At 58.0% G+C, this 142,187-nt stretch overlaps 1 long non-coding RNA gene across 1 annotated transcript; it reads left to right on the top strand.

Moving 5' to 3' along the window:
• The first annotated feature begins 37,361 nt into the window (after positions 1-37,361).
• LOC149119122 (uncharacterized) lies at positions 37,362-40,774 on the top strand. The gene is made up of 3 exons (XR_016228677.1): positions 37,362-38,678; positions 39,327-39,826; positions 40,466-40,774. It is a non-coding gene; the product is annotated as an uncharacterized LOC149119122 (long non-coding RNA).
• The last annotated feature ends 101,413 nt before the right edge of the window (positions 40,775-142,187 follow it).

The raw sequence follows: 142,187 nt of genomic DNA, 5'->3' as shown, positions 1-142,187 counted from the left end.
CCCGCCAGCCCACCGCCTTGGCGCTCCTTCTGCCCCTGACTGGACGGGGAACCTGTCAGTCTCCCGCCTAAACCCCACCCCCTTGGCGGTGCTGCCTGCCCCTGACTGGACCGGGATCCTGTCAGTCTCCCGCCAGCACCCCACCCCCTTGGCGCCCCTTCTGCCCCTGACTGGACGGGGAACCTGTCAGTCTCCCACCTAAACCCCACACTCTTGGCGCTATTTCTGCCCCTGACTGGACGGGGAACCTGTCAGTCTCCCGCCTAAACCCCACCCCCTTGGCGGTGCTGCCTGCCCCTGACTGGACCGGGATCCTGTCAGTCTCCCGCCAGCACCCTACCCCCTTGGCGCTCCTTCTGCCCCTGACTGGACGGGGAACCTGTCAGTCTCCCGCCTAAACCCCACCCCCTTGGCGGTGCTGCCTGCCCCTGACTGGACCGGGATCCTGTCAGTCTCCCGCCAGCACCCCACCCCCTTGGCGCTCCTTCTGCCCCTGACTGGACCGGGAATCTGTCAGTCTCCCGCCAGCACCCCACCCCCTTAGCGCTCCTGCTGCCCCTAATGCGACCCGGAAGCTGCCAGAGGGCGCCTCCTCCCGCCCTCTGCACTGCCGCTAATGACTTTTTCCAGTGCGCGCTCAGAACGCCACCTCCTTCCTCGCCGGTGGCTGCCTGGCCTCCCTGGACGAGTGAGGCGCAGGTCTAGGTTCAGATCCTCGCCCTCTGCCCGGCCCTGAGTGGCTCTGCTGGATGAGGAGGAACAGTCCGGCCTGTCCCGCCCGTGCTGGGCGCGGGCAGGCAGCGTGGCAGAAGACAGGTTCTGGGCTCCTACTGCGCGTTCCTCCTCCCAGACAAGGGCAGGCAGGGCCAAGCTACAGGGCGAGGTTCTGGCGGACGGACAGGCGGGTACGCGCCCGCTCAGGGGCTGCCAGGGACGTGCGGGACCCAGACCCGAAGCTGCCCCGTCCGGTCCGAGCTGGACATGGGCGGGACGACTGCCGCGTGGTGCGCGCAGACGTCACTTCCCGCGTCCAGTCAGGAGCCGCGAGGGGCGTGGCTCGAGGCGGTTCCTTTCCACACCATTTCCCCCCCGAGCCACAGAAACAGGGCGACACAACCACTCAGCATCTGATTGGCAACGGAGTCTGAGACCGCGTGAAGCCAATGGCTGCCCGACCTGTCACTCAGACGAGCCCAGCCGCAGAGCGCCCTGCCGCTGAGGCTTTGGGGAGTTGTAGTCTCCCCGGTCCACCCTGTCCAAGCAGAGGGTGGCTGGGCAATGTGAAACCAGGAAATATGGCCCACAGATGATAAAAGGAAAATGATAGCTCAGGTCAGGAAAATTAGGCCTCACAGCTTTTTTTTTTTTTTTTTTTGAAAGAAAAGAAAGCTTTCTCAGCTCTTACATATAGAATTTCCGCCCCGAGCAGACGCCTCCGAAACAGGAAGCACACACCCACCCCGCGTCTGAGCGGTTCGGAGTCTGAGACCGGGGAAGCCATTGGGTCGGCTACCTGTCACTCAGGCCAGTACAGCCCACACGTAGAGCGTCGCCGCCGCCGCTGAGGCTTCTGGGAGTTGTAGTCTCCCCGCCCCGCTCTGTGCAAGCCGAGCGTGGCTGGACAATGTGAAACCAGGGAATATGGCCCACAGATGATAAAAGAAAAATGATAACTTAGGTCAGGAAAATTAGATCATAGAGCTTTTATTTTCAAGAAAAGAGAGTAAACCCCACCCCCTCGGCGCTCCTTCTGCCCCTGACTGGACGGGGACCCTGTCAGTCTCCCACCAGCACCCCACCCCCTTGGCGGTGCTGCCTGCCCCTGACTGGACCGGGATCCTGTCAGTCTCCCGCCTAAACCTCACCACCTTGGCGCTCCTTCTGCCCCTGACTGGACGGGGAACCTGTCAGTCTCCCGCCAGCACCACACCCCTTTAGCGTTCCACTGCCTGCCCCAGACTGGACGGGGAACCTGTCAGTCTCCCGCCTAAACCCCACCCCCTTGGCGGTGCTGCCTGCCCCTGACTGGACCGGGATCCTGTCAGTCTCCCGCCAGCACCCTACCCCCTTGGCGCTCCTTCTGCCCCTGACTGGACGAGGAACCTGTCAGTCTCCCGCCTAAACCCCACCCCCTTGGCGGTGCTGCCTGCCCCTGACTGGACCGGGATCCTGTCAGTCTCCCGCCAGCACCCTACCCCCTTGGCGCTCCTTCTGCCCCTGACTGGACGGGGAACCTGTCAGTCTCCCGCCAGAACCCCTCCCCCTTAGCGTTCCCCTGCCTGCCCCTGACTGGACGGGGAACCTGTCAGTCTCCCGCCTAAACCCCACACTCTTGGCGCTATTTCTGCCCCTGACTGGACGGGGAACCTGTCAGTCTCCCGCCTAACCCCACCCCCTTGGGGGTGCTGCCTGCCCCTGACTGGACCGGGATCCTGTCAGTCTCCCGCCTAAACCTCACCCCCTTGGCGCTCCTTCTACCCCTGACTGGACCGGGATCCTGTCAGTCTCCCACCTAAACCCCACCCCCTTGGCGGTGCTGCCTGCCCCTGACTGGACCGGGATCCTGTCAGTCTCCCGCCAGCACCCCACCCCCTTAGCGCTCCTGCTGCCCCTAATGCGACCCGGAAGCTGCCAGAGGGCGCCTCCTCCCGCCCTCTGCACTGCCGCTAATGACTTTTTCCAGTGCGCGCTCAGAACGCCACCTCCTTCCTCGCCGGTGGCTGCCTGGCCTCCCTGGACGAGTGAGGCGCAGGTCTAGGTTCAGATCCTCGCCCTCTGCCTGGCCCTGAGTGGCTCTGCTGGATGAGGAGGAACAGTCCGGCCTGTCCCGCCCGTGCTGGGCGCGGGCAGGCAGCGTGGCAGAAGACAGGTTCTGGGCTCCTACTGCGCGTTCCTCCTCCCAGACAAGGGCAGGCAGGGCCAAGCTACAGGGCGAGGTTCTGGCGGACGGACAGGCGGGTACGCGCCCGCTCAGGGGCTGCCAGGGACGTGCGGGACCCAGACCCGAAGCTGCCCCGTCCGGTCCGAGCTGGACATGGGCGGGACGACTGCCGCGTGGTGCGCGCAGACGTCACTTCCCGCGTCCAGTCAGGAGCCGCGAGGGGCGTGGCTCGAGGCGGTTCCTTTCCACACCATTTCCCCCCCGAGCCACAGAAACAGGGCGACACAACCACTCAGCATCTGATTGGCAACGGAGTCTGAGACCGCGTGAAGCCAATGGCTGCCCGACCTGTCACTCAGACGAGCCCAGCCGCAGAGCGCCCTGCCGCTGAGGCTTTGGGGAGTTGTAGTCTCCCCGGTCCACCCTGTCCAAGCAGAGGGTGGCTGGGCAATGTGAAACCAGGAAATATGGCCCACAGATGATAAAAGGAAAATGATAGCTCAGGTCAGGAAAATTAGGCCTCACAGCTTTTTTTTTTTTTGAAAGAAAAGAAAGCTTTCTCAGCTCTTACATATAGAATTTCCGCCCCGAGCAGACGCCTCCGAAACAGGAAGCACACACCCACCCCGCGTCTGAGCGGTTCGGAGTCTGAGACCGGGGAAGCCATTGGGTCGGCTACCTGTCACTCAGGCCAGTACAGCCCACACGTAGAGCGTCGCCGCCGCCGCTGAGGCTTCGGGGAGTTGTAGTCTCCCCGCCCCGCTCTGTGCAAGCCGAGCGTGGCTGGACAATGTGAAACCAGGGAATATGGCCCACAGATGATAAAAGAAAAATGATAACTTAGGTCAGGAAAATTAGATCATAGAGCTTTTATTTTCAAGAAAAGAGAGTAAACCCCACCCCCTCGGCGCTCCTTCTGCCCCTGACTGGACGGGGACCCTGTCAGTCTCCCACCAGCACCCCACCCCCTGGCGCTCCTTCTGCCCCAGACTGGACGGGGAACCTGTCAGTCTCCCGCCTAAACCCCACCCCCTTGGCGGTGCTGCCTGCCCCTGACTGGACCGGGATCCTGTCAGTCTCCCGCCTAAACCTCACCACCTTGGCGCTCCTTCTGCCCCTGACTGGACGGGGAACCTGTCAGTCTCCCGCCAGCACCACACCCCTTTAGCGTTCCACTGCCTGCCCCAGACTGGACGGGGAACCTGTCAGTCTCCCGCCTAAACCCCACCCCCTTGGCGGTGCTGCCTGCCCCTGACTGGACCGGGATCCTGTCAGTCTCCCGCCAGCACCCTACCCCCTTGGCGCTCCTTCTGCCCCTGACTGGACGAGGAACCTGTCAGTCTCCCGCCTAAACCCCACCCCCTTGGCGGTGCTGCCTGCCCCTGACTGGACCGGGATCCTGTCAGTCCCTTGCCAGCACCCCACCCCCTTGGCGCTCCTTCTGCCCCTGACTGGACCGGGAATCTGTCAGTCTCCCGCCAGCACCCCACCCCCTTAGCGCTCCTGCTGCCCCTAATGCGACCCGGAAGCTGCCGGAGGGCGCCTCCTCCCGCCCTCTGCACTGCCGCTAATGACTTTTTCCAGTGCGCGCTCAGAACGCCACCTCCTTCCTCGCCGGTGGCTGCCTGGCCTCCCTGGACGAGTGAGGCGCAGGTCTAGGTTCAGATCCTCGCCCTCTGCCCGGCCCTGAGTGGCTCTGATGGATGAGGAGGAACAGTGCGGCCTGTCCCGCCCGTGCTGGGCGCGGGCAGGCAGCGTCGCAGAAGACAGGTTCTGGGCTCCTACTGCGCGTTCCTCCTCCCAGACAAGGGCAGGCAGGGCCAAGCTACAGGGCGAGGTTCTGGCGGACGGACAGGCGGGTACGCGCCCGCTCAGGGGCTGCCAGGGACGTGCGGGACCCAGACCCGAAGCTGCCCCGTCCGGTCCGAGCTGGACATGGGCGGGACGACTGCCGCGTGGTGCGCGCAGACGTCACTTCACGCGTCCAGTCAGGAGCCGCGAGGGGCGTGGCTCGAGGCGGTTCCTTTCCACACCATTTCCGCCCTGAGCCGCAGAAACTGGGCGACATAACCACTCAGCATCTGATTGGCAACGGAGTCTGAGACCGCGTGAAGCCAATGGCTGCCCGACCTGTCACTCAGACGAGCCCAGCCGCAGAGCGCCCTGCCGCTGAGGCTTTGGGGAGTTGTAGTCTCCCCGGTCCACCCTGTCCAAGCAGAGGGTGGCTGGGCAATGTGAAACCAGGAAATATGGCCCACAGATGATAAAAGGAAAATGATAGCTCAGGTCAGGAAAATTAGGCCTCACAGCTTTTTTTTTTTTTTTTGAAAGAAAAGAAAGCTTTCTCAGCTCTTACATATAGAATTTCCGCCCCGAGCAGACGCCTCCGAAACAGGAAGCACACACCCACCCCGCGTCTGAGCGGTTCGGAGTCTGAGACCGGGGAAGCCATTGGGTCGGCTACCTATCACTCAGGCCAGTACAGCCCACATGTAGAGTGTCGCCGCCGCCGCTGAGGCTTCTGGGAGTTGTAGTCTCCCCGCCCCGCTCTGTGCAAGCCGAGCGTGGCTGGACAATGTGAAACCAGGGAATATGGCCCACAGATGATAAAAGAAAAATGATAACTTAGGACAGGAAAATTAGATCATAGAGCTTTTATTTTCAAGAAAAGAGAGTAAACCCCACCGCCTCGGCGCTCCTTCTGCCCCTGACTGGACGGGGAACCTGTCAGTCTCCCGCTAGAACCCCACACTCTTGGCGCTATTTCTGCCCCTGACTGGACGGGGAACCTGTCAGTCTCCCGCCTAAACCCCACCCCCTTGGCGGTGCTGCCTGCCCCTGACTGGACCGGGATGCTGTCACTCTCCCGCCAGCAACCCACCGCCTTGGCGCTCCTTCTGCCCCTGACTGGACCGGGATCCTGTCAGTCTCCCGCCAGCATCCCACCCCCTTGGCGCCCCTTCTGCCCCTGACTGGACGGGGAACCTGCAGTCTCCCGCCTAAACCCCACCCCCTTGGCGGTGCTGCCTGCCCCTGACTGGACCGGGATCCTGTCAGTCTCCCGCCAGCACCCCACCCCCTTAGCGCTCCTGCTGCCTCTAACGCGACCCGGAAGCTGCCGGAGGGCGCCTCCTCCCGCCCTCTGCACTACTGCTAATGACTTTTTCCAGTGCGCGCTCAGAACGCCACCTCCTTCCTCGCCGGTGGCTGCCTGGCCTCCCTGGACGAGTGAGGCACAGGTCTAGGTTCAGAACCTCGCCCTCTGCCCGGCCCTGACTGGCTCTGCTGGATGAGGAGGAACAGTGCGGCCTGTCCCGCCCGTGCTGGGCGCGGGCAGGCAGCGTGGCAGAAGACAGGTTCTGGGCTCCTACTGCGCGTTCCTCCTCCCAGACAAGGGCAGGCAGGGCCAAGCTACAGGGCGAGGTTCTGGCGGACGGACAGGCGGGTACGCGCCCGCTCAGGGGCTGCCAGGGACGTGCGGGACCCAGACCCGAAGCTGCCCGGTCCGGTCCGAGCTGGACATGGGCGGGACGACTGCCGCGTGGTGCGCGCAGACGTCACTTCCCGCGTCCAGTCAGGAGCCGCGAGGGGCGTGGCTCGAGGCGGTTCCTTTCCACACCATTTCCGCCCCGAGCCGCAGAAACAGGGCGACATAACCACTCAGCATCTGATTGGCAACGGAGTCTGAGACCGCGTGAAGCCAATGGCTGCCCGACCTGTCACTCAGACGAGCCCAGCCGCAGAGCGCCCTGCCGCTGAGGCTTTGGGGAGTTGTAGTCTCCCCGGTCCACCCTGTCCAAGCAGAGGGTGGCTGGGCAATGTGAAACCAGGAAATATGGCCCACAGATGATAAAAGGAAAATGATAGCTCAGGTCAGGAAAATTAGGCCTCACAGCTTTTTTTTTTTTTTTTTGAAAGAAAAGAAAGCTTTCTCAGCTCTTACATATAGAATTTCCGCCCCGAGCAGACGCCTCCGAAACAGGAAGCACACACCCACCCCGCGTCTGAGCGGTTCGGAGTCTGAGACCGGGGAAGCCATTGGGTCGGCTACCTATCACTCAGGCCAGTACAGCCCACATGTAGAGTGTCGCCGCCGCCGCTGAGGCTTCTGGGAGTTGTAGTCTCCCCGCCCCGCTCTGTGCAAGCCGAGCGTGGCTGGACAATGTGAAACCAGGGAATATGGCCCACAGATGATAAAAGAAAAATGATAACTTAGGACAGGAAAATTAGATCATAGAGCTTTTATTTTCAAGAAAAGAGAGTAAACCCCACCGCCTCGGCGCTCCTTCTGCCCCTGACTGGACGGGGAACCTGTCAGTCTCCCGCTAGAACCCCACACTCTTGGCGCTATTTCTGCCCCTGACTGGACGGGGAACCTGTCAGTCTCCCGCCTAAACCCCACCCCCTTGGCGGTGCTGCCTGCCCCTGACTGGACCGGGATGCTGTCACTCTCCCGCCAGCAACCCACCGCCTTGGCGCTCCTTCTGCCCCTGACTGGACCGGGATCCTGTCAGTCTCCCGCCAGCATCCCACCCCCTTGGCGCCCCTTCTGCCCCTGACTGGACGGGGAACCTGCAGTCTCCCGCCTAAACCCCACCCCCTTGGCGGTGCTGCCTGCCCCTGACTGGACCGGGATCCTGTCAGTCTCCCGCCAGCACCCCACCCCCTTAGCGCTCCTGCTGCCTCTAACGCGACCCGGAAGCTGCCGGAGGGCGCCTCCTCCCGCCCTCTGCACTGCCGCTAATGACTTTTTCCAGTGCGCGCTCAGAACGCCACCTCCTTCCTCGCCGGTGGCTGCCTGGCCTCCCTGGACGAGTGAGGCGCAGGTCTAGGTTCAGAACCTCGCCCTCTGCCCGGCCCTGACTGGCTCTGCTGGATGAGGAGGAACAGTCCGGCCTGTCCCGCCCGTGCTGGGCGCGGGCAGGCAGCGTGGCAGAAGACAGGTTCTGGGCTCCTACTGCGCGTTCCTCCTCCCAGACAAGGGCAGGCAGGGCCAAGCTACAGGGCGAGGTTCTGGCGGACGGACAGGCGGGTACGCGCCCGCTCAGGGGCTGCCAGGGACGTGCGCGGGACACAGACCCGAAGCTGCCCCGTCCGGTCCGAGCTGGACATGGGCGGGACGACTGCCGCGTGGTGCGCGCAGACGTCACTTCCCGCGTCCAGTCAGGAGCCGCGAGGGGCGTGGCTCGAGGCGGTTCCTTTCCACACCATTTCCGCCCCGAGCCGCAGAAACAGGGCGACATAACCACTCAGCATCTGATTGGCAACGGAGTCTGAGACCGCGTGAAGCCAATGGCTGCCCGACCTGTCACTCAGACGAGCCCAGCCGCAGAGCGCCCTGCCGCTGAGGCTTTGGGGAGTTGTAGTCTCCCCGGTCCACCCTGTCCAAGCAGAGGGTGGCTGGGCAATGTGAAACCAGGAAATATGGCCCACAGATGATAAAAGGAAAATGATAGCTCAGGTCAGGAAAATTAGGCCTCACAGCTTTTTTTTTTTTTTTTTGAAAGAAAAGAAAGCTTTCTCAGCTCTTACATATAGAATTTCCGCCCCGAGCAGACGCCTCCGAAACAGGAAGCACACACCCACCCCGCGTCTGAGCGGTTCGGAGTCTGAGACCGGGGAAGCCATTGGGTCGGCTACCTATCACTCAGGCCAGTACAGCCCACATGTAGAGTGTCGCCGCCGCCGCTGAGGCTTCTGGGAGTTGTAGTCTCCCCGCCCCGCTCTGTGCAAGCCGAGCGTGGCTGGACAATGTGAAACCAGGGAATATGGCCCACAGATGATAAAAGAAAAATGATAACTTAGGACAGGAAAATTAGATCATAGAGCTTTTATTTTCAAGAAAAGAGAGTAAACCCCACCGCCTCGGCGCTCCTTCTGCCCCTGACTGGACGGGGAACCTGTCAGTCTCCCGCTAGAACCCCACACTCTTGGCGCTATTTCTGCCCCTGACTGGACGGGGAACCTGTCAGTCTCCCGCCTAAACCCCACCCCCTTGGCGGTGCTGCCTGCCCCTGACTGGACCGGGATGCTGTCACTCTCCCGCCAGCAACCCACCGCCTTGGCGCTCCTTCTGCCCCTGACTGGACCGGGATCCTGTCAGTCTCCCGCCAGCATCCCACCCCCTTGGCGCCCCTTCTGCCCCTGACTGGACGGGGAACCTGCAGTCTCCCGCCTAAACCCCACCCCCTTGGCGGTGCTGCCTGCCCCTGACTGGACCGGGATCCTGTCAGTCTCCCGCCAGCACCCCACCCCCTTAGCGCTCCTGCTGCCTCTAACGCGACCCGGAAGCTGCCGGAGGGCGCCTCCTCCCGCCCTCTGCACTGCCGCTAATGACTTTTTCCAGTGCGCGCTCAGAACGCCACCTCCTTCCTCGCCGGTGGCTGCCTGGCCTCCCTGGACGAGTGAGGCGCAGGTCTAGGTTCAGAACCTCGCCCTCTGCCCGGCCCTGACTGGCTCTGCTGGATGAGGAGGAACAGTCCGGCCTGTCCCGCCCGTGCTGGGCGCGGGCAGGCAGCGTGGCAGAAGACAGGTTCTGGGCTCCTACTGCGCGTTCCTCCTCCCAGACAAGGGCAGGCAGGGCCAAGCTACAGGGCGAGGTTCTGGCGGACGGACAGGCGGGTACGCGCCCGCTCAGGGGCTGCCAGGGACGTGCGGGACCCAGACCCGAAGCTGCCCGGTCCGGTCCGAGCTGGACATGGGCGGGACGACTGCCGCGTGGTGCGCGCAGACGTCACTTCCCGCGTCCAGTCAGGAGCCGCGAGGGGCGTGGCTCGAGGCGGTTCCTTTCCACACCATTTCCGCCCCGAGCCGCAGAAACAGGGCGACATAACCACTCAGCATCTGATTGGCAACGGAGTCTGAGACCGCGTGAAGCCAATGGCTGCCCGACCTGTCACTCAGACGAGCCCAGCCGCAGAGCGCCCTGCCGCTGAGGCTTTGGGGAGTTGTAGTCTCCCCGGTCCACCCTGTCCAAGCAGAGGGTGGCTGGGCAATGTGAAACCAGGAAATATGGCCCACAGATGATAAAAGGAAAATGATAGCTCAGGTCAGGAAAATTAGGCCTCACAGCTTTTTTTTTTTTTTTTTGAAAGAAAAGAAAGCTTTCTCAGCTCTTACATATAGAATTTCCGCCCCGAGCAGACGCCTCCGAAACAGGAAGCACACACCCACCCCGCGTCTGAGCGGTTCGGAGTCTGAGACCGGGGAAGCCATTGGGTCGGCTACCTATCACTCAGGCCAGTACAGCCCACATGTAGAGTGTCGCCGCCGCCGCTGAGGCTTCTGGGAGTTGTAGTCTCCCCGCCCCGCTCTGTGCAAGCCGAGCGTGGCTGGACAATGTGAAACCAGGGAATATGGCCCACAGATGATAAAAGAAAAATGATAACTTAGGACAGGAAAATTAGATCATAGAGCTTTTATTTTCAAGAAAAGAGAGTAAACCCCACCGCCTCGGCGCTCCTTCTGCCCCTGACTGGACGGGGAACCTGTCAGTCTCCCGCTAGAACCCCACACTCTTGGCGCTATTTCTGCCCCTGACTGGACGGGGAACCTGTCAGTCTCCCGCCTAAACCCCACCCCCTTGGCGGTGCTGCCTGCCCCTGACTGGACCGGGATGCTGTCACTCTCCCGCCAGCAACCCACCGCCTTGGCGCTCCTTCTGCCCCTGACTGGACCGGGATCCTGTCAGTCTCCCGCCAGCATCCCACCCCCTTGGCGCCCCTTCTGCCCCTGACTGGACGGGGAACCTGCAGTCTCCCGCCTAAACCCCACCCCCTTGGCGGTGCTGCCTGCCCCTGACTGGACCGGGATCCTGTCAGTCTCCCGCCAGCACCCCACCCCCTTAGCGCTCCTGCTGCCTCTAACGCGACCCGGAAGCTGCCGGAGGGCGCCTCCTCCCGCCCTCTGCACTGCCGCTAATGACTTTTTCCAGTGCGCGCTCAGAACGCCACCTCCTTCCTCGCCGGTGGCTGCCTGGCCTCCCTGGACGAGTGAGGCGCAGGTCTAGGTTCAGAACCTCGCCCTCTGCCCGGCCCTGACTGGCTCTGCTGGATGAGGAGGAACAGTCCGGCCTGTCCCGCCCGTGCTGGGCGCGGGCAGGCAGCGTGGCAGAAGACAGGTTCTGGGCTCCTACTGCGCGTTCCTCCTCCCAGACAAGGGCAGGCAGGGCCAAGCTACAGGGCGAGGTTCTGGCGGACGGACAGGCGGGTACGCGCCCGCTCAGGGGCTGCCAGGGACGTGCGCGGGACACAGACCCGAAGCTGCCCCGTCCGGTCCGAGCTGGACATGGGCGGGACGACTGCCGCGTGGTGCGCGCAGACGTCACTTCCCGCGTCCAGTCAGGAGCCGCGAGGGGCGTGGCTCGAGGCGGTTCCTTTCCACACCATTTCCGCCCCGAGCCGCAGAAACAGGGCGACATAACCACTCAGCATCTGATTGGCAACGGAGTCTGAGACCGCGTGAAGCCAATGGCTGCCCGACCTGTCACTCAGACGAGCCCAGCCGCAGAGCGCCCTGCCGCTGAGGCTTTGGGGAGTTGTAGTCTCCCCGGTCCACCCTGTCCAAGCAGAGGGTGGCTGGGCAATGTGAAACCAGGAAATATGGCCCACAGATGATAAAAGGAAAATGATAGCTCAGGTCAGGAAAATTAGGCCTCACAGCTTTTTTTTTTTTTTTTTGAAAGAAAAGAAAGCTTTCTCAGCTCTTACATATAGAATTTCCGCCCCGAGCAGACGCCTCCGAAACAGGAAGCACACACCCACCCCGCGTCTGAGCGGTTCGGAGTCTGAGACCGGGGAAGCCATTGGGTCGGCTACCTATCACTCAGGCCAGTACAGCCCACATGTAGAGTGTCGCCGCCGCCGCTGAGGCTTCTGGGAGTTGTAGTCTCCCCGCCCCGCTCTGTGCAAGCCGAGCGTGGCTGGACAATGTGAAACCAGGGAATATGGCCCACAGATGATAAAAGAAAAATGATAACTTAGGACAGGAAAATTAGATCATAGAGCTTTTATTTTCAAGAAAAGAGAGTAAACCCCACCGCCTCGGCGCTCCTTCTGCCCCTGACTGGACGGGGAACCTGTCAGTCTCCCGCTAGAACCCCACACTCTTGGCGCTATTTCTGCCCCTGACTGGACGGGGAACCTGTCAGTCTCCCGCCTAAACCCCACCCCCTTGGCGGTGCTGCCTGCCCCTGACTGGACCGGGATGCTGTCACTCTCCCGCCAGCAACCCACCGCCTTGGCGCTCCTTCTGCCCCTGACTGGACCGGGATCCTGTCAGTCTCCCGCCAGCATCCCACCCCCTTGGCGCCCCTTCTGCCCCTGACTGGACGGGGAACCTGCAGTCTCCCGCCTAAACCCCACCCCCTTGGCGGTGCTGCCTGCCCCTGACTGGACCGGGATCCTGTCAGTCTCCCGCCAGCACCCCACCCCCTTAGCGCTCCTGCTGCCTCTAACGCGACCCGGAAGCTGCCGGAGGGCGCCTCCTCCCGCCCTCTGCACTGCCGCTAATGACTTTTTCCAGTGCGCGCTCAGAACGCCACCTCCTTCCTCGCCGGTGGCTGCCTGGCCTCCCTGGACGAGTGAGGCGCAGGTCTAGGTTCAGAACCTCGCCCTCTGCCCGGCCCTGACTGGCTCTGCTGGATGAGGAGGAACAGTCCGGCCTGTCCCGCCCGTGCTGGGCGCGGGCAGGCAGCGTGGCAGAAGACAGGTTCTGGGCTCCTACTGCGCGTTCCTCCTCCCAGACAAGGGCAGGCAGGGCCAAGCTACAGGGCGAGGTTCTGGCGGACGGACAGGCGGGTACGCGCCCGCTCAGGGGCTGCCAGGGACGTGCGCGGGACACAGACCCGAAGCTGCCCCGTCCGGTCCGAGCTGGACATGGGCGGGACGACTGCCGCGTGGTGCGCGCAGACGTCACTTCCCGCGTCCAGTCAGGAGCCGCGAGGGGCGTGGCTCGAGGCGGTTCCTTTCCACACCATTTCCGCCCCGAGCCGCAGAAACAGGGCGACATAACCACTCAGCATCTGATTGGCAACGGAGTCTGAGACCGCGTGAAGCCAATGGCTGCCCGACCTGTCACTCAGACGAGCCCAGCCGCAGAGCGCCCTGCCGCTGAGGCTTTGGGGAGTTGTAGTCTCCCCGGTCCACCCTGTCCAAGCAGAGGGTGGCTGGGCAATGTGAAACCAGGAAATATGGCCCACAGATGATAAAAGGAAAATGATAGCTCAGGTCAGGAAAATTAGGCCTCACAGCTTTTTTTTTTTTTTTTTGAAAGAAAAGAAAGCTTTCTCAGCTCTTACATATAGAATTTCCGCCCCGAGCAGACGCCTCCGAAACAGGAAGCACACACCCACCCCGCGTCTGAGCGGTTCGGAGTCTGAGACCGGGGAAGCCATTGGGTCGGCTACCTATCACTCAGGCCAGTACAGCCCACATGTAGAGTGTCGCCGCCGCCGCTGAGGCTTCTGGGAGTTGTAGTCTCCCCGCCCCGCTCTGTGCAAGCCGAGCGTGGCTGGACAATGTGAAACCAGGGAATATGGCCCACAGATGATAAAAGAAAAATGATAACTTAGGACAGGAAAATTAGATCATAGAGCTTTTATTTTCAAGAAAAGAGAGTAAACCCCACCGCCTCGGCGCTCCTTCTGCCCCTGACTGGACGGGGAACCTGTCAGTCTCCCGCTAGAACCCCACACTCTTGGCGCTATTTCTGCCCCTGACTGGACGGGGAACCTGTCAGTCTCCCGCCTAAACCCCACCCCCTTGGCGGTGCTGCCTGCCCCTGACTGGACCGGGATGCTGTCACTCTCCCGCCAGCAACCCACCGCCTTGGCGCTCCTTCTGCCCCTGACTGGACCGGGATCCTGTCAGTCTCCCGCCAGCATCCCACCCCCTTGGCGCCCCTTCTGCCCCTGACTGGACGGGGAACCTGCAGTCTCCCGCCTAAACCCCACCCCCTTGGCGGTGCTGCCTGCCCCTGACTGGACCGGGATCCTGTCAGTCTCCCGCCAGCACCCCACCCCCTTAGCGCTCCTGCTGCCTCTAACGCGACCCGGAAGCTGCCGGAGGGCGCCTCCTCCCGCCCTCTGCACTGCCGCTAATGACTTTTTCCAGTGCGCGCTCAGAACGCCACCTCCTTCCTCGCCGGTGGCTGCCTGGCCTCCCTGGACGAGTGAGGCGCAGGTCTAGGTTCAGAACCTCGCCCTCTGCCCGGCCCTGACTGGCTCTGCTGGATGAGGAGGAACAGTGCGGCCTGTCCCGCCCGTGCTGGGCGCGGGCAGGCAGCGTGGCAGAAGACAGGTTCTGGGCTCCTACTGCGCGTTCCTCCTCCCAGACAAGGGCAGGCAGGGCCAAGCTACAGGGCGAGGTTCTGGCGGACGGACAGGCGGGTACGCGCCCGCTCAGGGGCTGCCAGGGACGTGCGCGGGACACAGACCCGAAGCTGCCCCGTCCGGTCCGAGCTGGACATGGGCGGGACGACTGCCGCGTGGTGCGCGCAGACGTCACTTCCCGCGTCCAGTCAGGAGCCGCGAGGGGCGTGGCTCGAGGCGGTTCCTTTCCACACCATTTCCGCCCCGAGCCGCAGAAACAGGGCGACACAACCACTCAGCATCTGATTGGCAACGGAGTCTGAGACCGCGTGAAGCCAATGGCTGCCCGACCTGTCACTCAGACGAGCCCAGCCGCAGAGCGCCCTGCCGCTGAGGCTTTGGGGAGTTGTAGTCTCCCCGGTCCACCCTGTCCAAGCAGAGGGTGGCTGGGCAATGTGAAACCAGGAAATATGGCCCACAGATGATAAAAGGAAAATGATAGCTCAGGTCAGGAAAATTAGGCCTCACAGCTTTTTTTTTTTTTTTTTGAAAGAAAAGAAAGCTTTCTCAGCTCTTACATATAGAATTTCCGCCCCGAGCAGACGCCTCCGAAACAGGAAGCACACACCCACCCCGCGTCTGAGCGGTTCGGAGTCTGAGACCGGGGAAGCCATTGGGTCGGCTACCTGTCACTCAGGCCAGTACAGCCCACACGTAGAGCGTCGCCGCCGCCGCTGAGGCTTCTGGGAGTTGTAGTCTCCCCGCCCCGCTCTGTGCAAGCCGAGCGTGGCTAGACAATGTGAAACCAGGGAATATGGCCCACAGATGATAAAAGAAAAATGATAACTTAGGTCAGGAAAATTAGATCATAGAGCTTTTATTTTCAAGAAAAGAGAGTAAACCCCACCCCTCGGCGCTCCTTCTGCCCCTGACTGGAAGGGGAACCTGTCAGTCTCCCACCAGCACCCCACCCCCTGGCGCTCCTTCTGCCCCAGACTGGACGGGGAACCTGTCAGTCTCCCGCCTAAACCCCACCCCCTTGGCGGTGCTGCCTGCCCCTGACTGGACCGGGATCCTGTCAGTCTCCCGCCTAAACCCCACCCCCTTGGCGCTCCTTCTGCCCCTGACTGGACGGGGAACCTGTCAGTCTCCCGCCAGCACCACACCCCTTTAGCGTTCCACTGCCTGCCCCAGACTGGACGGGGAACCTGTCAGTCTCCCGCCTAAACCCCACCCCCTTGGCGGTGCTGCCTGCCCCTGACTGGACCGGGATCCTGTCAGTCTCCCGCCAGCACCCTACCCCCTTGGCGCTCCTTCTGCCCCTGACTGGACGAGGAACCTGTCAGTCTCCCGCCTAAACCCCACCCCCTTGGCGGTGCTGCCTGCCCCTGACTGGACCGGGATCCTGTCAGTCCCTCGCCAGCACCCCACCCCCTTGGCGCTCCTTCTGCCCCTGACTGGACCGGGAATCTGTCAGTCTCCCGCCAGCACCCCACCCCCTTAGCGCTCCTGCTGCCCCTAACGCGACCCGGAAGCTGCCGGAGGGCGCCTCCTCCCGCCCTCTGCACTGCCGCTAATGACTTTTTCCAGTGCGCGCTCAGAACGCCACCTCCTTCCTCGCCGGTGGCTGCCTGGCCTCCCTGGACGAGTGAGGCGCAGGTCTAGGTTCAGATCCTCGCCCTCTGCCCGGCCCTGAGTGGCTCTGATGGATGAGGAGGAACAGTGCGGCCTGTCCCGCCCGTGCTGGGCGCGGGCAGGCAGCGTGGCAGAAGACAGGTTCTGGGCTCCTACTGCGCGTTCCTCCTCCCAGACAAGGGCAGGCAGGGCCAAGCTACAGGGCGAGGTTCTGGCGGACGGACAGGCGGGTACGCGCCCGCTCAGGGGCTGCCAGGGACGTGCGGGACCCAGACCCGAAGCTGCCCGGTCCGGTCCGAGCTGGACATGGGCGGGACGACTGCCGCGTGGTGCGCGCAGACGTCACTTCCCGCGTCCAGTCAGGAGCCGCGAGGGGCGTGGCTCGAGGCGGTTCCTTTCCACACCATTTCCGCCCCGAGCCGCAGAAACAGGGCGACATAACCACTCAGCATCTGATTGGCAACGGAGTCTGAGACCGCGTGAAGCCAATGGCTGCCCGACCTGTCACTCAGACGAGCCCAGCCGCAGAGCGCCCTGCCGCTGAGGCTTTGGGGAGTTGTAGTCTCCCCGGTCCACCCTGTCCAAGCAGAGGGTGGCTGGGCAATGTGAAACCAGGAAATATGGCCCACAGATGATAAAAGGAAAATGATAGCTCAGGTCAGGAAAATTAGGCCTCACAGCTTTTTTTTTTTTTTTTTTGAAAGAAAAGAAAGCTTTCTCAGCTCTTACATATAGAATTTCCGCCCCGAGCAGACGCCTCCGAAACAGGAAGCACACACCCACCCCGCGTCTGAGCGGTTCGGAGTCTGAGACCGGGGAAGCCATTGGGTCGGCTACCTATCACTCAGGCCAGTACAGCCCACATGTAGAGTGTCGCCGCCGCCGCTGAGGCTTCTGGGAGTTGTAGTCTCCCCGCCCCGCTCTGTGCAAGCCGAGCGTGGCTGGACAATGTGAAACCAGGGAATATGGCCCACAGATGATAAAAGAAAAATGATAACTTAGGACAGGAAAATTAGATCATAGAGCTTTTATTTTCAAGAAAAGAGAGTAAACCCCACCGCCTCGGCGCTCCTTCTGCCCCTGACTGGACGGGGAACCTGTCAGTCTCCCGCTAGAACCCCACACTCTTGGCGCTATTTCTGCCCCTGACTGGACGGGGAACCTGTCAGTCTCCCGCCTAAACCCCACCCCCTTGGCGGTGCTGCCTGCCCCTGACTGGACCGGGATGCTGTCACTCTCCCGCCAGCAACCCACCGCCTTGGCGCTCCTTCTGCCCCTGACTGGACCGGGATCCTGTCAGTCTCCCGCCAGCATCCCACCCCCTTGGCGCCCCTTCTGCCCCTGACTGGACGGGGAACCTGCAGTCTCCCGCCTAAACCCCACCCCCTTGGCGGTGCTGCCTGCCCCTGACTGGACCGGGATCCTGTCAGTCTCCCGCCAGCACCCCACCCCCTTAGCGCTCCTGCTGCCTCTAACGCGACCCGGAAGCTGCCGGAGGGCGCCTCCTCCCGCCCTCTGCACTGCCGCTAATGACTTTTTCCAGTGCGCGCTCAGAACGCCACCTCCTTCCTCGCCGGTGGCTGCCTGGCCTCCCTGGACGAGTGAGGCGCAGGTCTAGGTTCAGAACCTCGCCCTCTGGCGGCCCTGACTGGCTCTGCTGGATGAGGAGGAACAGTGCGGCCTGTCCCGCCCGTGCTGGGCGCGGGCAGGCAGCGTGGCAGAAGACAGGTTCTGGGCTCCTACTGCGCGTTCCTCCTCCCAGACAAGGGCAGGCAGGGCCAAGCTACAGGGCGAGGTTCTGGCGGACGGACAGGCGGGTACGCGCCCGCTCAGGGGCTGCCAGGGACGTGCGGGACCCAGACCCGAAGCTGCCCCGTCCGGTCCGAGCTGGACATGGGCGGGACGACTGCCGCGTGGTGCGCGCAGACGTCACTTCCCGCGTCCAGTCAGGAGCCGCGAGGGGCGTGGCTCGAGGCGGTTCCTTTCCACACCATTTCCGCCCCGAGCCACAGAAACAGGGCGACATAACCACTCAGCATCTGATTGGCAACGGAGTCTGAGACCGCGTGAAGCCAATGGCTGCCCGACCTGTCACTCAGACGAGCCCAGCCGCAGAGCGCCCTGCCGCTGAGGCTTTGGGGAGTTGTAGTCTCCCCGGTCCACCCTGTCCAAGCAGAGGGTGGCTGGGCAATGTGAAACCAGGAAATATGGCCCACAGATGATAAAAGGAAAATGATAGCTCAGGTCAGGAAAATTAGGCCTCACAGCTTTTTTTTTTTTTTTGAAAGAAAAGAAAGCTTTCTCAGCTCTTACATATAGAATTTCCGCCCCGAGCAGACGCCTCCGAAACAGGAAGCACACACCCACCCCGCGTCTGAGCGGTTCGGAGTCTGAGACCGGGGAAGCCATTGGGTCGGCTACCTGTCACTCAGGCCAGTACAGCCCACACGTAGAGCGTCGCCGCCACCGCTGAGGCTTCTGGGAGTTGTAGTCTCCCCGCCCCGCTCTGTGCAAGCCGAGCGTGGCTGGACAATGTGAAACCAGGGAATATGGCCCACAGATGATAAAAGAAAAATGATAACTTAGGACAGGAAAATTAGATCATAGAGCTTTTATTTTCAAGAAAAGAGAGTAAACCCCACCGCCTCGGCGCTCCTTCTGCCCCTGACTGGACGGGGAACCTGTCAGTCTCCCGCTAGAACCCCACACTCTTGGCGCTATTTCTGCCCCTGACTGGACGGGGAACCTGTCAGTCTCCCGCCTAAACCCCACCCCCTTGGCGGTGCTGCCTGCGCCTGACTGGACCGGGATCCTGTCACTCTCCCGCCAGCACCCCACCCCCTTGGCGCTCCTTCTGCCCCTGACTGGACCGGGATCCTGTCAGTCTCCCGCCTAAACCCCACCCCCTTGGCGGTGCTGCCTGCCCCTGACTGGACCGGGAATCTGTCAGTCTCCCGCCAGCACCCCACCCCCTTAGCGCTCCTGCTGCCCCTAACGCGACCCGGAAGCTGCCGGAGGGCGCCTCCTCCGGCCCTCTGCACTGCCGCTAATGACTTTTTCCAGTGCGCGCTCAGAACGCCACCTCCTTCCTCGCCGGTGGCTGCCTGGCCTCCCTGGACGAGTGAGGCGCAGGTCTAGGTTCAGAACCTCGCCCTCTGCCCGGCCCTGACTGGCTCTGCTGGATGAGGAGGAACAGTCCGGCCTGTCCCGCCCGTGCTGGGCGCGGGCAGGCAGCGTCGCAGAAGACAGGTTCTGGGCTCCTACTGCGCGTTCCTCCTCCCAGACAAGGGCAGGCAGGGCCAAGCTACAGGGCGAGGTTCTGGCGGACGGACAGGCGGGTACGCGCCCGCTCAGGGGCTGCCAGGGACGTGCGGGACCCAACCCGAAGCTGCCCCGTCCGGTCCGAGCTGGACATGGGCGGGACGACTGCCGCGTGGTGCGCGCAGACGTCACTTCCCGTGTCCAGTCAGGAGCCGCGAGGGGCGTGGCTCGAGGCGGTTCCTTTCCACACCATTTCCGCCCCGAGCCACAGAAACAGGGCGACACAACCACTCAGCATCTGATTGGCAACGGAGTCTGAGACCGCGTGAAGCCAATGGCTGCCCGACCTGTCACTCAGACGAGCCCAGCCGCAGAGCGCCCTGCTGCTGAGGCTTTGGGGAGTTGTAGTCTCCCCGGTCCACCCTGTCCAAGCAGAGGGTGGCTGGGCAATGTGAAACCAGGAAATATGGCCCACAGATGATAAAAGGAAAATGATAGCTCAGGTCAGGAAAATTAGGCCTCACAGCTTTTTTTTTTTTTTTGAAAGAAAAGAAAGCTTTCTCAGCTCTTACATATAGAATTTCCGCCCCGAGCAGACGCCTCCGAAACAGGAAGCACACACCCACCCCAGGTCTGAGCGGTCCGGAGTCTGAGACCGGGGAAGCCATTGGGTCGGCTACCTGTCACTCAGGCCAGTACAGCCCACACGTAGAGCGTCGCCGCCGCCGCTGAGGCTTCGGGGAGTTGTAGTCTCCCCGCCCCGCTCTGTGCAAGCCGAGCGTGGCTGGACAATGTGAAACCAGGGAATATGGCCCACAGATGATAAAAGAAAAATGATAACTTAGGTCAGGAAAATTAGATCATAGAGCTTTTATTTTCAAGAAAAGAGAGTAAACCCCACCCCCTCGGCGGTGCTGCCTGCCCCTGACTGGACCGGGATCCTGTCAGTCTCCCGCCTAAACCCCACCCCCTTGGCGCTACTTCTGCCCCTGACTGGACGGGGAACCTTTCAGTCTCCCGCCTAAACCCCACCCCCTTGGCGGTGCTGCCTGCCCCTGACTGGACCGGGATCCTGTCACTCTCCCGCCAGCACCCCACCCCCTTGGCGCTCCTTCTGCCCCTGACTGGACCGGGAATCTGTCAGACTCCCGCCAGCACCGCACCCCCTTAGCGCTCCTGCTGCCCCTAACGCGACCCGGAAGCTGCCCGAGTGCGCCTCCTCCCGCCCTCTGCACTGCCGCTAATGACTTTTTCCAGTGCGCGCTCAGAACGCCACCTCCTTCCTCGCCGGTGGCTGCCTGGCCTCCCTGGACGAGTGAGGCGCATGTCTACGTTCATAACCTCGCCCTCTGCCCGGCCCTGAGTGGCTCTGATGGATGAGGAGGAACAGTGCGGCCTGTCCCGCCCGTGCTGGGCGCGGGCAGGCAGCGTCGCAGAAGACAGGTTCTGGGCTCCTACTGCGCGTTTCTCCTCCCAGACAAGGGCAGGCAGGGCCAAGCTACAGGGCGAGGTTCTGGCGGACGGACAGGCGGGTACGCGCCCGCTCAGGGGCTGCCAGGGACGTGCGGGACCCAGACCCGAAGCTGCCCGGTCCGGTCGAGCTGGACATGGGCGGGACGACTGCCACGTGGTGCGCGCAGACGTCACTTCCCGTGTCCAATCAGGAGCCGCGAGGGGCGTGGCTCGAGGCGGTTCCTTTCCACACCATTTCCGCCCCGAGCCGCAGAAACAGGGCGACACAACCACTCAGCATCTGATTGGCAACGGAGTCTGAGACCGCGTGAAGCCAATGGCTACCCGACCTGTCACTCAGACGAGCCCAGCCGCTGAGCGCCCTGCCGCTGAGGCTTTGGGAAGTTGTAGTCTCCCCGGTCCACCCTGTCCAAGCATAGGGTGGCTGGACAATGTGAAATCAGGAAATATGGCCCACAGGTGACAGACGAAAAATGATCATTTAGGTCAGGAAAATTAGGCCTCAGAGCTTTTTTTCAAAGAAGAGAAAGAAGACAGCTGGGTTGAAACACGGTTCCTTTCCACACCATTTCCGCCCCGAGCAGACGCCTCCGAAACAGGAAGCACACACCCACCCCGCGTCTGAGCGGTTCGGAGTCTGAGACCGGGGAAGCCATTGGGTCGGCTACCTGTCACTCAGGCCAGTACAGCCCACACGTAGAGCGTCGCCGCCGCCGCTGAGGCTTCTGGGAGGTGTAGTCTCCCCGCCCGGCTCTGTGTAAGCCGGAGGGAATCCATAGACTCGGATGGAGCCTTAGGAACCCAGATAGAGCCTTAGGAACTAGGATGGAGTCTTAGGGACCCGGATGGAGTTCAGAGACTCGGATGGAGCCAATGACCCCGATGTGGCCCAGAGACCCGGATGGAGCCCAGTGACCCGGATGGAGCTCAGAGAGCCTGATGTGTCCCAGAGACCCGGATAGAGCCCAGAGACTCGGATGGGGCCCAGAGACCTGGATGGAGCCCAGAGACTCTAATGGAGCCCAGAGACCCAGATGGAGCGCAGTGACCGGGATGTGGCCCTGGAGACCCAGGTGGAGCACAGAGACCGGAATGGATCCTTAGCGACCCGGATTGAGTCCAGAGACCCGGATGGAGCCTTAGGGACGCGTATGGAGCCTTAGGGACCTGGATGGAGCCTTAGGGACCTGGATGGAGCCCAGAAACCCGGATGGAGTCTTAGGGTCCCGGATGGATCCCACAGACCCTAATGGAGCCCAGAGACTCGGATGGAGCTTTAGGGACCCGAATGGAACCTTAGGGACCCGGATGGAGCCTTAGGAACCCGGATGGATCCTAGGGACCTTGCTGGTGCCCAGAGACTCGGTTGGAGCCCAGACTCGGATGGAGCCTTATGGACACGGATGTAGCTCAGAGACCTGGAGAGAGCCCAGAGACTCAGAGAGAGCCCAGACACCCAGATGTTGCCCAGAGACCCGGATGGAGCCCAGTGACCCGGATGGAGCCCAGAGAACCCGATGTAGCCCGGAGACCTGTTGGTGGCCCTGGGGACCCAGATGTGGCCCTTGGGACCCGGGTGGAGCCCTGGGACCCAGATGTAGCCTTGGAGGGAGCCCTGGAGACCCGGATGTGGCCCTGGAGACCTGGATGTGGCCCTGGACCCGGATGGAGCCCTGGAGACCCCAATGTGGGCCTGGAGACCCAGATGTGACCCTAGAGATCCTGATGTAGCCCTAGAGACCTGAATGTAGCCCTGGACACCTGAATGTGGCCCTGAGGATCCGGATGTGGTGTGGAGACACGAATGTTGCCCTGGAGACAGGGGTGGAGCCCTAGAGACCCGGATAGAGCCCTTGAAACCCGAATGTGGCCCTGGAGGGAGCCCTGGAGACCCGGATGTGGCCCTGGAGACCCCTATGTGGCCCTGAGGAACCGAATGTGGCCCTGGAGACCCGGGTGGAGCCCTGGAACCCAGATGTGGCCCTGGAGGGAGCCCTGGAGATAATGGATGTGGCCCTGGAGACTCGGATATGGCCCTAGAGACCCGGATGTAGCCTTAGGGACCCGGATGGAGCCCAGAGACTCGGATGGAGCATCAGGAACCCAGATGGAGCCCAGAGACCCGGGTGGAACCTTAGGGACCCAGATGGAACCTTAGGGACCCGGATGGAACCCAGAGACTCGAATGGAGCCCAGAGACACAGATAGAGTCCAGTGACCCGGATGGAGCCCAGAGACCCGGATGGAGCCCAGAGACCCAAATGGAGCCTTAGGGACCCTGATGGAGCCCAGAGACCCGGATGGAGCCCAGAGACCTGGATGGAGACCAGAGATTTGGATGGAGCCCTGGGACCCAGTTTTAGCGCTGGAGGGAGCCCTGGAGACCTGGATGTGGCTGTGGAGAGCCGGGTGGAGCCCTGGGGAGCCAGATGTGGCCCTGGAGACTCGGATGTGGCCCTGGGAAACCCAGATGCGGTCCTGGAGACCCAAATGTGGCCCTGGAGACCCAGGTGTAGCCCTGGGATTCAGATGTGGCCCTGGAGACCCGGATTTTTACATGGGGACCAGGATGTGGCCCTGGAAACCTGGATGGAGCCCTGGGGACCTGATATGACCGTGGAGACCCGGATGTGGCCCTGGAGATCCGGATGTGGCCCTGGAGACCCTGATGTAGCCCTAGAGGCCTGGGCTTGCCCCTGAGACCCCTATGTGGCCCTAGAGACCTGGGTGTGCCCCTGAGACCCCTATGTGGCCCTGGTAACCCGGATGAAGCCCTAGAGACCCGGATGTGTCCCTGGAGACCTGGATGGAGCCCTAGAGACCCGGATGTGGCCCTGAGACCCGGATGTGGCCCTGGAGACTTGGATGTGGCCCTGGAGATCCAGGTGTGGCCCTGGAGACCCCGATGTGGCCCTGGAGACACGGGTGGGGCCCTGGAGGGAGCCCTGGAGACCCAGTTGTGGCCCTAGAGACCCGGATGTGGCACTGGAGACCCGGATGTGGTCCTGGAGATCCGGATGGTGCCCTAGGGACATGGATGTGACTCTGGGGACCGAATGTGGCCCTTGGAGACCTGGATGTGGCCCTGGAGACCCGGATGTGCCCCTGGAGATCTGGATGTGGCCCAGAGACCCGGGTTGAGCCCAGAGACCCGGATGTGGCCCAGAGACCTGGATGGAGCCCAGAGACCTAAATGGAGCCCAGACCCGGATGGAGCCCAAAGACCCGGATGGAGCCCAGAGACTCAGATGGAGCCCAGAAACCCGGATGGAGCCCAGAGACCCAGATGTGGCCCTGAGGAACCCGATATGGCCCTAAGACCCCGATGTGTCCCTGGAGACTCAGATCTGGCCATGGAGACCTGGATGTGGCCCTGGACACCCAGATGGAGCCCTGGGGACTCGGATGCTGCCCTGGGGACCCGGATGTGGCCCTAGAGATACGGATGTAGCCCTGGGGGACCCGGATGTGGCCCTGGGGGACCCGGATGTGGCCCTGGAGACACGGATGTGGCCCTAGAGATGGGGATGTGGCCCTGGAGACCCAGAAGGAGCCCTGGGTACCCGGATGTGTCCCTAGAGACCCGGGTGGAGCCCTGGGGACTCGGGTGTGGCCAGGGGACCGGATGTGGCCCTGGGAACCCGGTTGGAGCCCTGGGACACAGAAGTGGCCCTGGATGGCGCCCTGAAGACCTAGATGTGGCCCTAGAGACCCAGAAGTGGCCCTGGAGACCCGGAATTGGCCCTGGGGACCCGGAATTGGCCTTGTGGACCTGGATGTGGCCCTGGAGACTTGGATGTGGCCCTGGGCACACGGATGTGGCCCTGGGCACACGGATGTGGTCCTGCGGACCCGCATGTGGCCCTGAAGACCTGCGTGTGGCCCTTGAAATCCGGTTGTGGCCCTGGAGACCTGGATGTGGCCCTGGGATACCACAATGTGGCCCTGGAGACCCCAATGTGGCCCTGGAGACCGGGGTGGGGCCCTGCATGGAGCTCTGGAGACCCAGATGTGTCCCTAGAAACCCGGATGTGGACCTAGAGACCCAGAATTGGCCCTGGAGACCCGGAAGTGGCTCTGCAGACCCGGATGTGGCCCATGAGACCCAGATGTCGCCCTGGAGACCTGGATGTGGCCCTGGAGATCCGGATGTGGCCCTGGAGACCTGGATGTGCCCCTTGGAGACCTGGATGTGGCCCTGGAGACCTGGATGTGTCCCTGGAGACCTGGATGTGTCCCTGGGGACCCGGATGTGGCCCTGGAGACCCGAATGTGGCCCTGGAGACCCAGGTGGAGCCCTGAGAAACAGATGTGGCCCTGGAGGGAGCCTTGGAGACCTGGATGTGGCCCTGGGGACCTGGATGTGTCCCTGGGAGACCCAGATGTGGCCCTGGGGACCTGGATGTGGCTCTGGAGTCCTGGATGTGGCCCTGGGGGACCTGGATGTGTCCCTGGGAGACCCAGATGTGGCCCTGGGGACCTGGATGTGGCCCTGGAGTCCTGGATGTGGCCCTAGACACCTGGATATGAACCTGGGAGACCTGCATGTCGCCCTGGATACCCGGATGTGGCCCTGGGGATACGGATGTGGCCTTGGGGATCTAGGTATGGCCCTGGAGACCCGGGTGTGGCCCTGGAGGCAAGGTTGGGGCCCTGGAAGGAGTCCTGGAGACCCGGAGGTGGACCTAGAGACCCGTATGTGGCCCTGGAGACCCTGACGGAGCCCTGGGTCCCAGATGTGGTCTTGGAAACCCGGATGTGGTCCAGGGGAAACAGATGTGGCCCTGGGGACCCGGATGTGGCCCTGTAGACCCGAATGTGGCCCTGGAGACCCAGGTGGAGCCCTGAGAAACAGATGTGGCCCTGGAGGGAGCCTTGGAGACCTGGATGTGCCTGGAAACTGGATGTGGCCCTAGAGACCCGGATGTGCCCTGAAGACCCGAATGGAGCCCTGGAGACACAGATGTGGCCCTAGAGACCCGGATGTGGCCCTGGAGACTCGGGTGGAGCCCTGGGACACAGATGTGGCCCTGGAGGGAGCCCTGGAGGCTCAGATGAGGCCTGGAGACCAGGATGTAGCCCTAAAGAATCGGATTTGGCCCTAAAGACCCAGATGTGGCCCTAGAGACCCAGAAGTGGCCCTGGAGACCCGGAATTGGCCCTGGGGACCCGGAATTGGCCTTGTGGACCTGGATGTGGCCCTGGAGACTTGGATGTGGCCCTGGGCACACGGATGTGGCCCTGGGCACACGGATGTGGTCCTGCGGACCCGCATGTGGCCCTGAAGACCTGCGTGTGGCCCTTGAAATCCGGTTGTGGCCCTGGAGACCTGGATGTGGCCCTGGGATACCACAATGTGGCCCTGGAGACCCCAATGTGGCCCTGGAGACCGGGGTGGGGCCCTGCATGGAGCTCTGGAGACCCAGATGTGTCCCTAGAAACCCGGATGTGGACCTAGAGACCCAGAATTGGCCCTGGAGACCCGGAAGTGGCTCTGCAGACCCGGATGTGGCCCATGAGACCCAGATGTCGCCCTGGAGACCTGGATGTGGCCCTGGAGACCTGGATGTGCCCCTTGGAGACCTGGATGTGGCCCTGGAGACCTGGATGTGTCCCTGGAGACCTGGATGTGTCCCTGGGGACCCGGATGTGGCCCTGTAGACCCGAATGTGGCCCTGGAGACCCAGGTGGAGCCCTGAGAAACAGATGTGGCCCTGGAGGGAGCCTTGGAGACCTGGATGTGGCCCTGGGGACCTGGATGTGTCCCTGGGAGACCCAGATGTGGCCCTGGGGACCTGGATGTGGCTCTGGAGTCCTGGATGTGGCCCTGGGGGACCTGGATGTGTCCCTGGGAGACCCAGATGTGGCCCTGGGGACCTGGATGTGGCCCTGGAGTCCTGGATGTGGCCCTAGACACCTGGATATGAACCTGGGAGACCTGCATGTCGCCCTGGATACCCGGATGTGGCCCTGGGGATACGGATGTGGCCTTGGGGATCTAGGTATGGCCCTGGAGACCCGGGTGTGGCCCTGGAGGCAAGGTTGGGGCCCTGGAAGGAGTCCTGGAGACCCGGAGGTGGACCTAGAGACCCGTATGTGGCCCTGGAGACCCTGACGGAGCCCTGGGTCCCAGATGTGGTCTTGGAAACCCGGATGTGGTCCAGGGGAAACAGATGTGGCCCTGGGGACCTGGATGTGGCCCTGTAGACCCGAATGTGGCCCTGGAGACCCAGGTGGAGCCCTGAGAAACAGATGTGGCCCTGGAGGGAGCCTTGGAGACCTGGATGTGCCTGGAAACTGGATGTGGCCCTAGAGACCCGGATGTGCCCTGAAGACCCGAATGGAGCCCTGGAGACACAGATGTGGCCCTAGAGACCCGGATGTGGCCCTGGAGACTCGGGTGGAGCCCTGGGACACAGATGTGGCCCTGGAGGGAGCCCTGGAGGCTCAGATGAGGCCTGGAGACCAGGATGTAGCCCTAAAGAATCGGATTTGGCCCTAAAGACCCAGATGTGGCCCTAGAGACCCAGAAGTGGCCCTGGAGACCCGGAATTGGCCCTGGGGACCCGGAATTGGCCTTGTGGACCTGGATGTGGCCCTGGAGACTTGGATGTGGCCCTGGGCACACGGATGTGGCCCTGGGCACACGGATGTGGTCCTGCGGACCCGCATGTGGCCCTGAAGACCTGCGTGTGGCCCTTGAAATCCGGTTGTGGCCCTGGAGACCTGGATGTGGCCCTGGGATACCACAATGTGGCCCTGGAGACCCCAATGTGGCCCTGGAGACCGGGGTGGGGCCCTGCATGGAGCTCTGGAGACCCAGATGTGTCCCTAGAAACCCGGATGTGGACCTAGAGACCCAGAATTGGCCCTGGAGACCCGGAAGTGGCTCTGCAGACCCGGATGTGGCCCATGAGACCCAGATGTCGCCCTGGAGACCTGGATGTGGCCCTGGAGATCCGGATGTGGCCCTGGAGACCTGGATGTGCCCCTTGGAGACCTGGATGTGGCCCTGGAGACCTGGATGTGTCCCTGGAGACCTGGATGTGTCCCTGGGGACCCGGATGTGGCCCTGGAGACCCGAATGTGGCCCTGGAGACCCAGGTGGAGCCCTGAGAAACAGATGTGGCCCTGGAGGGAGCCTTGGAGACCTGGATGTGGCCCTGGGGACCTGGATGTGTCCCTGGGAGACCCAGATGTGGCCCTGGGGACCTGGATGTGGCTCTGGAGTCCTGGATGTGGCCCTGGGGGACCTGGATGTGTCCCTGGGAGACCCAGATGTGGCCCTGGGGACCTGGATGTGGCCCTGGAGTCCTGGATGTGGCCCTAGACACCTGGATATGAACCTGGGAGACCTGCATGTCGCCCTGGATACCCGGATGTGGCCCTGGGGATACGGATGTGGCCTTGGGGATCTAGGTATGGCCCTGGAGACCCGGGTGTGGCCCTGGAGGCAAGGTTGGGGCCCTGGAAGGAGTCCTGGAGACCCGGAGGTGGACCTAGAGACCCGTATGTGGCCCTGGAGACCCTGACGGAGCCCTGGGTCCCAGATGTGGTCTTGGAAACCCGGATGTGGTCCAGGGGAAACAGATGTGGCCCTGGGGACCCGGATGTGGCCCTGTAGACCCGAATGTGGCCCTGGAGACCCAGGTGGAGCCCTGAGAAACAGATGTGGCCCTGGAGGGAGCCTTGGAGACCTGGATGTGCCTGGAAACTGGATGTGGCCCTAGAGACCCGGATGTGCCCTGAAGACCCGAATGGAGCCCTGGAGACACAGATGTGGCCCTAGAGACCCGGATGTGGCCCTGGAGACTCGGGTGGAGCCCTGGGACACAGATGTGGCCCTGGAGGGAGCCCTGGAGGCTCAGATGAGGCCTGGAGACCAGGATGTAGCCCTAAAGAATCGGATTTGGCCCTAAAGACCCAGATGTGGCCCTAGAGACCCAGAAGTGGCCCTGGAGACCCGGAATTGGCCCTGGGGACCCGGAATTGGCCTTGTGGACCTGGATGTGGCCCTGGAGACTTGGATGTGGCCCTGGGCACACGGATGTGGCCCTGGGCACACGGATGTGGTCCTGCGGACCTGCATGTGGCCCTGAAGACCTGCGTGTGGCCCTTGAAATCCGGTTGTGGCCCTGGAGACCTGGATGTGGCCCTGGGATACCACAATGTGGCCCTGGAGACCCCAATGTGGCCCTGGAGACCGGGGTGGGGCCCTGCATGGAGCTCTGGAGACCCAGATGTGTCCCTAGAAACCCGGATGTGGACCTAGAGACCCAGAATTGGCCCTGGAGACCCGGAAGTGGCTCTGCAGACCCGGATGTGGCCCATGAGACCCAGATGTCGCCCTGGAGACCTGGATGTGGCCCTGGAGATCCGGATGTGGCCCTGGAGACCTGGATGTGCCCCTTGGAGACCTGGATGTGGCCCTGGAGACCTGGATGTGTCCCTGGAGACCTGGATGTGTCCCTGGGGACCCGGATGTGGCCCTGGAGACCCGAATGTGGCCCTGGAGACCCAGGTGGAGCCCTGAGAAACAGATGTGGCCCTGGAGGGAGCCTTGGAGACCTGGATGTGGCCCTGGGGACCTGGATGTGTCCCTGGGAGACCCAGATGTGGCCCTGGGGACCTGGATGTGGCTCTGGAGTCCTGGATGTGGCCCTGGGGGACCTGGATGTGTCCCTGGGAGACCCAGATGTGGCCCTGGGGACCTGGATGTGGCCCTGGAGTCCTGGATGTGGCCCTAGACACCTGGATATGAACCTGGGAGACCTGCATGTCGCCCTGGATACCCGGATGTGGCCCTGGGGATACGGATGTGGCCTTGGGGATCTAGGTATGGCCCTGGAGACCCGGGTGTGGCCCTGGAGGCAAGGTTGGGGCCCTGGAAGGAGTCCTGGAGACCCGGAGGTGGACCTAGAGACCCGTATGTGGCCCTGGAGACCCTGACGGAGCCCTGGGTCCCAGATGTGGTCTTGGAAACCCGGATGTGGTCCAGGGGAAACAGATGTGGCCCTGGGGACCTGGATGTGGCCCTGTAGACCCGAATGTGGCCCTGGAGACCCAGGTGGAGCCCTGAGAAACAGATGTGGCCCTGGAGGGAGCCTTGGAGACCTGGATGTGCCTGGAAACTGGATGTGGCCCTAGAGACCCGGATGTGCCCTGAAGACCCGAATGGAGCCCTGGAGACACAGATGTGGCCCTAGAGACCCGGATGTGGCCCTGGAGACTCGGGTGGAGCCCTGGGACACAGATGTGGCCCTGGAGGGAGCCCTGGAGGCTCAGATGAGGCCTGGAGACCAGGATGTAGCCCTAAAGAATCGGATTTGGCCCTAAAGACCCAGATGTGGCCCTAGAGACCCAGAAGTGGCCCTGGAGACCCGGAATTGGCCCTGGGGACCCGGAATTGGCCTTGTGGACCTGGATGTGGCCCTGGAGACTTGGATGTGGCCCTGGGCACACGGATGTGGCCCTGGGCACACGGATGTGGTCCTGTGGACCCGCATGTGGCCCTGAAGACCTGCGTGTGGCCCTTGAAATCCGGTTGTGGCCCTGGAGACCTGGATGTGGCCCTGGGATACCACAATGTGGCCCTGGAGACCCCAATGTGGCCCTGGAGACCGGGGTGGGGCCCTGCATGGAGCTCTGGAGACCCAGATGTGTCCCTAGAAACCCGGATGTGGACCTAGAGACCCAGAATTGGCCCTGGAGACGCGGAAGTGGCTCTGCAGACCCGGATGTGGCCCATGAGACCCAGATGTCGCCCTGGAGACCTGGATGTGGCCCTGGAGATCCGGATGTGGCCCTGGAGACCTGGATGTAGCCCTGGAGATCCGGATGTGGCGCTAGACACCCTGATGTGACCCTGGGAGACCTGGATGTGGCTCTGGACACTGGGATGTGGCCCTGGGTACCCAGATATGGCCCTAGGGACCCGGATGTGGCCCTGGAGACCTGGATGTGACCCTGAGGACCCAATGGGGCACTGGAGACCAGGGTGTGGACCTGGAGACCTGGGTGTGGCCCTGGAAACCTGGGTGGGGCCCTGGGTACGCGGATGTGGCCCTGGGGACCCAGGTGGAGTCCTGGGAGACCTGGATGTGTCCCTGGGAGACCCAGGTGGAGCCCTGGGAGACCCAGATGTGGCCCTGGGGACCCGGATGTGTCCCTGGAGACCCGGATGTGGCCCTGGGGACCCGGATGTGTCCCTGGAGACCCGGATGTGGCCCTGGGGACCCGGATGTGGCCCTGGAGACCCGGATGTGGCCCCGGAGACCTGGATGTGGCCCTGAAGACCCAATGGGGCACTGGAGACTCAGGTGTGGACCTGGGGAACCGAGTGGAGCCCTGGGAGACCTGGATGTGGCCCTGGGGACCCGGATGTGCCCCTGGAGAACCGGGTGGAGCCTTGGGACACAGAAGTGGCCCTGGAGGGAGCCCCGAAGACCTGGATGTGGCCCTGGAGACCCGGATGTGGCCCTGGAGACCCCGATGTAGCCCTTGAGATCCGGATGTGGCCCAGGAGACCCGGATGTGGCCCTGGAGACACTAAAGGAGCCCTGGGGACCCCGATGTAGCCCTGGGGACCCAGATGTGACCTGGGGACCCGGTGAAGCCCTGGGAGACCCGGATGTGGTCCTGGAGACCCGGATGTGGCCGTGGAGTCCCGGATGTGGCCCTGGAGACCTGGGTGGAGCCCTGGGACCAAGATGTGGCCCTTGAGTGAGCCCTGGAGACCTGGATGTGGCCCTGGGGGATCGAGATGTGTCCCTGGAGAGCCGGTTGCGGTCCTGAAGACCCGGATGTGGCCCTAGGGACCTGGATGTGGCCCTGGGACCCGGGTGTCGACCTGGGAACCCGGATGTGGCCCTGGGAGAACCAGATGTGGCCTTGGAGACCTTATGTGGACCTGGATGGAGCCCTGGGAGACCAGGATGTGGACTTGGGATGTGGACCTGGGGGACCCGGATGGAGCCCTGCGAGACCCGGATGTAGCAATGGAGACCCGGATGTGGCTCTGGAGACCCGGATGTGGACCTGGAGGCACGGAAGTGGCCCTAGGGACCCAGATGTGGCCCTAGAGACCCGGGTGTGGCCCTAGAGAGCCCCATGTGACTCTGGGGACCCGGATGTGGCCCTGGGATCCCGTATTTGGCCCTGGAGACCCAGAGTGACCCTGGAGACCCGGATGGTGCCCTGGAGACCCAGATGTGGCCATGGAGAGAACCCTAGAGACCTGGATGTGGCCCTGAGCATCCGGATGTGGCCCTGGAGACCCGGATGTGGCCCTGGAACCTGGGTGAAGCCCAGAGATCCGGATGGTGCCTAGAGACATGGATGGAGCCCAGAGAGTGAGATAGAGCCTTAGGGGCTCGGATGGAGCCCAGAGACCCGGATGGAGCCCAGAGATATGGATGGAGCCCAGAGACTCGAATGGTGTCCAGAGAGTGAGATAGAGCCTTATGGCTCGGATGGAGCCCAGAGACCCGGATGGAGCCCAGAAACCCGGATGGAGGCTTAGGGACTGGATGGAGCCTTAGGGACCCGGATGGAATCTTAGGGACTCGGATGGAACCCAGAGACTCGGATGGAGCCTTAGGGACCCCGATGGAGCATTAGGGACTCAGAAGGAGCCCAGAGACCAGGATGGAGCCCAGAGACCCGGATGGAGCCTTAGGGACCCTGATGGAGCCCAGAGACCTGGATGGAGCCCAGAGACCCGGATGGAGCCCAGAGACCCGGATGGAGCCCAGAGACCCGGATGGAGCCTTAGGGACCCCGATGGAGTCTTAGGGATCCGGATGGAGCCCAGAGACTCGGATGGAGCCCAGAGACCTGGATGGAGCCTTAGGAACCTGGATGGAGCCCAGAGATCCAGATGGAGCCCATAGACTTGGATGGAGCCTTAGGAACCTGGATGGAGCCCAGAGACCTGGATGGAGCCCAGAGACCCGGATGGAGCCCAGAGACCTGGATGGAGCCCAGAGACCCGGATGGAGCCCAGAGACCTGGATGGAGCCTTAGGAACCTGGATGGAGCCCAGAGATCCAGATGGAGCCCAGAGATATGGATGGAGCCCAGAGACTCGAATGGTGTCCAGAGAGTGAGATAGAGCCTTATGGCTCGGATGGAGCCCAGAGACCCAGATGGAGCCCAGAGACCCGGATGGAGGCTTAGGGACTGGATGGAGCCTTAGGGACCCGGATGGAATCTTAGGGACTCGGATGGAACCTAGAGACTCGGATGGAGCCTTAGGGACCCCGATGGAGCATTAGGGACCCAGAAGGAGCCCAGAGACCAGGATGGAGCCCAGAGACCCGGATGGAGCCTTAGGGACCCTGATGGAGCCCAGAGACCTGGATGGAGCCCAGAGACCCGGATGGAGCCCAGAGACCCGGATGGAGCCTTAGGGACCCCGATGGAGCCTTAGGGACCCCGATGGAGTCTTAGGGTTCCGGATGGAGCCCAGAGACTCGGATGGAACCCAGAGACCTGGATGGAGCCTTAGGAACCTGGATGGAGCCCAGAGATCCAGATGGAGCCGAGAGACCTGGATGGAGCCCAGAGACCCGGATGGAGCTCAGAGACCTGGATGGAGCCTTAGGAACCTGGATGGAGCCCAGAGATCCAGATGGAGCCCAGAGACTTGGATGGAGCCCAGAGACCCGGATGGAGCCGAGATATCTATGGAGTCCAGAGACTCGGATGGTGTCCAGAGAGTGAGATAGAGCCTTATGGCTCAGATGGAGCCCAGAGACTTGGAGGGAGCCCAGAGACCCGGATGGAGCCCAGAGACCCGGATGGAGGCTTAGGGACTGGATGGAGCCTTAGGGACCCGGATGGAATCTTAGGGACTCGGATGGAACCCAGAGACCCGGATGGAGCCTTAGGGACCCCGATGGAGCATTAGGGACCCGGATGGAGCACGGAGACCCGGATGGAGCCCAGAGACCCGGATGGAGCCTTAGGGACCTTGATGGAGTCTTAGGGACCTGGATGGAGCCCAGAGACTTGGATGGAGCCTTAGGAACCTGGATGGAGCCCAGAGACCTGATAGAGCCCAGATATCTGGATGGAGCCTTAGGGACCCAGATGGAGCTGAGAGACCTGATGGAGCCTTAGGAATCCGGATGGAGCCCAGAGACTTGGATGGAGCCCAGAGATTGAGATAGAGCATTAGGGGCTCGGATGGAGCCCAGAGACCCGGATGGAGTCTTAGGAACCTGGATGGAGCTCAGAGATACGGATGGAGCCCAGAGACTCTGATGGAACCCAGAGACTTGGATAAAGCCTTAGAGACCTGGATGGAGCCCTGGAGACCCGGATATGGCCCTAGGGACCTGGATGTGGCCCTGGGACCCGGGTGTGGACGTGGGGACCCGAATGTGGCCCTGGGAGAACTGGATGTGGCCCTGGGGACCTGATGTGGACCTGGATGGAGCCCTGGGAGACCCCGATGTGGCCTTGGCAACCCGGATGTGGACCTGGGGGACCCGGATGGAGCCCTGGGAGACCCAGATGTGGCCCTAGAGACCCGGGTGTGGCCCTGGAGACCCCCATGTGACTCTAAGGACCCGGATGTGGCCCTGGGAGCCCGTATGTGGCCCTGGAGATCCGGATGTGACCCCGGAGACCTGGATGGCGCCATAGAGAGCCGGATGTAGTGATGGAGACCTGGATGTGGCCCTGGAGAGAGCCCTAGAGACCCGGATGTGGCCCTGATCATGCTGATGTGGCCCTGGAGACCCAGATGTTCCTGGAGACCTGGATGGAGCCCTGGAGACCTGGATGTGGCCCTAGACCCGGATGTGGCCCTGGAGAACCGGTAATGGCCCGAGACACCTGGATGTGGCCCTGGGGACCCCGATATGTCCCTTGGGGAACCGGATGTGGCCCTGGGTCCCGTATGTGGAGCCCTGGGAGACCCGATGTGGCCCTGGAGACCCGGATGGAGCTCAGAGACCCGGATGGAGCCCAGAGACTCGGATTGAGCCAAGAGACCGGATAGAGCCTTAAGGACTCGGATGGAGCCCAGAGACCCGGATGGAGCCTTAGGGACCCCGATGGAGTCTTAGGGACCTGGATGGAGCCCAGAGACCCAGGTGGAGCCCAGAGTCCCAGATGGAGCCCAGAGATCCGGATGGAGCCTTAGGGACCCGGATGGAGCCCAGAGACCCGGATGGAGCCCAGAGACCAGGATGGAGCCCTAGGGACCCAGATGGAGCTCAGAGATATGGATGGAGCCCAGAGACCCGGATGGACCCCACAGACTCACATTGAGCCCAAAGACCCGGATGGAGCCTTATGGACCTGGATGGAGCCTTATGGACCCAGATGGAGCCCAGAGTCTCGGAAGAGCCTTAGGGAACTGGATGGAGCCTTAGGGACCCGGATGGAGCCTTAGGAACCCGGATGGAGCCCAGAGACTTGGATGGAGCCCAGAGACCTGGATGGAGCCCAGAGACCCGGATGGATCCTTAGGGACTTGGATGGAGTCTTAGGGAATTGGATGGAGCCCAGAGACTCGGATGGAGCCAGGAGTCCCGGATGGATCCTTAGGGACCCAGATGGAGCCCAGAGATATGGATGGAGCCCAGAGACCTGGATGGAGCCCAGAGACCTGTATGGAGCCCAGAGACTCGGATGGAGCCAGGAGTCCCGGATCGATCCTTAGGGACCTGGATGGAGCCCAAAGACCCGGATGGAGCCCAGAGACTCTAATGGAGCCCAGAGACTCAGATGGAGCCTTAAGGACCTGGATGGAGCCCAGAGACCCGCATGGAGCCTTAGGGATGCGGATGGAGCCTTAGGGACGCAGATGGAGCCCAGAGACTCGGGCAGAGCCCCGAGACCAGGATGGAGCCCAGAGACCCGTATGGAGCCCAGAGACTCAGATGGAGCCAGGAGTCCCGGTTGGATCCTTAGGGACCTGGATGGAGCCCAAAGACCCGCATGGAGCCTTAGGGATGCGGATGGAGCCTTAGGGACCCGAATGGAGCCCAGAGACTCGGGCAGAGCCCCGAGACCAGGATGGAGCCCAGAGACCAGGATGGAGCCTTAGGGACCCGGATGTAGCTCAGAGACCTGGAGAGAGCCCAGAGACCCTGGGTGGAGCCCTGGGACCCAGATATGGCCCTGGAGGGAGCCCTGGAGATCCGGATGTGGCCCTGGAGACCCTGGTGTGGCCCTGGAGACCCTGGTGTGGCCCTGGAGACCCGGATGGAGCCCTGGGGAACCGGATGTGGCCCTGGAGACCCGGATGTGGCCCTGGGGACCTGGATGTGGCCCTGGAGATCGGGGTGGAGCCCAGAGACTCGGATGGAGCCCAGAGACTGGATGCAGCCTTAGGGACACTGTTGGAGCCCCGAAACCCGGATGGAGCCCAGAGACCCGGATGTGGTCCAGAGACCTGGATGGAGCCCAGAGACCTGGATGGAGCCTTAAGGACTCGGAAGAAACCTTAAGGACCCGGATGTAGCCTTAGTGACCCTGAAGGAGCACAGAGACCCGGATGGAGCCTTAGGGACCAGGATGTTTCCTTAGGGACCCAGATGGAGCCCAGAGATACAGATGGAGACCAGAGACCCCGATGGAGCCCAGAATCCTGTATGGAGCCCAGAGACTCGGATGGAGCCAGGAGTCCCGGATGGAGCCCAGAGACCCGGATGGAGCCCTTAGGGACCCAGATGGAGCCCAGAGACCTGGATGGAGCACTTAGACCTGGATGTGGCCCTGGGGACCAGGATGTGCCCCTGGGGACCTGGATGTGTCACTGCGGACATGAGTGGAGCCCTGGGGAGCCGGATATTGCCCTGGAGACCCGGATGTGGCCATGGGGACCCGGATGTGGCCCTGGGATCCTGGTGGAGTGTGACTGGCTGCCAGTGGAGTCGGGGAGAAACCCCCCCAGTGTCACTCAGGGCTGATTGACAGCCACCAGATGACAGAGCCCACCCCCTTGTCAGTGAACGGTGACTGACAGTGCAGGGAGACCCGGAGGTAGCCCCTGGGTTCCTCCACCAGCTCGCTCTGTCTTTTGACGGAACAATAAAAATCGTTTAAAATAAACGACTGGGACTGTGCCTGGGATGAGTTTATTCCATGAACAGGAAGCAGAGAAAGCTGGGGACGGCCGATTCTAGAATGTTCCGAAGCTTTCTAGAAATTCTGGAACAATCCAGACCATCTTGGATCAATCCAGAATGCTCTAGAATGTTCCGGAGCATACTAGCGCGTTCGCAGGTGGGAGGAGATGGTGAGGCGATCAGGGGAGGAATCATTGTGCAGGAGGGGCGGTTCTGGAATGGTCTAGAACGTTCTGGCACCTTCTCCAAGGGAGGCGTCCTCAGGGTGGACAGGTGTCTGTTGGAGAGAGAGGAAAGCCGAGTCAGCGCCGAGTCAGCGCCGAGTCAGCCCGGAAGCCGCCAAGGCCTCACCTGTGTCGCCCACACGCCGGATGTACTTCCGCGGGATCCCATTCTGCTCCGTGAGCCTCGCGTAGTCCTCCAGCCGGTCGTCATTTATGACTCTCAATTTGACTGTGGCAAGAGTGGGTGCCGACTGAGTACGCTTGCTTTAGTGTGAGCCTACTGCATACACTCACTTTAGTGGCTGTATACGCTCACCCCATCTAGCGAGCGCCAACTGTATATGCTAGCGTTAGTGGGCACCGACTGTATATGCCCACCATGTCTAGTGGGCACTGACTGTATACACTCGCTTTATCCAGTGGGCACCGACTGTATCCCCCCTTTCCCTGTATACAGTCGGGCTCAGACTCTCGGGTCGTGGTGCGTATCCCTAGCGGGCACCGGCAGTGTACATGTGTGTGTGAGGGGGGCTCACCCACAAGGAAGCTGAGGCGGCTGGTGGTGCCGCTGGACCCCATGTTATTGATGAAGACGAAGAGCCTAGCGGGATCCAATACGTGGAACTGGAAGGAGGTCTGGCCCTCGACTGTAGGGAGAGAGGTGGGTGTTCTGGATGTGCCGGGGCATGCTGGGACATTCTAGCGCATTCTGGAACATTCTAGAACATTGAGGAACTGGAGCATTCTGGGACATTTGCAGCATCCTGGAACATTTCTGGGAACATTCTCGAACATTCTGGAACACACCGGACATTCCCTGGGGTCGTCTGGAATTGTCTGGAACTTTCCGAAATGCTCTGTACTCACAGTCAGTGGTGTAGATGCCGTCTGCGTTCTTCTGGGCCACAACCGTGTGCGGGGTGCATACCTCGTTCTTCCTGAAGGAGAGACCGGGAACATGGCCGCTCGCTGTGGGCTCAACTGCTCCTGTCTGCTCTCCCTCTGGGCTCGCCTGGTCCACCATGGCCTGCTCTTTGACTCTGGGATCGGCTGGTCCTGTCTGCTCACTCTTAGCTCCATTACTCCCCTCTAGCCCACCTGCTCTCTGACTCTGGGCTCAACTGCTCCTGTCTACTCTTTCTCTGGGCTCAGCTGGTCCACCATGGCCTGCTCTTTGACTCTGGGATCGGCTGGTCCTGTCTGCTCACTCTCAGCTCCATTACTCCCCTCTAGCCCACCTGCTCTCTGACTCTGGGCTCAACTACTCCTGTCTGCTCACTCTCCCTGGGCTCGGCTGGTCCCCCCTAGCTTGCTCTTTGTCTCTGGGCTCAACTACTCCTGTCTGCTCACTCTCAGCTCCATTACTCCCCTCTAGCCCACATGCTCTCTGACTCTGGGCTCAACTACTCCTGTCTGCTATCTCTCTCTCTGGGCTCGGCTGGTCGCCCTGGCCTGCTCTGTCTCTCTCTCTGGGATCGCTTGGGCTTGGCGGCGCCTGTCTTCCCCGCTCTGTGGGCTCAATTGCTCCCCCCTGGCTCTCTGTCTCTGGCCTCGGCTTGTCTCCCCTGGCCCCGCCCCTCACTTGACATAGAAGAAGACGTTCAGGGCGTTGCAGTCCTCGTTGCACTCCATCTCGCGGAACAGCATCCGGAGTGGCCCATCCTCCAGGATCATTTCCAGGTTGTCGGAGGCCATGGCGGAGGTGCGCCAGGGCCCGGAGAGCTGGGGAGTGTAGGACCCCAAAAGCGGTGTCCTCTTGTGACGACCCCAGAAACACAGACTCCAGACCAGACGATGCAATAGAGCAGGAGGTAATTTTTATTTCATTTGCGCAAATGGGCCCCCTACTGCTGCAAGCAGCAAGCAAGCGAGAGGAGCCCCGAGCAGCTATCTCACACAGCTTTTAAGGGGCAAAACCACAAAATTAACATACCATAGGGTGGCGTAAGTTTATTGGGTAACTACAAGGGGAGGAGGTCGTCGAGGAGGAGGAGAGAACAGAAACCGGGGCTACGTGCCCTACGTGTCTAAGCTTGGACAAGGGGAGGGGGTCCTTGAAGAGCAGAAAGGGGTGGCTACGTGCCCTACGTGTCTCGCGGTTTCTTTGTTAAGCTTGAACAAGCACAGGGGAGGGGGCTTATGTGCATACCAGGATGTTCTGTCGCCCTTATCTCTGGCTAGTAGCCCTTATCTCTGGCTAGTAGCTATCTGCTTTCTCTGTGAACTTAGTTTACTCCCCATTTCCCAGGACTGTTTTATTAAGGCCATTTTATGGCGGCTCTCGGCCGCTCCTTTCAGGGAGGTGAAGAAATGACGCGCATTAATGATACGGCTGAAGAAACAACGCAAAGTAGTGATGCGAATTAGTGATGCGAAGTAATGATGTGAAGAAATGATATGAATTCATGACGAGAATTAATACTGGGAACTAATGATGCAAATTTATGATACCTGGGCAGGGTCGATGTCCGCACAGGCCACGCCCACCGTGAGGGCGAGGAGGAGAGCCTTCGTCACCGTCATCTTCATCACCATCGTCTTCGTTGTCGTCTGAGCCGGCGGGGACCCGGCGTCTATTTATTGCCAAGGCTGGGGGAGGAGTTGGCGGGCCGAAGGTTGTGCAAACATCCTGGTGGACACCAGGGACGTTCCGGAACGGTCAGTGCTCCCAGGGAATTCTGGGAGAGTCTGTCGTGCGTTCTTGGGCCTTGGAATTTTCCAGAACCCCTGGTGGGTGTTTCCAGGATTCCAGAATGTTCTAGAATGCCCAGGGAATGTCCTTGGAATCGCGAGGAATTCTGTGGAATGTTCCAGAATGTTCCAGAACACGTCCAGAGAGCCCGGCGCACGTCCTCGGGGCCTTAGAGTATTCTAGAGCGCCTGGTCTTGGAGTGTTCCGGAATACTGGCGGATGACGTAGAATTTTCTAGAATGTTCGTAGGATGCCCTGGACCGCTTGGTGAGTGTCTTTGGGGTCTTGAAATGTTGTAGAATGTTCCAGTATGTTCCAGAGAACCCAGCGAGCGTCCTGGGGGGTCTGAGACCCTCTGCTGACGTGCTGGAAGTTTCCGCAGCCCCGGTGGGCGCGGGATGTCACGTCAATGTCCGCAGGGCCAGGCCGGCACCAGGACACCCGTCACACCCAGCCGGGAAACTTCTACTCAGACCCGTATCCCAGAATCCCCCCAGACTCACTTGGTGATGTTCTGGTACATTCTAGAACACCTCGGAAAAATTCTAGGGATCCCGGAACATTCTAGAATGTCCTAGAATGTTCCAGAACCTGGATTTTTTTAGCTTTTTTCGTGCCCAGGCACCCAGACGTGACCTTGAGAGCTCCAGGGAGGTCACTCTAGTTTCTGTCTCTCGATGGGAAAAACCGACTTGACCGGTTCTGCGTTGTGTAATCCTTTAACCTGGTTTTCTGCTCCACTCACTCCATGGCTCAGGCTGGCTCTTCTCTCAGGGAGAGGAGGGTCATCAACGTGGCGTGTAGAGCACGTTGGACAAGGCAGATTCATAACTACAAAGTTTGCTCATCTTCTAATACCAAGACCCCCAATATCTCAGTTATTTTTTTTTATTTTTTTTTTGACAGGCAGTCAGATCCATCGGAAATGCCTTGAAAACATGGTCGTGTATAGACACGTTTGCTTCTTGAAAGGGTTTGCAGCTTCGTCGTCAGTACTGTCTCCTCAGTGACTTTAGAGCAGGAGAGAACAGGACACAGCGGACACTCTGAACAGCAACTTCAGTGAGTGAGTGATGAAGTGCCCAGACGAGGGAGGCGCAGTGGGTGACACGTCGATTCAGAAACGAGAGCAACTAGCCTGGGATTACCATGAGTGTGTTGGCAGAAGAATTAAAACTTGAAATAAGACTCCCGAAACGTACGCGCGGTCTTCACCACCTTGAACGAGTCTTGGTTTTTGCTGATAGCCTCTTTTTTTTTTTTTTTTTGACAGGCAGGAGTGGACAGTGAGAGACAGAGAGACAGAGAGAAAGGTCTTCCTTTGCCGTTGGTTCACCCTCCAATGGCCGCCGTGGCCGGCGCACCGCGCTGATGCAATGGCAGGGGCCAGGTACTTCTCCTGGTCTCCCATGGGGTGCAGGGCCCAGGCACTTGGGCCATCCTCCACTGCACTCCCGGGCCACAGCAGAGAGCTGGCCTGGAAGAGGGGCAACCGGGACAGAATCCGGTGCCCTGACCGGGACTAAAACCCGGTGTGCTGGCGTCGCAGGTGGAGGATTAGCCTGGTGAGCCGCGGCGCCGGCTTGTATGATTATTTTCATAAACTGTGCTTTGAACAGGGACACAAGTGATTGAGCACAAGCCATGCAGTGTCCTCTGAGCCACTCAGTGATAGCTGAGGGTCTCCGTCCTTTATAGACTTCAAGTTGTGAGCCAGGGGTTAGTGTCTGAAGGCACGCTACATGAAGAGGTAGGGAGAGATCACCTGTTGTGGGCCACTTTGTAAACCATCTTGAATGTCACACACTTGCCATCTGACCAGATGTGTGCACTGTCTGTTCTTCCCTAGTTTCTGCACCCAGCTGGACTTTCACATTCAGATATGGCGGAGAAACCACTCCCTTAGGATCCACTGAGTGCCCCTGACTGGATCAGGAACTGTTGCAGAGTGACAGGTTCTGGGTCAGTCAGGGGCAGGCAGGAGAGCTAAGGACTTGGGGTTCCTGCCGCAGACTGACAGGTTCCCGGTCCTGTCAGGGGCAGGCAGGGGAGCCAAAGACGGCGTTTCTGGCCCTAGACTGGCAAGCTACCAGTCCCATCAGCGGCAGGCAGGGGAGACAAGGAGGTGGGGTTCTGGCCCCAGACTGACAGGTTCCCAGTTCCATCAAGGGCCGGCAGGGGATCCAAGAGGTGGGGTTGTAGTCCGAGACTGTCCGGTTCTCAGGCCAGAAAGAGGCAGTCAGGGGAGCCAAGGAGGTGGGGTTCTGGCCGCAGAATGACAGGCTCTGGTTCCAGTCAGGGGCAGGCAGGGTAGTGTAAGAGGATGGTGTTCCTGCCACAGACATACAAGTTCCCTGTCTAGTCAGGGACAAGCCGGGGAGCTAAGCATGTGGGGTTCTGGCCGCACATGGACAGGTTCCCGGTCCATATGGCCAGGCAGGGAAGCTAAGGCGTTCTGGCTAAGGTTCTGGCAGCAGCATGACAGGTTCCTGGTCCCATCGCGGGCAGTCAGGGGAGCCAAGGAGGTTGGTTCTGGCCACAGACTGACAGGTTCAGGTCTATCAGGGGCAGGCAGGGGAGCTGAGGACATGGGGATCTGGCCACAGGCTGACAGGTTCCCGTTGCTGTCAGGGCAGCCCAATGAGGTGGGGTTCTGGCTACAGAGTGACAGGTTCCTGGCCCCCTCAGGGAAAGTCAGGGGAGCCACGCAGGTTAGGCTCTGGTCGAGACTGACAGGTTCCGAGTCCCATCACAGGTAGGCCGGGGAGCCTAAGGAAGCGGGGTTCTGGCCACTGGTGACAGTTGCAGGTCCATCAAGGGTAGGGAGGGGTGCTGATGGGGTGGGGTTCTGGCTGCAGACTCACAAGTTCCTGGTCCAGTCAGGGGCGGGCAGCGTAGCCTACGGAGGTGGGGTTCTGGCCACAGAATGACGACAGGTCTCTGGTCCCATCAGGAGTAGGCAGGGAGCTAAGGACATGGGGTTCCTTCCGCAGACTGACTGACAGATTCCAGGTCCAGTCAGGGGCAGGCAGGGGAGCTAAGGAGTGGAGTTCTGGCCACAGACTGCCAGGTTCCTGGTCCAGTCAGGGACAGTCAGAGGAGCCAAGGAGGTGGGGTTCTGGCCACAGACTGACAGGTTCCCAGTCCAGTCAGGGACAGTCAGAGGAGCCAAGGAGGTGGGGTTCTGGCCACAGACTGACAGGTTCCTGGTCTAGTCAGGGGCAGGCCTGGGAGCTAAGGGGTGGAGTTCTGTCCGCAGACTGAAAGGATCCCAGTCCCATCAGGGGGACTCACTGGAGCCTCAAGGTTGGGGTTCTGGCTGCAGACTGATGGGTTCCCGGTCCCATCAGTGGCAGTCAGGGGAGCCAAGGAGGGTGGTTCTGGCCTCAGAGTGACACGTTTCGGTCCAGTGACGCCAGGAAGGGGAGTTAGCTACGTGTGGTTCTGGCCACAGACTGACAGATTCCTGGTCCAGTATGGTCAGGCAAGGGAGCTAAGGGGGTGGAGTTTTGGCCGCAGACTGACTGGTGCCCGGTCCTGTCAGGAGCACTCAGCAGAGACTAGAGGGTGGGGTTCTGGCTGCAGACTGAAAGGTTCCTGCTCCAGTTAGGGGCAAGTCAGGGGAGCAAAGAAGTTAGGGTTCTAGTGGCAGACTGACACATTCCGGGTCCATCTGGGGCGGGAAATGAGCCCAGGAGCTGGGCTTCTAGCCGCAGACTTACAGGTACTGGGTCCAACAGAGGCAGGCAGTGGAGCTAAGGATGTGGGGTTCTGGCTGCACACTGACAGGTTCCCGGTCCAGTCAGGGGCAGGAAGGGCAGCTAAGGACATGGGGTTCTGGCCGCAACTGACAGGTTCCCAGTCCCGTCAAGGGCAGGCAGGGGAGCCAAAGTGGGTGGGGTTCTGGCCACAGACTCACGGGTTCCATTTCCAACAGGGGTAGGCAGTGGAGCTAAGGATGTGGGGTTTGGCTGCACACTGACAGGTTCCTGGTCCAGTCAGGGGCAATAAGGGGAGCTAAGGACATGAAGTCTGCATGCAGACTGACAGGCTCCTGGTCCCATCAGGGGCAGCCAAAGGAGCTAAGGATGTGGGGTTCTGGCGGCAGACTTACAGGTTCCATGTGCGTGTGGAGTAGGACAGGGAGGCACGGTGGTGAGGTTCTTTCTGCAGACTACAGGTTCCAGGTCTATCAAAGGCGGGCGGGCAGCTAAGGACGTGGGGTTCTGGCCACAGACTGACAGGTTCCCGGTCCTGTCAAGAGCACTCAGTGGAGCCAAGCTGGGTGGGGCTTTGGCTGCAGACTGACAGGTTCCTGGTCCAGTCAGGGACAGGCAGGGGAGCCTAAGGAGGTGTGGTTCTGGTCACAGTCTGACAGGTTCCTGGTCCTGTCATGGGCAGGCGAGGGAGCTCATGGTGTGGGGTTTGGGCTGCAGACCGACAGTTCCCCTGTCCAGTCAGGGGCAGGCAGGGAACCAAGAGGTGGGTTTCTGGCCGCAGACCAACAGGTTCCCATTCTCCTCGGGGGCAGGCAGGGGAGCTAAGCAGGTGCAGTTCTGGTGGCAGACTGACAGGTTCCTGTGCCAGTCAGGGGCGGGCAGGGGAGCCCAGGAGGTGGGGTTCTGGCGGGAGACTGGCAGGTTCCGGGTGCCGTTAGGGGCGTCAGGAGAGCTAAGGGGCTGGGTTTTGATAGCAAACTGACAGATTTCTGGTTCAGTCAGTGGACCCGCGAGGGAGCAAAGGGTGTGGGGTTCTGGCTGCAGACTGACAGGTTCCCTGTCCAGTCAGGGGTACTCAGTGGAGCTTAAGGGGGTGGGGTTATGGTGGCAGACTGACCGGTTCCTGGTCGTGAATGGATAGGCAGGGGAGCTAAGGGGGTGGAGTTCTGAACAGACTGAGGTTTCCTGGTCCCATCAGGGGCAGGCAGGGGAGCTGAGGATGTGGGGTTCTGGCCACAGACTGACGAGATCACAGTCCTCTCAGGGGCATGCTGGGGAACTAACAAGGTGGGGTTCTATGTGCTGACTGACAGGTGTCCGGTCCTGTCAGGGGCACTCAGTGGAGCCTAAGAGGGTGGGGGTTCTGGCTGCAGACTGACAGTATGGACGGCCCAGTATGGACAGGCAGGGGAACTAAGGACCCTGGTTTCCTGCCGCAGCCTGACAGTTCCAAGTACCGTCAGGGGCATGTGGGGAGCTGGCGAGTGGGGGTTCTAGATGCTAGCTAACAGGTTCCTCATCCAGTCAGGGGCATTCAGTGGATCCTAAGGCAGTGGGTTTCTGGCTGCAGACCGAGAGGTTCCCCGTCCCATCAGGGGCAGGCAGGGGAGCTAAGGGGGTGGGGTCCTGGCGGCAGACTGACAGGTTCCCCGTGCAGTCGAGAGCAGGCAGTGGAGCCTCAGGGGGTGGGGTTCTGGGCGCAGAATGACGAGTTCACAGCCAATGGCTCCCCCCGTCTCAGACGCGGGGACCAATCAGACGCTGGGCGGGCGTGTGCTTCCTGTTTCAGCGGCTCGGGGCGGAAGTGGTGTTGAACCGCGATTCCACACAGCTCTCTTCTCTCTTTTCTTTTAAAAAAAAAAGCTCCTTGATCTAATTTTGCTGACCGAAATTATCATTTTGCTTCTATCATCTGTGGGCCATATGTCCTGGTTTCACACCGTCCAGCCACAGTAGGCTTGGACAGGGAGGAGCGGGAAGACTACAACTCCCAAACGGCTCAGCGAGAGCGTCGCTTTGCGTCTGGGCTGGACTCGCCTGGGTGACACGTCGGGCAGCCAATGGCTTCCCCCTGTCTCAGACCCGGGGGCCAATCACAGGCCGGGTTGGTGTGTGCGTCCTGTTTCTGCGACTCGGTGCAGACATGGTCTTCAAAGGAACCCCGTTTCAACACAGATCTCTCCCTTTCTTGGAAAAAAAAAAAAGGCTCTATGATCTAATTTTCCTGACCTAAGTTATCATTTTTCTTTTATCATCTGTGGGCCATATTCCCTGGTTTCACATTGTCCAGCCACGCTCGGCTTGCACAGAGCGGGGCGGGGAGACTTCCACTTCCCCGAAGCCTCAGCGGCGGCGGCGACGCTCTACGTGTGGGCTGTACTGGCCTGAGTGACAGGTAGCCGACCCAATGGCTTCCCCGGTCTCAGACTCCGGACCACTCAGACGTGGGGTGTGTGTGTGCTTCCTGTTTCGGAGGCGTCTGCTCGGGTCGGAAATGGTGTGGAAAGGAACCGTGTTTCAACCCAGCTGTCTTCTTTCTCTTCTTTTAAAAAAAGCTCTGAGGCCTAATTTTCCTGACCTAAATGATCATTTTTCGTCTGTCACCTGTGGGCCATATTTCCTGATTTCACATTGTCCAGCCGCCCTATGCTTGGACAGGGCGGAGCGGGGAGACTACAACTCCCGGAAGCCTCGCCGCCGACCTCGCCCTCCGTCTGGGCTGGACTCACCTGGGTGACACGTCAGGCAGCCAATGGCTTCCCCCTGTCTCAGACCCGGGGGCCAATCACAGGCCGGGTTGGTGTGTGCGTCCTGTTTCTGCGACTCGGGGCGGACATGGTCTTGAACCCAGCTCACTTCTCTCTTTTCTTATTTTTATTTTATTTTATTTTTTTAATTCTATTTTATTTTATTTTATTTTTTGAAGGCAGAGTGGACAGTGAGAGAGAGACAGAGAGAAAGGTCTTCCTTTGCCGTTGGTTCACCCTCCAATGGCTGCTGCGGCCGGCGCACCGCGCTGATCCGATGGCAGGAGCCAGGTGCTTTTCCTGGTCTCCCATGGGGTGCAGGGCCCAGGCACTTGGGCCATCCTCCACTGCACTCCCGGGCCACAGCAGAGAGCTGGCCTGGAAGAGGGGCAACCGGGACAGAATCCGGCGCCCCGACCGGGACTAGAACCCGGGTGCCAGCGCCGCTAGGCGGAGGATTAGCCTAGTGAGCCGCGGCGCCGCCTTTTATTTTTTTGACAGGCAGCGTGGACAGTGAGAGAGAGAGACAGAGAAAGGTCTTTCTTTTGCCGTTGGTTCACCCTCCAATGGCCGCTGCGGTGGGGCGCTGTGGCCAGTGCACAGTGCTGATGCGATGGCAGGAGCCAGGTGCTTAACCTGGTCTCCCATGGGGTGCAGGGCCCAACACTTGGGCCATCCTCCACTGCACTCCCGGGCCACAGCAGAGAACTGGCCTGGAAGAGGGGCCACCGGGACAGAATCCGGCGGCCCGATCGGGACTAGAACCCGGTGTGCCGGCGCCGCAAGGCGGAGGATTAGCCTAGTGAGCCGCGGCGCTAGCCTTCTCTCTTTTCTTGAAAATAAAAGCTCTATGATCTAATTTTCCTGACCTAAGTTATCATTTTTCTTTTATCATCTGTGGGCCATATTCCCTGGTTTCACATTGTCCAGCCACGCTCGGCTTGCACAGAGCGGGGCGGGGAGACTACAACTCCCAGAAGCCTCAGCGGCGGCGGCGACGCTCTACGTGTGGGCTGTACTGGCCTGAGTGACAGGTAGCCCACCCAATGGCTTCCCCGGTCTCTGACTCCGGACCGCTCAGACGCGGGGTGGGTGTGTGCTTCCTGTTTCGGAGGCGTCTGCTCGGGGCGGAAATTCTATATGTAAGAGCTGAGAAAGCTTTCTTTTCTTTCAAAAAAAAAAAAAAAAAAAAGCTGTGAGGCCTAATTTTCCTGACCTGAGCTATCATTTTCCTGTTATCATCTGTGGGCCATATTTCCTGGTTTCACATTGCCCAGCCACCCTCTGCTTGGACAGGGTGGACCGGGGAGACTACAACTCCCCAAAGCCTCAGCGGCAGGGCGCTCTGCGGCTGGGCTCGTCTGAGTGACAGGTCGGGCAGCCATTGGCTTCACGCGGTCTCAGACTCCGTTGCCAATCAGATGCTGAGTGGTTGTGTCGCCCTGTTTCTGCGGCTCGGGGCGGAAATGGTGTGGAAAGGAACCGCCTCGAGCCACGCCCCTCGCGGCTCCTGACTGGACGCGGGAAGTGACGTCTGCGCGCACCACGCGGCAGTCGTCCCGCCCATGTCCAGCTCGGACCGGACGGAGCAGCTTCGGGTCTGGGTCCCTCACGTCCCTGGCAGCCCCTGAGCGGGCGCGTACCCGCCTGTCCGTCCGCCAGAACCTCGCCCTGTAGCTTGGCCCTGCCTGCCCTTGTCTGGGAGGAGGAACGCGCAGTAGGAGCCCAGACCCTGTCTTCTGCCACGCTGCCTGCCCGCGCCCAGCACGGGCGGGACAGGCCGGACTGTTCCTCCTCATCCAGCAGAGCCACTCAGGGCCGGGCAGAGGGCGAGGTTCTGAACCTAGACCTGTGCCTCACTCGTCCAGGGAGGCCAGGCAGCCACCGGCGAGGAAGGAGGTGGCGTTCTGAGCGCGCACTGGAAAAAGTCATTAGCGGCAGTGCAGAGGGCGGGAGGAGGCGCCCTCCGGCAGCTTCCGGGTCGCGTTAGGGGCAGCAGGAGCGCTAAGGGGGTGGGGTGCTGGCGGGAGACTGACAGATTCCCGGTCCAGTCAGGGGCAGAAGGAGCGCCAAGGGGGTGGGGTGCTGGCGGGAGACTGACAGGATCCCGGTCCAGTCAGGGGCAGGCAGCACCGCCAAGGGGGTGGGGTTTACGCGGGAGACTGACAAGTTCCGCGTCCAGTCAGGGGCAGAAGGAGCACCAAGGGGGAAGGGTGCTGGCGGGAGAGTGACAGGATCCCGGTCCAGTCAGGGGCAGGCAGCACCGCCAAGGGGGTGGGGTTTAGGCGGGAGACTGACAAGTTCCCCGTCCAGTCAGGGGCAGAAGGAGCGCCAAGGGGGTGGGGTTTAGGCGGGAGACTGACAGGATCCCGGTCCAGTCAGGGGCAGGCAGCACCGCCAAGGGGGTGGGGTTTAGGCGGGAGACTGACAGGTTCCCCGTCCAGTCAGGGCAGAAATAGCGCCAAGGGTGTGGGGTTTAGGCGGGAGACTGACAGGATCCCCGTCCAGTCAGGGGCAGGCAGGGGAACGCTACAGGGGTGGGGTTTAGACGGGATACTGACAGGTTCCCCGTCCAGTCAGGGGCAGAAGGAGCGCCGAGGGGGTGGGGTTTACTCTCTTTTCTTGAAAATAAAAGCTCTATGATCTAATTTTCCTGACCTAAGTTATCATTTTTCTTTTATCATCTGTGGGCCATATTCCCTGGTTTCACATTGTCCAGCCACGCTCGGCTTGCACAGAGCGGGGCGGGGAGACTACAACTCCCAGAAGCCTCAGCGGCGGCGGCGACGCTCTACGTGTGGGCTGTACTGGCCTGAGTGACAGGTAGCCGACCCAATGGCTTCCCCGGTCTCAGACTCCGGACCGCTAAGACGCGGGGTGGGTGTGTGCTTCCTGTTTCGGAGGTGTCTGCTCGGGGCGGAAATTCTATATGTAAGAGCTGAGAAAGCTTTCTTTTCTTTCAAAAAAAAAAAAAAAAAAAGCTGTGAGGCCTAATTTTCCTGACCTGAGCTATCATTTTCCTTTTATCATCTGTGGGCCATATTTCCTGGTTTCACATTGCCCAGCCACGCTAGGCTTGAACTGGGCGGAGCGGGGAGACCACAACTCCCCAACGGTTCAGCGAGAGCGTCGCTTTGCGTCTGGGCTGGACTCTCCTGAGTGACAGGTCCGCAAGCCAATGGCTTCACGCGTCTCAGACCCGGGGGCCAATCAGATGCTGGGTGGTTGCGGGCTTCCTGTATCTGCGGCTCCCGACGGACGTGGTCTTGAAACACACCACGTTCAACCCAACTCACTTCTCTCTTTTCTTGAAAATAAAAGCTCTATGATCTAATTTTCCAGACCTAAGTTATCATTTTTCTTTTATCATTTTTGGGCCATCTTTCCTGATTTCAAATGGTGCAGGCACACTTGCCTTGTCTGAACGCAGCCCTGAACTATAGCTGCCAGGAGCGCTAGCGGCGGCGGATGCGGCGCTCTACGACTGGGCTGGGCTCGTACGAGTGACAGGTAGCACAGCCTATGGCTTCTCCGGTCTCAGACTCGGGGACCAATCAGAGGCTGGGGGGACGTGTGCTTCCTGTTTCAGCGGCTCGGGCGGAAGTGGTGCTGAACCGCATTTCACACAGCTCTCTCCTCTCTTTTCTTTTAACAAAAGCTCCTTGATCTAATTTTTCTGACCGAAATTATCATTTTGCTTTTATCATCTGTGGGCCATATTTCCTGGTTTCACATTGCCCAGCCACGCTAGGCTTGAACTGGGCGGAGCGGGGAGACCACAACTCCCCAACGGTTCAGCGAGAGCGTCGCTTTCCGTCTGGGCAGGACTCGCCTGGGTGACACGTCGGGCAGCCAATGGCTTCCCCCTGTCTCAGACCCGGGGGCCAATCACAGGCCGGGTTGGTGTGTGCGTCCTGTTTCTGCGACTCGGGGCAGACATGGTCTTCAAAGGACCCCGTTTCAACCCAGATCTCTCCTTTTCTTGGAAAAAAAAAAAAAAAGGCTCTATGATCTAATTTTCCTGACCTAAGTTATCATTTTTCTTTTATCATCTGTGGGCCATATTCCCTGGTTTCACATTGTCCAGCCACGCTCGGCTTGCACAGAGCGGGGCGGGGAGACTTCCACCTCCCCGAAGCCTCAGCGGCAGCGGCGACGCTCTACGTGTGGGCTGTGCTGGCCTGAGTGACAGGTAGCCGACCCAATGGCTTCCCCGGTCTCAGACTCCGAACCGCTCAGACGCGGGGTGGGTGTGTGCTTCCTGTTTCGGAGGTGTCTGCTCGGGTCGGAAATGGTGTGGAAAGGAACCGTGTTTCAACCCAGCTGTCTTCTTTCTCTTCTTTTAAAAAAAGCTCTGAGGCCTAATTTTCCTGACCTAAATGATCATTTTTCGTCTGTCACCTGTGGGCCATATTTCCTGATTTCACATTGTCCAGCCACCCTCTGCTTGGACAGGGTGGACCGGGGAGACTACAACTCCCCAAAGCCTCAGCGGCAGGGCGCTCTGCGGCTGGGCTCGTCTGAGTGACAGGTCGGGCAGCCATTGGCTTCACGCGGTCTCAGACTCCGTTGCCAATCAGATGCTGAGTGGTTGTGTCGCCCTGTTTCTGCGGCTCGGGGCGGAAATGGTGTGGAAAGGAACCGCCTCGAGCCACGCCCTTCGCGGCTCCTGACTGGACGCGGGAAGTGACGTCTGCGCGCACCACGCGGCAGTCGTCCCGCCCATGTCCAGCTCGGACCGGACGGGGCAGCTTCGGGTCCGTGTCCCGCGCACGTCCCTGGCAGCCCCTGAGCGGGCGCGTACCCGCCTGTCCGTCCGCCAGAACCTCGCCCTGTAGCTTGGCCCTGCCTGCCCTTGTCTGGGAGGAGGAACGCGCAGGAGGAGCCCAGAACCTGTCTTCTGCCACGCTGCCTGCCCGCGCCCAGCACGGGCGGGACAGGCCGCACTGTTCCTCCTCATCCAGTAGAGCCACTCAGGGCCGGTCAGAGGGCGAGGTTCTGAACCTAGACCTGCGCCTCACTCGTCCAGGGAGGCCAGGCAGCCACCGGCGAGGAAGGAGGTGGCGTTCTGAGCGCGCACTGGAAAAAGTCATTAGCGGCAGTGCAGAGGGCGGGAGGAGGCGCCCTCCGGCAGCTTCCGGGTCGCGTTAGGGGCAGCAGGAGCGCTAAGGGGGTGGGGTGCTGGCGGGAGACTGACAGGTTCCCGGTCCAGTCAGGGGCAGAAGGAGCGCCAAGGGGGTGGGGTTTAGGCGGGAGTGTGACAGGATCTCCGTCCAGTCAGGGGCAGAAGGAGAGCCAAGGGGGTGGGGTTTAGGCGGGAGACTGACAGGATCCCGGTCCAGTCAGGGGCAGGCAGCACCGCCAAGGGGGTGGGGTTTAGGCGGGAGACTGACAAGTTCCGCGTCCAGTCAGGGGCAGAAGGAGCACCAAGGGGGAAGGGTGCTGGCGGGAGAGTGACAGGATCCCGGTCCAGTCAGGGGCAGGCAGCACCGCCAAGGGGGTGGGGTTTAGGCGGGAGACTGACAAGTTCCCCGTCCAGTCAGGGGCAGAAGGAGCGCCAAGGGGGTGGGGTTTAGGCGGGAGACTGACAGGATCCCGGTCCAGTCAGGGGCAGGCAGCACCGCCAAGGGGGTGGGGTTTAGGCGGGAGACTGACAGGTTCCCCGTCCAGTCAGGGCAGAAATAGCGCCAAGGGTGTGGGGTTTAGGCGGGAGACTGACAGGATCCCCGTCCAGTCAGGGGCAGGCAGGGGAACGCTACAGGGGTGGGGTTTAGACGGGATACTGACAGGTTCCCCGTCCAGTCAGGGGCAGAAGGAGCGCCGAGGGGGTGGGGTTTACTCTCTTTTCTTGAAAATAAAAGCTCTATGATCTAATTTTCCTGACCTAAGTTATCATTTTTCTTTTATCATCTGTGGGCCATATTCCCTGGTTTCACATTGTCCAGCCACGCTCGGCTTGCACAGAGCGGGGCGGGGAGACTACAACTCCCAGAAGCCTCAGCGGCGGCGGCGACGCTCTACGTGTGGGCTGTACTGGCCTGAGTGACAGGTAGCCGACCCAATGGCTTCCCCGGTCTCAGACTCCGGACCGCTAAGACGCGGGGTGGGTGTGTGCTTCCTGTTTCGGAGGTGTCTGCTCGGGGCGGAAATTCTATATGTAAGAGCTGAGAAAGCTTTCTTTTCTTTCAAAAAAAAAAAAAAAAAAAGCTGTGAGGCCTAATTTTCCTGACCTGAGCTATCATTTTCCTTTTATCATCTGTGGGCCATATTTCCTGGTTTCACATTGCCCAGCCACGCTAGGCTTGAACTGGGCGGAGCGGGGAGACCACAACTCCCCAACGGTTCAGCGAGAGCGTCGCTTTGCGTCTGGGCTGGACTCTCCTGAGTGACAGGTCCGCAAGCCAATGGCTTCACGCGTCTCAGACCCGGGGGCCAATCAGATGCTGGGTGGTTGCGGGCTTCCTGTATCTGCGGCTCCCGACGGACGTGGTCTTGAAACACACCACGTTCAACCCAACTCACTTCTCTCTTTTCTTGAAAATAAAAGCTCTATGATCTAATTTTCCAGACCTAAGTTATCATTTTTCTTTTATCATTTTTGGGCCATCTTTCCTGATTTCAAATGGTGCAGGCACACTTGCCTTGTCTGAACGCAGCCCTGAACTATAGCTGCCAGGAGCGCTAGCGGCGGCGGATGCGGCGCTCTACGACTGGGCTGGGCTCGTACGAGTGACAGGTAGCACAGCCTATGGCTTCTCCGGTCTCAGACTCGGGGACCAATCAGAGGCTGGGGGGACGTGTGCTTCCTGTTTCAGCGGCTCGGGCGGAAGTGGTGCTGAACCGCATTTCACACAGCTCTCTCCTCTCTTTTCTTTTAACAAAAGCTCCTTGATCTAATTTTTCTGACCGAAATTATCATTTTGCTTTTATCATCTGTGGGCCATATTTCCTGGTTTCACATTGCCCAGCCACGCTAGGCTTGAACTGGGCGGAGCGGGGAGACCACAACTCCCCAACGGTTCAGCGAGAGCGTCGCTTTCCGTCTGGGCAGGACTCGCCTGGGTGACACGTCGGGCAGCCAATGGCTTCCCCCTGTCTCAGACCCGGGGGCCAATCACAGGCCGGGTTGGTGTGTGCGTCCTGTTTCTGCGACTCGGGGCAGACATGGTCTTCAAAGGACCCCGTTTCAACCCAGATCTCTCCTTTTCTTGGAAAAAAAAAAAAAAAAGGCTCTATGATCTAATTTTCCTGACCTAAGTTATCATTTTTCTTTTATCATCTGTGGGCCATATTCCCTGGTTTCACATTGTCCAGCCACGCTCGGCTTGCACAGAGCGGGGCGGGGAGACTTCCACCTCCCCGAAGCCTCAGCGGCGGCGGCGACGCTCTACGTGTGGGCTGTGCTGGCCTGAGTGACAGGTAGCCGACCCAATGGCTTCCCCGGTCTCAGACTCCGAACCGCTCAGACGCGGGGTGGGTGTGTGCTTCCTGTTTCGGAGGCGTCTGCTCGGGTCGGAAATGGTGTGGAAAGGAACCGTGTTTCAACCCAGCTGTCTTCTTTCTCTTCTTTTAAAAAAAGCTCTGAGGCCTAATTTTCCTGACCTAAATGATCATTTTTCGTCTGTCACCTGTGGGCCATATTTCCTGATTTCACATTGTCCAGCCACCCTCTGCTTGGACAGGGTGGACCGGGGAGACTACAACTCCCCAAAGCCTCAGCGGCAGGGCGCTCTGCGGCTGGGCTCGTCTGAGTGACAGGTCGGGCAGCCATTGGCTTCACGCGGTCTCAGACTCCGTTGCCAATCAGATGCTGAGTGGTTGTGTCGCCCTGTTTCTGCGGCTCGGGGCGGAAATGGTGTGGAAAGGAACCGCCTCGAGCCACGCCCTTCGCGGCTCCTGACTGGACGCGGGAAGTGACGTCTGCGCGCACCACGCGGCAGTCGTCCCGCCCATGTCCAGCTCGGACCGGACGGGGCAGCTTCGGGTCCGTGTCCCGCGCACGTCCCTGGCAGCCCCTGAGCGGGCGCGTACCCGCCTGTCCGTCCGCCAGAACCTCGCCCTGTAGCTTGGCCCTGCCTGCCCTTGTCTGGGAGGAGGAACGCGCAGGAGGAGCCCAGAACCTGTCTTCTGCCACGCTGCCTGCCCGCGCCCAGCACGGGCGGGACAGGCCGCACTGTTCCTCCTCATCCAGTAGAGCCACTCAGGGCCGGGCAGAGGGCGAGGTTCTGAACCTAGACCTGCGCCTCACTCGTCCAGGGAGGCCAGGCAGCCACCGGCGAGGAAGGAGGTGGCGTTCTGAGCGCGCACTGGAAAAAGTCATTAGCGGCAGTGCAGAGGGCGGGAGGAGGCGCCCTCCGGCAGCTTCCGGGTCGCGTTAGGGGCAGCAGGAGCGCTAAGGGGGTGGGGTGCTGGCGGGAGACTGACAGGTTCCCGGTCCAGTCAGGGGCAGAAGGAGCGCCAAGGGGGTGGGGTTTAGGCGGGAGTGTGACAGGATCTCCGTCCAGTCAGGGGCAGAAGGAGAGCCAAGGGGGTGGGGTTTAGGCGGGAGACTGACAGGATCCCCGTCCAGTCAGGGGCAGGCAGCACCGCCAAGGGGGTGGGGTTTAGGAGGGAGACACACAGGATCCCCGTCCAGTCAGGGGCAGAAGGAGCGTCGAGGGGGTGGGGTTCAGGCGGGAGACTGACAGGTTCCCCGTCCAATCAGGGACAGAAGGAGCGCCAAGGGGATGGGGTGCTGGCGGGAGACTACAGGATCCCGGTCCACTCAGGTGCAGCAGGAGCGCCAAGGGGGTGGGGTTTAGGAGGGAGACTGACAGTTTCCCCGTCCAGTCAGGGGCAGCAGGAGCCCCAAGGGGGTGGGGTGCTGGCGTGAGACTGACAGGATCACGGTCCAGTCAGTGGCAGGCAGCACCGCCTAGGGGGTGGGGTTTAGGCGGGAGACTGACAGGTTCCCCGTCCAGTCAGGGGCAGAAGGAGCGCCAAGGGGGTGGGGTGCTGTCGGGAGACTGACAGGATCACGGTCCAGTCAGGGGCAGGCAGCACCGCCAAGGGGGTGGAGTGTAGGCGGGAGACTGACAGGTTCCCCATCCATTCAGCGGTAGAAATAGCACCAAGAGGGTGTGGTTTAGGCGGGAGACTGACAGGTTCCCCGTCCAGTCAGGGGCAGGCATGCGAACGCTAAAGGGGTGAGGTTTAGGCGGGAGACTGACAGGTTCCCCGTCCAGTCAGGGGCAGAAGGAGCACCGAGGGGGTGGGGCTTACGCGGGATACTGACAGGAACCTCGTCCAATCAGGGGCAGGCATTGAGCCTAAAGGGGTGGGTTTCTGGCGGGAGACTGACAGGTTCCCGGTCCAGGCAGGGGCAGGCAGGGGAGCTAAGGGTGTGGGCTTCTGGCGGGAGACTGACAGGTTCCCCGTCCAGTCAGGGGCAGAAGGAGCGCCGAGGGGCTGGGGTTTAGGCGGGAGACTGACAGGATCCCGGTCCAATCAGGGCCAGGCAGGGGAGCTAAGGGGGAGGGTTTCTGGCAGGAGACTGACAGGTTCCCGGTCCAGGCAGGGTCAGGCAGGGGAGCTAAGGGGGTGGGGTTCTGGCGAGAGACTGACAGGTTCCCGGTCCAGGCAGGGGCAGGCAGGGGAGCTAGGGATGCGGGGTTCTGGTTGACTACGGGCAGCTTTTGGTCCGAGTCAGGAGCTGGCAGGGGAGCCAAGGAGGTGGGGTTCTGGCGGGAGACTGACAGGGTCCCGTCCAGTCTGGGGCAGGCAGGACCGCCAAGGGGGTGGGGTTCTGGCAGCAGAGTGACAGTTTCCCGGTCCAGTTGTGGGCCGGCAGGGGAGCTAAGGCTTGGGGTTTGGGCGCAGACTGACAGGTTCCTGGTCCAGTCAGGGGCAGGAAGGGGACCCAAGGAGGTGGGGTTCTGGTGGGAGACTGACAGGATCCCCGTCCAGTCAGGGGCAGAAGGAACGCCGAGGGGGTGGGCTTTAGGCAGGAGACTGACAGGTTCCCCGTCCAGTCAGGGGCAGAAGGAGCGCCAAGGGGGTGTGGTTTGAGCGGCAGACTGACAGGATCCCGGTCCAGTCAGGGGCAGGCAGCACCGCCAAGGGGGTGGGGTTTAGGCGGAAGACTGACAGGTTCCCCGTCCAGTCAGGGGCAGAAATAGCGCCAAGAGGGTGGGGTTTAGGCGGGAGACTGACAGGTTCCCCATCCATTCAGGGGCAGGCAGGGGAACGCTAAAGGGGTGGGTTTCTGGCGGGAGACTGATAGGTTCCCCGTCCAGTCAGGGGCAGAAGAAGCGATGAGGGGGTGGGGTTTAGGCGGGAGACTGACAGGATTGGGGTCCAATCAGGGGCAGGCAGTAGAGCCTAAAGGGGTGGGTTTCTGGCGGGAGACTGACAGGTTCCCGGTCCAGGCAGGGGCAGGCAGGGGAGCTAAGGGGGTGGGTTTCTGGCGGGAGACTGACAGGTTCCCCGTGCAATCAGGGGCAGAAGGAGCGCCAAGAGGGTGGGGTTTAGGCGGGAGACTGACAGGTTCCCCGTCCAGTCAGGGGCAGAAGGAGCGCCAAGGGGGTGGGGTTTAGGCGGGAGACTGACAGGTTTCCCGTCCGGTCAGGGGCAGAAATAGCGCCAAGAGGGTGCGGTTTCTGGCGGGAGACTGACAGGTTCCCCGTCCACTCAGGGGCAGAAGGAGCGCCGAGGGGCTGGGGTTTAGGCGGGTGACTGACATGATCCCGGTCCAATCAGGGGCAGGCAGGGGAGCTAAGGGGGTGGGTTTCTGGCGGGAGAGTGACAGGTTCCCGGTCCAGGCAGGGGCAGGCAGGGGAGCTAGGGATGCGGGGTTCTGTTTGACGACGGGCAGCTTTTGGTCCGAGTCAGGAGCTGGCAGGGGAGCCAAGGAGGTGGGGTTCTGGCGGGAGACTGACAGGGTCCCGTCCAGTCTGGGGCAGGCAGGACCGCCCAGGGGGTGGGGTTCTGGCGGCAGAGTGACAGTTTCCCGGTGCAGTTGTGGGCCGGCAGGGGAGCTAAGGCCTTGGGGTTTGGGCGCAGACTGACAGGTTCCTAGTCCAGTCAGGGGCAGGAAGGGGAACCAAGGAGGTGGGGTTCTGGCGGGAGACTGACAGGTTGCGGGTCCATCAGGGGCAGGCAAGGGAGCTAAGAACATGGGGTTATGACTGAAGATTGACAGGGTCCGGTCTAGTAAGGCCAGGCAGGGGAACAAAGGAGATATGGTTCTGACTGCAGACTTACATGTTCCTGCTCCTTATGGCCTGGCAGGGAGGCTAAGAGTGTGGGGTTCTGGCCTCAGACTCACAGGTTCCTGATCCACTCATGGGCAGGCAGGGGAGCAAAAAGTTGGTGTGATGGCCACAGACAGACAGGTTTCCAGTCCCATCAGGAGCAGTCTGCAGACCTAAGGATGTGGGGTTCCTGTTACAGATTGACATGTACAGTCAATGCTACTCAGCACAGCCACAGGAAGTTGGGTTCTGGGCACAGGCTGTCAGGTCTAGGTACCATCAGGGCCACACAGGGCAGCCTCAGGGAGTGAGGTCCTGGCAGCAGACTGACAGGTTCCCGGTGAAGTCAAGGAAGTGGATTCTGGCTTCAGTACAGTAGAGATTGCTGAACAAAGTAACTCCCTGCATCCAAAGCTTCTGTGCTGTAAGCCCCCCTGTGACTCCCTGTATCCAAAGCTTCCATGTTGTATGTAACTCCGTTTTCCTGCTGATGTAGCCCTTTTTCCCTTTAAAAACTCTCCCTAAGAAAGATCGGGGCCTCACTCCTTCCTCTGCTGTGCTGGTTGGTTGGATGGGGTCCCTGTCGCGGCTTGTACTCCTGAATAAACCTTGCTTTTGCAGTTCGGTGTGATCGACACTCTGGGGGTCTCTGCAGGGATCTAATGATCTGGGCACAGCATACTTTTTGGTACCCAGCAGTTGAATTATTAATAAAGACCCTCCACGACATTGAGAAACTGAGGACTGGATGACTTCAATGCTGAACATGATCCAAAGAAAAATTGATTCCAATTGTTCTCAAGCTTTTGAAAACATGGATATTATCCCAGACTCCTTTTATGAGGCCAGCATCACCTAATTCTAAAACCAGACAAAGATACAATAAGGAAAGATAATTATAGAGCAATGTCTGATGAATATAGATGCAAAAGTCCTCAACAAAGTACGATATAATTAAATCCAACAATGTATCAGCAAGAATGTGCATCAGGACCAAGTCAAATTTATTCCTGGCATGCAGGAATCATTCAACTTATGAAAGTTTAGTAAAGAATGTAGCTAGAAAGAAGGGAAAACTTCTAATTTAGGCATTTTATCCATTTTATTTAACCAAAATATTTGCTGCGACAAGACTTTGCAACATGTGTATTGTGTAAATTATCTGTGAATGTTTTATTTTAACTTGTTTTGCAGGGAGGAAAACCAACATTAGGCAGAAAGTCATATTTGCATTGCTAAGAGACAAGTCCTCTTATGATGTCACAGTAACTCAGGACCATGGTGATGGTTGACATCAGCTAGTCTTGTGTAAGTCTACTAAAGCAACATTTGAGGCCTCAGTTCTCAAAACCAGGCAGAAGCCAAAGAAAAATTTATTTGAGATGGCCCAGGTTCCCTCAGAAGTTCAAGGTGTCTCTCCTCAGAGTGGAACAACTGATTCAGAAAACACCACTGAAGCTCCAGGCTGGTATCCCACAATTGATAATGACTTGGATTTAAGGTCTGTAGTTGAAGAAAATGCCTTTCAAGCTTTATCTGAAGGACCCTTGATAAAAAGACCACGCTATACACTTTGTATGTCTGACACCCCAGAAGGGAATGATTTTGTTTCTCTGACCTTTCCTGTAAAACTTTGGAAGATAGTTGAAAGTGATCAATTTAAGTCAATTTGGTGGGACGAAAATGGGACTTCTATTGTGATAAATGAAGAATACTTTAAGAAAGAAGTGTTGGAAAGAAAGACCCCTTTTAAGATATTTGAAGCAGACAGCATGAAAAGTTTAGTTCGACAGCTTAACCTTTATGGATTTAGAAAAATACGACAAGATTTCCAAAGATCTGCATCCCTGACTGACTTTCTGGAAGAAGAAAACAACATACCTGTTTTTAGCAAGGTATTCAACATATTCACTTACAACTAATGTAGGCATCACAACTAAGTTTAGTTTGTACCTCACTTAATATATTTATTTATGGAGTAAGACACAAAGTTTAAAATTAGCTGGATCAACATTAAATTTTTATGAGAAGAAAGTTTGAAATTCAAAAATATAAGCAATGTTACTAGTTATTTTGAATCTTATCAATGAGCTCCACACAAAGAAGTTAAGGTCAGTTTAGTGGAACGGTTATCATATTTAAATGTTTGCTAACTTTTACATTTAGGAATAATCAAGTTTTATTTGTTGTAATTATGTTGAACCTGATATTTTAGATTTAATAATTTTATCTATTCATTTATTCATAGATTGCATATATTCATATATATTAATTTGTGACTCTTGGTTTGAAGTATCACTAAATGCTTTCTCCTTTGGTTTCAGTTACTGTTCTATCAGAATCCAAATTTTAAGCGAGGATGTCCCCAACTTCTAGTAAGAATGAAGCGCAGAGTTGGGATTAAACACACATCTCCACCATCTGCTTCTTTAGTTCACAATCTTGACAAGACATACCACAGTGCAGGCGAGTATGTGCATACTCAAAATCCTAGCTCATCTACAGAAACTAATGAAGAAAGGTTACTTTCAACTTCTACAAATTTAAATGTGCTTCCTACTAGCCACAGAATTGCTAATTCAAATGATCCAGTGACAAGTAATATTTTGACTCCATCATCAACTTTAATTGCACCATCAGTACAATTTGTAACAAATCAACATGCTCTTTTAAATCAAATGACCACTTCTCATAGGCATTCATATAGCACCTACTCTCAAGCACATGGCCATATCCTGAATGTTGTGACAACTACAACTTCTATTTCCCAATTTCAAATATTGTCTCCAGTACAGAATAATTATTTTGGACTGATGGCAAACCGTCCTGTTTTTGCACCTAGACATCCTTCTTTAGCAACAATTGTGGGTCCTTTTTCTAGCACGTTAACAGCAAGCAATCCATGGTTCACTATGCCAATGATAGCTAGTAGAACTGCTGCCTCCCCGCCAATGTCAACTAATCAACCATCCTCAATATACCAATATCCTAATTTTAACTGACCTTCGACTAAATGAAAATTAGACACGGAAAGGTGTTATGTTCATCAGTTCTGGAAAAATAACTGAAATTCTATTACTTGAACAATAAAATGACATGTTCAACTTTATGATTTTTTTTTCTTTTCAAAATATAGTTTTATAGTAAATATTTTATATTGACAGGAGGCTAGTCTACTATTAGTTGTATAGTTTATGAAGTTCCAGTCATTTGATATGAAACTTCACATTGAATATTTGAAAGTTAACTTTATTTCATTTTATATTTTATAAAGAAATGTATTAATACATTGCATTCTCAGGGTCAAAGCAAATGCATTAATAATTGCTAGAACATAATTCTATTCAATTTTTTTAAGTTAGTCTGTTTTTTTTTTTTTTGTAGCTTTTACTTAATCAATATAAATTTCCAAAGTACAGCTTATGGATTACAATGGCTTTCCCCCCATAACATCCCTCCCACCCGCAACCCTCCCCTTTCCCACTCCCTCTTCCCTTCCATTCACATCAAGATTCATTTTCGATTCTCTTTATATACAGAAGATCAGTTTAGCATACATTAAGTAAAGATTTCAGGCCAGCGCCGCGGCTCACTAGGCTAATCCTCCACCTAGCAGCGCCGGCACACCGGGTTCTAGTCCCGGTTGGGGCGCCGGATTCTGTCCCGGTTGCCCCTCTTCCAGGCCAGCTCTCTGCTGTGGCCAGGGAGTGCAGTGGAGGATGGCCCAGGTGCTTGGGCCCTGCACCCCATGGGAGACCAGGAAAAGCACCTGGCTCCTGGCTCCTGCCATCGGATCAGCGCGGTGCGCCGGCCGCAGCGCGCCGGCCGCGGCGGCCATTGGAGGGTGAACCAACGGCAAAGGAAGACCTTTCTCTCTATCTCTCTCTCTCACTGTCCACTCTGCCTGTCAAAAAAAAAAATTAAAAAAAAAAAAGATTTCAACAGTTTGCTCCCACACAGAAACATAAAGTGAAAAATACTGTTTGAGTATTAGTTATAGCATTAAATCTCAATGTACAGCACACCAAGGACAGAGATCCTACATGAGGAATAAGTGCACAGTGACTCCTGTTGTTGACTTAACAAATTGACACTCCTGTTTATGGCATCAGTAATCACCCTAGGCTCTAGTCATGAGTCGCCAAGGCTATGGAAGCCTTTTGAGTTTGCCGACTTCGATCTTGTTCAGACAGGGTCATAGTCAAAGTGGAAGTTCTCTCCTCCCTTCAGAGAAAGGTACCTCCTTCTTTGATGGCCCATTCTTTCCACTGGGATCTCACTCACAGAGATCCTTCATGGAGGTCATTTTTTTTTTGCCACCGTGTCTTGGCTTTCCATGCCTGAAATACTCTCATGGGCTCTTCAGCCAGATCTGAATGCCTTAAGGGCTGATTCTGAGGCCAGAGTGCTGTTAGGACATCTGCCATTCTATGAGTCTGCTGTGTATCCCGCTTCCCACATTGGATGGTTCTCTCCCTTTTTGATTATATCAGTTAGTATTAGCAGACACTAGTCTTGTTTGTGTGATCCCTTTGACTCTTAGACCTATCAGTGTGATCAATTGTGAACTGAAATAAATCACCGGGAGTAGTGAGATGGCATTGGTACATGCCACCTTGATGGGATTGAATTGGAATCCCCTGGTATGTTTCTAACTCTACCGTTTGAGGTAAGTCAGCTTGAGCATGTCCCGAATTGCACATCTCTTCCCTCTCTTATTCCCACTCTTATGTTTAACAGGGATCACTTTTCAGTTAAGTTTCAGCACTTAAGAAGAATTGTGTGTTAATTACAGAATTCAACCAATAGTAATAGAACAAAAAAAGAAAAAATACTGAAATGGATAAAGTATTACATTGTACATCAACAGTCAGGACAAGAGCTGATCAAGTCACCGTTTCTCACAGTGTCCATTTCACTTCAACAGGTTTCCTCTTTGGTGCTCAGTCAGTTGTCACCGATCAGGGAGAACATATGATATTTGTCCCTTTGGGACTGGCCTATTTCACTCAGCATGATGTTTTCAAGGTTTCTCCATCTTGTTGCAAATGACTGGGTTTCATTGTTTTTGACTGCTGTATAGTATTCTATAGAGTACATGTCCCATAATTTCTTTATCCAGTCTACTGTTGATGGGCATTTGGGTTGGTTCCAGGTCTTAGCTATTGTGAATTGAGCTGCACTAAACATTAATGTGCAGACAGCTTGTTTGTTTGCCAATTTAATTTCCTTTGGGTAAATTCCAAGGAGTGGGATGGCTGGGTTGTATGGTAAGGTTATATTCAGGTTTCTGAGGAATCTCCAGACTGACTTCCATAGTGGCTTGACCAGTTTGCATTCCCACCAACAGGGGGTTAGTGTCCCTTTTTCCCCACATCCTCGCCAGCATCTGTTGTTGGTAGATTTCTGAATGTGAGCCATTCTAACTGGGGTGAGGTGAAACCTCATTGTGGTTTTGATTTGCATTTCCCTGAGTGCTAGTGATCCTGAACATTTAGGTTTTCTGTCTTCCTGGTTCAATTTAGGTAGATTGTATGTGTCCAGGAATCTCTCCATTTCTGATAGATTTCCCTGTTTGCTGGCATACAAGTCTGTGAGTCTAATTGGAGATCCTCTGAGAGTAATCTGACGTTTCTCTCTTGCACATTTTAGGATCTTTTCTTTATGTTTCACTGTGGTGAGTTTAATTACCACGTGTCGTGGTGAGGATCTCTTTTGGTCATGTTTATTGGGGGTTCTATGAGCTTCCTGTACTAGGATGTCTCTGTCCTTCTCCACACCCATAAAGTTCTCTGCTAGTATCTCACTAAAAAGGCCTTCTAATCCTTTCTCTCTCTCCATGCCTTCAGGAACTCCTAGAACTCGAATGTTGGTTTTTTCAATAGTATCCTGTAGATTCCCAACAATATTTTTTAGATTTCTAATTTCCTCTTCTTTTCTTTGGTTTGACTGTATGTTTTCCTGTGCTCTGTCTTCTAAGCCCAATATTCTCTCTTCTGTTTCACTGACTCTGTTTTTAAGGCTTTCTAATGTGTTTGTCATTTGATCTATTGAGCTCTTCATTTCATTTTGGTTTCGCCTCACTATCACACTTTCCTGTTCTACTAGTTTCTGTGTTTCATTTTGATTCTTCCTTAAAATTTCATTTTCATGAGAGAGATTTTCAATCCTGTCCAGTAAGGATTTCTGTAGTTCAAGGATTTGCTTTTGAAAACTTCTAAATGTTCTTATCATAAATTTTTTGAAATCTCTATCTTTCATTTCTTCTATCTCATCATCTTCATAATCTTGAATTGGGGTGTCTTGTTCATTTTGGGGGTGCCATAATGTCTTCCTTGATCTTGTTTCCTCGGTTTCTGCATTTGTTGCTTGGCATTGTGGATACTCTTTGGATGCTTCTTCCCTTGCTGTGGTGTTTTTTTCTTGTTATACTATGACTGTATTAAGTGGACTGTCTGCTTTTGATGGAGCCTTAGAGGCTTGAGATAGGTGTGGCCTGAGAGCCTGTTTGGTTCCTCAGGGTTAAGGGTATGCCAAAGGTGACACTCCCAGGTTAGGCATGGTAAATCTCTCTCTTTTTTTATTTATTATTTTTTTATTCAGAAGGGAAGTAATGCTGCACAGCTAAGCAGAATTGAAGGTAGTCAGCGTCCAATCTCTGGCTCCTGTGGGTATAACATTCATCTGCTCTTTCCCAAGGACCACACAGGTAATCAGTAGAGGGATTTGTCTGTGGAGAAAATCCTGAACAATCATACAACATTGAGTGGGAGAGAGGACCATCAGTACACACGGGTTGGGAGTAGAGCCACTGATGTTAGAGTAGAGGCTGTGATTACAAAGGAATGAGGCCCCAAGTGGGCTAGACAGGGTCTAGAAGAGTTACTAGTGGAGGACCTAAGGAAGCTGCTGTCTAAGCCACAAATAAGTTCTCTGATTGAGAGGCAAATAGAACCTGACAGAAGGGGCTTGATAATCTGCTGGGCTTTATGGTCCTGTCAGTTATGAGGCCCAGACTCATCTATCTCTTTACATGGGGTACATTTTAAGAGAGGTGTGAACCTCCTTGGGGAAGGCACCCTGTTGACTTCCATTACCAGCTGGCCTGGGAGGAGAGTTGGCCAGGTAAAGGCAGATGGCATCTCCAACAGGAAATTTACAGTTCTGCCTGTAATGTTGCAGACCCTGCTTGGCCACCCCTTCAGCAGCAGTGGTCACCTTGGAAGCTGGGCTGAGTGAAAGACTTTTCAGCTTAGAGCCAATAAGATCCATGACTCTCACCTGGGTATCCTTCAACTCCAGGGCAGGTCCATTTCCAGTGATCCAACTCTTGGCTGGCAGAGCTGCCAGGGCTCTTAATGAGCTGATTTCTATTAAAGTCCAGGCTTACCTCATTGAAAGCCACTGTGGTGGGCCGGCGCCGCGGCTCACTAGGCTAATCCTTCGCCTTGCAGCACTGGAACACCGGGTTCTAGTCCTGGTCGGGGCGCCGGATTCTGTCCCAGTTGCCCCTCTTCCAGGCCAGCTCTCTGCTGTGGCCAGGGAGTGCAGTGGAGGATGGCCGAAGTGCCTGGGCCCTGCACCCCATGGGAGACCAGGAGAAGTACCTGGCTCCTGCCATTGGATCAGCGCGGTGCACCAGCCACGGCGGCCATCTTGGAGGGTGAACCAACGGCAAAAGGAAGACCTTTCTCTCTGTCTCTCTCTCTCACTGCCCACGCTGCCTGTCAAAAGAAGAAGAAGAAGAAGAAGAAGAAGAAGAAGAAGAAGAAGAAGAAGAAAGAAAGAAAGCCACTGCAGTGGACTGGCCTGTTGGGTCTCTAATGGCAGATCACTGTACAGAGCTACATTTAATAGGCCTTCCACCCATCTTTACATTGCCTCTGAAGCCTAGCTCTCTTCCTTCCAGTTTTTGTTAAACCAGGCCAGAGGATGCAAGTCAAAGGGGGTGCTCAAGTCCCATCTCAAATCTGTAATTTACAGTCTGTAATTACAGACATGTTCTGATAAAGGTTTATTTCATGCCCATGAGGAAAGCTATGTCCTTACTTTAAAACCTTTCTGGTCTGAAAGGGAGATTTTGACTGTTTACTGTGCTGATGGCAAAGTAATCCAAGCGATAAAATTATAATTTAAGCTTTAATTTTGGGTATGCTGTTACAGAATATATTTGCCATCCCTTTTATTATATGTAAAGATCAAATCGTGCATCCTAGAGAGTCCTTCAGTATAGTCAGTTTCCTACCTTGAAGAGAATAGAGAAATAAGGGAGCAAGTCCCAGATCACTTGCTGATGGTAACAATATCAAATGAAAACTTCTATACATTTTAATGATACTTGTATTTGGAAACATCTCTTAAATATCTAACATGGTATAGCTTTTTTAGCCAGTAAATTCAAGCACAAACATATAAAAATGGTGGGGGCTGGCACTGTGGCACAGTGAGTTAAAGCCTTGGCCTGCAGTGCTGGTATCCCACCAGTTCATGTCCTGGCTGCTCCTCTTCTGATCCAGCTCTCTGCTGTGGCCTGGGAAAGCAGTAGAAGTTGGCCCAAGTCCTTGGGCCCCTGCACCCACGTGGGAGACCTGGAAGAGGCTCCTGGCTCCTGGCTTTGGATGGGCGCAGCTCTGGCTGTTGCAGCCATCTGGGGAGTGATGCAGTGGGTAGAAGACCCTCTCTCTGTCACTACCTCTCTCTGTAACTCTTTCAAATAAATAAAATAAATCTTAAAAAAAAAAAAAAAAAACTGTGTTAGTTTCTTTCTACCACCAAGTTTAAAACATCTGATCCAGACTCAGGTCACATGAATCAAAATGTATCTGATTAATTTAGCAGTTTAAACTTATGAGCAATCTTTTATCTATAAGCCAATTAAAACAGAGTTCTTAATCAATTATCCCATGTAGACAAACAATATGTACACACATGTAACATAACATACAAGATAGGACAATAAAGCAGCTTCAGTAATAGCTTCTTAAACTCTTTGTTTTTTAAATTACTAATTGATTCAAATTACTTTCTGCTCTAAGTAGCCTGTATTAACCATGCTTTCTCTGAATTGGAACCTGTAGTGCATTATTGGCTTCATCTGTTTACAGAACCATCCCATAGTACTGAATACAATAGAAGTAACTGGAAAAAGTCCATCAGAAGCTATGGGAGGGCAGCTAAACACAGAATCAACAATGTTTTAGTTTCATGAGCAGAAAATCTGATATATAAAACTGTGGATGACAAGACTTCAAATAGCCATGTTTAAAATTATAAACACATCAACCAACAAGAGGCACTTGCTAACTCCACACAGTATTTTCAAAAGCACCTGTAGGATTTTAGAAAGCATCTAATCCTTTTAGACCTCAGGGCCTTTCTCATTAAGATGACCATTAATTTAGTAACACAAGATCATTAAACTTTTTAACATTCAGACATTTATATCAGTAGCATTTTATATTATAAAACTTAAAATTTAGCACCACTTCACATCTTGACAGTACTTCTAATATAATCCAAATAGCCTGATTAGTTGTGTCTCTCTATGATGAGACATATGTCTTTGAAATTTCCAGGAGCACATCTGGAATTGTCAAAGTGTAAATTTTTGGAATTTTGATTTTTTGAATGACTGTCAAGGATGTCAAGAAAGCTCAAAATCTAAAATATCTGGTTGAAATAAAATTCTTTAACATCATGACATTATATAGACCAAATCTGATCCTTGTTACAAGGTGACTATTCAAATGCTTGGAAAAAAAAAAAAGCACATATTTAAATAACCCACAGCTCTAAATAAAAACTCAGCTATTTTTAAATAATTAGGATTTAACAGAGACATCAAGGGAACATAATAGATAGCTTTAACTCACTGCTTTAAGAATCATATCCTGGCTGGCACCGCGGCTCACTAGGCTAATCCTCCACCTAGCGGCGCCGGCACACCGGGTTCTAGTCCCGGTGGGGGCGCCGGATTCTGTCCCGGTTGCCCCTCTTCCAGGCCAGCTCTCTGCTGTGGCCAGGGAGTGCAGTGGAGGATGGCCCAAGTGCCTGGGCCCTGCACCCCATGGGAGACCAGGTTAAGCACCTGGCTCCTGCCATCGGATCAGCGTGGTGCGCTGGCCGCAGCGCGCCAACCGTGGCGGCCATTGGAGGCAAAAGGAAAACCTTTCTCTCTGTCTCTCTCACTGTCCACTCTGCCTGTCCAAAAATTAAATAAATAAAAAAAATAACTTATAAAGTGTTACTCAGGTTCTATGTCAATTTCTCCAGGTTTATTTTAACTCGTCAACTAATTTTCTACTGCCAAATTTTATGTGCCTGGAGAGCAGGCACTGGGTCTGCTTCTACACCAAAAGACAGTGTATGACATTAGAAAGATAGATCATTAATTAATGTTCAAAAATACACAAGGGTCAATGAACTCATGGGATAGTAGGACTGATGGATAGCTGGACTAGTGGGTGGATGGAAGGATAGTTGTGTGGATGAATGGGTGGTTGTATGTGAGTGGATGAATGGGTGGATAGGTAGGTGACTGGTTGTGGATGGATGGGTAGTTGTTATGTTTGGATGAGTTGGTATGTTCATGAGTGTATGAATGGGTGGATAGGTAGGTGACTGGATTCTTGGATGACTTGATCAGATGGACTGAGAAGAAGCCAAGAAGTCTAGGAGGCTTAGGATTTCATGGAGATGCTTGACAGGATTCTGTGAGAATTTTTCCTCAAGTGGCTAAATGCAGATTTTCTAATCATCACTTAATATATGCAGAGCATATGTATAGAGGGTATTATCATGATCTAAAAGGACTAGAGTAGAAATGGAAGCTTCTAGTACATGTCATAATATGACTGTATTGTAACTTCAAATGATGATCAGAGGGCCCTGGAACAACCTGTCATAAAATAGGCACATCAGATGGCTTCTGGATCTTTAAAGTGGCTTGTTGTAGAGGCACTCTCCAATTGTCAGTCATATACAAAAGTCATACCATGGAATTATATTGAAATACCCTAGAGACCCCAACAATTATCAAGCTGAATAATCTCACATTAACATAGTACTTAAAGAGTTGGAAATGTCTTTCTATATGTATTTACTCATTTAATTTTCCCACCTTTTTGTGAGGCATGCACTAATCTCATTTTACAATGAAAATCGAGCATCAGATAGGTTGAGAGATATGCTTTAATAATGGATAAAACTGTTTACATGAATGAAGTCAAGGGCCATTTGTGTCTTTTCATCCTATATTGAGTGCCTTTTCTCTTTCCTGATACCTGTGGGTAGAGGAAATGTATAGTACAAAGTGCACACTGCAAAATCAATCCATGCAGGACTGATAAGTCAATGGGCAACACTGGGAACTTAAGTTTTTTGTCATACATTGTCTCATGTACAACACATCCCTATTTTTTTCCAGAGAACACACAGGAATGGAGAACAAAGTGTTCCATCCCAACCTCATTATTCTTTTGGCAAACCCAATAAAATTCTCTCCTCCTACAGAATCTGACAGGCACACAGATGAATGCACCAGTTCCTAAAGAAATTCTTTCTTTACTGTTCTGACATACTGAGTGTCCAGGCTTGCAAAATACCAGAGTGGAATGTACCCTGGCCCTTGCCTATGCTGCTGCTGGCTCCTGACTTCAGAGCAGCACAGCACCGGCTGTTGTGACCATCTGGGGAGTGAACAAATGGTTCTCTGTCTCTCTCTCTAACTCTGCTTCTCAAATAAATAAAATCTATAAATTAAAAAAAAAAAAAGAAAGAAACCTGACAGAGTACTACAACCAAACCCACAGTCAGTCACAGGCAGGCATGGTCAATCAAAACTTAGACACAGAAAGCTAGAATTAATCAAACCCATACACACATAGCCACTCGAACCTGAGACAGACAAGTCAGAACAAATCTAAAGGAGAGAAAATAGCTCTGAGAGGCAGTAACACAGATGCAGCCATGGGCAATAAAACCTGAAACAGAGAGAAGGTAGAATCAGTTGAACCCACAGACTAACAGACGGGGGTAAGGCCAATGAAACCTCAGACAGACATACAGAAGTCAGAAAGTGGCACAGAGGCAGCCATGAGCAATCAAACTTGAGACAGTTACAGAGAGAGGTAGAGACAGAGAGAGAGGTCTTCCATCCGCTGGTTCACTCCCTAGATGGCCACAACAGCCACAGCTGAGCCACGAGCCAGGAGATTCCTCCGGGTCTCCCATGCGGGTGCAGGGGCCCAAGGACTTGGGCCATCTTCTACTGCTTTCCCAGGCCACAGCAGAGAGCTGGATCAGAAGAAGAGCAGCTGGGACTAGAACCAGCACCCATATGGGATGCCGGCACTGCAGCGGCGGCTTTACCCACTATGCCACAGCACTGGCACCATAAATTTATATTTTTCATTTCATTTCTTATTAATGTTGTGAAGTACACTGCCATTCTGCTGGGTATTTCAATTCAGAATAGTGTTACAATCCCAAGAGAGGCTCTCAGGGAAGTTTCCTGCTCACCCATCCATTCATTAAGCTGCTCAAGCTGCAACCATAGCAAGTTCCTGGGGACACTACAGGACCTTGTGCACTTGCTGCAACCACCTGGGAGACACACAAACCACATGGCTGAATCATATTTGTTTGCCAATCAATGGCAGAAAACTTTAAACAGTAAAATAACATGAGAGAAAACTGTTTATAAAGTTTTTCTCAGAGAAAATGCCTATGACAACTTGTAACCATGCATCTTCCAAATATTCCAAATGAGAACCGGTATGTTCTGAAGACTGTTTGAACTGTGAACACGTGATCTTTTTTGTATATCATGGGAGAAAACTTCCTGCAGCAAACGGATAAATGGTACACAGATGATAGAAAAATATCCATGAATGAAAGATATTTGCACTACTATGAGTATGACAGCTCAATTTATGATACCTCACATATAGAATCAATCAACTTATCCATCAACTCATGCTGAATTTTAAAATTCTGTTAAATATACACTATGGAATACTACTCATGCATAAAAAGGAATGAAAGCCTGTCTTTTTAACAAAATGGATGTGACTTGAGATCATGTTGCGTAATGAAATAAGGCAGTTCCTAAAAGACAAATATGTTTTCTCTGATATACAGTACTCAGTGCAAAAACAATGCATAAAAATGAAACTTACATGTTTTTCATTGCTTTTTGAAGCAATAAGGAAATGTCCATCTCAAGCTCACCTTTTAGCTTTGGGTGGTTTGGGAATGGAATACAGGTGAATTCTATAGCAGTATATTATCATTTCAAATCCTTTCTTCTCAGCACCTGCAATCCTCAACTATTTTCTCCTCTCTCCTTGTCTCCTTTACTTCTGCATGTTTCCAACCATGGAGTCCCTCACCTTATTAACAATTCTGTCATCACACCCTGCCTTCTGGGGTTGGGCAGTTCCCTTGCCCTCTGGGAAAAGTGATGCCTTACTGCATTCTGAGATAATAAAGCTCCATTGTGTTCTTGGAAAATGAGGTTCCAGTCTTCTTGTGAAGACAGATGTCCCATTACATTGAAAATGACAGGAAGTTTTGTGTACACAGGAAGAATACCATACTCCAAGTTCAGGAAAAGATTTACAATTTTTTGGTTTAAAAAATTTACTAAGAAGTTAGTTTTCCACTTAAATACTGAATTCATCTGTTTATGAAGCTTAAAACTGGATTACAATGGATGACTGTTATAAATAAAATTTCACCTTTTAACATACTTTTCATAGAGTAAAAAATACTCGATGTACCTTACCATCTTGACAATTTTTCCATGCATGCTAAAGAAAATGGCATCAATTACTATGCTACTTCTTCCAGTTTCAATATACTATTTCTGGAGCCACAAGTCTTATAAATTCAAAACTGTAACATACATCCTTATTTTGAAAACTGCATTTTACAAATGGACTTACAAGGATGAAAACAAATAGTTACAAAAATATAAAAGGTAACAAACTCAGTATAAAAATACTTAAGCTGACACCATTCCAAAGTATATTTTGATCATTCTTAAATGTTATAGAGACCATAAATATATTTCTGAAAGATACAGAACAAGTCCATAGACTATAGAAATTAGTTAAATACTATTCCAGACAAATCTATGACTTTCAATTTTGATTTTCAATTCTGATTAAACATCAATTTCTTGCAACTGTGACTGTCAATGGTTGAAAAGGCATTTCTTTCTCTTTTTTAAAAATGTTTTATTTCTAAGTCTCATTATATAAAAAATAAAGAATTAATATGTCACCTAAGATGGTTCAACATCAATTTTTAAAGAAATATAGTATAGTAAATACATTAAAAAAAAAACGGAATTAAGACAATTTGTTTTAATAAACAATACTCATGGTAAATAAAGTTCTATTCTTCTTAAGTTGATGGTCAAAATTCCCAGTTAATGTCTTCAGAAAATGAAAACTGAATTCAATTTAGATCTGTAAGTGAAAAGAAAGAGACCCATGAAGAAATAATTATTGTAACATAGGAATCTCTTCAGGAGATACTATTAGTAGATACTATTAGTAAAATCTTTCTGTTTCAGATGTTCTACTATGGGAAATATCCTTAAAAGTTCAGTATACCCTTCTGTCCTTTAACAATTAGATGAGGCACAGTCCTACCCAAATCTGTTCTCTGAGTGATTAGTCACAGGAGCAAAATTATATAACCTATAAACCTCCCAGAAAAATGATTCAGAAGTTGTTAGGATTTTAGGTAATGAAGGAAAAGTAAAATCTTATAAAAATGCACAAATCTACCCTGAATCCATGATAGTTACACTTTTGATGCTTGACAAAGAAATTAACTGTTAATACTTTCTACCCTTGGGAATCCATCGTATCTAGGATCTGCAAAGGAAGTTCTGTATGTTTTTTTTTTTTTTTGACAGGCAGAGTGGACAGTGAGAGAGAGAGACAGAGAGAAAGGTCTTCCTTTGCCGTTGGATCACCCTCCAATGGCCGCCGCTGCAGCCGGCGCACCACGCTGATCCGATGGCAGGAGCCAGGAGCCAGGTGCTTTTCCTGGTCTCCCATGGGGTGCAGGGCCCAAGCACCTGGGCCATCCTCCACTGCACTCCCTGGCCATAGCAGAGAGCTGGCCTGGAAGAGGGGCAACCGGGACAGAATCCGGCGCCCCAACCGGGACTAGAACCCGGTGTGCCGGCGCCGCAAGGTGGAGGATTAGCCTATTGAGCCACGGCGCCGGCCGGAAGTTCTGTATGTTTTAAGATAGATTAAGATATATAGTATAAACTATATATTAAACTTATATAAAACCAGCAGATTACTTTGTGTTTAAAATTTTTTAATGCACATACACAAAGATACTAGCCTTCATAATTTTTGGAAACTCTGGTTATTATATTGCATGAACTTGGTCAAAAACAACTGCAAAAAACCATTTTGTGTTTTTCTATGTGTGCATTGTTTGTGTGTGCAACTATGCAGATTTTTTTTCTGAACTATTTTTGTTGCACTGTGGTAAGAAAAAATCTAGATTGAAATGTAAGCTATATAGTTATTTTAATAGATAAACAGAAAATCAGGATGTTTCATTTAAATTGAGTTAACAACAGAACAGTAGCAAGGCATTCAGTTCTGTGTCCTCATCACTTTTTTAGGTTTGCACAAAATAAGCATGCAACAAGACCAAACCAAGGATCTGGGCAATAACAATGCCTCACAAAGAAATTAGTATTTTCCTATTACATGCTCCATAATATCTGTCTCCACAATCAGGCTTTAAGAGTTTGCAGTAGGGCCAGCACACTGTGGAATAGTGGGCTAAGCTTCTGCCTTGAAGAGCAGTATCCATGCTGCTCCGTATCTGATCCAGCTACCTGCTAATGGCCTGTGAAATCCAGCTAAAGATGGCCCAAGCAGAAGGCCCTGCCACCCATATGGGAGATCCAAATGAAGCTACCTAGACCAGCACTGGCTGCTGCAGCTATCTGCAAATGGAAGATCCTGTCTCTCTCTGTCTCTCTTCACATCTCTTTCAAAATAAGTAAATTAGCCCCTGCACCACATGGAAAAAGCTCCTGGCTCCTGGCTTCAGCTCAGCACAGATGCAGCCATTGCAGACATTTGGGGAGTGAACCAGAAGATGGAAGACCTCTGTCTCTCTCTCTCATACCTCTCTGTAACTCTGCATCTCAAATAAACCTTTAAAAAATGCAGCAACTTCAGTATATCACTAAGTTAGTTCAAACAAAAATCTTCTACTATTTTATTTAACAGAAATATCTATTTAGATACTCTGCTTATACAAACTGTAACCATGCAATATCCACTGGGAAAGTTAATAATTACTTTTCAGAAAGTGCTTGTCCAAGTATAAACACGTAGATTGGCTAGATTGTTTCTAATAATATATTCAAATTCACAGCATTTCCATTATGCATTAAGCACTAAACATTATTAGCAAACACACCCCCTCAACCTTTAGGGTCATGTACTTACATCATCAATGTCTTCATCATCATCTCCAATATCATCAAACTGGATTTCATCATCATCTCCAGGACCAAATGTATCGGTTTCATTGATTTTAGCTAAATAAATAATAAATGCATAAAAAACATTCATTACACAATTAAAATGTTATTAAAATGAGTAACCGCAAGAGTCTTATTATAGGCCAACCTTCCATTCAACCAAAGTTCTGCTATTAGGAGCAAAATATATTGCTTTATGAAGCTATATAAAGCAATCTAACAACAAAATCCCCCAGAAATTCATCTATTCCTAAGTCATTACAACAGAGAATATATGTGCTGCACTTTTGTTCAGTGCAACATAATTTTAATAACATTTTAAAAATTTAACAATTTTAAAAACATCAAATGAGTATGACTAAACAACATGTAGTCACATGAAGTATAAAACATCATGAGATTAAAACAACTAGTTCTACAACTACTGGAGAAACTTAGCAAACCAGAGCAAGATTTAGTCAAATCATGTTTATCATTTAAGAAATAACAGTGACGCACAGCTTGTGCTGTGGCATACTGGGCTAAGCATCTGCCTGCAGCGACACCATCCCATATGGGCACCAGTTCGAGTCCTGGCTACTTCATTTCTGATCTAGCTCTCTGCTCTGGCCTGGGAAAGCAGTTGGAGATGGCTCAAGTCCTTGGGCCCCTGCACCCACATGGGAGACCCAGAGGAAGCTCCTGGCTCCTGGCTTCAGATCAGCACAGCTCTGGCCATTGCGGCCAATTGGAGAGTGAACCAGTGGGTGGAGGACCTCTCTCTCTCTGTCTCATCTCTATGTCTCTCTGTAATTTTGTCTTTTAAATAAATAAATAAATCTTTTTAAAATAAATACATAATAAAAGAGAAAAGGAGGTGCTAGACTAATTCACAGACATCGGCACTTCCTCAAATGCAAAGAATTTCAATTGATTTTCAGATCTTTCTCTGTGTCTCTCCCTCTCACTGTCTGCAACTCTACCTCTCAGATAAATAAATAAAATCTTTTTAAGAAAATGAAAACTATGAGTCGGCTGAGAAATGTTAAATGGAAAAATGCTAATAATGTGTTACTTTGACAGACGTTTATACAAATCCAGGTTTCAAAGTTTTGCAAACTTACAAACTCACCAGAAAGTGTATATATTTAATGTCACAGACAACTCCATGAAAATTCCTTCAACTAAACACAAAGAATGAAAATATCTATGACATAGCCGGCACCGCGGCTCAGTAGACTAATCCTCCGCCTTGCGGCGCCGGCACACCGGGTTCTAGTCCCGGTCCGGGCGCCGGATTCTGTCCCGGTTGCCCCTCTTCCAGGCCAGCTCTCTGCTGTGGCCAGGGAGTGCAGTGGAGGATGGCCCAGGTGCTTGGGCCCTGCACCCCATGGGAGACCAGGAAAAGCACCTGGCTCCTGGCTCCTGCCATCGGATCAGCGCGGTGCGCCGGCCGCGGCGGCCATTGGAGGGTGAACCAACGGCAAAGGAAGACCTTTCTCTCTGTCTCTCTCTCACTGTCCACTCTGCCTGCCAAAATAAATAAATAAATAAATAAATAAATAAATAAATAAATAAATAAATAAATAAAATAAAATAAAAATAAAAAAAAGAAAAAAAAGAAAATATCTATGACAGAGTAGATTAATAATAATAGACATTACCATGTTCAGGAAGCTCGCCATATGCCTTCAGACTTCTAGCTTCATCTGCATTGTATTTTAAAATTACGTCTGCTTTGTTATCCTTAGAAATAAACAAACTTGTAAAACTCATAACACTGCACTGCTTTTCTTCCTTTACCCACCCGTACTCTAGTAAAAAATTCTAAAACAAATAGAAAAAAATATATAATTTTAAATAATTAAAAATATAGGACATCTGTAATTTCATCTGAATAAAGTAGGACAGGGAAACAATCTTCTATTTTTCATAAATCACTAAAAACAAGCAGTAGTAACAAAACATCATAATGACATACAAAATATTCAGTTTTGAAAAACAACAAATTATGACTTAAGAACAGGTTTTTGGAAAACTAAAGAGGCTGGGACAACCCTCAAATCCTATAGGAAAACTAGATTGAGTTTCAGGTTCCTGGCTTTGGCTTATTCCAGCTTTGACTGCTCTGTGCATTCTGCGAAGTTTTTTTCTTTTTTTTAAAGATTTATTTTATTTATTTGAAAGACAGATATACAGAGAAAGAGGAGGAGACAGAGACGTCTTCCAACGTTGGTTCACTCTCCAGTTGGCTGCAACAGCCAGAGCTGCACCTGGCTCCTGGATCGTGGAGCTCTGGCTGTTGCAGCCAACTGGACAGTGAACCAACGGATGGAAGATGTCTCTTTCTCTGCTTCTCTCTGTAAATCTTTCAAATAAAGGCCTTTCTTTCTCACTCACTGCTTCTGTCTCGGGCTCTCTGTAACTCTGCCTTTCAAATAAATAAATAAATATTTAAAATAAATACATATATAAATAGAAACTGTATTGACCAAGTCTTCTTACAAAAAATAAAAACAAATACACGATTAATAAATTGTAGTAAAAACACTATAGTGTTAAACAAAATGCAAACAGCAGAATGGTTAAAAACACACTGGCCTAGAATTGCCCAACAATGTTAATTCTGTGTTTCCTAACAATTAATGACTTGCTATGGAGGCTGCAACATAAATTTAAACTTAGTTTTTACCTGATACTCTCGGAGACCAATCAAAATAATGTCTGAGGTATTTATCCAAACCTATGAAACAGATTTTACAGCATATTATTTTCATTTGAAGATGATTTTAATGTTAAATGAATCTTTCCACAAAACACATACTACAAAGGGTTTTCCAACAGTTCAGAAAGAAATTAAAAAAGAAATTCTGGTACCCAAAATATGAAATCCACATATAGGAAGTCTCTTCAAAAGTGTTCAAGTGAAATGGATACTATCATTAAACAATGTATACATTTCAAAAGGAATCTATAGGACTTCACATTCAAATTTCTCATACCATTTGCAGTTCTATTTAACTAAAATGTAACACATAAACTGAATGAATTACCCATCTCTTTTGTCACTTTTAAAACCAAAAAATTGTTTTTTTCACATTAACATTTAGTTGAATGTAGTACTGTAGAAATCATTTATCATTTCTATATTAACTATCCAGTAAACATTTACAGCTACAATATATAATTCTTTATACAAATAGAATCTTTTGAGAAGTTTAATTTGTGTTCTCAAATAAATAACTGTTTCGTTTTAAGTCTTTGGCAATTTACAAAATTGAACTGCTTGGCAAACAGTTGTATACCTGAAGTAAAGTAATTCTTTGCAGCAAATTTTATAATAAAAGAAATCTATACACCTACCTTCTTTCTCAATTTTCCTCTAATATGGCATAATCGCTTTACACCATCAAAGCACATTGCTTCTAATCGTCCATTTCCCAGCATTTTGATTACTTGTGCATACTCTGAGGAGAATAAAAGAGTTGCAAAAAATGTTCTTTGTTCTCATAAAAATCTCAGTGATTTTTTTCAAGATTTATTTATTGAAAAGTCAGACTTACAGAGACAGAGAGAAACAGAGCCAGACAGAAATACAGAGAGATTGCCCTTTTGTTGCTTTATTTCCCCAAGGGCCACAAAAAACTCTAGGCTGAGTCATTTTCTACTGCTTCTCTCAACCAACAACATCGGGCCCAATTTCAGTAGAAACAAGCCTAGGAATAAGCAATCTGATACAGTGGGCTGGGTTGCCTATATCACATGCCAAAGTCATCACCGCTCCAGTTCTGATGCAGCTTCCTGTTAATGTACCTGATGACCACACAGGAGAGCTAAATGGTGTTCTTGGCTGCAGGCTTCCACCTACCCAAGCCCTGGCTGTTATAACCACTTGTTGAAAGAAGTGGTGGTGGAAGATGTCGTTCTCCATGTCACCCTCTCTCTTTCTCTCTGTGTTTCAAAGAAATCTTTAAGAACATGAGTGCAACAACAAATGGTAGCTCTTTCTCTTTTTCTCAAAAAAAAAGCCATTCTTTAAAAAAATCTGAGCCTGATTTAATTATTGCACATTTGTATATATGAATCTATTACCATACTATACCACAAAAATATGGGCAATTAAAACAATAATTTTAAAATAAAGAAAAAATAAAAATATGAATGATAGCACACAGCAATCTTCTAGAAATAATCAATAAACAAATAGAAGGGAAACAGATTACAAAATCCTCACAAGAGTAAAATTTCAGAACTCTATGACACAATATTGATGAATTTATAATTATATTTTCATTAATTTGAAAACCTAAATTGTGAAGTTTTCACATGTTAGCTGGTCACTTTTCCTGATTTCTGAGTTAACTGTCCAATGTGCATTTTTTTTAAAGATTTTATTTATGGGGCCAGCGCTGTGGTGCAGTGGTTTAACACCCTGGCCTACAATGCTAACATCCCATTTGAGCACCGGATTCTGTCCCGGTTGCCCCTCTTCCAGGCCAGCTCTCTGCTGTGGCCAGGAAGTGCAGTGGAGGATGGCCCAAGTGCTTGGGCCCTGCACCCCATGGGAGACCAGGAGAAGCACCTGGCTCCTGGCTTCGGATCAACGCGGTGCGCTGGCCGCAGCAGCCATTGGAGGGTGAACCAACGGCAAAGGAAGACCTTTCTCTCTGTCTCTCTCTCACTCTCCACTCTGCCTTCAAAAAAAACCAAAAAACAAAAAACAAAAAAAAACTTAAAGATTATACATTAGCTCATAGCTTCTTGTGAATAAAAACTTCTGTGTAACCCTTTCAAATACATAAATCTTTAAAAAAAAGATTACATTTATCTGAGAGGCAGAGTTATAGACCATGAGAGAGACACAGAGAGAAAGGTCTTTTCCGTTGGTTCACCCTCCAGTGGCCAAAGCGGCCAGCGCACCGCGCTGATGCGATGGCAGGAGCCAGGTACTTCTCCTGGTCTCCCATGGGGTGCAGGGCCAAGCACCTGGGCCATCCTTCACTGCACTCCCGGGCCACAGCAGAGAGCTGGCCTGGAAGAGGAGCAACCGGGACAGAATCCGGCGCCCCCACCGGGACTAGAACCCGGCGTGCCGGCGCCGCTAGGCGGAGGATTAGCCTAGTGAGCCGCGGCGCCGCCTTTTATTTTTTTGACAGGCAGCGTGGACAGTGAGAGAGAGAGACAGAGAAAGATCTTCCTTTTGCCGTTGGTTCACCCTCCAATGGCCGCTGCGGTCGGTGCGCTGTGGCCAGCGCACCGCGCTGATCCGATGGCAGGAGCCAGGTACTTTTCCTGGTCTCCCATGGGGTGCAGGGCCCAACACTTGGGCCATCCTCCACTGCACTCCCTGGCCACAGCAGAGAGCTGGCCTGGAAGAGGGGCAACCGGGACAGAATCCGGCGCCCCCACCGGGACTAGAACCCGGGGTGCCGGCGCCGCTAGCTGGAGGATTAGCCTAGTGAGCCGCGGCGCTGGCCTTCTCTCTTTTCTTGAAAATAAAAGCTCTATGATCTAATTTTCCTGACCTAAGTTATCATTTTTCTTTTATCATCTGTGGGCCATATTCCCTGGTCTCACATTGTCCAGCCACGCTCGGCTTGCACAGAGCGGGGCGGGGAGACTACAACACCCAGAAGCCTCAGCGGCGGCGGCGACGCTCTACGTGTGGGCTGTACTGGTCTGAGTGACAGGTAGCCGACCCAATGGCTTCCCCGGTCTCAGACTCCGGACCGCTCAGACGCGGGGTGGGTGTGTGCTTCCTGTTTCGGAGGCGTCTGCTCGGGGCGGAAATTCTATATGTAAGAGCTGAGAAAGCTTTCTTTTCTTTCAAAAAAAAAAAAAAGCTGTGAGGCCTAATTTTCCTGACCTGAGCTATCATTTTCCTGTTATCATCTGTGGGCCATATTTCCTGGTTTCACATTGCCCAGCCACGCTAGGCTTGAACTGGGCGGAGCGGGGAGACCACAACTCCCAAACGGCTCAGCGAGAGCGTCGCTTTGCGTCTGGGCTGGACTCGCCTGAGTGACAGGTCCGCAAGCCAATGGCTTCACGCGTCTCAGACCCGGGGGCCAATCAGATGCTGGGTGGTTGCGGGCTTCCTGTTTCTGCGGCTCCCGACGGACGTGGTCTTGAAACAAACCACGTTCAACCCAACTCACTTCTCTCTTTTCTTGAAAATAAAAGCTCTATGATCTAATTTTCCGGACCTAAGTTATCATTTTTCTTTTATCATTTTTGGGCCATCTTTCCTGATTTCAAATTGTGCAGGCACACTTGCCTTGTCTGAACGCAGCCCTGAACTACAGCTGCCAGGAGCCCTAGCGGCGGCGGATGCGGCGCTCTACGACTGGGCTGGGCTCGTACGAGTGACAGGTAGCACAGCCTATGGCTTCTCCGGTCTCAGACTCGGGGACCAATCAGAGGCTGGGCGGGCGTGTGCTTCCTGTTTCAGCGGCTCGGGGCGGAAGTGGTGCTGAACCGCATTTCACACAGCTCTCTCCTCTCTTTTCTTTTAAAAAAAGCTCCTTGATCGAGCCGGCGCCGTGGCTCAATAGGCTAATCCTCCACCTTGCGGCGCCGGCACGCCGGGTTCTACTCGCGGTGGGGGCGCCGGATTCTGTCCCGGTTGCCCCTCTTCCAGGCCAGCTCTCTGCTGTGGCCAGGGAGTGCAATGGAGGATGGCCCAGGTGCTTGGGCCCTGCACCCCATGGGAGACCAGGAAAAGTACCTGGCTCCTGCCATCGGATCAGCGCGGTGCGCCGGCCGCAGCAGCCATGGGAGGGTGAACCAACGGCAAAGGAAGACCTTTCTCTCTGTCTCTCTCTCACTGTCCACTCTGCCTTCAAACTAAGAAAAGAGAGAAGTGAGCTGGGTTCAAGACCATGTTGCCTGCCCCTGACTGGACCGGGATCCTGTCAGTCTGCCGCCAGCACCCCACCCCCTTGGCGCTCCCTCTGCCCCTGACTGGACGGGGAACCTGTCAGTCTCCCGCCTAAACCCCACCCCCTTGGCGCTCCTTCTGCCCCTGACTGGACCGGGAACCTGTCAGTCTCCCGCCAGCACCCCACCCACCCCCTTAGCGCTCCTGCTGCCCCTAACTCGACCCGGAAGCTGCCCGAGGGCGCCTCCTCCCGCCCTCTGCACTGCCGCTAATGACTTTTTCCAGTGCGCGCTCAGAACGCCACCTCCTTCCTCGCCGGTGGCTGCCTGGCCTCCCTGGACGAGTGAGGCGCAGGTCTAGGTTCAGAACCTCGCCCTCTGCCCGGCCCTGAGTGGCTCTGCTGGATGAGGAGGAACAGTGCGGCCTGTCCCGCCCGTGCTGGGCGCGGGCAGGCAGCGTGGCAGAAGACAGGTTCTGGGCTCCTCCTGCGCGTTCCTCCTCCCAGACAAGGGCAGGCAGGGCCAAGCTACAGGGCGAGGTTCTGGCGGACGGACAGGCGGGTACGCGCCCGCTCAGGGGCTGCCAGGGACGTGCGGGACCCAGACCCGAAGCTGCCCGGTCGGGTCCGAGCTGGACATGGGCGGGACGACTGCCGCGTGGTGCGCGCAGACGTCACTTCCCGCGTCCAGTCAGGAGCCGCGAGGGGCGTGGCTCGAGGCGGTTCCTTTCCACACCATTTCCGCCCCGAGCCGCAGAAACAGGGCGACACAACCACTCAGCATCTGATTGGCAACGGAGTCTGAGACCGCGTGAAGCCAATGGCTGCCCGACCTGTCACTCAGACGAGCCCAGCCGCAGAGCGCCCTGCCGCTGAGGCTTTGGGGAGTTGTAGTCTCCCCGGTCCACCCTGTCCAAGCAGAGGGTGGCTGGGCAATGTGAAACCAGGAAATATGGCCCACAGATGATAAAAGGAAAATGATAGCTCAGGTCAGGAAAATTAGGCCTCACAGCTTTTTTTTTTTTTTTTGAAAGAAAAGAAAGCTTTCTCAGCTCTTACATATAGAATTTCCGCCCCGAGCAGACGCCTCCGAAACAGGAAGCACACACCCACCCCGCGTCTGAGCGGTTCGGAGTCTGAGACCGGGGAAGCCATTGGGTCGGCTACCTGTCACTCAGGCCAGTACAGCCCACACGTAGAGCGTCGCCGCCGCCGCTGAGGCTTCTGGGAGTTGTAGTCTCCCCGCCCCGCTCTGTGCAAGCCGAGCGTGGCTGGACAATGTGAAACCAGGGAATATGGCCCACAGATGATAAAAGAAAAATGATAACTTAGGTCAGGAAAATTAGATCATAGAGCTTTTATTTTCGAGAAAAGAGAGTAAACCCCACCCACTCGGCGCTCCTTCTGCCCCTGACTGGACGGGGAACCTGTCAGTCTCCCGCCAGCACCCCACCCCTTTAGCGGTCCCCTGCCTGCCCCAGACTGGACGGGGAACCTGTCAGTCTCCCGCCTAAACCCCACCCCCTTGGCGGTGCTGCCTGCCCCTGACTGGACCGGGATCCTGTCAGTCTCCCGCCAGCACCCCACCCCCTTGGCGCTCCTTCTGCCCCTGACTGGACCGGGAATCTGTCAGTCTCCCGCCAGCACCCCACCCCCTTAGCGCTCCTGCTGCCCCTAACGCGACCCGGAAGCTGCCCGAGGGCGCCTCCTCCCGCCCTCTGCACTGCCGCTAATGACTTTTTCCAGTGCGCGCTCAGAACGCCACCTCCTTCCTCGCCGGTGGCTGCCTGGCCTCCCTGGACGAGTGAGGCACAGGTCTAGGTTCAGAACCTCGCCCTCTGCCCGGCCCTGAGTGGCTCTGCTGGATGAGGAGGAACAGTGCGGCCTGTCCCGCCCGTGCTGGGCGCGGGCAGGCAGCGTGGCAGAAGACAGGTTCTGGGCTCCTACTGCGCGTTCCTCCTCCCAGACAAGGGCAGGCAGGGCCAAGCTACAGGGCGAGGTTCTGGCGGACGGACAGGCGGGTACGCGCCCGCTCAGGGGCTGCCAGGGACGTGCGGGACCCAGACCCGAAGCTGCCCGGTCGGGTCCGAGCTGGACTGCCGCGTGGTGCGCGCAGACGTCACTTCCCGCGTCCAGTCAGGAGCCGCGAGGGGCGTGGCTCGAGGCGGTTCCTTTCCACACCATTTCCGCCCCGAGCCGCAGAAACAGGGCGACACAACCACTCAGCATCTGATTGGCAACGGAGTCTGAGACCGCGTGAAGCCAATGGCTGCCCGACCTGTCACTCAGACGAGCCCAGCCGCAGAGCGCCCTGCCGCTGAGGCTTTGGGGAGTTGTAGTCTCCCCGGTCCACCCTGTCCAAGCAGAGGGTGGCTGGGCAATGTGAAACCAGGAAATATGGCCCACAGGTGACAGACGAAAAATGATCATTTACGTCAGGAATATTAGGCCTCAGAGCTTTTTTTCAAAGAAGAGAAAGAAGACAGCTGGGTTGAAACACGGTTCCTTTCCACACCATTTCCGCCCCGAGCAGACGCCTCCGAAACAGGAAGCACACACCCACCCCACGTCTGAGCGGTCCGGAGTCTGAGACCGGGGAAGCCATTGGGTCGGCTACCTGTCACTCAGGCCAGTGCAGCCCACACGTAGAGCGTCGCCGCCGCCGCTGAGGCTTCGGGAAGGTGTAGTATCCCCGCCCGGCTCTGTGTAAGCCGGAGGGAATCCATAGACTCGGATGGAGCCTTAGGAACCCAGATAGAGCCTTAGGAACTCGGATGGAGTCTTAGGGACCCGGATGGAGTTCAGAGACTCGGATGGAGCCTTAGGTACCCGGAATGAGCCAAGAGACCCGGATGCAGCACAGAGACTCGGATGAAGCCCAGAGAACCCGATGGAATCCAGAGACCTGGAGGTGGCCCTGTGGACCCGGATGTGGCAATGGGGACTCGGATGTGGCCCGGAGACCCTGGTGGAGCCCAGAGACTCGGATGGAGCCCAGAGACCGGAATGGAGCCTTAGGGACCCGGATGGAGCCCAGAGACTCGGATGGAGCCCAGAGACTCGGATGGAGCCCTGAGACTAGGATGGAGCCCAGAGAAGAGGATGGAGCCTTAGGGACCCGGATGTAGCTCAGAGACCTGGAGAGAGCCCAGAGACTCGAATGGAGCTCAGAGAGCCCGATGTGGCCCAGAGACCCGGATGGAGCCAATGACCCCGATGTGGCCCAGAGACCCGGATGGAGCCCAGTGACCCGGATGGAGCTCAGAGAGCCTGATGTGGCCCAGAGACCCGGATAGAGCCCAGAGACTCGGATGGGGTCCAGAGACCTGGATGGAGCCCAGAGACTCTAATGGAGCCCAGAGACCCAGATGGAGCGCAGTGATCCGGATGTTGCCCTGGAGACCCGGGTGGAGCACAGAGACCGGAATGGATCCTTAGCGACCCGGATTGAGCCCAGAGACCCGGATGGAGCCTTAGGGACGCGTATGGAGCCTTAGGGACCTGGATGGAGCCTTAGGGACCTGGATGGAGCCCAGAAACCCGGATGGAGTCTTAGGGTCCCGGATGGATCCCACAGACCCTAATGGAGCCCAGAGACTCGGATGGAGCCTTAGGGACCCGAATGGAACCTTAAGGACCCGGATGGAGCCTTAGGAACCCGGATGGATCCTAGGGACCTTGCTGGTGCCCAGAGACTCGGTTGGAGCCCAGACTCGGATGGAGCCTTATGGACACGGATGTAGCTCAGAGACCTGGAGAGAGCCCAGAGACTCGGAGAGAGCCCAGACACCCAGATGTTGCCCAGAGACCCGGATGGAGCCCAGTGACCCGGATGGAGCCCAGAGAACCCGATGTAGCCCGGAGACCTGTTGGTGGCCCTGGGGACCCAGATGTGGCCCTTGGGACCCGGGTGGAGCCCTGGGACCCAGATGTAGCCTTGGAGGGAGCCCTGGAGACCCGGATGTGGCCCTGGAGACCTGGATGTGGCCCTGGACCCGGATGGAGCCCTGGAGACCCCAATGTGGGCCTGGAGACCCAGATGTGACCCTAGAGATCCTGATGTAGCCCTAGAGACCTGAATGTAGCCCTGGACACCTGAATGTGGCCCTGAGGATCCGGATATGGTGTGGAGACACGAATGTTGCCCTGGAGACAGGGGTGGAGCCCTAGAGACCCAGATAGAGCCCTTGAAACCCGAATGTGGCCCTGGAGGGAGCCCTGGAGACCCGGATGTGGCCCTGGAGACCCCTATGTGGCCCTGAGGAACCGAATGTGGCCCTGGAGACCAGGGTGGAGCCCTGGAACCCAGATGTGGCCCTGGAGGGAGCCCTGGAGATAATGGATGTGGCCCTGGAGACTCGGATATGGCCCTAGAGACCCGGATGTAGCCTTAGGGACCCGGATGGAATCTTAGGGACTCGGATGGAACCCAGAGACCCGGATGGAGCCTTAGGGACCCGGATGGAGCCCAGAGACCCGGATGGAGCCCAGAGACCCGGATGGAGCCTTAGGGACCTTGATGGAGTCTTAGGGACCTGGATGGAGCCCAGAGACTTGGATGGAGCCTTAGGAACCCGGATGGAGCCCAGAGACCTGATAGAGCCCAGATATCCGGATGGAGCCTTAGGGACCCAGATGGAGCTCAGAGACCTGATGGAGCCTTAGGAATCCGGATGGAGCCCAGAGACTTGGATGGAGCCCAGAGAGTGAGATAGAGCATTAGGGGCTCGGATGGATCCCAGAGACCCGGATGGAGTCTTAGGAACCTGGATGGAGCTCAGAGATACGGATGGAGCCCAGAGACTCTGATGGAACCCAGAGACTTGGATAAAGCCTTAGAGACCTGGATGGAGCCCTGGAGACCCGGATATGGCCCTAGGGACCTGGATGTGGCCCTGGGACCTGGGTGTGGACGTGAGGACCCGAATGTGGCCCTGGGAGAACTGGATGTGGCCCTGGGGACCTGATGTGGACCTGGATGGAGCCCTGGGAGACCCCGATGTGGCCTTGGCAACCCGGATGTGGACCTGGGGGACCCGGATGGAGCCCTGGGAGACCCAGATGTGGCCCTAGAGACCCGGGTGTGGCCCTGGAGACCCCCATGTGACTCTAAGGACCCGGATGTGGCCCTGGGAGCCCGTATGTGGCCCTGGAGATCCGGATGTGACCCCGGAGACCTGGATGGCGCCATAGAGAGCCGGATGTAGTGATGGAGACCTGGATGTGGCCCTGGAGAGAGCCCTAGAGACCCGGATGTGGCCCTGATCATGCTGATGTGGCCCTGGAGACCCAGATGTTCCTGGAGACCTGGATGGAGCCCTGGAGACCTGGATGTGGCCCTAGACCCGGATGTGGCCCTGGAGAACCGGTAATGGCCCGAGACACCTGGATGTGGCCCTGGGGACCCCGATATGTCCCTTGGGGAACCGGATGTGGCCCTGGGTCCCGTATGTGGAGCCCTGGGAGACCCGATGTGGCCCTGCAGACCCGGATGGAGCTCAGAGACCCGGATGGAGCCCAGAGACTCGGATTGAGCCAAGAGACCGGATAGAGCCTTAAGGACTCGGATGGAGCCCAGAGACCCGGATGGAGCCTTAGGGACCCCGATGGAGTCTTAGGGACCCGGATGGAGCCCAGAGATCTGGATGGAGCCATAGGAACCCAGATGGAGCCCAGAGACCCAGGTGGAGCCCAGAGACCCAGATGGAGCCCAGAGATCCGGATGGAGCCTTAGGGACCCGGATGGAGCCCTGAGACCCGGATGGAGCCCAGAGACCAGGATGGAGCCCTAGGGACCCAGATGGAGCTCAGAGATATGGATGGAGCCCAGAGACCCGGATGGAGCCCAGAGACTCGCATTGAGCCCAAAGACCCGGATGGAGCCTTATGGACCCGGATGGAGCCTTAGGGACCCAGATGGAGCCCAGAGTCTCGGAAGAGCCTTAGGGAACTGGATGGAGCCTTAGGGACCCGGATGGAGCCTTAGGAACCCGGATGGAGCCCAGAGACTTGGATGGAGCCCAGAGACCTGGATGGAGCCCAGAGACCCGGATGGATCCTTAGGGACTTGGATGGAGTCTTAGGGAATTGGATGGAGCCCAGAGACTCGGATGGAGCCAGGAGTCCCGGATGGATCCTTAGGGACCCAGATGGAGCCCAGAGATATGGATGGAGCCCAGAGACCTGGATGGAGCCCAGAGACCTGTATGGAGCCCAGAGACTCGGATGGAGCCAGGAGTCCCGGATCGATCCTTAGGGACCTGGATGGAGCCCAAAGACCCGGATGGAGCCCAGAGACTCTAATGGAGCCCAGAGACTCAGATGGAGCCTTAAGGACCTGGATGGAGCCCAGAGACCCGCATGGAGCCTTAGGGATGCGGATGGAGCCTTAGGGACCCAGATGGAGCCCAGAGACTCGGGCAGAGCCCCGAGACCAGGATGGAGCCCAGAGACCCGTATGGAGCCCAGAGACTCAGATGGAGCCAGGAGTCCCGGTTGGATCCTTAGGGACCTGGATGGAGCCCAAAGACCCGCATGGAGCCTTAGGGATGCGGATGGAGCCTTAGGGACCCGAATGGAGCCCAGAGACTTGGGCAGAGCCCCGAGACCAGGATGGAGCCCAGAGACCAGGATGGAGCCTTAGGGACCCGGATGTAGCTCAGAGACCTGGAGAGAGCCCAGAGACCATGGGTGGAGCCCTGGGACCCAGATATGGCCCTGGAGGGAGCCCTGGAGATCCGGATGTGGCCCTGGAGACCCTGGTGTGGCCCTGGAGACCCTGGTGTGGCCCTGGAGACCCGATGGAGCCCTGGGGAACCGGATGTGGCCCTGGAGACCCGGATATGGCCCTGGGGACCTGGATGTGGCCCTGGAGATCGGGGTGGAGCCCAGAGACTCGGATGGAGCCCAGAGACTGGATGCAGCCTTAGGGACACTGTTGGAGCCCCGAAACCCGGATGGAGCCCAGAGACCCGGATGTGGTCCAGAGACCTGGATGGAGCCCAGAGACCTGGATGGAGCCTTAAGGACTCGGAAGAAACCTTAAGGACCCGGATGTAGCCTTAGTGACCCTGAAGGAGCACAGAGACCCGGATGGAGCCTTAGGGACCAGGATGTTTCCTTAGGGACCCAGATGGAGCCCAGAGATACAGATGGAGACCAGAGACCCCGATGGAGCCCAGAGACCTGTATGGAGCCCAGAGACTCGGATGGAGCCAGGAGTCCCGGATGGAGCCCAGAGACCCGGATGGAGCCCTTAGGGACCCAGATGGAGCCCAGAGACCCGGATGGAGCACTTAGACCTGGATGTGGCCCTGGGGACCAGGATGTGCCCCTGGGGACCTGGATGTGTCACTGCGGACATGAGTGGAGCCCTGGGGAGCCGGATATTGCCCTGGAGACCCGGATGTGGCCATGGGGACCCGGATGTGGCCCTGGGATCCTGGTGGAGTGTGACTGGCTGCCAGTGGAGTCGGGGAGAACCCCCCCAGTGTCACTCAGGGCTGATTGACAGCCACCAGATGACAGAGCCCACCCCCTTGTCAGTGAACGGTGACTGACAGTGCAGGGAGACCCGGAGGTAGCCCCTGGGTTCCTCCACCAGCTCACTCTGTCTTTTGACGGAACAATAAAAATCGTTTAAAATAAACGACTGGGACTGTGCCTGGGATGAGTTTATTCCATGAACAGGAAGCAGAGAAAGCTGGGGACGGCCGATTCTAGAATGTTCCGAAGCTTTCTAGAAATTCTGGAACAATCCAGACCATCTTGGATCAATCCAGAATGCTCTAGAATGTTCCGGAGCATACTAGCGCGTTCGCAGGTGGGAGGAGATGGTGAGGCGATCAGGGGAGGAATCATTGTGCAGGAGGGGCGGTTCTGGAATGGTCTAGAACGTTCTGGCACCTTCTCCAAGGGAGGCGTCCTCAGGGTGGACAGGTGTCTGTTGGAGAGAGAGGAAAGCCGAGTCAGCGCCGAGTCAGCGCCAAGTCAGCCCGGAAGCTGCCGCAGCCTCACCTGTGTCGCCCACACGCCGGATGTACTTCTGCGGGATCCCATTCTGCTCCGTGAGCCTCGCGTAGTCCTCCAGCCGGTCGTCATTTATGACTCTCAATTTGACTGTGGCAAGAGTGGGTGCCGACTGAGTACGCTTGCTTTAGTGTGAGCCTACTGCATACACTCACTTTAGTGGCTGTATACGCTCACCCCATCTAGCGAGCGCCAACTGTATATGCTAGCGTTAGTGGGCACCGACTGTATATGCCCACCATGTCTAGTGGGCACTGACTGTATACACTCGCTTTATCCAGTGGGCACCGACTGTATCCCCCCTTTCCCTGTATACAGTCGGGCTCAGACTCTCGGGTCGTGGTGCGTATCCCTAGCGGGCACCGGCAGTGTACATGTGTGTGTGAGGGGGGCTCACCCACAAGGAAGCTGAGGCGGCTGGTGGTGCCGCTGGACCCCATGTTATTGATGAAGACGAAGAGCCTAGCGGGATCCAATTCGTGGAACTGGAAGGAGGTCTGGCCCTCGACTGTAGGGAGAGAGGTGGGTGTTCTGGATGTGCCGGGGCATGCTGGGACATTCTAGCGCATTCTGGAACATTCTAGAACATTGAGGAACTGGGGCATCCTGGGACATTTGCAGCATCCTGGAACATTTCTGGGAACATTCTCGAACATTCTGGAACACACCGGACATTCCCTGGGGTCGTCTGGAATTGTCTGGAACTTTCCGAAATGCTCTGTACTCACAGTCAGTGGTGTAGATGCCGTCTGCGTTCTTCTGGGCCACAACCGTGTGCGGGGTGCATACCTCGTTCTTCCTGAAGGAGAGACCGGGAACATGGCCACTCGCTGTGGGCTCAACTGCTCCTGTCTGCTCTCCCTCTGGGCTCGCCTGGTCCACCATGGCCTGCTCTTTGACTCTGGGATCGGCTGGTCCTGTCTGCTCTCTCTCAGCTCCATTACTCCCCTCTAGCCCACCTGTTCTCTGACTCTGGGCTCAACTGCTCCTGTCTACTCTTTCTCTGGGCTCGGCTGGTCCACCATGGCCTGCTCTTTGACTCTGGGATCGGCTGGTCCTGTCTGCTCACTCTCAGCTCCATTACTCCCCTCTAGCCCACATGCTCTCTGACTCTGGGCTCAACTACTCCTGTCTGCTCACTCTCCCTGGGCTCGGCTGGTCCCCCCTAGCTTGCTCTTTGTCTCTGGGCTCAACTACTCCTGTCTGCTCACTCTCAGCTCCATTACTCCCCTCTAGCCCACATGCTCTCTGACTCTGGGCTCAACTACTCCTGTCTGCTATCTCTCTCTCTGGGCTCGGCTGGTCGCCCTGGCCTGCTCTGTCTCTCTCTCTGGGATCGCTTGGGCTTGGCGGCGCCTGTCTTCCCCGCTCTGTGGGCTCGATTGCTCCCCCCTGGCTCTCTGTCTCTGGCCTCGGCTTGTCTCCCCTGGCCCCGCCCCTCACTTGACATAGAAGAAGACGTTCAGGGCGTTGCAGTCCTCGTTGCACTCCATCTCGCGGAACAGCATCCGGAGTGGCCCATCCTCCAGGATCATTTCCAGGATGTCGGAGGCCATGGCGGAGGTGCGCCAGGGCCCGGAGAGCTGGGGAGGTGAAGAAATGACGCGCATTAATGATACGGCTGAAGAAACAACGCAAAGTAGTGATGCGAATTAGTGATGCGAAGTAATGATGTGAAGAAATGATATGAATTCATGACGAGAATTAATACTGGGAACTAATGATGCAAATTTATGATACCTGGGCGGGGTCGATGTCCGCACAGGCCACGCCCACCGTGAGGGCGAGGAGGAGAGCCTTCGTCACCGTCATCTTCATCACCATCGTCTTCGTCGTCGTCTGAGCCGGCGGGGACCCGGCGTCTATTTATTGCCAGGGCTGGGGGAGGAGTTGGCGGGCCGAAGGTTGTGCAAACATCCTGGTGGACACCAGGGACGTTCCGGAACGGTCAGTGCTCCCAGGGAATTCTGGGAGAGTCTGTCGTGCGTTCTTGGGCCTTGGAATTTTCCAGAACCCCTGGTGGGTGTTTCCAGGATTCCAGAATGTTCTAGAATGCCCAGGGAATGTCCTTGGAATCGCGAGGAATTCTGTGGAATGTTCCAGAATGTTCTAGAGAGCCCGGCGCACGTCCTCGGGGCCTTAGAATATTCTAGAGCGCCTGGTCTTGGAGTGTTCCGGAATACTGGTGGATGACGTAGAATTTTCTAGAATGTTCGTAGGATGCCCTGGACCACTTGGAGAGTGTCTTTGGGGTCTTGGAATGTTGTAGAATGTTCCAGTATGTTCCAGAGAACCCAGCGAGCGTCCTGGGGGGTCTGAGACCCTCTGCCGACATGCTGGAAGTTTCCGCAGCCCCGGTGGGCGCCGGATGTCACGTCAATGTCCGCAGGGCCAGGCCAGCACCAGGACACCCGTCACACCCAGCCGGGAAACTTCTACTCAGACCCGTATCCCAGAATCCCCCCAGACTCACTTGGTGATGTTCTGGTACATTCCAGAACACCTCGGAAAAATTCTAGGGATCCCGGAACATTCTAGAATGTCCTAGAATGTTCCAGAACCTGGAGATATATATATATGTATTTTTTTTTTACCTTTTTTCGTGCCCAGGCACCCAGATGTGACCTTGAGAGCTCCAGGGAGGTCACTCTAGTTTCTGTCTCTCGATAGGAAAAACCGACTTGACCGGTTCTGCGTTCTGTAATCCTTTAATCTGGTTTTCTGCTCCACTCACTCCACGGCTCAGGCTGGCTCTTCTCTCAGGGAGAGGAGGGTCATCAACATGGCGTGTAGAGCACGCTGGACAAGGCAGATTCATAACTACAAAGTTTGCTCATCTTCTAATACCAAGACCCCCAATATCTCAGTTTTTTTTTTTTAATTTTTTTTTTGACAGGCAGTCAGATCCATCGGAAATGCCTTGAAAACATGGTCGTGTATAGACACGACTTCTTGAAAGGGTTTGCAGCTTCGTCGTCAGTACTGTCTCCTCAGTGACTTTAGAGCAGGAGAGAACAGGACACAGCAGACACTCTGAACAGCAACTTCAGTGAGTGAGTGATGAAGTGCCCAGACGAGGGAGGCGCAGTGGGTGACACGTCGATTCAGAAACGAGAGCAACTAGCCTGGAATTACCATGAGTGTGTTGGCAGAAGAATTAAAACTTGAAATAAGACTCCCGAAACGTACGCGCGGTCTTCACCACCTTGAACGAGTCTTGGTTTTTGCTGATAGGCTCTTTTTTTTTTTTTTCACAGGCAGAGTGGACAGTGAGAGACAGAGAGACAGAGAGAAAGGTCTTCCTTTGCCGTTGGTTCACCCTCCAATGGCCGCCGCGGCCGGCGCACCGCGCTGATCCGATGGCAGGAGCCAGGTGCTTTTCCTGGTCTCCCATGTGGTGCAGGGCCCAGGCACTTGGGCCATCCTCCACTACATTCTCTGGTCACAGCAGAGAGCTGGCCTGGAAGAGGGGCAACCGGGACAGAATCCGGCGTCCCGACCGGGACTAGAACCCGGCGTGCCGGCACCGCAGGTGGAGGATTAGCCTGGTGAGCCGCGGCGCAGGCTTGTATGATTATTTTCATAAACTATGCTTTGAACAGGGACACAAGTGATTGAGCACAAGCCATGCAGTGTCCTCTGAGCCACTCAGTGAAAGCTGAGGGTCTCCGTCCTTTATAGACTTCAAGTTGTGAGCCAGGGGTTAGTGTCTGAAGGCACGCTACATGAAGAGGTAGGGAGAGATCACCTGTTGTGGGCCACTTTGTAAACCATCTTGAATGTCACACACTTGCCATCTGACCAGATGTGTGCACTGTCTGTTCTTCCCTAGTTTCTGCACCCAGCTGGACTTTCACATTCAGATATGGCGGAGAAACCACTCCCTTAGGATCCACTGAGTGCCCCTGACTGGATCAGGAACTGTCGCAGAGTGACAGGTTCTGGGTCAGTCAGGGGCAGGCAGGAGAGCTAAGGACTTGGGGTTCCTGCCGCAGACTGACAGGTTCCCGGTCCTGTCAGGGGCAGGCAGGGGAGCCAAAGACGGCGTTTCTGGCCCTAGACTGGCAAGCTACCAGTCCCATCAGCGGCAGGCAGGGGAGACAAGGAGGTGGGGTTCTGGCCCCAGACTGACAGGTTCCCAGTTCCATCAAGGGCCGGCAGGGGATCCAAGAGGTGGGGTTGTAGTCCGAGACTGTCTGGTTCTCAGGCCAGAAAGAGGCAGTCAGGGGAGCCAAGGAGGTGGGGTTCTGGCCGCAGAATGACAGGCTCTGGTTCCAGTCAGGGGCAGGCAGGGTAGTGTAAGAGGATGGTGTTCCTGCCACAGACATACAAGTTCCCTGTCTAGTCAGGGACAAGCCAGGGAGCTAAGCACGTGGGGTTCTGGCCGCACATGGACAGGTGCCCGGTCCATATGGCCAGGCAGGGAAGCTAAGGCGTTCTGGCTAAGGTTCTGGCAGCAGCATGACAGGTTCCTGGTCCCATCGCGGGCAGTTAAGGGAGCCAAGGAGGTTAGTTCTGGCCACAGACTGACAGGTTCAGGTCTATCAGGGGCAGGCAGGGGAGCTGAGGACATGGGGATCTGGCCACAGGCTGACAGGTTCCCGTTGCTGTCAGGGGAGCCCAATGAGGTGGGGTTCTGGCTACAGAGTGACAGGTTCCTGGCCCCCTCAGGGAAAGTCAGGGGAGCCACGCAGGGTAGGCTCTGGTCGAGACTGACAGGTTCCGAGTCCCGTCACAGGTAGGCAGGGGAGCCTAAGGAGGCGGGGTTCTGGCCACAGGTGACAGTTGCGGGTCCATCAAGGGTAGGGAGGGGTGCTGATGGGGTGGGGTTCTGGCTACAGACTCACAAGTTCCTGGTCCAGTCAGGGGCGGGCAGCGTAGCCTATGGAGGTGGGGTTCTGGCCACAGAATGACGACAGGTCTCTGGTCCCATCAGGAGTAGGCAGGGAGCTAAGGACATGGGGTTCCTTCCGCAGACTGACTGACAGATTCCAGGTCCAGTCAGGGGCAGGCAGGGGAGCTAAGGGGTGGAGTTCTGGCCACAGACTGACAGGTTCCCGGTCCAGTCAGGGACAGTCAGAGGAGCCAAGGAGGTGGGGTTCTGGCCACAGAATGACAGGTTCCCGGTCCTGTCAGGGGCAGGCAGGGGAGCCAAAGACGGCGTTTCTGGCCCTAGACTGGCAAGCTACCAGTCCCATCAGCGGCAGGCAGGGGAGACAAGGAGGTGGGGTTCTGGCCCCAGACGGACAGGTTCCCAGTTCCATCAAGGGCCGGCAGGGGATCCAAGAGGTGGGGTTGTAGTCCTCGACTGTCAGGTTCTCAGGCCAGAAAGAGGCAGTCAGGGAGCCAAGGAGGTGGGGTTCTGGCCACAGACTGACAGGTTCCTGGTCTAGTCAGGGGCAGGCCTGGGAGCTAAGGGGTGGAGTTCTGTCTGCAGACTGAAAGGATCCCAGTCCCATCAGGGGGACTCACTGGAGCCTCAAGGTTGGGGTTCTGGCTGCAGACTGACGGGTTCCCGGTCCCATCAGTGGCAGTCAGGGGAGCCAAGGAGGGTGGTTCTGGCCTCAGAGTGACACGTTTCGGTCCAGTGACGCCAGGAAGGGGAGTTAGCTACGTGTGGTTCTGGCCACAGACTGACAGATTCCTGGTCCGGTATGGTCAGGCAAGGGAGCTAAGGGGGTGGAGTTTTGGCCGCAGACTGACTGGTGCCCGGTCCTGTCAGGAGCACTCAGCAGAGACTAGAGGGTGGGGTTCTGGCTGCAGACTGACAGGTTCCTGCTCCAGTTAGGGGCAAGTCAGGGGAGCAAAGAAGTTAGGGTTCTAGTGGCAGACTGACACATTCCGGGTCCATCTGGGGCGGGAAATGAGCCCAGGAGCTGGGCTTCTAGCCGCAGACTTACAGGTACTGGGTCCAACAGAGGCAGGCAGTGGAGCTAAGGATGTGGGGTTCTGGCTGCACACTGACAGGTTCCCGGTCCAGTCAGGGGCAGGAAGGGCAGCTAAGGACATGGGGTTCTGGCCGCAACTGACAGGTTCCCAGTCCCGTCAAGGGCAGGCAGGGGAGCCAAAGTGGGTGGGGTTCTGGCCACAGACTCACGGGTTCCATTTCCAACAGGGGTAGGCAGTGGAGCTAAGGATGTGGGGTTTGGCTGCACACTGACAGGTTCCTGGTCCAGTCAGGGGCAATAAGGGGAGCTAAGGACATGAAGTCTGCATGCAGACTGACAGGCTCCTGGTCCCATCAGGGGCAGCCAAAGGAGCTAAGGATGTGGGGTTCTGGTGGCAGACTTTCAGGTTCCATGTCCGTGTGGAGTAGGACAGGGAGGCAGGGTGGTGGGGTTCTTTCTGCAGACTCCAGGTTCCAGGTCTATCAAAGGCGGGTGGGCAGCTAAGGACGTGGGGTTCTGGCCACAGACTGACAGGTTCCCGGTCCTGTCAAGAGCACTCAGTGGAGCCAAGCTGGGTGGGGCTTTGGCTGCAGACTGACAGGTTCCGGGTCCAGTCAGGGGCAGGCAGGGGAGCCTAAGGAGGTGGGGTTCTGGCCACAGGATGACAGGTTCCCAGTTCTGTTCGGGGCAGGCAGGGGAGCTAAGGACGTGGGATTCCTGCCGCAGACTGACAGGTTCCAGGTCGAGTCAGGGGCAGACAGGTGAGCCTCTGGTCGCAGACTGACATGACCCGGTGCTGTTAGGGGCAGGCAGGGGAGCCTAAGGAGTTTGGGTTCTGGAGTCAGACTGGCAGGTCCCGGTGCAGGATGTCCAGGAAGGGGAGCAGATGGAGTGGGGTTCTGCTCAGAGACTGAGAGGTTCCTGGTCCCATCAGGGAAAGGCAGAGGAGCTAAGGAGGCGGGGTTCTGGACGCAGACTGACAGGGTTTCAGTTCTGTCTGTGGCAGTCAGGGAAGCCATGGAGGTGGGGTTCTGGTCGCAGACTGACAGGTTCCCAGTCCAGAACGGCCAGGCAGGGGAGCTAAGGGGTGGGGTTTTGGCGGCAGACTGACAGATTCCCGGTCCCATCAGGGGCAGGAAGGGGAGCCCAAGGAGGTGGGGTCTGGCCAGAGGCTGAGAGGTTCTGGGTCCATTAGGGGGAAGTCAGTGGAACCAAGGATGTGGGGTTCTGGCCGCAGAGTGACGGATTCCACCTCCATCAGGGGCAGGCAGAGGAGCTAAAGCGGTTGGTTTCCGGTCACACACTGACAGGTTCCCATGCTGTCAGGGGCAGTCAGCGGAGCCAATGACGTGGGGTTCTGTCAGCAGGCCGACAGGTTCCCGGTCCCGTCAGGGCCACTCAGTGGAGACTAAGGGGGTGGGCTCTGGCTGCTGACCGACAGGTTCCTGGTCCCCTCAGGGGCAGGCAGGTGAGCCAAGGACGTGAGATTCCTGCCGCAGATGGAAAGGTTCCCAGGTTTGGCCACAGACGGAAAGGATCCTGGACCAAAATGTCCAGGCATGAGAGCTAAGGGGGAGTGTCTGGTCGCAGGCTGACAGGTTCCCTGTGCACTATGGCAAGGGGTAAGGTGAAAAGGTCGTTAAGGTGAAGAGGTCCTTTCAAGATAGCCACTGAGGGAAAAAGGTCATGCCAAGATGGCCGCCGAGGAGAAAAGGTCATGCCAAGATGGCCGCTGACCACAGAAATTGCCTGGCACCAGGCCGTGATTGGATGGCTTCTGAAACCACATGGCAACAGAGGAAACCACATGACAACAGAGCCTGACTGACAGCCAGCCGGCCGTGATTGAATGCTTTCAGAAACCACATGACAACAGAGCCTGACTGATGGCGGGCCGTGACTGGATGGTTTCAGAACCTGCCTGGCACCAAGAGCCTGCCTGGCCACAGGCTGTGATCGGATGGCTTTGGAAACCGCCTGGCCACAGGCTGTGATTGGTCAGGGCCTAGACCGCCCCTTGACTGGATGGGCTGTCTTGGCCATAGAAGCAGCTGTAGCAACTGAAATAAACGAGTCAGTCTGCTGGCTGCCCGCCTCAGGACTGCTCTCACCCGCCTCCCGGCGTCCGTGCGGTGACTCCGCACCTCTTGCCCCCACCACGCTCCTCCTCTCAGAACGCATCCTCTCAGGAAGAAGTAAACGTCCACAGTTTCTTGGCTCACCCGAGTGCCCCTGATTCGACGAACGGGACCCTGTCAGTCTGTGGCCAGAACCCCACCTCCTTATCTGCTCTGCCTGCCCCTGCTGGACGAGGAATCTTTCTTTCTGCAGCCTGGACCCCACCTCGTCTCCTCTGCCTGCCCCGATGGGACCCGGAACCTCCAAGTCTGCAGCCAGAACCCCACCTCCTCAGCTCCCCTCCCTACCCCAGTGGACCTGGAACCTGTCAGTCTGCCGCTCAAACCACAGCTCACTGGCTCCCCTGACTGCCACTGACGGGACCGGGAAGCTCTCAGTGGACGACCAGAAACCCACTACCTCAGCTCCTCTGCCTGCCCCTGATGGACCCGCAACCTGTCAGTCTCCCGCCAGAACCCCACCTCCTTGGTTCCCCTTCCTGCCCCTGACTGGACCAGGAAGCTGTCAGTCTGCGCCCAAACCCCAAGGCCTTAGCTCCCCTGCCGGCCCACAACTGCACCGGGAAACTGTCACTCTGCCGCCAGCACCCCACCCCCTTGGCGGTCCTGCCTGCCCCAGACTGGACGGGACCCTGTCAGTCTCCCGCCAGAACCCCACCTCCTTGGCTCCCCTGCCAGCTCCTGACTTGGAACAAAAACTGCCCGTCGTCAACCAGAACCCCGCATCCCTAGCTCCCCTGCCTGCCCCTGCCTGGACCGGGAACCTGTCAGTCTCCCGCCTAAACCCCAGCCCCTCGGCGCTCCTTCTGCCCCTGATTGGACGGGGAACCTGTCAGTCTCCCGTCAGAAACCCACCCCCTTAGCTCCCGTGCCTGCCCCTGCCTGGACCGGGAACCTGTCAGTCTCCCGCCAGAAACCCACCCCTTTAAGCTCCACTGCCTGCCACTGATTGGACCGGGATCCTGTCAGTCTCCCGCCTAAATCCCACCACCTCGGCGCTCCTGCCCCTGACTGGACGGGGAACCTGTCAGTCCCCCGCCTAAACCCCACCCCCTTGGCGCTCCTTCTGCCCCTGACTGGACGGGGAACCTGTCAGTCTCCCGCCTAAACCCCACCCCCTTGGCGGTCCTGCCTGCCCCTGACTGGACCGGGATCCTGTCACTCTCCCGCCAGCACCCCACCCCCTTGGCGCTCCTTCTGCCCCTGACTGGACCGGGAATCTGTCAGTCTCCCGCCAGCACCCACCCCCTTAGCGCTCCTGCTGCCCCTAACGCGACCCGGAAGCTGCCGGAGGGCGCCTCCTCCCGCCCTTTGCACTGCCGCTAATGACTTTTTCCAGTGCGCGCTCAGAACGCCACCTCCTTCCTCGCCGGTGGCTGCCTGGCCTCCCTGGACGAGTGAGGCGCAGGTCTAGGTCCAGAACCTCGCCCTCTGCCCGGCCCTGAGTGGCTCTGCTGGATGAGGAGGAACAGTGCGGCCTGTCCCGCCCGTGCTGGGCGCGGGCAGGCAGCGTCGCAGAAGACAGGTTCTGGGCTCCTACTGCGCGTTCCTCCTCCCAGACAAGGGCAGGCAGGGCCAAGCTACAGGGCGAGGTTCTGGCGGACGGACAGGCGGGTACGCGCCCGCTCAGGGGCTGCCAGGGACGTGCGGGACCCAGACCCGAAGCTGCCCCGTCCGGTCCGAGCTGGACATGGGCGGGACGACTGCCGCGTGGTGCGCGCAGACGTCACTTCCCGCGTCCAGTCAGGAGCCGCGAGGGGCGTGGCTCGAGGCGGTTCCTTTCCACACCATTTCCGCCCCGAGCCGCAGAAACAGGGCGACACAACCACTCAGCATCTGATTGGCAACGGAGTCTGAGACCGCGTGAAGCCAATGGCTGCCCGACCTGTCACTCAGACGAGCCCAGCCGCAGAGCGCCCTGCCGCTGAGGCTTTGGGGAGTTGTAGTCTCCCCGGTCCACCCTGTCCAAGCAGAGGGTGGCTGGGCAATGTGAAACCAGGAAATATGGCCCACAGGTGACAGACGAAAAATGATCATTTACGTCAGGAATATTAGGCCTCAGAGCTTTTTTTCAAAGAAGAGAAAGAAGACAGCTGGGTTGAAACACGGTTCCTTTCCACACCATTTCCGCCCCGAGCAGACGCCTCCGAAACAGGAAGCACACACCCACCCCACGTCTGAGCGGTCCGGAGTCTGAGACCGGGGAAGCCATTGGGTCGGCTACCTGTCACTCAGGCCAGTGCAGCCCACACGTAGAGCGTCGCCGCCGCCGCTGAGGCTTCGGGAAGGTGTAGTATCCCCGCCCGGCTCTGTGTAAGCCGGAGGGAATCCATAGACTCGGATGGAGCCTTAGGAACCCAGATAGAGCCTTAGGAACTCGGATGGAGTCTTAGGGACCCGGATGGAGTTCAGAGACTCGGATGGAGCCTTAGGTACCCGGAATGAGCCAAGAGACCCGGATGCAGCACAGAGACTCGGATGAAGCCCAGAGAACCCGATGGAATCCAGAGACCTGGAGGTGGCCCTGTGGACCCGGATGTGGCAATGGGGACTCGGATGTGGCCCGGAGACCCTGGTGGAGCCCAGAGACTCGGATGGAGCCCAGAGACCGGAATGGAGCCTTAGGGACCCGGATGGAGCCCAGAGACTCGGATGGAGCCCAGAGACTCGGATGGAGCCCTGAGACTAGGATGGAGCCCAGAGAAGAGGATGGAGCCTTAGGGACCCGGATGTAGCTCAGAGACCTGGAGAGAGCCCAGAGACTCGAATGGAGCTCAGAGAGCCCGATGTGGCCCAGAGACCCGGATGGAGCCAATGACCCCGATGTGGCCCAGAGACCCGGATGGAGCCCAGTGACCCGGATGGAGCTCAGAGAGCCTGATGTGGCCCAGAGACCCGGATAGAGCCCAGAGACTCGGATGGGGTCCAGAGACCTGGATGGAGCCCAGAGACTCTAATGGAGCCCAGAGACCCAGATGGAGCGCAGTGATCCGGATGTTGCCCTGGAGACCCGGGTGGAGCACAGAGACCGGAATGGATCCTTAGCGACCCGGATTGAGCCCAGAGACCCGGATGGAGCCTTAGGGACGCGTATGGAGCCTTAGGGACCTGGATGGAGCCTTAGGGACCTGGATGGAGCCCAGAAACCCGGATGGAGTCTTAGGGTCCCGGATGGATCCCACAGACCCTAATGGAGCCCAGAGACTCGGATGGAGCCTTAGGGACCCGAATGGAACCTTAAGGACCCGGATGGAGCCTTAGGAACCCGGATGGATCCTAGGGACCTTGCTGGTGCCCAGAGACTCGGTTGGAGCCCAGACTCGGATGGAGCCTTATGGACACGGATGTAGCTCAGAGACCTGGAGAGAGCCCAGAGACTCGGAGAGAGCCCAGACACCCAGATGTTGCCCAGAGACCCGGATGGAGCCCAGTGACCCGGATGGAGCCCAGAGAACCCGATGTAGCCCGGAGACCTGTTGGTGGCCCTGGGGACCCAGATGTGGCCCTTGGGACCCGGGTGGAGCCCTGGGACCCAGATGTAGCCTTGGAGGGAGCCCTGGAGACCCGGATGTGGCCCTGGAGACCTGGATGTGGCCCTGGACCCGGATGGAGCCCTGGAGACCCCAATGTGGGCCTGGAGACCCAGATGTGACCCTAGAGATCCTGATGTAGCCCTAGAGACCTGAATGTAGCCCTGGACACCTGAATGTGGCCCTGAGGATCCGGATATGGTGTGGAGACACGAATGTTGCCCTGGAGACAGGGGTGGAGCCCTAGAGACCCAGATAGAGCCCTTGAAACCCGAATGTGGCCCTGGAGGGAGCCCTGGAGACCCGGATGTGGCCCTGGAGACCCCTATGTGGCCCTGAGGAACCGAATGTGGCCCTGGAGACCAGGGTGGAGCCCTGGAACCCAGATGTGGCCCTGGAGGGAGCCCTGGAGATAATGGATGTGGCCCTGGAGACTCGGATATGGCCCTAGAGACCCGGATGTAGCCTTAGGGACCCGGATGGAATCTTAGGGACTCGGATGGAACCCAGAGACCCGGATGGAGCCTTAGGGACCCGGATGGAGCCCAGAGACCCGGATGGAGCCCAGAGACCCGGATGGAGCCTTAGGGACCTTGATGGAGTCTTAGGGACCTGGATGGAGCCCAGAGACTTGGATGGAGCCTTAGGAACCCGGATGGAGCCCAGAGACCTGATAGAGCCCAGATATCCGGATGGAGCCTTAGGGACCCAGATGGAGCTCAGAGACCTGATGGAGCCTTAGGAATCCGGATGGAGCCCAGAGACTTGGATGGAGCCCAGAGAGTGAGATAGAGCATTAGGGGCTCGGATGGATCCCAGAGACCCGGATGGAGTCTTAGGAACCTGGATGGAGCTCAGAGATACGGATGGAGCCCAGAGACTCTGATGGAACCCAGAGACTTGGATAAAGCCTTAGAGACCTGGATGGAGCCCTGGAGACCCGGATATGGCCCTAGGGACCTGGATGTGGCCCTGGGACCTGGGTGTGGACGTGAGGACCCGAATGTGGCCCTGGGAGAACTGGATGTGGCCCTGGGGACCTGATGTGGACCTGGATGGAGCCCTGGGAGACCCCGATGTGGCCTTGGCAACCCGGATGTGGACCTGGGGGACCCGGATGGAGCCCTGGGAGACCCAGATGTGGCCCTAGAGACCCGGGTGTGGCCCTGGAGACCCCCATGTGACTCTAAGGACCCGGATGTGGCCCTGGGAGCCCGTATGTGGCCCTGGAGATCCGGATGTGACCCCGGAGACCTGGATGGCGCCATAGAGAGCCGGATGTAGTGATGGAGACCTGGATGTGGCCCTGGAGAGAGCCCTAGAGACCCGGATGTGGCCCTGATCATGCTGATGTGGCCCTGGAGACCCAGATGTTCCTGGAGACCTGGATGGAGCCCTGGAGACCTGGATGTGGCCCTAGACCCGGATGTGGCCCTGGAGAACCGGTAATGGCCCGAGACACCTGGATGTGGCCCTGGGGACCCCGATATGTCCCTTGGGGAACCGGATGTGGCCCTGGGTCCCGTATGTGGAGCCCTGGGAGACCCGATGTGGCCCTGCAGACCCGGATGGAGCTCAGAGACCCGGATGGAGCCCAGAGACTCGGATTGAGCCAAGAGACCGGATAGAGCCTTAAGGACTCGGATGGAGCCCAGAGACCCGGATGGAGCCTTAGGGACCCCGATGGAGTCTTAGGGACCCGGATGGAGCCCAGAGATCTGGATGGAGCCATAGGAACCCAGATGGAGCCCAGAGACCCAGGTGGAGCCCAGAGACCCAGATGGAGCCCAGAGATCCGGATGGAGCCTTAGGGACCCGGATGGAGCCCTGAGACCCGGATGGAGCCCAGAGACCAGGATGGAGCCCTAGGGACCCAGATGGAGCTCAGAGATATGGATGGAGCCCAGAGACCCGGATGGAGCCCAGAGACTCGCATTGAGCCCAAAGACCCGGATGGAGCCTTATGGACCCGGATGGAGCCTTAGGGACCCAGATGGAGCCCAGAGTCTCGGAAGAGCCTTAGGGAACTGGATGGAGCCTTAGGGACCCGGATGGAGCCTTAGGAACCCGGATGGAGCCCAGAGACTTGGATGGAGCCCAGAGACCTGGATGGAGCCCAGAGACCCGGATGGATCCTTAGGGACTTGGATGGAGTCTTAGGGAATTGGATGGAGCCCAGAGACTCGGATGGAGCCAGGAGTCCCGGATGGATCCTTAGGGACCCAGATGGAGCCCAGAGATATGGATGGAGCCCAGAGACCTGGATGGAGCCCAGAGACCTGTATGGAGCCCAGAGACTCGGATGGAGCCAGGAGTCCCGGATCGATCCTTAGGGACCTGGATGGAGCCCAAAGACCCGGATGGAGCCCAGAGACTCTAATGGAGCCCAGAGACTCAGATGGAGCCTTAAGGACCTGGATGGAGCCCAGAGACCCGCATGGAGCCTTAGGGATGCGGATGGAGCCTTAGGGACCCAGATGGAGCCCAGAGACTCGGGCAGAGCCCCGAGACCAGGATGGAGCCCAGAGACCCGTATGGAGCCCAGAGACTCAGATGGAGCCAGGAGTCCCGGTTGGATCCTTAGGGACCTGGATGGAGCCCAAAGACCCGCATGGAGCCTTAGGGATGCGGATGGAGCCTTAGGGACCCGAATGGAGCCCAGAGACTTGGGCAGAGCCCCGAGACCAGGATGGAGCCCAGAGACCAGGATGGAGCCTTAGGGACCCGGATGTAGCTCAGAGACCTGGAGAGAGCCCAGAGACCATGGGTGGAGCCCTGGGACCCAGATATGGCCCTGGAGGGAGCCCTGGAGATCCGGATGTGGCCCTGGAGACCCTGGTGTGGCCCTGGAGACCCTGGTGTGGCCCTGGAGACCCGATGGAGCCCTGGGGAACCGGATGTGGCCCTGGAGACCCGGATATGGCCCTGGGGACCTGGATGTGGCCCTGGAGATCGGGGTGGAGCCCAGAGACTCGGATGGAGCCCAGAGACTGGATGCAGCCTTAGGGACACTGTTGGAGCCCCGAAACCCGGATGGAGCCCAGAGACCCGGATGTGGTCCAGAGACCTGGATGGAGCCCAGAGACCTGGATGGAGCCTTAAGGACTCGGAAGAAACCTTAAGGACCCGGATGTAGCCTTAGTGACCCTGAAGGAGCACAGAGACCCGGATGGAGCCTTAGGGACCAGGATGTTTCCTTAGGGACCCAGATGGAGCCCAGAGATACAGATGGAGACCAGAGACCCCGATGGAGCCCAGAGACCTGTATGGAGCCCAGAGACTCGGATGGAGCCAGGAGTCCCGGATGGAGCCCAGAGACCCGGATGGAGCCCTTAGGGACCCAGATGGAGCCCAGAGACCCGGATGGAGCACTTAGACCTGGATGTGGCCCTGGGGACCAGGATGTGCCCCTGGGGACCTGGATGTGTCACTGCGGACATGAGTGGAGCCCTGGGGAGCCGGATATTGCCCTGGAGACCCGGATGTGGCCATGGGGACCCGGATGTGGCCCTGGGATCCTGGTGGAGTGTGACTGGCTGCCAGTGGAGTCGGGGAGAACCCCCCCAGTGTCACTCAGGGCTGATTGACAGCCACCAGATGACAGAGCCCACCCCCTTGTCAGTGAACGGTGACTGACAGTGCAGGGAGACCCGGAGGTAGCCCCTGGGTTCCTCCACCAGCTCACTCTGTCTTTTGACGGAACAATAAAAATCGTTTAAAATAAACGACTGGGACTGTGCCTGGGATGAGTTTATTCCATGAACAGGAAGCAGAGAAAGCTGGGGACGGCCGATTCTAGAATGTTCCGAAGCTTTCTAGAAATTCTGGAACAATCCAGACCATCTTGGATCAATCCAGAATGCTCTAGAATGTTCCGGAGCATACTAGCGCGTTCGCAGGTGGGAGGAGATGGTGAGGCGATCAGGGGAGGAATCATTGTGCAGGAGGGGCGGTTCTGGAATGGTCTAGAACGTTCTGGCACCTTCTCCAAGGGAGGCGTCCTCAGGGTGGACAGGTGTCTGTTGGAGAGAGAGGAAAGCCGAGTCAGCGCCGAGTCAGCGCCAAGTCAGCCCGGAAGCTGCCGCAGCCTCACCTGTGTCGCCCACACGCCGGATGTACTTCTGCGGGATCCCATTCTGCTCCGTGAGCCTCGCGTAGTCCTCCAGCCGGTCGTCATTTATGACTCTCAATTTGACTGTGGCAAGAGTGGGTGCCGACTGAGTACGCTTGCTTTAGTGTGAGCCTACTGCATACACTCACTTTAGTGGCTGTATACGCTCACCCCATCTAGCGAGCGCCAACTGTATATGCTAGCGTTAGTGGGCACCGACTGTATATGCCCACCATGTCTAGTGGGCACTGACTGTATACACTCGCTTTATCCAGTGGGCACCGACTGTATCCCCCCTTTCCCTGTATACAGTCGGGCTCAGACTCTCGGGTCGTGGTGCGTATCCCTAGCGGGCACCGGCAGTGTACATGTGTGTGTGAGGGGGGCTCACCCACAAGGAAGCTGAGGCGGCTGGTGGTGCCGCTGGACCCCATGTTATTGATGAAGACGAAGAGCCTAGCGGGATCCAATTCGTGGAACTGGAAGGAGGTCTGGCCCTCGACTGTAGGGAGAGAGGTGGGTGTTCTGGATGTGCCGGGGCATGCTGGGACATTCTAGCGCATTCTGGAACATTCTAGAACATTGAGGAACTGGGGCATCCTGGGACATTTGCAGCATCCTGGAACATTTCTGGGAACATTCTCGAACATTCTGGAACACACCGGACATTCCCTGGGGTCGTCTGGAATTGTCTGGAACTTTCCGAAATGCTCTGTACTCACAGTCAGTGGTGTAGATGCCGTCTGCGTTCTTCTGGGCCACAACCGTGTGCGGGGTGCATACCTCGTTCTTCCTGAAGGAGAGACCGGGAACATGGCCACTCGCTGTGGGCTCAACTGCTCCTGTCTGCTCTCCCTCTGGGCTCGCCTGGTCCACCATGGCCTGCTCTTTGACTCTGGGATCGGCTGGTCCTGTCTGCTCTCTCTCAGCTCCATTACTCCCCTCTAGCCCACCTGTTCTCTGACTCTGGGCTCAACTGCTCCTGTCTACTCTTTCTCTGGGCTCGGCTGGTCCACCATGGCCTGCTCTTTGACTCTGGGATCGGCTGGTCCTGTCTGCTCACTCTCAGCTCCATTACTCCCCTCTAGCCCACATGCTCTCTGACTCTGGGCTCAACTACTCCTGTCTGCTCACTCTCCCTGGGCTCGGCTGGTCCCCCCTAGCTTGCTCTTTGTCTCTGGGCTCAACTACTCCTGTCTGCTCACTCTCAGCTCCATTACTCCCCTCTAGCCCACATGCTCTCTGACTCTGGGCTCAACTACTCCTGTCTGCTATCTCTCTCTCTGGGCTCGGCTGGTCGCCCTGGCCTGCTCTGTCTCTCTCTCTGGGATCGCTTGGGCTTGGCGGCGCCTGTCTTCCCCGCTCTGTGGGCTCGATTGCTCCCCCCTGGCTCTCTGTCTCTGGCCTCGGCTTGTCTCCCCTGGCCCCGCCCCTCACTTGACATAGAAGAAGACGTTCAGGGCGTTGCAGTCCTCGTTGCACTCCATCTCGCGGAACAGCATCCGGAGTGGCCCATCCTCCAGGATCATTTCCAGGATGTCGGAGGCCATGGCGGAGGTGCGCCAGGGCCCGGAGAGCTGGGGAGGTGAAGAAATGACGCGCATTAATGATACGGCTGAAGAAACAACGCAAAGTAGTGATGCGAATTAGTGATGCGAAGTAATGATGTGAAGAAATGATATGAATTCATGACGAGAATTAATACTGGGAACTAATGATGCAAATTTATGATACCTGGGCGGGGTCGATGTCCGCACAGGCCACGCCCACCGTGAGGGCGAGGAGGAGAGCCTTCGTCACCGTCATCTTCATCACCATCGTCTTCGTCGTCGTCTGAGCCGGCGGGGACCCGGCGTCTATTTATTGCCAGGGCTGGGGGAGGAGTTGGCGGGCCGAAGGTTGTGCAAACATCCTGGTGGACACCAGGGACGTTCCGGAACGGTCAGTGCTCCCAGGGAATTCTGGGAGAGTCTGTCGTGCGTTCTTGGGCCTTGGAATTTTCCAGAACCCCTGGTGGGTGTTTCCAGGATTCCAGAATGTTCTAGAATGCCCAGGGAATGTCCTTGGAATCGCGAGGAATTCTGTGGAATGTTCCAGAATGTTCTAGAGAGCCCGGCGCACGTCCTCGGGGCCTTAGAATATTCTAGAGCGCCTGGTCTTGGAGTGTTCCGGAATACTGGTGGATGACGTAGAATTTTCTAGAATGTTCGTAGGATGCCCTGGACCACTTGGAGAGTGTCTTTGGGGTCTTGGAATGTTGTAGAATGTTCCAGTATGTTCCAGAGAACCCAGCGAGCGTCCTGGGGGGTCTGAGACCCTCTGCCGACATGCTGGAAGTTTCCGCAGCCCCGGTGGGCGCCGGATGTCACGTCAATGTCCGCAGGGCCAGGCCAGCACCAGGACACCCGTCACACCCAGCCGGGAAACTTCTACTCAGACCCGTATCCCAGAATCCCCCCAGACTCACTTGGTGATGTTCTGGTACATTCCAGAACACCTCGGAAAAATTCTAGGGATCCCGGAACATTCTAGAATGTCCTAGAATGTTCCAGAACCTGGAGATATATATATATGTATTTTTTTTTTACCTTTTTTCGTGCCCAGGCACCCAGATGTGACCTTGAGAGCTCCAGGGAGGTCACTCTAGTTTCTGTCTCTCGATAGGAAAAACCGACTTGACCGGTTCTGCGTTCTGTAATCCTTTAATCTGGTTTTCTGCTCCACTCACTCCACGGCTCAGGCTGGCTCTTCTCTCAGGGAGAGGAGGGTCATCAACATGGCGTGTAGAGCACGCTGGACAAGGCAGATTCATAACTACAAAGTTTGCTCATCTTCTAATACCAAGACCCCCAATATCTCAGTTTTTTTTTTTTAATTTTTTTTTTGACAGGCAGTCAGATCCATCGGAAATGCCTTGAAAACATGGTCGTGTATAGACACGACTTCTTGAAAGGGTTTGCAGCTTCGTCGTCAGTACTGTCTCCTCAGTGACTTTAGAGCAGGAGAGAACAGGACACAGCAGACACTCTGAACAGCAACTTCAGTGAGTGAGTGATGAAGTGCCCAGACGAGGGAGGCGCAGTGGGTGACACGTCGATTCAGAAACGAGAGCAACTAGCCTGGAATTACCATGAGTGTGTTGGCAGAAGAATTAAAACTTGAAATAAGACTCCCGAAACGTACGCGCGGTCTTCACCACCTTGAACGAGTCTTGGTTTTTGCTGATAGGCTCTTTTTTTTTTTTTTCACAGGCAGAGTGGACAGTGAGAGACAGAGAGACAGAGAGAAAGGTCTTCCTTTGCCGTTGGTTCACCCTCCAATGGCCGCCGCGGCCGGCGCACCGCGCTGATCCGATGGCAGGAGCCAGGTGCTTTTCCTGGTCTCCCATGTGGTGCAGGGCCCAGGCACTTGGGCCATCCTCCACTACATTCTCTGGTCACAGCAGAGAGCTGGCCTGGAAGAGGGGCAACCGGGACAGAATCCGGCGTCCCGACCGGGACTAGAACCCGGCGTGCCGGCACCGCAGGTGGAGGATTAGCCTGGTGAGCCGCGGCGCAGGCTTGTATGATTATTTTCATAAACTATGCTTTGAACAGGGACACAAGTGATTGAGCACAAGCCATGCAGTGTCCTCTGAGCCACTCAGTGAAAGCTGAGGGTCTCCGTCCTTTATAGACTTCAAGTTGTGAGCCAGGGGTTAGTGTCTGAAGGCACGCTACATGAAGAGGTAGGGAGAGATCACCTGTTGTGGGCCACTTTGTAAACCATCTTGAATGTCACACACTTGCCATCTGACCAGATGTGTGCACTGTCTGTTCTTCCCTAGTTTCTGCACCCAGCTGGACTTTCACATTCAGATATGGCGGAGAAACCACTCCCTTAGGATCCACTGAGTGCCCCTGACTGGATCAGGAACTGTCGCAGAGTGACAGGTTCTGGGTCAGTCAGGGGCAGGCAGGAGAGCTAAGGACTTGGGGTTCCTGCCGCAGACTGACAGGTTCCCGGTCCTGTCAGGGGCAGGCAGGGGAGCCAAAGACGGCGTTTCTGGCCCTAGACTGGCAAGCTACCAGTCCCATCAGCGGCAGGCAGGGGAGACAAGGAGGTGGGGTTCTGGCCCCAGACTGACAGGTTCCCAGTTCCATCAAGGGCCGGCAGGGGATCCAAGAGGTGGGGTTGTAGTCCGAGACTGTCTGGTTCTCAGGCCAGAAAGAGGCAGTCAGGGGAGCCAAGGAGGTGGGGTTCTGGCCGCAGAATGACAGGCTCTGGTTCCAGTCAGGGGCAGGCAGGGTAGTGTAAGAGGATGGTGTTCCTGCCACAGACATACAAGTTCCCTGTCTAGTCAGGGACAAGCCAGGGAGCTAAGCACGTGGGGTTCTGGCCGCACATGGACAGGTGCCCGGTCCATATGGCCAGGCAGGGAAGCTAAGGCGTTCTGGCTAAGGTTCTGGCAGCAGCATGACAGGTTCCTGGTCCCATCGCGGGCAGTTAAGGGAGCCAAGGAGGTTAGTTCTGGCCACAGACTGACAGGTTCAGGTCTATCAGGGGCAGGCAGGGGAGCTGAGGACATGGGGATCTGGCCACAGGCTGACAGGTTCCCGTTGCTGTCAGGGGAGCCCAATGAGGTGGGGTTCTGGCTACAGAGTGACAGGTTCCTGGCCCCCTCAGGGAAAGTCAGGGGAGCCACGCAGGGTAGGCTCTGGTCGAGACTGACAGGTTCCGAGTCCCGTCACAGGTAGGCAGGGGAGCCTAAGGAGGCGGGGTTCTGGCCACAGGTGACAGTTGCGGGTCCATCAAGGGTAGGGAGGGGTGCTGATGGGGTGGGGTTCTGGCTACAGACTCACAAGTTCCTGGTCCAGTCAGGGGCGGGCAGCGTAGCCTATGGAGGTGGGGTTCTGGCCACAGAATGACGACAGGTCTCTGGTCCCATCAGGAGTAGGCAGGGAGCTAAGGACATGGGGTTCCTTCCGCAGACTGACTGACAGATTCCAGGTCCAGTCAGGGGCAGGCAGGGGAGCTAAGGGGTGGAGTTCTGGCCACAGACTGACAGGTTCCCGGTCCAGTCAGGGACAGTCAGAGGAGCCAAGGAGGTGGGGTTCTGGCCACAGAATGACAGGTTCCCGGTCCTGTCAGGGGCAGGCAGGGGAGCCAAAGACGGCGTTTCTGGCCCTAGACTGGCAAGCTACCAGTCCCATCAGCGGCAGGCAGGGGAGACAAGGAGGTGGGGTTCTGGCCCCAGACGGACAGGTTCCCAGTTCCATCAAGGGCCGGCAGGGGATCCAAGAGGTGGGGTTGTAGTCCTCGACTGTCAGGTTCTCAGGCCAGAAAGAGGCAGTCAGGGAGCCAAGGAGGTGGGGTTCTGGCCACAGACTGACAGGTTCCTGGTCTAGTCAGGGGCAGGCCTGGGAGCTAAGGGGTGGAGTTCTGTCTGCAGACTGAAAGGATCCCAGTCCCATCAGGGGGACTCACTGGAGCCTCAAGGTTGGGGTTCTGGCTGCAGACTGACGGGTTCCCGGTCCCATCAGTGGCAGTCAGGGGAGCCAAGGAGGGTGGTTCTGGCCTCAGAGTGACACGTTTCGGTCCAGTGACGCCAGGAAGGGGAGTTAGCTACGTGTGGTTCTGGCCACAGACTGACAGATTCCTGGTCCGGTATGGTCAGGCAAGGGAGCTAAGGGGGTGGAGTTTTGGCCGCAGACTGACTGGTGCCCGGTCCTGTCAGGAGCACTCAGCAGAGACTAGAGGGTGGGGTTCTGGCTGCAGACTGACAGGTTCCTGCTCCAGTTAGGGGCAAGTCAGGGGAGCAAAGAAGTTAGGGTTCTAGTGGCAGACTGACACATTCCGGGTCCATCTGGGGCGGGAAATGAGCCCAGGAGCTGGGCTTCTAGCCGCAGACTTACAGGTACTGGGTCCAACAGAGGCAGGCAGTGGAGCTAAGGATGTGGGGTTCTGGCTGCACACTGACAGGTTCCCGGTCCAGTCAGGGGCAGGAAGGGCAGCTAAGGACATGGGGTTCTGGCCGCAACTGACAGGTTCCCAGTCCCGTCAAGGGCAGGCAGGGGAGCCAAAGTGGGTGGGGTTCTGGCCACAGACTCACGGGTTCCATTTCCAACAGGGGTAGGCAGTGGAGCTAAGGATGTGGGGTTTGGCTGCACACTGACAGGTTCCTGGTCCAGTCAGGGGCAATAAGGGGAGCTAAGGACATGAAGTCTGCATGCAGACTGACAGGCTCCTGGTCCCATCAGGGGCAGCCAAAGGAGCTAAGGATGTGGGGTTCTGGTGGCAGACTTTCAGGTTCCATGTCCGTGTGGAGTAGGACAGGGAGGCAGGGTGGTGGGGTTCTTTCTGCAGACTCCAGGTTCCAGGTCTATCAAAGGCGGGTGGGCAGCTAAGGACGTGGGGTTCTGGCCACAGACTGACAGGTTCCCGGTCCTGTCAAGAGCACTCAGTGGAGCCAAGCTGGGTGGGGCTTTGGCTGCAGACTGACAGGTTCCGGGTCCAGTCAGGGGCAGGCAGGGGAGCCTAAGGAGGTGGGGTTCTGGCCACAGGATGACAGGTTCCCAGTTCTGTTCGGGGCAGGCAGGGGAGCTAAGGACGTGGGATTCCTGCCGCAGACTGACAGGTTCCAGGTCGAGTCAGGGGCAGACAGGTGAGCCTCTGGTCGCAGACTGACATGACCCGGTGCTGTTAGGGGCAGGCAGGGGAGCCTAAGGAGTTTGGGTTCTGGAGTCAGACTGGCAGGTCCCGGTGCAGGATGTCCAGGAAGGGGAGCAGATGGAGTGGGGTTCTGCTCAGAGACTGAGAGGTTCCTGGTCCCATCAGGGAAAGGCAGAGGAGCTAAGGAGGCGGGGTTCTGGACGCAGACTGACAGGGTTTCAGTTCTGTCTGTGGCAGTCAGGGAAGCCATGGAGGTGGGGTTCTGGTCGCAGACTGACAGGTTCCCAGTCCAGAACGGCCAGGCAGGGGAGCTAAGGGGTGGGGTTTTGGCGGCAGACTGACAGATTCCCGGTCCCATCAGGGGCAGGAAGGGGAGCCCAAGGAGGTGGGGTCTGGCCAGAGGCTGAGAGGTTCTGGGTCCATTAGGGGGAAGTCAGTGGAACCAAGGATGTGGGGTTCTGGCCGCAGAGTGACGGATTCCACCTCCATCAGGGGCAGGCAGAGGAGCTAAAGCGGTTGGTTTCCGGTCACACACTGACAGGTTCCCATGCTGTCAGGGGCAGTCAGCGGAGCCAATGACGTGGGGTTCTGTCAGCAGGCCGACAGGTTCCCGGTCCCGTCAGGGCCACTCAGTGGAGACTAAGGGGGTGGGCTCTGGCTGCTGACCGACAGGTTCCTGGTCCCCTCAGGGGCAGGCAGGTGAGCCAAGGACGTGAGATTCCTGCCGCAGATGGAAAGGTTCCCAGGTTTGGCCACAGACGGAAAGGATCCTGGACCAAAATGTCCAGGCATGAGAGCTAAGGGGGAGTGTCTGGTCGCAGGCTGACAGGTTCCCTGTGCACTATGGCAAGGGGTAAGGTGAAAAGGTCGTTAAGGTGAAGAGGTCCTTTCAAGATAGCCACTGAGGGAAAAAGGTCATGCCAAGATGGCCGCCGAGGAGAAAAGGTCATGCCAAGATGGCCGCTGACCACAGAAATTGCCTGGCACCAGGCCGTGATTGGATGGCTTCTGAAACCACATGGCAACAGAGGAAACCACATGACAACAGAGCCTGACTGACAGCCAGCCGGCCGTGATTGAATGCTTTCAGAAACCACATGACAACAGAGCCTGACTGATGGCGGGCCGTGACTGGATGGTTTCAGAACCTGCCTGGCACCAAGAGCCTGCCTGGCCACAGGCTGTGATCGGATGGCTTTGGAAACCGCCTGGCCACAGGCTGTGATTGGTCAGGGCCTAGACCGCCCCTTGACTGGATGGGCTGTCTTGGCCATAGAAGCAGCTGTAGCAACTGAAATAAACGAGTCAGTCTGCTGGCTGCCCGCCTCAGGACTGCTCTCACCCGCCTCCCGGCGTCCGTGCGGTGACTCCGCACCTCTTGCCCCCACCACGCTCCTCCTCTCAGAACGCATCCTCTCAGGAAGAAGTAAACGTCCACAGTTTCTTGGCTCACCCGAGTGCCCCTGATTCGACGAACGGGACCCTGTCAGTCTGTGGCCAGAACCCCACCTCCTTATCTGCTCTGCCTGCCCCTGCTGGACGAGGAATCTTTCTTTCTGCAGCCTGGACCCCACCTCGTCTCCTCTGCCTGCCCCGATGGGACCCGGAACCTCCAAGTCTGCAGCCAGAACCCCACCTCCTCAGCTCCCCTCCCTACCCCAGTGGACCTGGAACCTGTCAGTCTGCCGCTCAAACCACAGCTCACTGGCTCCCCTGACTGCCACTGACGGGACCGGGAAGCTCTCAGTGGACGACCAGAAACCCACTACCTCAGCTCCTCTGCCTGCCCCTGATGGACCCGCAACCTGTCAGTCTCCCGCCAGAACCCCACCTCCTTGGTTCCCCTTCCTGCCCCTGACTGGACCAGGAAGCTGTCAGTCTGCGCCCAAACCCCAAGGCCTTAGCTCCCCTGCCGGCCCACAACTGCACCGGGAAACTGTCACTCTGCCGCCAGCACCCCACCCCCTTGGCGGTCCTGCCTGCCCCAGACTGGACGGGACCCTGTCAGTCTCCCGCCAGAACCCCACCTCCTTGGCTCCCCTGCCAGCTCCTGACTTGGAACAAAAACTGCCCGTCGTCAACCAGAACCCCGCATCCCTAGCTCCCCTGCCTGCCCCTGCCTGGACCGGGAACCTGTCAGTCTCCCGCCTAAACCCCAGCCCCTCGGCGCTCCTTCTGCCCCTGATTGGACGGGGAACCTGTCAGTCTCCCGTCAGAAACCCACCCCCTTAGCTCCCGTGCCTGCCCCTGCCTGGACCGGGAACCTGTCAGTCTCCCGCCAGAAACCCACCCCTTTAAGCTCCACTGCCTGCCACTGATTGGACCGGGATCCTGTCAGTCTCCCGCCTAAATCCCACCACCTCGGCGCTCCTGCCCCTGACTGGACGGGGAACCTGTCAGTCCCCCGCCTAAACCCCACCCCCTTGGCGCTCCTTCTGCCCCTGACTGGACGGGGAACCTGTCAGTCTCCCGCCTAAACCCCACCCCCTTGGCGGTCCTGCCTGCCCCTGACTGGACCGGGATCCTGTCACTCTCCCGCCAGCACCCCACCCCCTTGGCGCTCCTTCTGCCCCTGACTGGACCGGGAATCTGTCAGTCTCCCGCCAGCACCCACCCCCTTAGCGCTCCTGCTGCCCCTAACGCGACCCGGAAGCTGCCGGAGGGCGCCTCCTCCCGCCCTTTGCACTGCCGCTAATGACTTTTTCCAGTGCGCGCTCAGAACGCCACCTCCTTCCTCGCCGGTGGCTGCCTGGCCTCCCTGGACGAGTGAGGCGCAGGTCTAGGTCCAGAACCTCGCCCTCTGCCCGGCCCTGAGTGGCTCTGCTGGATGAGGAGGAACAGTGCGGCCTGTCCCGCCCGTGCTGGGCGCGGGCAGGCAGCGTCGCAGAAGACAGGTTCTGGGCTCCTACTGCGCGTTCCTCCTCCCAGACAAGGGCAGGCAGGGCCAAGCTACAGGGCGAGGTTCTGGCGGACGGACAGGCGGGTACGCGCCCGCTCAGGGGCTGCCAGGGACGTGCGGGACCCAGACCCGAAGCTGCCCCGTCCGGTCCGAGCTGGACATGGGCGGGACGACTGCCGCGTGGTGCGCGCAGACGTCACTTCCCGCGTCCAGTCAGGAGCCGCGAGGGGCGTGGCTCGAGGCGGTTCCTTTCCACACCATTTCCGCCCCGAGCCGCAGAAACAGGGCGACACAACCACTCAGCATCTGATTGGCAACGGAGTCTGAGACCGCGTGAAGCCAATGGCTGCCCGACCTGTCACTCAGACGAGCCCAGCCGCAGAGCGCCCTGCCGCTGAGGCTTTGGGGAGTTGTAGTCTCCCCGGTCCACCCTGTCCAAGCATAGGGTGGCTGGACAATGTGAAATCAGGAAAGATGGCCCACAGGTGACAGACGAAAAATGATCATTTACGTCAGGAAAATTAGGCCTCAGAGCTTTTTTTCAAAGAAGAGAAAGAAGACAGCTGGGTTGAAACACGGTTCCTTTCCACACCATTTCCGCCCTGAGCAGACGCCTCCGAAACAGGAAGCACACACCCACCCCGCGTCTGAGCGGTTCGGAGTCTGAGACCGGGGAAGCCATTGGGTCGGCTACCTGTCACTCAGGCCAGTACAGCCCACACGTAGAGCGTCGCCGCCGCCGCTGAGGCTTCTGGGAGTTGTAGTCTCCCCGCCCCGCTCTGTGCAAGCCGAGCGTGGCTGGACAATGTGAAACCAGAGAATATGGCCCACAGATGATAAAAGAAAAATGATAACTTAGGTCAGGAAAATTAGATCATAGAGCTTTTATTTTCAAGAAAAGAGAGTAAACCCCACCCCCTCGGCGCTCCTTCTGCCCCTGACTGGAAGGGGAACCTGTCAGTCTCCCGCCTAAACCCCACCCCTTTAGCGGTCCCCTGCCTGCCCCTGACTGGACGGGGAACCTGTCAGTCTCCCGCCTAAACCCCACCCCCTTGGCGGTGCTGCCTGCCCCTGACTGGACCGGGATCCTGTCACTCTCCCGCCAGCCCACCGCCTTGGCGCTCCTTCTGCCCCTGACTGGACGGGGAACCTGTCAGTCTCCCGCCTAAACCCCACCCCCTTGGCGGTGCTGCCTGCCCCTGACTGGACCGGGATCCTGTCAGTCTCCCGCCAGCACCCCACCCCCTTGGCGCCCCTTCTGCCCCTGACTGGACGGGGAACCTGTCAGTCTCCCGCCTAAACCCCACACTCTTGGCGCTATTTCTGCCCCTGACTGGACGGGGAACCTGTCAGTCTCCCGCCTAAACCCCACCCCCTTGGCGGTGCTGCCTGCCCCTGACTGGACCGGGATCCTGTCAGTCTCCCGCCAGCACCCTACCCCCTTGGCGCTCCTTCTGCCCCTGACTGGACGGGGAACCTGTCAGTCTCCCGCCTAAACCCCACCCCCTTGGCGGTGCTGCCTGCCCCTGACTGGACCGGGATCCTGTCAGTCTCCCGCCAGCACCCCACCCCCTTGGCGCTCCTTCTGCCCCTGACTGGACCGGGAATCTGTCAGTCTCCCGCCAGCACCCCACCCCCTTAGCGCTCCTGCTGCCCCTAACGCGACCCGGAAGCTGCCGGAGGGCGCCTCCTCCCGCCCTCTGCACTGCCGCTAATGACTTTTTCCAGTGCGCGCTCAGAACGCCACCTCCTTCCTCGCCGGTGGCTGCCTGGCCTCCCTGGACGAGTGAGGCGCAGGTCTAGGTTCAGATCCTCGCCCTCTGCCCGGCCCTGAGTGGCTCTGCTGGATGAGGAGGAACAGTGCGGCCTGTCCCGCCCGTGCTGGGCGCGGGCAGGCACCGTGGCAGAAGACAGGTTCTGGGCTCCTACTGCGCGTTCCTCCTCCCAGACAAGGGCAGGCAGGGCCAAGCTACAGGGCGAGGTTCTGGCGGACGGACAGGCGGGTACGCGCCCGCTCAGGGGCTGCCAGGGACGTGCGGGACCCGACCCGAAGCTGCCCCGTCCGGTCCGAGCTGGACATGGGCGGGACGACTGCCGCGTGGTGCGCGCAGACGTCACTTCCCGCGTCCAGTCAGGAGCCGCGAGGGGCGTGGCTCGAGGCGGTTCCTTTCCACACCATTTCCGCCCCGAGCCGCAGAAACAGGGCGACACAACCACTCAGCATCTGATTGGCAACGGAGTCTGAGACCGCGTGAAGCCAATGGCTGCCCGACCTGTCACTCAGACGAGCCCAGCCGCAGAGCGCCCTGCCGCTGAGGCTTTGGGGAGTTGTAGTCTCCCCGGTCCACCCTGTCCAAGCAGAGGGTGGCTGGGCAATGTGAAACCAGGAAATATGGCCCACAGATGATAAAAGGAAAATGATAGCTCAGGTCAGGAAAATTAGGCCTCACAGCTTTTTTTTTTTTTTTTGAAAGAAAAGAAAGCTTTCTCAGCTCTTTCATATAGAATTTCCGCCCCGAGCAGACGCCTCCGAAACAGGAAGCACACACCCACCCCGCGTCTGAGCGGTTCGGAGTCTGAGACCGGGGAAGCCATTGGGTCGGCTACCTGTCACTCAGGCCAGTACAGCCCACACGTAGAGCGTCGCCGCCGCCGCTGAGGCTTCTGGGAGTTGTAGTCTCCCCGCCCCGCTCTGTGCAAGCCGAGCGTGGCTGGACAATGTGAAACCAGAGAATATGGCCCACAGATGATAAAAGAAAAATGATAACTTAGGTCAGGAAAATTAGATCATAGAGCTTTTATTTTCAAGAAAAGAGAGTAAACCCCACCCCCTCGGCGCTCCTTCTGCCCCTGACTGGAAGGGGAACCTGTCAGTCTCCCGCCTAAACCCCACCCCTTTAGCGGTCCCCTGCCTGCCCCTGACTGGACGGGGAACCTGTCAGTCTCCCGCCTAAACCCCACCCCCTTGGCGGTGCTGCCTGCCCCTGACTGGACCGGGATCCTGTCACTCTCCCGCCAGCCCACCGCCTTGGCGCTCCTTCTGCCCCTGACTGGACGGGGAACCTGTCAGTCTCCCGCCTAAACCCCACCCCCTTGGTGGTGCTGCCTGCCCCTGACTGGACCGGGATCCTGTCAGTCTCCCGCCAGCACCCCACTCCCTTGGCGCCCCTTCTGCCCCTGACTGGACGGGGAACCTGTCAGTCTCCCGCCTAAACCCCACCCCCTTGGCGCTCCTTCTGCCCCTGACTGGACCGGGAACCTGTCAGTCTCCCGCCAGCACCCCACCCCCTTGGCGGTGCTGCCTGCCCCTGACTGGACCGGGATCCTGTCAGTCTCCCGCCAGCACCCCACCCCCTTGGCGCTCCTTCTGCCCCTGACTGGACGGGGAACCTGTCAGTCTCCCACCTAAACCCCACTTCCTTGGCGGTGCTGCCTGCCCCTGACTGGACCGGGATCCTGTCACTCTCCCGCCAGCACCCCACCCCCTTGGCGCTCCTTCTGCCCCTGACTGGACCGGGAATCTGTCAGACTCCCGCCAGCACCGCACCCCCTTAGCGCTCCTGCTGCCCCTAACGCGACCCGGAAGCTGCCGGAGGGCGCCTCCTCCCGCCCTCTGCACTGCCGCTAATGACTTTTTCCAGTGCGCGCTCAGAACGCCACCTCCTTCCTCGCCGGTGGCTGCCTGGCCTCCCTGGACGAGTGAGGCGCATGTCTAGGTTCATAACCTCGCCCTCTGCCCGGCCCTGAGTGGCTCTGATGGATGAGGAGGAACAGTGCGGCCTGTCCCGCCCGTGCTGGGCGCGGGCAGGCAGCGTCGCAGAAGACAGGTTCTGGGCTCCTACTGCGCGTTTCTCCTCCCAGACAAGGGCAGGCAGGGCCAAGCTACAGGGCGAGGTTCTGGCGGACGGACAGGCGGGTACGCGCCCGCTCAGGGGCTGCCAGGGACGTGCGGGACCCAGACCCGAAGCTGCCCGGTCCGGTCGAGCTGGACATGGGCGGGACGACTGCCACGTGGTGCGCGCAGACGTCACTTCCCGTGTCCAATCAGGAGCCGCGAGGGGCGTGGCTCGAGGCGGTTCCTTTCCACACCATTTCCGCCCCGAGCCGCAGAAACAGGGCGACACAACCACTCAGCATCTGATTGGCAACGGAGTCTGAGACCGCGTGAAGCCAATGGCTACCCGACCTGTCACTCAGACGAGCCCAGCCGCTGAGCGCCCTGCCGCAGAGGCTTTGGGAAGTTGTAGTCTCCCCGGTCCACCCTGTCCAAGCATAGGGTGGCTGGACAATGTGAAATCAGGAAATATGGCCCACAGGTGACAGACGAAAAATGATCATTTAGGTCAGGAAAATTAGGCCTCAGAGCTTTTTTTCAAAGAAGAGAAAGAAGACAGCTGGGTTGAAACACGGTTCCTTTCCACACCATTTCCGCCCCGAGCAGACGCCTCCGAAACAGGAAGCACACACCCACCCCGCGTCTGAGCGGTTCGGAGTCTGAGACCGGGGAAGCCATTGGGTCGGCTACCTGTCACTCAGGCCAGTACAGCCCACACGTAGAGCGTCGCCGCCGCCGCTGAGGCTTCTGGGAGGTGTAGTCTCCCCGCCCGGCTCTGTGTAAGCCGGAGGGAATCCATAGACTCGGATGGAGCCTTAGGAACCCAGATAGAGCCTTAGGAACTAGGATGGAGTCTTAGGGACCCGGATGGAGTTCAGAGACTCGGATGGAGCCAATGACCCCGATGTGGCCCAGAGACCCGGATGGAGCCCAGTGACCCGGATGGAGCTCAGAGAGCCTGATGTGTCCCAGAGACCCGGATAGAGCCCAGAGACTCGGATGGGGCCCAGAGACCTGGATGGATCCCAGAGACTCTAATGGAGCCCAGAGACCCAGATGGAGCGCAGTGACCGGGATGTGGCCCTGGAGACCCGGGTGGAGCACAGAGACCGGAATGGATCCTTAGCGACCCGGATTGAGTCCAGAGACCCGGATGGAGCCTTAGGGACGCGTATGGAGCCTTAGGGACCTGGATGGAGCCTTAGGGACCTGGATGGAGCCCAGAAACCCGGATGGAGTCTTAGGGTCCCGGATGGATCCCACAGACCCTAATGGAGCCCAGAGACTCGGATGGAGCTTTAGGGACCCGAATGGAACCTTAGGGACCCGGATGGAGCCTTAGGAACCCGGATGGATCCTAGGGACCTTGCTGGTGCCCAGAGACTCGGTTGGAGCCCAGACTCGGATGGAGCCTTATGGACACGGATGTAGCTCAGAGACCTGGAGAGAGCCCAGAGACTCAGAGAGAGCCCAGACACCCAGATGTTGCCCAGAGACCCGGATGGAGCCCAGTGACCCGGATGGAGCCCAGAGAACCCGATGTAGCCCGGAGACCTGTTGGTGGCCCTGGGGACCCAGATGTGGCCCTTGGGACCCGGGTGGAGCCCTGGGACCCAGATGTAGCCTTGGAGGGAGCCCTGGAGACCCGGATGTGGCCCTGGAGACCTGGATGTGGCCCTGGACCCGGATGGAGCCCTGGAGACCCCAATGTGGGCCTGGAGACCCAGATGTGACCCTAGAGATCCTGATGTAGCCCTAGAGACCTGAATGTAGCCCTGGACACCTGAATGTGGCCCTGAGGATCCGGATGTGGTGTGGAGACACGAATGTTGCCCTGGAGACAGGGGTGGAGCCCTAGAGACCCGGATAGAGCCCTTGAAACCCGAATGTGGCCCTGGAGGGAGCCCTGGAGACCCGGATGTGGCCCTGGAGACCCCTATGTGGCCCTGAGGAACCGAATGTGGCCCTGGAGACCCGGGTGGAGCCCTGGAACCCAGATGTGGCCCTGGAGGGAGCCCTGGAGATAATGGATGTGGCCCTGGAGACTCGGATATGGCCCTAGAGACCCGGATGTAGCCTTAGGGACCCGGATGGAGCCCAGAGACTCGGATGGAGCATCAGGAACCCAGATGGAGCCCAGAGACCCGGGTGGAACCTTAGGGACCCAGATGGAACCTTAGGGACCCGGATGGAACCCAGAGACTCGAATGGAGCCCAGAGACACAGATAGAGTCCAGTGACCCGGATGGAGCCCAGAGACCCGGATGGAGCCCAGAGACCCAAATGGAGCCTTAGGGACCCTGATGGAGCCCAGAGACCCGGATGGAGCCCAGAGACCTGGATGGAGACCAGAGATTTGGATGGAGCCCTGGGACCCAGTTTTAGCGCTGGAGGGAGCCCTGGAGACCTGGATGTGGCTGTGGAGAGCCGGGTGGAGCCCTGGGGAGCCAGATGTGGCCCTGGAGACTCGGATGTGGCCCTGGGAAACCCAGATGCGGTCCTGGAGACCCAAATGTGGCCCTGGAGACCCAGGTGTAGCCCTGGGATTCAGATGTGGCCCTGGAGACCCGGATTTTTACATGGGGACCAGGATGTGGCCCTGGAAACCTGGATGGAGCCCTGGGGACCTGATATGACCGTGGAGACCCGGATGTGGCCCTGGAGATCCGGATGTGGCCCTGGAGACCCTGATGTAGCCCTAGAGGCCCGGGCTTGCCCCTGAGACCCCTATGTGGCCCTAGAGACCTGGGTGTGCCCCTGAGACCCCTATGTGGCCCTGGTAACCCGGATGAAGCCCTAGAGACCCGGATGTGTCCCTGGAGACCTGGATGGAGCCCTAGAGACCCGGATGTGGCCCTGAGACCCGGATGTGGCCCTGGAGACTTGGATGTGGCCCTGGAGATCCAGGTGTGGCCCTGGAGACCCCGATGTGGCCCTGGAGACACGGGTGGGGCCCTGGAGGGAGCCCTGGAGACCCAGTTGTGGCCCTAGAGACCCGGATGTGGCACTGGAGACCCGGATGTGGTCCTGGAGATCCGGATGGTGCCCTAGGGACATGGATGTGACTCTGGGGACCGAATGTGGCCCTTGGAGACCTGGATGTGGCCCTGGAGACCCGGATGTGCCCCTGGAGATCTGGATGTGGCCCAGAGACCCGGGTTGAGCCCAGAGACCCGGATGTGGCCCAGAGACCTGGATGGAGCCCAGAGACCTAAATGGAGCCCAGACCCGGATGGAGCCCAAAGACCCGGATGGAGCCCAGAGACTCAGATGGAGCCCAGAAACCCGGATGGAGCCCAGAGACCCAGATGTGGCCCTGAGGAACCCGATATGGCCCTAAGACCCCGATGTGTCCCTGGAGACTCAGATCTGGCCATGGAGACCTGGATGTGGCCCTGGACACCCAGATGGAGCCCTGGGGACTCGGATGCTGCCCTGGGGACCCGGATGTGGCCCTAGAGATACGGATGTAGCCCTGGGGGACCCGGATGTGGCCCTGGGGGACCCGGATGTGGCCCTGGAGACACGGATGTGGCCCTAGAGATGGGGATGTGGCCCTGGAGACCCTGACGGAGCCCTGGGTACCCGGATGTGTCCCTAGAGACCCGGGTGGAGCCCTGGGGACTCGGGTGTGGCCAGGGGACCGGATGTGGCCCTGGGAACCCGGTTGGAGCCCTGGGACACAGAAGTGGCCCTGGATGGCGCCCTGAAGACCCAGATGTGGCCCTAGAGACCCAGAAGTGGCCCTGGAGACCCGGAATTGGCCCTGGGGACCCGGAATTGGCCTTGTGGACCTGGATGTGGCCCTGGAGACTTGGATGTGGCCCTGGGCACACGGATGTGGCCCTGGGCACACGGATGTGGTCCTGCGGACCCGCATGTGGCCCTGAAGACCTGCGTGTGGCCCTTGAAATCCGGTTGTGGCCCTGGAGACCTGGATGTGGCCCTGGGATACCACAATGTGGCCCTGGAGACCCCAATGTGGCCCTGGAGACCGGGGTGGGGCCCTGCATGGAGCTCTGGAGACCCAGATGTGTCCCTAGAAACCCGGATGTGGACCTAGAGACCCAGAATTGGCCCTGGAGACCCGGAAGTGGCTCTGCAGACCCGGATGTGGCCCATGAGACCCAGATGTCGCCCTGGAGACCTGGATGTGGCCCTGGAGATCCGGATGTGGCCCTGGAGACCTGGATGTGCCCCTTGGAGACCTGGATGTGGCCCTGGAGACCTGGATGTGTCCCTGGAGACCTGGATGTGTCCCTGGGGACCCGGATGTGGCCCTGGAGACCCGAATGTGGCCCTGGAGACCCAGGTGGAGCCCTGAGAAACAGATGTGGCCCTGGAGGGAGCCTTGGAGACCTGGATGTGGCCCTGGGGACCTGGATGTGTCCCTGGGAGACCCAGATGTGGCCCTGGGGACCTGGATGTGGCTCTGGAGTCCTGGATGTGGCCCTGGGGGACCTGGATGTGTCCCTGGGAGACCCAGATGTGGCCCTGGGGACCTGGATGTGGCCCTGGAGTCCTGGATGTGGCCCTAGACACCTGGATATGAACCTGGGAGACCTGCATGTCGCCCTGGATACCCGGATGTGGCCCTGGGGATACGGATGTGGCCTTGGGGATCTAGGTATGGCCCTGGAGACCCGGGTGTGGCCCTGGAGGCAAGGTTGGGGCCCTGGAAGGAGTCCTGGAGACCCGGAGGTGGACCTAGAGACCCGTATGTGGCCCTGGAGACCCTGACGGAGCCCTGGGTCCCAGATGTGGTCTTGGAAACCCGGATGTGGTCCAGGGGAAACAGATGTGGCCCTGGGGACCCGGATGTGGCCCTGTAGACCCGAATGTGGCCCTGGAGACCCAGGTGGAGCCCTGAGAAACAGATGTGGCCCTGGAGGGAGCCTTGGAGACCTGGATGTGCCTGGAAACTGGATGTGGCCCTAGAGACCCGGATGTGCCCTGAAGACCCGAATGGAGCCCTGGAGACACAGATGTGGCCCTAGAGACCCGGATGTGGCCCTGGAGACTCGGGTGGAGCCCTGGGACACAGATGTGGCCCTGGAGGGAGCCCTGGAGGCTCAGATGAGGCCTGGAGACCAGGATGTAGCCCTAAAGAATCGGATTTGGCCCTAAAGACCCAGATGTGGCCCTAGAGACCCAGAAGTGGCCCTGGAGACCCGGAATTGGCCCTGGGGACCCGGAATTGGCCTTGTGGACCTGGATGTGGCCCTGGAGACTTGGATGTGGCCCTGGGCACACGGATGTGGCCCTGGGCACACGGATGTGGTCCTGCGGACCCGCATGTGGCCCTGAAGACCTGGGTGTGGCCCTTGAAATCCGGTTGTGGCCCTGGAGACCTGGATGTGGCCCTGGGATACCACAATGTGGCCCTGGAGACCCCAATGTGGCCCTGGAGACCGGGGTGGGGCCCTGCATGGAGCTCTGGAGACCCAGATGTGTCCCTAGAAACCCGGATGTGGACCTAGAGACCCAGAATTGGCCCTGGAGACCCGGAAGTGGCTCTGCAGACCCGGATGTGGCCCATGAGACCCAGATGTCGCCCTGGAGACCTGGATGTGGCCCTGGAGATCCGGATGTGGCCCTGGAGACCTGGATGTGCCCCTTGGAGACCTGGATGTGGCCGTGGAGACCTGGATGTGTCCCTGGAGACCTGGATGTGTCCCTGGGGACCCGGATGTGGCCCTGGAGACCCGAATGTGGCCCTGGAGACCCAGGTGGAGCCCTGAGAAACAGATGTGGCCCTGGAGGGAGCCTTGGAGACCTGGATGTGGCCCTGGGGACCTGGATGTGTCCCTGGGAGACCCAGATGTGGCCCTGGGGACCTGGATGTGGCTCTGGAGTCCTGGATGTGGCCCTGGGGGACCTGGATGTGTCCCTGGGAGACCCAGATGTGGCCCTGGGGACCTGGATGTGGCCCTGGAGTCCTGGATGTGGCCCTAGACACCTGGATATGAACCTGGGAGACCTGCATGTCGCCCTGGATACCCGGATGTGGCCCTGGGGATACGGATGTGGCCTTGGGGATCTAGGTATGGCCCTGGAGACCCGGGTGTGGCCCTGGAGGCAAGGTTGGGGCCCTGGAAGGAGTCCTGGAGACCCGGAGGTGGACCTAGAGACCCGTATGTGGCCCTGGAGACCCTGACGGAGCCCTGGGTCCCAGATGTGGTCTTGGAAACCCGGATGTGGTCCAGGGGAAACAGATGTGGCCCTGGGGACCCGGATGTGGCCCTGTAGACCCGAATGTGGCCCTGGAGACCCAGGTGGAGCCCTGAGAAACAGATGTGGCCCTGGAGGGAGCCTTGGAGACCTGGATGTGCCTGGAAACTGGATGTGGCCCTAGAGACCCGGATGTGCCCTGAAGACCCGAATGGAGCCCTGGAGACACAGATGTGGCCCTAGAGACCCGGATGTGGCCCTGGAGACTCGGGTGGAGCCCTGGGACACAGATGTGGCCCTGGAGGGAGCCCTGGAGGCTCAGATGAGGCCTGGAGACCAGGATGTAGCCCTAAAGAATCGGATTTGGCCCTAAAGACCCAGAAGTGGCCCTAGAGACCCAGAAGTGGCCCTGGAGACCCGGAATTGGCCCTGGGGACCCGGAATTGGCCTTGTGGACCTGGATGTGGCCCTGGAGACTTGGATGTGGCCCTGGGCACACGGATGTGGCCCTGGGCACACGGATGTGGTCCTGCGGACCCGCATGTGGCCCTGAAGACCTGCGTGTGGCCCTTGAAATCCGGTTGTGGCCCTGGAGACCTGGATGTGGCCCTGGGATACCACAATGTGGCCCTGGAGACCTGGATGTGCCCCTTGGAGACCTGGATGTGGCCGTGGAGACCTGGATGTGTCCCTGGAGACCTGGATGTGTCCCTGGGGACCCGGATGTGGCCCTGGAGACCCGAATGTGGCCCTGGAGACCCAGGTGGAGCCCTGAGAAACAGATGTGGCCCTGGAGGGAGCCTTGGAGACCTGGATGTGGCCCTGGGGACCTGGATGTGTCCCTGGGAGACCCAGATGTGGCCCTGGGGACCTGGATGTGGCTCTGGAGTCCTGGATGTGGCCCTGGGGGACCTGGATGTGTCCCTGGGAGACCCAGATGTGGCCCTGGGGACCTGGATGTGGCCCTGGAGTCCTGGATGTGGCCCTAGACACCTGGATATGAACCTGGGAGACCTGCATGTCGCCCTGGATACCCGGATGTGGCCCTGGGGATACGGATGTGGCCTTGGGGATCTAGGTATGGCCCTGGAGACCCGGGTGTGGCCCTGGAGGCAAGGTTGGGGCCCTGGAAGGAGTCCTGGAGACCCGGAGGTGGACCTAGAGACCCGTATGTGGCCCTGGAGACCCTGACGGAGCCCTGGGTCCCAGATGTGGTCTTGGAAACCCGGATGTGGTCCAGGGGAAACAGATGTGGCCCTGGGGACCCGGATGTGGCCCTGTAGACCCGAATGTGGCCCTGGAGACCCAGGTGGAGCCCTGAGAAACAGATGTGGCCCTGGAGGGAGCCTTGGAGACCTGGATGTGCCTGGAAACTGGATGTGGCCCTAGAGACCCGGATGTGCCCTGAAGACCCGAATGGAGCCCTGGAGACACAGATGTGGCCCTAGAGACCCGGATGTGGCCCTGGAGACTCGGGTGGAGCCCTGGGACACAGATGTGGCCCTGGAGGGAGCCCTGGAGGCTCAGATGAGGCCTGGAGACCAGGATGTAGCCCTAAAGAATCGGATTTGGCCCTAAAGACCCAGAAGTGGCCCTAGAGACCCAGAAGTGGCCCTGGAGACCCGGAATTGGCCCTGGGGACCCGGAATTGGCCTTGTGGACCTGGATGTGGCCCTGGAGACTTGGATGTGGCCCTGGGCACACGGATGTGGCCCTGGGCACACGGATGTGGTCCTGCGGACCCGCATGTGGCCCTGAAGACCTGCGTGTGGCCCTTGAAATCCGGTTGTGGCCCTGGAGACCTGGATGTGGCCCTGGGATACCACAATGTGGCCCTGGAGACCTGGATGTGCCCCTTGGAGACCTGGATGTGGCCCTGGAGACCTGGATGTGTCCCTGGAGACCTGGATGTGTCCCTGGGGACCCGGATGTGGCCCTGGAGACCCGAATGTGGCCCTGGAGACCCAGGTGGAGCCCTGAGAAACAGATGTGGCCCTGGAGGGAGCCTTGGAGACCTGGATGTGGCCCTGGGGACCTGGATGTGTCCCTGGGAGACCCAGATGTGGCCCTGGGGACCTGGATGTGGCTCTGGAGTCCTGGATGTGGCCCTGGGGGACCTGGATGTGTCCCTGGGAGACCCAGATGTGGCCCTGGGGACCTGGATGTGGCCCTGGAGTCCTGGATGTGGCCCTAGACACCTGGATATGAACCTGGGAGACCTGCATGTCGCCCTGGATACCCGGATGTGGCCCTGGGGATACGGATGTGGCCTTGGGGATCTAGGTATGGCCCTGGAGACCCGGGTGTGGCCCTGGAGGCAAGGTTGGGGCCCTGGAAGGAGTCCTGGAGACCCGGAGGTGGACCTAGAGACCCGTATGTGGCCCTGGAGACCCTGACGGAGCCCTGGGTCCCAGATGTGGTCTTGGAAACCCGGATGTGGTCCAGGGGAAACAGATGTGGCCCTGGGGACCCGGATGTGGCCCTGTAGACCCGAATGTGGCCCTGGAGACCCAGGTGGAGCCCTGAGAAACAGATGTGGCCCTGGAGGGAGCCTTGGAGACCTGGATGTGCCTGGAAACTGGATGTGGCCCTAGAGACCCGGATGTGCCCTGAAGACCCGAATGGAGCCCTGGAGACACAGATGTGGCCCTAGAGACCCGGATGTGGCCCTGGAGACTCGGGTGGAGCCCTGGGACACAGATGTGGCCCTGGAGGGAGCCCTGGAGGCTCAGATGAGGCCTGGAGACCAGGATGTAGCCCTAAAGAATCGGATTTGGCCCTAAAGACCCAGATGTGGCCCTAGAGACCCAGAAGTGGCCCTGGAGACCCGGAATTGGCCCTGGGGACCCGGAATTGGCCTTGTGGACCTGGATGTGGCCCTGGAGACTTGGATGTGGCCCTGGGCACACGGATGTGGCCCTGGGCACACGGATGTGGTCCTGCGGACCCGCATGTGGCCCTGAAGACCTGGGTGTGGCCCTTGAAATCCGGTTGTGGCCCTGGAGACCTGGATGTGGCCCTGGGATACCACAATGTGGCCCTGGAGACCCCAATGTGGCCCTGGAGACCGGGGTGGGGCCCTGCATGGAGCTCTGGAGACCCAGATGTGTCCCTAGAAACCCGGATGTGGACCTAGAGACCCAGAATTGGCCCTGGAGACCCGGAAGTGGCTCTGCAGACCCGGATGTGGCCCATGAGACCCAGATGTCGCCCTGGAGACCTGGATGTGGCCCTGGAGATCCGGATGTGGCCCTGGAGACCTGGATGTGCCCCTTGGAGACCTGGATGTGGCCCTGAAGACCTGGATGTGTCCCTGGAGACCTGGATGTGTCCCTGGGGACCCGGATGTGGCCCTGGAGACCCGAATGTGGCCCTGGAGACCCAGGTGGAGCCCTGAGAAACAGATGTGGCCCTGGAGGGAGCCTTGGAGACCTGGATGTGGCCCTGGGGACCTGGATGTGTCCCTGGGAGACCCAGATGTGGCCCTGGGGACCTGGATGTGGCTCTGGAGTCCTGGATGTGGCCCTGGGGGACCTGGATGTGTCCCTGGGAGACCCAGATGTGGCCCTGGGGACCTGGATGTGGCCCTGGAGTCCTGGATGTGGCCCTAGACACCTGGATATGAACCTGGGAGACCTGCATGTCGCCCTGGATACCCGGATGTGGCCCTGGGGATACGGATGTGGCCTTGGGGATCTAGGTATGGCCCTGGAGACCCGGGTGTGGCCCTGGAGGCAAGGTTGGGGCCCTGGAAGGAGTCCTGGAGACCCGGAGGTGGACCTAGAGACCCGTATGTGGCCCTGGAGACCCTGACGGAGCCCTGGGTCCCAGATGTGGTCTTGGAAACCCGGATGTGGTCCAGGGGAAACAGATGTGGCCCTGGGGACCCGGATGTGGCCCTGTAGACCCGAATGTGGCCCTGGAGACCCAGGTGGAGCCCTGAGAAACAGATGTGGCCCTGGAGGGAGCCTTGGAGACCTGGATGTGCCTGGAAACTGGATGTGGCCCTAGAGACCCGGATGTGCCCTGAAGACCCGAATGGAGCCCTGGAGACACAGATGTGGCCCTAGAGACCCGGATGTGGCCCTGGAGACTCGGGTGGAGCCCTGGGACACAGATGTGGCCCTGGAGGGAGCCCTGGAGGCTCAGATGAGGCCTGGAGACCAGGATGTAGCCCTAAAGAATCGGATTTGGCCCTAAAGACCCAGAAGTGGCCCTAGAGACCCAGAAGTGGCCCTGGAGACCCGGAATTGGCCCTGGGGACCCGGAATTGGCCTTGTGGACCTGGATGTGGCCCTGGAGACTTGGATGTGGCCCTGGGCACACGGATGTGGCCCTGGGCACACGGATGTGGTCCTGCGGACCCGCATGTGGCCCTGAAGACCTGGGTGTGGCCCTTGAAATCCGGTTGTGGCCCTGGAGACCTGGATGTGGCCCTGGGATACCACAATGTGGCCCTGGAGACCCCAATGTGGCCCTGGAGACCGGGGTGGGGCCCTGCATGGAGCTCTGGAGACCCAGATGTGTCCCTAGAAACCCGGATGTGGACCTAGAGACCCAGAATTGGCCCTGGAGACCCGGAAGTGGCTCTGCAGACCCGGATGTGGCCCATGAGACCCAGATGTCGCCCTGGAGACCTGGATGTGGCCCTGGAGATCCGGATGTGGCCCTGGAGACCTGGATGTGCCCCTTGGAGACCTGGATGTGGCCCTGGAGACCTGGATGTGTCCCTGGAGACCTGGATGTGTCCCTGGGGACCCGGATGTGGCCCTGGAGACCCGAATGTGGCCCTGGAGACCCAGGTGGAGCCCTGAGAAACAGATGTGGCCCTGGAGGGAGCCTTGGAGACCTGGATGTGGCCCTGGGGACCTGGATGTGTCCCTGGGAGACCCAGATGTGGCCCTGGGGACCTGGATGTGGCTCTGGAGTCCTGGATGTGGCCCTGGGGGACCTGGATGTGTCCCTGGGAGACCCAGATGTGGCCCTGGGGACCTGGATGTGGCCCTGGAGTCCTGGATGTGGCCCTAGACACCTGGATATGAACCTGGGAGACCTGCATGTCGCCCTGGATACCCGGATGTGGCCCTGGGGATACGGATGTGGCCTTGGGGATCTAGGTATGGCCCTGGAGACCCGGGTGTGGCCCTGGAGGCAAGGTTGGGGCCCTGGAAGGAGTCCTGGAGACCCGGAGGTGGACCTAGAGACCCGTATGTGGCCCTGGAGACCCTGACGGAGCCCTGGGTCCCAGATGTGGTCTTGGAAACCCGGATGTGGTCCAGGGGAAACAGATGTGGCCCTGGGGACCCGGATGTGGCCCTGTAGACCCGAATGTGGCCCTGGAGACCCAGGTGGAGCCCTGAGAAACAGATGTGGCCCTGGAGGGAGCCTTGGAGACCTGGATGTGCCTGGAAACTGGATGTGGCCCTAGAGACCCGGATGTGCCCTGAAGACCCGAATGGAGCCCTGGAGACACAGATGTGGCCCTAGAGACCCGGATGTGGCCCTGGAGACTCGGGTGGAGCCCTGGGACACAGATGTGGCCCTGGAGGGAGCCCTGGAGGCTCAGATGAGGCCTGGAGACCAGGATGTAGCCCTAAAGAATCGGATTTGGCCCTAAAGACCCAGAAGTGGCCCTAGAGACCCAGAAGTGGCCCTGGAGACCCGGAATTGGCCCTGGGGACCCGGAATTGGCCTTGTGGACCTGGATGTGGCCCTGGAGACTTGGATGTGGCCCTGGGCACACGGATGTGGCCCTGGGCACACGGATGTGGTCCTGCGGACCCGCATGTGGCCCTGAAGACCTGGGTGTGGCCCTTGAAATCCGGTTGTGGCCCTGGAGACCTGGATGTGGCCCTGGGATACCACAATGTGGCCCTGGAGACCCCAATGTGGCCCTGGAGACCGGGGTGGGGCCCTGCATGGAGCTCTGGAGACCCAGATGTGTCCCTAGAAACCCGGATGTGGACCTAGAGACCCAGAATTGGCCCTGGAGACCCGGAAGTGGCTCTGCAGACCCGGATGTGGCCCATGAGACCCAGATGTCGCCCTGGAGACCTGGATGTGGCCCTGGAGATCCGGATGTGGCCCTGGAGACCTGGATGTGCCCCTTGGAGACCTGGATGTGGCCCTGGAGACCTGGATGTGTCCCTGGAGACCTGGATGTGTCCCTGGGGACCCGGATGTGGCCCTGGAGACCCGAATGTGGCCCTGGAGACCCAGGTGGAGCCCTGAGAAACAGATGTGGCCCTGGAGGGAGCCTTGGAGACCTGGATGTGGCCCTGGGGACCTGGATGTGTCCCTGGGAGACCCAGATGTGGCCCTGGGGACCTGGATGTGGCTCTGGAGTCCTGGATGTGGCCCTGGGGGACCTGGATGTGTCCCTGGGAGACCCAGATGTGGCCCTGGGGACCTGGATGTGGCCCTGGAGTCCTGGATGTGGCCCTAGACACCTGGATATGAACCTGGGAGACCTGCATGTCGCCCTGGATACCCGGATGTGGCCCTGGGGATACGGATGTGGCCTTGGGGATCTAGGTATGGCCCTGGAGACCCGGGTGTGGCCCTGGAGGCAAGGTTGGGGCCCTGGAAGGAGTCCTGGAGACCCGGAGGTGGACCTAGAGACCCGTATGTGGCCCTGGAGACCCTGACGGAGCCCTGGGTCCCAGATGTGGTCTTGGAAACCCGGATGTGGTCCAGGGGAAACAGATGTGGCCCTGGGGACCCGGATGTGGCCCTGTAGACCCGAATGTGGCCCTGGAGACCCAGGTGGAGCCCTGAGAAACAGATGTGGCCCTGGAGGGAGCCTTGGAGACCTGGATGTGCCTGGAAACTGGATGTGGCCCTAGAGACCCGGATGTGCCCTGAAGACCCGAATGGAGCCCTGGAGACACAGATGTGGCCCTAGAGACCCGGATGTGGCCCTGGAGACTCGGGTGGAGCCCTGGGACACAGATGTGGCCCTGGAGGGAGCCCTGGAGGCTCAGATGAGGCCTGGAGACCAGGATGTAGCCCTAAAGAATCGGATTTGGCCCTAAAGACCCAGAAGTGGCCCTAGAGACCCAGAAGTGGCCCTGGAGACCCGGAATTGGCCCTGGGGACCCGGAATTGGCCTTGTGGACCTGGATGTGGCCCTGGAGACTTGGATGTGGCCCTGGGCACACGGATGTGGCCCTGGGCACACGGATGTGGTCCTGCGGACCCGCATGTGGCCCTGAAGACCTGGGTGTGGCCCTTGAAATCCGGTTGTGGCCCTGGAGACCTGGATGTGGCCCTGGGATACCACAATGTGGCCCTGGAGACCCCAATGTGGCCCTGGAGACCGGGGTGGGGCCCTGCATGGAGCTCTGGAGACCCAGATGTGTCCCTAGAAACCCGGATGTGGACCTAGAGACCCAGAATTGGCCCTGGAGACCCGGAAGTGGCTCTGCAGACCCGGATGTGGCCCATGAGACCCAGATGTCGCCCTGGAGACCTGGATGTGGCCCTGGAGATCCGGATGTGGCCCTGGAGACCTGGATGTGCCCCTTGGAGACCTGGATGTGGCCCTGGAGACCTGGATGTGTCCCTGGAGACCTGGATGTGTCCCTGGGGACCCGGATGTGGCCCTGGAGACCCGAATGTGGCCCTGGAGACCCAGGTGGAGCCCTGAGAAACAGATGTGGCCCTGGAGGGAGCCTTGGAGACCTGGATGTGGCCCTGGGGACCTGGATGTGTCCCTGGGAGACCCAGATGTGGCCCTGGGGACCTGGATGTGGCTCTGGAGTCCTGGATGTGGCCCTGGGGGACCTGGATGTGTCCCTGGGAGACCCAGATGTGGCCCTGGGGACCTGGATGTGGCCCTGGAGTCCTGGATGTGGCCCTAGACACCTGGATATGAACCTGGGAGACCTGCATGTTGCCCTGGATACCCGGATGTGGCCCTGGGGATACGGATGTGGCCTTGGGGATCTAGGTATGGCCCTGGAGACCCGGGTGTGGCCCTGGAGGCAAGGTTGGGGCCCTGGAAGGAGTCCTGGAGACCCGGAGGTGGACCTAGAGACCCGTATGTGGCCCTGGAGACCCTGACGGAGCCCTGGGTCCCAGATGTGGTCTTGGAAACCCGGATGTGGTCCAGGGGAAACAGATGTGGCCCTGGGGACCCGGATGTGGCCCTGTAGACCCGAATGTGGCCCTGGAGACCCAGGTGGAGCCCTGAGAAACAGATGTGGCCCTGGAGGGAGCCTTGGAGACCTGGATGTGCCTGGAAACTGGATGTGGCCCTAGAGACCCGGATGTGCCCTGAAGACCCGAATGGAGCCCTGGAGACACAGATGTGGCCCTAGAGACCCGGATGTGGCCCTGGAGACTCGGGTGGAGCCCTGGGACACAAATGTGGCCCTGGAGGGAGCCCTGGAGGCTCAGATGAGGCCTGGAGACCAGGATGTAGCCCTAAAGAATCGGATTTGGCCCTAAAGACCCAGAAGTGGCCCTAGAGACCCAGAAGTGGCCCTGGAGACCCGGAATTGGCCCTGGGGACCCGGAATTGGCCTTGTGGACCTGGATGTGGCCCTGGAGACTTGGATGTGGCCCTGGGCACACGGATGTGGCCCTGGGCACACGGATGTGGTCCTGCGGACCCGCATGTGGCCCTGAAGACCTGGGTGTGGCCCTTGAAATCCGGTTGTGGCCCTGGAGACCTGGATGTGGCCCTGGGATACCACAATGTGGCCCTGGAGACCCCAATGTGGCCCTGGAGACCGGGGTGGGGCCCTGCATGGAGCTCTGGAGACCCAGATGTGTCCCTAGAAACCCGGATGTGGACCTAGAGACCCAGAATTGGCCCTGGAGACCCGGAAGTGGCTCTGCAGACCCGGATGTGGCCCATGAGACCCAGATGTCGCCCTGGAGACCTGGATGTGGCCCTGGAGATCCGGATGTGGCCCTGGAGACCTGGATGTGCCCCTTGGAGACCTGGATGTGGCCCTGAAGACCTGGATGTGTCCCTGGAGACCTGGATGTGTCCCTGGGGACCCGGATGTGGCCCTGGAGACCCGAATGTGGCCCTGGAGACCCAGGTGGAGCCCTGAGAAACAGATGTGGCCCTGGAGGGAGCCTTGGAGACCTGGATGTGGCCCTGGGGACCTGGATGTGTCCCTGGGAGACCCAGATGTGGCCCTGGGGACCTGGATGTGGCTCTGGAGTCCTGGATGTGGCCCTGGGGGACCTGGATGTGTCCCTGGGAGACCCAGATGTGGCCCTGGGGACCTGGATGTGGCCCTGGAGTCCTGGATGTGGCCCTAGACACCTGGATATGAACCTGGGAGACCTGCATGTCGCCCTGGATACCCGGATGTGGCCCTGGGGATACGGATGTGGCCTTGGGGATCTAGGTATGGCCCTGGAGACCCGGGTGTGGCCCTGGAGGCAAGGTTGGGGCCCTGGAAGGAGTCCTGGAGACCCGGAGGTGGACCTAGAGACCCGTATGTGGCCCTGGAGACCCTGACGGAGCCCTGGGTCCCAGATGTGGTCTTGGAAACCCGGATGTGGTCCAGGGGAAACAGATGTGGCCCTGGGGACCCGGATGTGGCCCTGTAGACCCGAATGTGGCCCTGGAGACCCAGGTGGAGCCCTGAGAAACAGATGTGGCCCTGGAGGGAGCCTTGGAGACCTGGATGTGCCTGGAAACTGGATGTGGCCCTAGAGACCCGGATGTGCCCTGAAGACCCGAATGGAGCCCTGGAGACACAGATGTGGCCCTAGAGACCCGGATGTGGCCCTGGAGACTCGGGTGGAGCCCTGGGACACAGATGTGGCCCTGGAGGGAGCCCTGGAGGCTCAGATGAGGCCTGGAGACCAGGATGTAGCCCTAAAGAATCGGATTTGGCCCTAAAGACCCAGAAGTGGCCCTAGAGACCCAGAAGTGGCCCTGGAGACCCGGAATTGGCCCTGGGGACCCGGAATTGGCCTTGTGGACCTGGATGTGGCCCTGGAGACTTGGATGTGGCCCTGGGCACACGGATGTGGCCCTGGGCACACGGATGTGGTCCTGCGGACCCGCATGTGGCCCTGAAGACCTGGGTGTGGCCCTTGAAATCCGGTTGTGGCCCTGGAGACCTGGATGTGGCCCTGGGATACCACAATGTGGCCCTGGAGACCCCAATGTGGCCCTGGAGACCGGGGTGGGGCCCTGCATGGAGCTCTGGAGACCCAGATGTGTCCCTAGAAACCCGGATGTGGACCTAGAGACCCAGAATTGGCCCTGGAGACCCGGAAGTGGCTCTGCAGACCCGGATGTGGCCCATGAGACCCAGATGTCGCCCTGGAGACCTGGATGTGGCCCTGGAGATCCGGATGTGGCCCTGGAGACCTGGATGTGCCCCTTGGAGACCTGGATGTGGCCCTGAAGACCTGGATGTGTCCCTGGAGACCTGGATGTGGCCCTGGGGACCCGGATGTGGCCCTGGAGACCCGAATGTGGCCCTGGAGACCCAGGTGGAGCCCTGAGAAACAGATGTGGCCCTGGAGGGAGCCTTGGAGACCTGGATGTGGCCCTGGGGACCTGGATGTGTCCCTGGGAGACCCAGATGTGGCCCTGGGGACCTGGATGTGGCTCTGGAGTCCTGGATGTGGCCCTGGGGGACCTGGATGTGTCCCTGGGAGACCCAGATGTGGCCCTGGGGACCTGGATGTGGCCCTGGAGTCCTGGATGTGGCCCTAGACACCTGGATATGAACCTGGGAGACCTGCATGTCGCCCTGGATACCCGGATGTGGCCCTGGGGATACGGATGTGGCCTTGGGGATCTAGGTATGGCCCTGGAGACCCGGGTGTGGCCCTGGAGGCAAGGTTGGGGCCCTGGAAGGAGTCCTGGAGACCCGGAGGTGGACCTAGAGACCCGTATGTGGCCCTGGAGACCCTGACGGAGCCCTGGGTCCCAGATGTGGTCTTGGAAACCCGGATGTGGTCCAGGGGAAACAGATGTGGCCCTGGGGACCCGGATGTGGCCCTGTAGACCCGAATGTGGCCCTGGAGACCCAGGTGGAGCCCTGAGAAACAGATGTGGCCCTGGAGGGAGCCTTGGAGACCTGGATGTGCCTGGAAACTGGATGTGGCCCTAGAGACCCGGATGTGCCCTGAAGACCCGAATGGAGCCCTGGAGACACAGATGTGGCCCTAGAGACCCGGATGTGGCCCTGGAGACTCGGGTGGAGCCCTGGGACACAGATGTGGCCCTGGAGGGAGCCCTGGAGGCTCAGATGAGGCCTGGAGACCAGGATGTAGCCCTAAAGAATCGGATTTGGCCCTAAAGACCCAGAAGTGGCCCTAGAGACCCAGAAGTGGCCCTGGAGACCCGGAATTGGCCCTGGGGACCCGGAATTGGCCTTGTGGACCTGGATGTGGCCCTGGAGACTTGGATGTGGCCCTGGGCACACGGATGTGGCCCTGGGCACACGGATGTGGTCCTGCGGACCCGCATGTGGCCCTGAAGACCTGGGTGTGGCCCTTGAAATCCGGTTGTGGCCCTGGAGACCTGGATGTGGCCCTGGGATACCACAATGTGGCCCTGGAGACCCCAATGTGGCCCTGGAGACCGGGGTGGGGCCCTGCATGGAGCTCTGGAGACCCAGATGTGTCCCTAGAAACCCGGATGTGGACCTAGAGACCCAGAATTGGCCCTGGAGACCCGGAAGTGGCTCTGCAGACCCGGATGTGGCCCATGAGACCCAGATGTCGCCCTGGAGACCTGGATGTGGCCCTGGAGATCCGGATGTGGCCCTGGAGACCTGGATGTGCCCCTTGGAGACCTGGATGTGGCCCTGGAGACCTGGATGTGTCCCTGGAGACCTGGATGTGGCCCTGGGGACCCGGATGTGGCCCTGGAGACCCGAATGTGGCCCTGGAGACCCAGGTGGAGCCCTGAGAAACAGATGTGGCCCTGGAGGGAGCCTTGGAGACCTGGATGTGGCCCTGGGGACCTGGATGTGTCCCTGGGAGACCCAGATGTGGCCCTGGGGACCTGGATGTGGCTCTGGAGTCCTGGATGTGGCCCTGGGGGACCTGGATGTGTCCCTGGGAGACCCAGATGTGGCCCTGGGGACCTGGATGTGGCCCTGGAGTCCTGGATGTGGCCCTAGACACCTGGATATGAACCTGGGAGACCTGCATGTCGCCCTGGATACCCGGATGTGGCCCTGGGGATACGGATGTGGCCTTGGGGATCTAGGTATGGCCCTGGAGACCCGGGTGTGGCCCTGGAGGCAAGGTTGGGGCCCTGGAAGGAGTCCTGGAGACCCGGAGGTGGACCTAGAGACCCGTATGTGGCCCTGGAGACCCTGACGGAGCCCTGGGTCCCAGATGTGGTCTTGGAAACCCGGATGTGGTCCAGGGGAAACAGATGTGGCCCTGGGGACCCGGATGTGGCCCTGTAGACCCGAATGTGGCCCTGGAGACCCAGGTGGAGCCCTGAGAAACAGATGTGGCCCTGGAGGGAGCCTTGGAGACCTGGATGTGCCTGGAAACTGGATGTGGCCCTAGAGACCCGGATGTGCCCTGAAGACCCGAATGGAGCCCTGGAGACACAGATGTGGCCCTAGAGACCCGGATGTGGCCCTGGAGACTCGGGTGGAGCCCTGGGACACAGATGTGGCCCTGGAGGGAGCCCTGGAGGCTCAGATGAGGCCTGGAGACCAGGATGTAGCCCTAAAGAATCGGATTTGGCCCTAAAGACCCAGATGTGGCCCTAGAGACCCAGAAGTGGCCCTGGAGACCCGGAATTGGCCCTGGGGACCCGGAATTGGCCTTGTGGACCTGGATGTGGCCCTGGAGACTTGGATGTGGCCCTGGGCACACGGATGTGGCCCTGGGCACACGGATGTGGTCCTGCGGACCCGCATGTGGCCCTGAAGACCTGGGTGTGGCCCTTGAAATCCGGTTGTGGCCCTGGAGACCTGGATGTGGCCCTGGGATACCACAATGTGGCCCTGGAGACCCCAATGTGGCCCTGGAGACCGGGGTGGGGCCCTGCATGGAGCTCTGGAGACCCAGATGTGTCCCTAGAAACCCGGATGTGGACCTAGAGACCCAGAATTGGCCCTGGAGACCCGGAAGTGGCTCTGCAGACCCGGATGTGGCCCATGAGACCCAGATGTCGCCCTGGAGACCTGGATGTGGCCCTGGAGATCCGGATGTGGCCCTGGAGACCTGGATGTGCCCCTTGGAGACCTGGATGTGGCCCTGGAGACCTGGATGTGTCCCTGGAGACCTGGATGTGGCCCTGGGGACCCGGATGTGGCCCTGGAGACCCGAATGTGGCCCTGGAGACCCAGGTGGAGCCCTGAGAAACAGATGTGGCCCTGGAGGGAGCCTTGGAGACCTGGATGTGGCCCTGGGGACCTGGATGTGTCCCTGGGAGACCCAGATGTGGCCCTGGGGACCTGGATGTGGCTCTGGAGTCCTGGATGTGGCCCTGGGGGACCTGGATGTGTCCCTGGGAGACCCAGATGTGGCCCTGGGGACCTGGATGTGGCCCTGGAGTCCTGGATGTGGCCCTAGACACCTGGATATGAACCTGGGAGACCTGCATGTCGCCCTGGATACCCGGATGTGGCCCTGGGGATACGGATGTGGCCTTGGGGATCTAGGTATGGCCCTGGAGACCCGGGTGTGGCCCTGGAGGCAAGGTTGGGGCCCTGGAAGGAGTCCTGGAGACCCGGAGGTGGACCTAGAGACCCGTATGTGGCCCTGGAGACCCTGACGGAGCCCTGGGTCCCAGATGTGGTCTTGGAAACCCGGATGTGGTCCAGGGGAAACAGATGTGGCCCTGGGGACCCGGATGTGGCCCTGTAGACCCGAATGTGGCCCTGGAGACCCAGGTGGAGCCCTGAGAAACAGATGTGGCCCTGGAGGGAGCCTTGGAGACCTGGATGTGCCTGGAAACTGGATGTGGCCCTAGAGACCCGGATGTGCCCTGAAGACCCGAATGGAGCCCTGGAGACACAGATGTGGCCCTAGAGACCCGGATGTGGCCCTGGAGACTCGGGTGGAGCCCTGGGACACAGATGTGGCCCTGGAGGGAGCCCTGGAGGCTCAGATGAGGCCTGGAGACCAGGATGTAGCCCTAAAGAATCGGATTTGGCCCTAAAGACCCAGATGTGGCCCTAGAGACCCAGAAGTGGCCCTGGAGACCCGGAATTGGCCCTGGGGACCCGGAATTGGCCTTGTGGACCTGGATGTGGCCCTGGAGACTTGGATGTGGCCCTGGGCACACGGATGTGGCCCTGGGCACACGGATGTGGTCCTGCGGACCCGCATGTGGCCCTGAAGACCTGGGTGTGGCCCTTGAAATCCGGTTGTGGCCCTGGAGACCTGGATGTGGCCCTGGGATACCACAATGTGGCCCTGGAGACCCCAATGTGGCCCTGGAGACCGGGGTGGGGCCCTGCATGGAGCTCTGGAGACCCAGATGTGTCCCTAGAAACCCGGATGTGGACCTAGAGACCCAGAATTGGCCCTGGAGACCCGGAAGTGGCTCTGCAGACCCGGATGTGGCCCATGAGACCCAGATGTCGCCCTGGAGACCTGGATGTGGCCCTGGAGATCCGGATGTGGCCCTGGAGACCTGGATGTGCCCCTTGGAGACCTGGATGTGGCCCTGGAGACCTGGATGTGTCCCTGGAGACCTGGATGTGGCCCTGGGGACCCGGATGTGGCCCTGGAGACCCGAATGTGGCCCTGGAGACCCAGGTGGAGCCCTGAGAAACAGATGTGGCCCTGGAGGGAGCCTTGGAGACCTGGATGTGGCCCTGGGGACCTGGATGTGTCCCTGGGAGACCCAGATGTGGCCCTGGGGACCTGGATGTGGCTCTGGAGTCCTGGATGTGGCCCTGGGGGACCTGGATGTGTCCCTGGGAGACCCAGATGTGGCCCTGGGGACCTGGATGTGGCCCTGGAGTCCTGGATGTGGCCCTAGACACCTGGATATGAACCTGGGAGACCTGCATGTCGCCCTGGATACCCGGATGTGGCCCTGGGGATACGGATGTGGCCTTGGGGATCTAGGTATGGCCCTGGAGACCCGGGTGTGGCCCTGGAGGCAAGGTTGGGGCCCTGGAAGGAGTCCTGGAGACCCGGAGGTGGACCTAGAGACCCGTATGTGGCCCTGGAGACCCTGACGGAGCCCTGGGTCCCAGATGTGGTCTTGGAAACCCGGATGTGGTCCAGGGGAAACAGATGTGGCCCTGGGGACCCAGATGTGGCCCTGTAGACCTGAATGTGGCCCTGGAGACCCAGGTGGAGCCCTGAGAAACAGATGTGGCCCTGGAGGGAGCCTTGGAGACCTGGATGTGCCTGGAAACTGGATGTGGCCCTAGAGACCCGGATGTGCCCTGAAGACCCGAATGGAGCCCTGGAGACACAGATGTGGCCCTAGAGACCCGGATGTGGCCCTGGAGACTCGGGTGGAGCCCTGGGACACAGATGTGGCCCTGGAGGGAGCCCTGGAGGCTCAGATGAGGCCTGGAGACCAGGATGTAGCCCTAAAGAATCGGATTTGGCCCTAAAGACCCAGATGTGGCCCTAGAGACCCAGAAGTGGCCCTGGAGACCCGGAATTGGCCCTGGGGACCCGGAATTGGCCTTGTGGACCTGGATGTGGCCCTGGAGACTTGGATGTGGCCCTGGGCACACGGATGTGGCCCTGGGCACACGGATGTGGTCCTGCGGACCCGCATGTGGCCCTGAAGACCTGCGTGTGGCCCTTGAAATCCGGTTGTGGCCCTGGAGACCTGGATGTGGCCCTGGGATACCACAATGTGGCCCTGGAGACCCCAATGTGGCCCTGGAGACCGGGGTGGGGCCCTGCATGGAGCTCTGGAGACCCAGATGTGTCCCTAGAAACCCGGATGTGGACCTAGAGACCCAGAATTGGCCCTGGAGACCCGGAAGTGGCTCTGCAGACCCGGATGTGGCCCATGAGACCCAGATGTCGCCCTGGAGACCTGGATGTGGCCCTGGAGATCCGGATGTGGCCCTGGAGACCTGGATGTAGCCCTGGAGATCCGGATGTGGCGCTAGACACCCTGATGTGACCCTGGGAGACCTGGATGTGGCTCTGGACACTGGGATGTGGCCCTGGGTACCCAGATATGGCCCTAGGGACCCGGATGTGGCCCTGGAGACGTGGATGTGACCCTGAGGACCCAATGGGGCACTGGAGACCAGGGTGTGGACCTGGAGACATGGGTGTGGCCCTGGAAACCTGGGTGGGGCCCTGGGTACGCGGATGTGGCCCTGGGGACCCAGGTGGAGTCCTGGGAGACCTGGATGTGTCCCTGGGAGACCCAGGTGGAGCCCTGGGAGACCCGGATGTGGCCCTGGGGACCCGGATGTGTCCCTGGAGACCCGGATGTGGCCCTGGGGACCCGGATGTGGCCCTGGAGACCCGGATGTGGCCCCGGAGACCTGGATGTGGCCCTGAAGACCCAATGGGGCCCTGGAGACTCAGGTGTGGACCTGGGGAACCGAGTGGAGCCCTGGGAGACCTGGATGTGGCCCTGGGGACCCGGATGTGCCCCTGGAGAACCGGGTGGAGCCTTGGGACACAGAAGTGGCCCTGGAGGGAGCCCCGAAGACCTGGATGTGTTCCTGGAGACCCGGATGTGGCCCTGGAGACCCCGATGTAGCCCTTGAGATCCGGATGTGGCCCAGGAGACCCGGATGTGGCCCTGGAGACACTAAAGGAGCCCTGGGGACCCCGATGTAGCCCTGGGGACCCAGATGTGACCTGGGGACCCGGTGAAGCCCTTGGAGACCCGCATGTGGTCCTGGAGACCCGGATGTGGCCGTGGAGTCCCGGATGTGGCCCTGGAGACCTGGGTGGAGCCCTGGGACCAAGATGTGGCCCTTGAGTGAGCCCTGGAGACCTGGATGTGGCCCTGGGGGATCGAGATGTGTCCCTGGAGAGCCGGTTGCGGCCCTGAAGACCCGGATGTGGCCCTAGGGACCTGGATGTGGCCCTGGGACCCGGGTGTCGACCTGGGAACCCGGATGTGGCCCTGGGAGAACCAGATGTGGCCTTGGAGACCTTATGTGGACCTGGATGGAGCCCTGGGAGACCAGGATGTGGACTTGGGATGTGGACCTGGGGGACCCGGATGGAGCCCTGCGAGACCCGGATGTAGCAATGGAGACCCGGATGTGGCTCTGGAGACCCGGATGTGGACCTGGAGGCACGGAAGTGGCCCTAGGGACCCAGATGTGGCCCTAGAGACCCGGGTGTGGCCCTAGAGAGCCCCATGTGACTCTGGGGACCCAGATGTGGCCCTGGGATCCCGTATTTGGCCCTGGAGACCCAGAGTGACCCTGGAGACCCGGATGGTGCCCTGGAGACCCAGATGTGGCCATGGAGAGAACCCTAGAGACCTGGATGTGGCCCTGAGCATCCGGATGTGGCCCTGGAGACCCGGATGTGGCCCTGGAACCTGGGTGAAGCCCAGAGATCCGGATGGTGCCTAGAGACATGGATGGAGCCCAGAGAGTGAGATAGAGCCTTAGGGGCTCGGATGGAGCCCAGAGACCCGGATGGAGCCCAGAGATATGGATGGAGCCCAGAGACTCGAATGGTGTCCAGAGAGTGAGATAGAGCCTTATGGCTCGGATGGAGCCCAGAGACCCGGATGGAGCCCAGAAACCCGGATGGAGGCTTAGGGACTGGATGGAGCCTTAGGGACCCGGATGGAATCTTAGGGACTCGGATGGAACCCAGAGACTCGGATGGAGCCTTAGGGACCCCGATGGAGCATTAGGGACTCAGAAGGAGCCCAGAGACCAGGATGGAGCCCAGAGACCCGGATGGAGCCTTAGGGACCCTGATGGAGCCCAGAGACCTGGATGGAGCCCAGAGACCCGGATGGAGCCCAGAGACCCGGATGGAGCCTTAGGGACCCCGATGGAGTCTTAGGGATCCGGATGGAGCCCAGAGACTCGGATGGAGCCCAGAGACCTGGATGGAGCCTTAGGAACCTGGATGGAGCCCAGAGATCCAGATGGAGCCCACAGACTTGGATGGAGCCTTAGGAACCTGGATGGAGCCCAGAGACCTGGATGGAGCCCAGAGACCCGGATGGAGCCCAGAGACCTGGATGGAGCCCAGAGACCCGGATGGAGCCCAGAGACCTGGATGGAGCCTTAGGAACCTGGATGGAGCCCAGAGATCCAGATGGAGCCCAGAGATATGGATGGAGCCCAGAGACTCGAATGGTGTCCAGAGAGTGAGATAGAGCCTTATGGCTCGGATGGAGCCCAGAGACCCG

The sequence above is a fragment of the Oryctolagus cuniculus genome, chromosome Y (assembly GCF_051225735.1).
Source record: "Oryctolagus cuniculus isolate XC-2025 breed Fujian yellow rabbit chromosome Y, ASM5122573v1, whole genome shotgun sequence".
NCBI classification, from domain to species: domain Eukaryota; kingdom Metazoa; phylum Chordata; class Mammalia; order Lagomorpha; family Leporidae; genus Oryctolagus; species Oryctolagus cuniculus.
The sequence above is the reverse complement of the archived record's forward strand: the minus strand, read 5'-3'. Positions and strand labels throughout refer to the sequence as shown.